The sequence below is a fragment of the Saimiri boliviensis genome, chromosome 1, assembly GCF_048565385.1.
Source record: "Saimiri boliviensis isolate mSaiBol1 chromosome 1, mSaiBol1.pri, whole genome shotgun sequence".
Classification (NCBI taxonomy): domain Eukaryota; kingdom Metazoa; phylum Chordata; class Mammalia; order Primates; family Cebidae; genus Saimiri; species Saimiri boliviensis.
Genome location: NC_133449.1, coordinates 85,204,091 through 85,348,269, shown reverse-complemented (window position 1 = coordinate 85,348,269; position 144,179 = coordinate 85,204,091).

Below are 144,179 nucleotides of genomic sequence, written 5' to 3'. Positions count from 1 at the left end.
AGTCTTGGATATTGCTTCATAGCAGTGTGAGAACAGACTAATACAGTGGTAATTTGCAAGAACAGCACAAAACACCATCATATATGTTTTACCAAAATTTTTCTATTGTATATTTTCCCCAATGAGTATGATTCTTTCTGTTTGCGTGTATGTGTGTATAAATCTCTCTCTCTCTCTACATATATATATATGTGTGTGTGTGTGTGTGTGTGTGTGTGTGCGTATATATATATACACACACATTAATATATAAGAAAGTAATTATATGTAATATATTTGCATAATTAGATAGTTGTACATATTTATATATAATTTAGAAAATACTTATATTTAATATCTAATATATATAATTATAAACATTTTGAAAGTAAGTTGCACACATTGTAGTACATTATCTCAAAAGGATGTAATGTGTGTATTCTAGGCATCTGATTTTTTTTAATCAGATTATAATCTGATCAATAAAAATAATACTTATATTAATTACTTTTTAATATAATTAAATATAATTTATTTAAGTAATTTAGGAAGCAAATAATAATTAAATTTTACTATTTACAGATTCTTTACTATTTACACAAAACTATTATCTAACTCATAATCTGTATTCAGATTTTATCCAATATCCCAATAATGCCCATTATAGTATTTTTAATCTTTTTTTATTGAGTACCTCAGTCTTTTTTTGTTTTTATTTCTTTATAAAGACATTGACATTTTCAAAGAACAAAAAGTAAATATTTTGTAGAATGTCATGTAATTTGTTTTCTACAGTTCCCCTATAATTATATTAGTGTTATGCAATTTTGCAAAGACTATCAGAGAAGTGAAGCTGTTCCTTTTTTAGTGCATAATATCAAGAGGTACCTGATGTCGGCAGATCTCATTACTGATTATGTTAACTTTGATCACCAAGACAAGTTGCTGTCTGCCAGGATTCTTCACTTTCCTATATTTAGCAAGTAATTTGTGGGGAAATAGTTTCCAAGTTTCTTGTTTCTCATTCAACTTTCTCCTATTAGTATTAGCACCCATTTGTGATTCTCGCTGAGACAAATATTCTGATAATTGAAAAATTGTCCTTTTGTAATCTATGTAATTTCTTCCATCTTTATCAGAAGAGCCTTTCATCCTTCTTCATGTACTTAGCCCTACACATATTAGGGCTCATATTTTCATATCAGTATAGGCATATATATTATTTTACTAAGTGAATTTCAATTCATTACACTCAGCATTAATTTTGATGCCTAGATTGTCTGAAATTTGCTCAATGTGAGTCTCTTCAGGCTGGCTTCTGTTACTTTGTAAGACGTTCTCATATTACTTGAGCATTTCTTTACATTCTGAATATGAGAGATGTTTCTGCTGGCTAAGCGCAGTGGCTCATGCCTGTAATCCCAGAACTTTGGGAGGCCGAGGTGGGCAGATCACCCTAGGTCGGGAGTCTGAGACTAGCCTGACCAACATGGAGAAAACCCATCTCTATTAAAAATAGAAAAATGAGTCAAGAGTGGTGGTGCATGCCTGTAACCCCAGCTACTCAGGAGGCTGAGGCAGGAGAACCGTTTGAACCCAGGAGGCAGAGGTTGTGGTGAGCTGAGATCGTGCCATTGCACTCCAGCCTGGGCAACAAAAGCTAAAACCTCCATCCCAAAAAAAGAAAATAAAAGAAGTTTCTATCTTAAACTTTTCAATTCCAGTTCTATAATCAGTAATTTTTCCAAGGAGATCAGACTTCTTTTATGATAAATATTTTGGGACTAAGATCATGGCTTTTGTTAATTATTACTGGAATTTTATTTTGTGTAGGCACTCATAATAGCAGGGCTAGGAAGTAGTGTCTGTGTGTGAATGTAGATATATGTATATACCTGTATCATCTTCTATGTCTGTCTTTGTATATTAAATCCACAAGTTGCTACTGATACCTGCAATTCAAATTTAATACCATAAGGTGTCTTAGGATGTAGAGAACAATACTTCAAAATGCAGTGCTGTGGCATGTTGAGTACTTTTGTATTAAATAAATTAGAAACCTTAGAAGCAGCCTTCAGAACCAAAAACTGTGTGTTTTTTACACCACAAATACATTTATTTCTCTAGAAAGAGTATGCCATCTCTTCAATTTTAAAATGTTATCAATGGTCTTTGAGATTGCTTACTCTTACTAAGCTGATTTTCAGAAATCTTAGCCTGAGCAGACCAATTCATCAGCACCATTGTCCAGCAAGCTATAAATCCATCCTTTGCTATAGCAAGAAGACACTTAAGATCTAGTCAACAAAATAGCTTTAAGTGTTTACACAAGGGGTACTCACAGCCATCTGTCACACATTCCAGAGCTTCATAACCCTCTCTTAGACGGTCTAACTTCTAACCTGGTTTCTTTTTATAGTCTGAAAACAAGTAATCATCCAAGTGAGATTTTCCTTCAGTGTATTGTTGAAAATGGATCAAACATGGAGCTATCCCAGATCTTTGTTCTTAAGCATTAAAAATATTTTATATTAGCAAATAGAATATCCTTAGATATTCTGTTATGTCCTAATGAGTTTGTATTCCCCCTTTTCGATAATGTCTTTAATTTCTTCTGAGACCTTTCTTTTACAGACATTTGGTTCTATTGCTTTTAACTACTTTCGATACTCCAGTGGCAAACTCTTTTCTTTTGTACCCATGCAAAGAACCTTTTTATACTGTCGTGATGAAGGAGCACTGTTATACTTTCTCATCAGGTAACTTTTGACATATTATTTCTCTCTCTTGCTGAGATAAAATTTTAACTGCTATTACAAAATCTATTCCACTATTTACCTTTCCTTGCTTCCATGCCAAGTTTGACTAATTTGGCCTTGGGAATTGCCAAAGTCAAGCCTAAAATCCTGCAGGCAGGCTATGCAGAAGAACACCACTGAGGTTGCTGCTGTAGGTGAAGTACAGAAAGCTCTTCTCATCCTGGCCTGGGACACCCTCACAGCCTGTGTGAGAGTCTAGGGTAGGTCTGTGAGGAGTGAACAGAGAGCACTGTGCAGTGGCCAATGACACCAGCCCAGTGACCACCACACCACCACCGCAGGGTTAGTAGACTCTAGAACCAAAGACTTTCTAATGTTGTCATGTTTCTCTCTCCTTCTCCTCTACAAGGGCAGGGAGAGGCTTGCTCTGGAAATTCCCTTCTCTGATCAAACTTACAAAAGAAATTCAATTATCTTAAAATCTCCTCTCTAGGAACCTCATCTCACTAAATACTTGGGAGCTAAGCTATGAGGACGCAAAGGTGTAAGAATGATACGGTGGACTTTGGGAACTTGGAGGAAAGAGTGGAATGAGGGTGAGGGATAAAAGGCAACAAATATGATGCGGTGTATACAGCTTGAGTGATGGGTGTACCAGGCTCTCACAAAACTCCACTAAAGAACTTACTCATGTAACCAAATACCATCTGTACCCCAATAACTTATGGAAAAATAAAATTAAAAAAATAATAATCAGGAAGATAAACAATTTGAGACAAGAATGAATTAAAAGTTGTCACCACACCAAGAGATACTTTTTATCTGTTCTTCTGAGGGCAGCTTTAAATGATTACTGAAGAGAGTTTTATCTGCATAGGACAACTTGTTCACATTGCAGTTTCAGCTGTTGCCTTTCTATAACTTGTTGGTCTCATTTAGCTTCCAAAGTGAATAATTTGTAGACTATTCCCTGCTCTTTGGGCCCAATCAATTGTCTTAAAAATTATTTAAAACACCTCAAATTTGTCTATATTCCCCCCATTTCCCTCTGCCCTACAGATAGGGCATATGAGCTGTAACTACCTGGCCTTTATTTGAAATTCATTTTGGGTATTTGAAAAGGAAATAACAGCAACAAAATAAAAATAATTCTAAAAAGAGTAATATTTTTCATGACATGCATCCATTTTAATTATCATAGTTATATTTAAATAAATGACCCAAATGGCAAATGATCAAGGTAACTTTTAAAGTTACCGTATTTAATACTTTTATCAGACTATTTTGGATGGTCCTGTATCACAGGCAAATTAACATGGCCAAAAGATTTGCAAAACATAAGAAAATACGGAGTCAGAAAATTACAAAGTGACATATACTTCATTATATATATATATATATATATATATATATATATATATATATATATTTCTGCTGTTTGCCACATTTTGAAAAGCTACATTGATGAGCTTAAATTCCTGAATTTCTGCTTTCTCTCTTTATCACCAATCTTTATGTTATTTCAGGAAGAATTTAAAACTGTTAAAGTAACATGTTTACAGGTAGTAAATTGTGTAGTAACTTCAGGGCCTATTGTGTCTTCAAGACAAAAACAAATAAATCAATTGTGTAGTAACAACCACAGCAGTTCTTGACTCTTGGACAAGCTTTCAGCCATTTTACTATGATGAATAGTAAAAGTCCTGACTATCATAGAGGTAGTTAAGTTACAGTGGTATTTACTCACATATTTATAGATGCAATCTATTCTGTTTTGAAGCCACAGCAGAATTAGCCAAACAGAAAGAAAGAGGTCATCACAAAACACTTTAATTTTCTCCAAAGAGAAAATTAGGCAGCTGTTATCAATTGCCTTTTTCAACTATTTTTTCTAAATACCTGCATGCAGAGCTGAAGTCATCGATAGGGTCTGTGATTTGAGGGGGAAGCAGGGAATGCGATCCATTAACTGTTATCATTCGTATTTTCCAAGTGCACATTTCTGTAGAAGCATATTCTGGTATTGTCTACCCACAGACTGGGAACAAGCATAATACATCAGAGCAAGACTGCCTTTGCGAAATCTTTCACTATTTTTCCTCTGTATTACATCATTACTTTTTTCTCATAAAGGAAACTAAAATACTACTTAACTTTCCTAACCAGCTTTGACTTCCTCACTTCCAATCTATGTTATCTTATTGAGTGCACCCTCTCAGACCTCTTTCTATGCATTATATATGCACATACATGTCCGCACCAATATTCTTTCCATTATCCAGGTCACCTAAAGAAAGAACAGCCTTAGGCAATTCAAGCTGTGCACTCAGCCACATATCTTACTTTATCTAAGTTTATTTAAGTGAAACATAATACACAGTTCAATGAGAAAGAAAATGAGCTACACAGAGGTGCCCTGTGGTTTGCAATGTGAGAGTGTGGAAAGAGTGTTATACTTTATCTTCCCAATGGTGAAGGTGGTTAAGGTAGAAAGGAAAGAAGCTGACGCCTTTCCTTCGTTTTTCTGTTTCTTTTCCCTATTTTTATAAAACTCTAGTAGAGAACAACCCGTGAAAGCTAGGCTACTACATCAATTTGAAATTTTCTGTGGTTAAAAATGCTTCCAAAATAGATGGTAGATGGCAGCGTTTTCTGTTCATCTCGATACTTGGTATTATTATTGTTATTTCAAGTAGAAATATTATTCTCCACAGACGACAAGTAGCAATCCTGGTCATATTTACTGTGAGCACAACTTTTAGTAAAATACTTGAACTCAAAGTTACATTATAAAACCCCTGGTGCCTGCATTTATGTGCAAATACATAGAACATTAGCTAGTGATGAAATGTATCCTGGATGTCATAGATGTACACTTCAAATAATAATATGAGAGGACACCAGAAATGATAGAAGATGTGAGTTGAGATCATAACACCTGCTTTCATCGCATGGACACAGCAGCCGCAGAGATGCATCTGTCGTGTTGAAGCATCAGTTAGGGTCCTCCACACAAGCTATCTGAAGTGACAGTTGAGATCCTTGTAAACTGAAACTTCTAATCACTTCTGCTTCTTTTGTTCACATTGGCACTGCATGATTAAAGCTGTTTTGTATTTCACTGAGAAAGAACAAAAGATAAAGACATTTCCAGAAGGCCCAGGTGCTCAAGGGCAGAGGAAGGTGCCTGAATCCACAGAGGGCTTGGCACAGCTCTCTTCTGCTGCAATTGGCCTAGAACACTACAGATGGGTTGTGTGCGAGGTGATAAAATGCTTGGGAAAGTGAAACAACTCCTGAGGAGAGGAGCTGGCAATAGCAAATAAGGCATTAAATTGGTAAAGGAAGTGAAAATTTAAACTCTCAATCTCTAACAGGAACTGCTGGGTATATACAACTCCTAAGTGCCCAACAATTCTAGATGAATTAAATCGTTTTAGGAGTTTACAAAAAGAGGCAAATGTACTTACATGGATCAGTACTTAAATAATTTTGCTTTATTATTTCTAGTTTATTTTATTAAAGGTAATTTTATTTATAACCCCTATGTTTGTTTAAAATAAAAACAAAAGGTACCATCACCATAAAACACCAAAAGACTATGGTCAACATGCAATACATATTTAAATTAAAATTTATTTGGAGAGAATGGTAGATTTAAATGTAGTTATAAGAAATAATCTGGAGAAATCTTGTATATCTCTTACCAGCTTACCCAATGATAACATTTTATGAAATGATAGTACAAAATCACAACCAAGATACTGACATTGATGCTGTTAAGATACAGAAGAGTTCTATTACTACAAGGATCCCAGATCATGCCATGCATTTTAAATTCCTAGATTAGCAGACCTAAGTGTTAGCTTAACACATTAATTGGAAAGCATGGGGCTGGGACTCACATAGACTATATTTGCTGTTTTTAAGGAATTAAAAACACAGTTGGGCAGAAGGTACATAAAGGTGCCAAGATTTGACAGTTTCTGGCACTAAGAGTTGTGGTAAGAATTAGTATTTATTTAGTAGCATTTAGGTATCAAACATTCTTATCATTTAATCTTCACAACTTTTTCAAAGAAGTATAATTACTATTGCCATTTCATGGATGCGAGAATTGCAGTTCTTTTGTTAGGAATACATGGAGCTAGAATTTAAACCTGTCTAGACAATGTGTCAAATGAGATTGAAGAGGTAGGGCTCTCTGGGGACCATCAAGATGGATACCTAGAAATTATGAAATTTGGATTCCATACAAAATTTAATTAGAACAGAGTTAAGTAAAGAGTATACAAATGTGTTCATAAAAAGCAGAAGGAGGAAGATGTGCAAGAATAATCATCAATAGTTGTGACTAGAAGAATTTGTCTAGGAGCTTGAGCAGATTGGTAGAGTGGGGAGAAAAAGTGTTTATGTTGAATGGTGATGTAATAAATAAATCAAGTATAATGATAACATTTATTAATGTTGTGGCAGGCCACATTTTTGGTACTCTACATGTGTTACTCCATTTATACTGCACGATAACGCTTTTGCTAATTTCCTCAGAATATGTTGACTGCCAAAACTACTGCTATTACTATAAGTAAACTGTGTACTTTGGTTCAATTGATAGGCAAATTGTGACTGAAACAAAAGACAAAACAGATTCCACTCTCAGTTTGTTTGGGCTGCTATAACAAAATAGCATAAAGTGAGAGGCTTATAAATGACAGAAATGTATTTTTCACAGTTTTGGAGGCTGGAAGCCTGAGATCAGGGTGCCAACATCATCAGGTTTTGGTGAGGGTCCTCTTCCTGCTTCACAGATGGCAGTGACTCTGCCCAAATCTCATCTTGAATTTTAGTTCCCATAATCCGCAAGTGTCATTGAAGGGATGCGGTGGGAGGAAATTGAATCCTGAGGACATAACCCCCATGCTGTTCTCATAATAGTGAACGAGTTCTCATGAGATCTGATGGTTTTATCAGGGGCTTTTCACCTGCTTTTCAGCACTTCTCCTTTCTGCTGCCCTATAAAGAAAGTACCTTTCTTCCCCTCCACCTTCCAGCGTGACTGTAAGTTCCCTGAGGTTTCTGAGCCATGTGGAACTATGAGTCATTTAAACATCGTTTCTTTATAAATTACCCAGTCTTGGATATTTCTTCATAGCAGCATGAGAACAGACTAATATAGCAGTCTTCTTGTGTCTTGACTTGGCAGAAGAAATGAGGGCACTCTTTGTGGTCTGTTTGGTAAAGGCAGTAATCCCTTCAGTAACCCTCATGACCTAAACATCCAAATATCATCCATCACATTCCAAATAGCATCACATTGGAGATTAGGTTTCCACATATGAACATTAACATGAACATCCAGTCTGTCGTGCTGTTATTCAAGATCTGATATTTCAGGTATTCTTGGCTCCAAACCCATTTCATGGCTCACTTGCAATCTCCCCAGATGAGTGGGAATTTTGAGATGGGGGTAAGAGGGGATCATTCTATAAATATGCCTGTGGTCATTGCTAGGACTAACATGTAAGAATTTTATTTTTTACCTGCTCCCTTTGCACTACCATATTTTTTGCAAGCTATTTAGTAATGTTTGGTTTATTAATGTAGCTGTTTTCCTTGTAATAGACATGTTGGTGCAATTACTCGATATTATAAAAGGTTTCAAAGGAAAGTGTGTAGACCGCTAAGTCACGACTACTACCTGGCAGCAGACAATTTTAAGACTTCATAGATTTTAAGGTACATTTGAATTTAAGAAAGGTTTGACTGTGAGGAAAAGAAATCTATCTTGGAATCAATACAAATAATTAAGGGCTAATAATTATTAAGCACTTGTACCTTTGTTTTTATATTCATTTTGTCTCTCATCTAATTATAGAAGTTTAGAAACTAATTCTCCCCCAAAACACAAAAATTGTCTTAGTATGCACTTTCTTGAATGTATGACCTGTTCTCTCACCTCCTTCTCCCCAGACATTTCTTTCACCATCCTTAAATCATTTCTCCTAAAATTCACATTCACGCATATCTCTTTGGACCAACTTTTAAAGCTAGTTTCTAAAAGTTCAGTTCCCTGAACTACTGCTTCTGTCCTGGTGTGTCTTTAAAGCTGCTCATACATTCTAAACTTTGCTCTGTTCATGGAATATAGCCTCAGGGGCAAGTTGTGCTATTTCAGTGAGTCAAACTCTGCCCTTCAACAAAAGTCAACAGGTACCTACAAACTCCTCAGGACATACTTTAGCAGCTAAATTTTTTTCTACCGTCTTATAGGTAGCTGCAATTCCAGTTTGCAAGCCATGCTTTTTATTTAAAAAAAAAAAAAGTGCTATTAGAAAACAACAGAATTTAGGAAATAAAACTAGTAAACAGCTTTTTCAATGACGCAAGACAGAGCCAAGGTGGTGTACTTTGAGGGCTGCCAGATGAAATCTCCTGGGGCAAAAAATACACACTTTCCCCAGATTAAAAAAAAAAAATTCTGTGAGCATTTGATTAGAGAAATGAAACAACCATTACTAAGGCCTAAGGCCCTTTTCTTTCACAGGAGGGTTGTCAGGTAAGAAACAAGATGCCCAGTTAAATTTAAATTTCAGATAAACAATGGACAAATTTTAGTGTAGGTGAATTATTGTTGTTTATGTGAAATTCAGATTCATCTTGATGATCTACACATTCATTTGCTAACTCTGACAACCCTACCCTAGATATAAGAATGATACACTTTCTAGCCCCAGAAAACAATAGGTCACGTGACAAATTTTGGCTAGAAAAATGTCAGGAGAAGTAGTATGTCAACTCCAGACTGATGTTGTAAAATGTCCCTAGAAAATATTCCAGCCCTTTCTTCCTCTTCCATGGTAAATAAAAGGTTTCATTTCATATCTTATTCTTCTAATAAAAAAATTATATTTATTAATGGGTGTCCACTCTTTGCATGCCTTAAAATATATATAGATCCTAAAAAAATTGAAAAATGCCAAACTTATCTAATTGTTACCTTCTGTTTGTCTGACTTATCTTTCCTATTTTGAATTTCTTTCTCTGAATTCCCACTTACAGGCAGTGACCCACTGACCCAGCAGTATAGACCATTGTTGATCCAGCAGTATAAACCATTACAGATTTCCTATCTCAAACCCAGGGAAACAGGGAAAGACTTATGCATTAAAACCAATAGGTCTGATTCACAACATCCATCAAATCTACAGAAGCCCCCTCCTCAGGGTGATGTAAACTAAGTTTTCTTGTGCTTATCAAGTATGTTTAACATAAAGTTCGATATAAAATATCAGTCATTCAGAGCACAGTAATACCTCAGGTATAAGACAGAAATAGTACAAAACAAACAAAACTAAAGAAGTAAGGCATACTTGGAGTGGGATATATTAAGTATGATTTGTTGACTAAATACCTGACTAAATCAACAATGAATGAATAAAGTAAAATAAGCCTGCCTTCGAGAATTAACCTTTTCAGGCCTGATTTCTTATGTCCATTAAAAAAAAAATAGTAATCCATGGAGGTAGAGGGTAGAAGGATGGTTACTAGAGACTGAGATGGGTATTGATGGGGTGAGGTGGTGGTAGGGATATGTACGGAAAAATTAGAATGAATAAATAAGTCCTAGTATTTAATAGCAAAACAGGGTAACTATAGTCAGTGACAGTTTAATTTTACATTTTTAAATAACTAAAAGTGTATAACTGGCATGTTTGTAACACACAGGATAAATGCTTGAGGGGATAGATACCTCATCTTCCATGATGTGATTATTACGCATTGCATACCTGTATCAAAACATCTCACATACCATATAAACGTATACACCTACAGTGTACCCACAAAAATTAAAAATTAAAAATATCTATTAAGTGAATACTCTCCCTCTCTCTCTCTCCATATGTGTGTGTGTGTGTGTGTGTGTGTGTATATATATATATATATATATATATATATATATATATATATATTCAAGCTTTATTCACCTACTGTAGAGAAAGGGCTGGTATTATGGAATAATAATTAAAAATTAGTAACTTGAAATAACACCAGTCCTAAGCTTTCCCCTGATTAGAGCAGAATAGAAATATTGTGAACTTTGGAGAGCTTAGCAAAGGAGTAGTTTGTTTTATAGCTAAAATTACATCCGTTTTTAGACAGTACTCTCTTTCATACTCCATATCAGGACTTGAAGCATGACCCATTCCTGTAAAGCTGTTATGGCTTGGTGGTTAAACTAGAGACATGTGTTAAATACTACACAACTACTCTATAAAGGAATTTCTGAGAATTTCAGTTTTGATTTCCAGCCTAAAGATCAGATCTGTAACTTGAAAATACAAATTGGAGCGAGGTAAAGGCAGCAAATTGAAGTTAAAAACTCAGCATTACAAAAGCTAGGCAGCCAAGTCCAGTTTAAAAGCAGATGGGATGGGCAGAGCTGTGGTTCAGGCTCATAGACCAAAAGAAGGCAGGGCTCCAACTGGAATCAAAGGGCCTCTGGTTTTCTAGGCTGATGGTTTTTGTACCAGTCTAACTCTGCCTCCTCCCTGTATGGCTGCCTGCCTCTTTGATGAGCTTTAATAGAAGTAAGTTATATATATATATATATATATATATATATATTTTTTTTTTTTTTTTTTTTTTTTTTTTTTTTTTTTTGAGACGGAGTTTCGCCCTTGTTACCCAGGCCGGAGTGCAATCCCGCGATCTCGGCTCACCGCAACCTCCGCCTCCTGGGCTCAGGCAATTCTCCTGCCTCAGCCTCCTGAGTAGCTGGGATTACAGGCACGTGCCACCATGCCCAGCTAATTTTTTGCGCTTTTAGTAGAGACGGGGTTTCACCATGTTGACCAGGATGGTCTCGATCTCTCGACCTCGTGATCCACCCGCCTCGGCCTCCCAAAGTGCTGGGATTACAGGCTTGAGCCACCGCGCCCGGCAGAAGTAAGTTATATTTTTAGTAGATGGCCGTGGCAGAGCTGTACTAGAACCCATGGCAATGTTTCTATTCTAAACATGGAATGTATATTGAGTTCAGAGTCACACTGTGACATATAGTGGCATACAATGGCATATGTGCCTGCATGTACTCCTTCTTCTATATTAATATATAGAATATATGAATACCACATTTTAAAGCATTTTCTTCAATATAAATCTTTAGTTTTGCTGATATTAATAGAAATTAAAACACTTTCAAAGACGTCTAAATATATTGTGGGCTCTCAACACAGCACCTCCTAAACCTGATGGATGTCAGCCCTGATTGTCATTCCCTGACTGTATTTCTCTTCTTCAGGACTTTTTTTTTTTTTTTTTTTTTTTTTTTTTTAAAGACGGAGTTTCGCTCTTGTTACCCAGGCTGGAGTGCAATGGCGTGATCTCGGCTCACCGCAACCTCTGCCTCCTGGGTTCAAACAATTCTCCTGCCTCAGCCTCCTGAGTAACTGGGCTTACAGGCACGTGCCACCATTTCCAGCTAATTTTTTGCGCTTTTAGTAGAGACGGGGTTTCACCATGTTGACCAGGATGGTCTCGATCTCTCGACCTCGTGATCCACCCGCCTCGGCCTCCCAAAGTGCTGAGATTACAGGCTTGAGCCACAGCGCCCGGCCAGAATTTTTTTATATAAACCAGGAAATTATTTTTCCTTGCAGGGAGTCAATCAAATAGTAAATTTCTTCAACACAGAAGTGTGATTGGTGATGTCACTGCGTTAGGGATGGGAAGGAGTGTCTATGGCAGGAAAATCACTGTTTAATGAGTTTGCTTTCTAATGGGAGAGCAAGACTTATGCACAGACATACATTTTGAAATATAGAAAATATGGAAATGTGATTTTCTAAGTATCTTTTATGCTAACCACAATAGGGATTATTATTATATGAAAATATGCTGGGTTATCGGAAGTTAGAAATTTCATACTAAAGGCCTCTAATCCTTTAAATTTTACTTGATTTTGTTGAGTCTCCATACTCTACTTACAAAGGTTAATTTCCAATGCTGTAAGCAAATAATTACTGATTTCTTCCATGTGAGGTAAAGACAGGCATAAGGAACACAACTGGCATTGAACTTCCAGTATAAAGTGGAGGTCCCCTGCCTAGGATTGTAATTAGGATTATCTTTGCCCTGGGTCCTTATCTCTCACCACAGATCCTTCTTAAATGGGAAACTCAGCTATCTGGAGGATGACAGCAGGCTAAGTCATTACTCAGAATTTCTTGTCCATCCATGGGTAATTCCCTGATTAGACAATTGGTCAAGTGCCAGCTGTTTTTGACCCGAGTTTGAGAATTTATTATTTCCTCATAATCCTTCAGAATAGTATCTGACATCAGATTGGTAGGTTACATATGTTAATGGTTCTCAGGTTTACATTTGGGGACTGGTGGCAGATTTACTTTTGTAGAATTTTTTGGAGTTCTTCTCTGACCCAAACCACTGCAGGGCACCCAACAAATAATGGGATGAACATGGGTGAAAAGGAGTCCAATATTTATTAATTCATTTGCAAGTTGCTTTACACTACAGCACTTCAACTTTTAAAATATTTCTATGAGGTAGTTACCTCAACTCTACTGAGAATACTGAGCTTGAGTGTATTCATGAACCTTGCTCCAATTACTATAGCTCATAAATGAGAGAGCTGGATATTGGTCTGAATTTAAGAGTTAAGAGCACATGATCTAACCCAGATTGTTTTGCTTCAAATTTAGGCTCCATCATTGATTTACTTTTCTTTTACTTTCCCATCATCACTCATTCTTTCTAGCTACACTGGTGTCTTTGCTGCTCATGACTCCTGGCTTGACTTTTCTCACTTTCTGTTCCCTCCTTCTGAAACACGTTCACTGTAGATATCCTCATGATTTATTCTCTTACCACATTTGTTTCTTTGCTCAACTGTCAGCTTCATTTTGTCTGTCAATAAATATTTATGGAGTGCAATGTGTTGAGCATGATTCTAGGAACTTCAAATAAAACAGAACAAAAGAAAAATGTTCCTGTCTTGATAAAGCTTACCTGTTAGCAGCAAAGGGGAAACTTTGTATAATAGAAATTAGCTTATGTATGGCCTGATTCTCTTCCACTCAGAAAAATTAAAGGAGCAATGGAAAACATCTTGTTTAAGTAAGTTGCAAATGTTTAAAAACTACCCACAATCCAGCAGTTAAGATACTTTTTTCTCTACGAAGGTGAGCAGTAAGCACCTCGATATGCACATTTAAGGTGAGATTCTATGCTATGAGGGCCTCATTTTATATGTAGGTGTACTTGTGTGTAACGAAAGAGCAGGGAAGCAAAAATTAAATAGACTATGACACTAAAGGTATTTCTGGAGTCATATATTAGTAAGAATTAGAGTCATTCTTGCAAAAATGAATTAATGCTTTTGTAAGTAAGTTGTTCTCAAATGAACATGAAGACCTAACATTTAGTATCTGCAACCAATTTTTGCTAAAAACATATTTTTGAATGTTTAATCCAGTATACCTATATTAAGTTCTGCTTGAAGAGTTTCATTCTACTGTGATATAGCCAGGGATACCATGAAATGATTATAAAGTAGAAGAAGAGTGTAAAATAATTACTCAGGGCAGGGTGCGATGGCTCACACCTGTAATCCCAGCACTTTGGGAGGCTAAGGCAGGTGGATCACCTGATGTCAAGAGTTCGAGACCAGCCTGCCCAACATGGTGAAACCTCAGCTCTACTAAAAATACGAAAATTATCTAGGTGTGGAGGTAGGTAGGCATCTGTAATCCCACCTACTTGGGAGGCTGAGGCAGGAGAAACGCTTGAACCTAGGAGACAAAGGTCACAGTGAGCTGACTTGAAACTGTCTTTAAAAAAATATATACAGCACATTTAGCTTATCTTTCACATTATAGTATTAAACTCCTTGTAACTGAATTTCTGATGTGAATTGTTCTTCAATAACTGTATCACAATAGAAACAGCAAAGGACTTGCTGTTTTGCCACTTAAAACACTAATCAATACCTGTACCACAATTATGAACAGGTGTAATATAAATTCTGTCTGAAAGCATCCTTTCAATATGTGCAAATAATTCCATCATCCTTATTCCTCTAATTGAGAGTGTTATATTGGCAGTCTGGCCCCGGGTCACATGAAACCATTAAACAGCAGAGATTTGGTTTCATTCTGCCCTCAACTCTCCACTCCCCTCCCTAGTACCGTTCCCCTAACTCAGTCAACCAGTCTAAAAATCTGAGGTACTTTTTGTACATTATGCCAAATATTGAAATATATTTTTTATTTATTTGTCAGGCATTAGGTAGTTTCTAGGACACTGAGCTTATGAGGTATTTAAGCTTTGTCTATATTATTACAAGGAATATATAGGAATAGATGTTTTTGACTAAATTAGATATTTGGGCAAATTATATGAGGGATTATCTGAAAACTATGAGTGTTTTTCTTTCTAGAGATTTACATCGAAAATCAGTCTATCTGTGCCCCACTAAAAAATAGCAAAATTTTTTCATATTGCAAGTTTCCAAAGAATGTTTCTGGAGATACTTTGTGAGTGGAATATCCCTCTTTATTGCATTGACATAATATTTTGCCCACATATTTATTATAGTATATTGGACATAATTTAAGATCCTTGGTGTCAGAATGGAATATTTTGTTTTGTTATCACCACCGTGCTTGAAGTGTGTGTCACATAGTAGGAATGCAAAAAATGACTCTTAAAATAAATTGGTATTTTAACGAACTCTATCCAAATATTTCATAAGTTTCACAGTGCTCTCCATTACTGGAAAGACAAAAGCAGTGCAGTGCTCACACAAGCAAATCAGTATTGAGAGGTGAGAGAAGACTGGTTTCCTGTCAGCTCTTTGACTGGGACCCAAACTGATCCTCTCTCTGGGAAAACCACTATGTTTGGTGGGGTGGCGTTCGCCTTTTTTGTCCAGCTTTTAAGTTCTGGGGTATATGGGCAGGGTGTGCAGGTTTGTTGCATTGGTAAATGTGTGCAGAGTGGTTTGCTGCACAGATCATCTCATCACATAGGTATTATGTCCATTATCTATTAGCTATTCTTGATGCTCTCGCTCTCTTCACCCCTGACAGGCCCCAATGTACGTTGTTCCTCACCAAGTATCTATATGTTCTCATCATTAAGTTTCCACTTACAAGTGAGAACATGCAGTGTTCATTTTTCTGTTCCTGCGTTAGTTTGCTGATGATAATGGTTTCCAGCTGCATCCATGTACCTTCAAAGGACATGATCTCACTCATTTTTATGGCTGTGTAGTATTCTATGGCACATATGTACCACATTTTATTTATTCAATCTATCATTGATGAGCATTTGGATTGATTCCATGTCTTCACTATTATGAATAGTGCTGCACTGAACATACACAGACATGTAACTGTATTACAGAATAACTTATATTCCTTTGGGTATATACCCTATAAAGGGATTGCTGGGTCAAATGATATTTTTAGATCTTTGAGGAATCACCACACTGTCTTCTGCAATCATTGAACTAATTTACACTTTCACCAACAGTGTAAAATCTTACCTTTTTCTCTGCAACATCACCAGTATCTGTTGTTTCTTAACTTTTTAATAAGTGCCATTCTGACTGGTGTGAGATGGTATCTCATTGTCGTTTTGATTTGCATTTCTGTAATGATCTGTGATGTTCAGCTTACGTTTGTTGGCTGCATGAATGTCTTTTTTTAAGACATGCCGGTTCATGTCCTTTGTCCAGTTCTTACTGGGGATGTTTACTTTTTCTTGTGTATGTTTAAGTTCCTTTTACATGCTGAATATTAAACTTTTTTCAGATAGACAGATTGCAGATACTTTCTCCCATTCTGTAGGTTGTCTGTTCACTCTCATGATCAGTTTTCATGTAATTGTGTGGGTTTTTGTTTGTTTGTTGGCTGTGCAGAAGGTCTTCAGTTAAATTAGATCCCATTTGTGAATTTTTGGGTTTTTTTTTTTTTGGCAATTCTAACATTTTTGTCCTGAAATCTTTGCCCATGCCTATATCCTGAATGGTATTGCTTAGATTTTCTTCTAGGGTTTTTTGTAGTTTTGGGTTTTATATTTCAATCTTTAATCCATCTTATTTTTTCAGTTTTCTACATATCACGAGCTAGTTCTCCCAGCACCATTTATGAAATAGGGAGTCCTTTCCTCATTCCTTGCTTTTGTCTGACTTGTCAAAGTTCGGATGGTTATAGGTGTGCAGTCTTATTTCCAAGTTCTCTATTCTGTTTCATTGGTCTGTTTGTTTCTGTACCAACAACATGCTATTTTGGTCACTGTAGTCTTGTAGTATAGTTTGAAGTCAGGTAGTGTGATGCTTCCAGCTTTGTTCTTTTGCTTAGGATTGTCTTGGCTATTTCATCTTTCTTGTTTCCATATGAATTTTAAAATAGTTTTTCCTAATTCTGTGAAGAATGTCAATGGTAGTTTAATAGGAATAGCACTGAATCTGTAAGTCGCTTTGGGCAGTAGGAGCATTTTCACAATATTGATTCTATCCGTGTGCATGTAATACTTTTCCATTTGATTGTTTCCTCTCTGACTTCCTTGAGCAGTGGTTTGTAGTTCTCTTTAAAGAGGTCATTCGCTTCCCTTGTTAGCGGTATTACTAGGTATTCTATTCTCTTTGTAGCAATTGTGAAAAGGAGTTAATTTATGATTTGGCTCTCTACTTGCCTGTTGTAGGCATATAGGAATGCTAGCAATTCTTACACTTTGCCTTTGTATCCTGACACTTTGCTGAGGCTGTTTATCAGCTTAAGGGGCTTTGGGGCTGAGATGATGGGGTTTTCTAGATCTACCACCATGTCATCTACAAATTAAAATAATTTGACTCCCTCTCTTCCTATTTGCGTACCCTTTATTTCTTTCTCTTGCCTAATTTCCCTGGCCAGAACTTCTATTACTATGTTGAATAGGAGTGGCAAGAGAGGGCACCCTTTTCTTGTGTCACTTTCAAGGGGAGTTCTTCCAGCTTTGCCCATTCAGTATGATATTGTCAGTGGGTTTTTCATATATGGCTCTTACTATTTCAAGGTTTGTTTCAATATCTAGTTTACTGAGAGTTTTTAACATGAGGGCATGTTGCGTTTATTGAAGGCCTTTTCTGCAACTACTGAGATAATCATATTGTTTTTTTGTCTTTAGTTTTGTTTATGTGATAGATTATGTTTCCTCATTTGTATATATTAAACCAACTATGCATCCTGGGGATGAAGCCAACTTGATTATGGTGGATAAGCTTTTTGATGTGCTGCTGAATTTAGTTTGCCAGTATTTTATCAAGTATTTTTCATCAATGTTCATCAGGGATATTGGCCTGAAGTCTTCTTTTTTTGTTGTATTTATGCCAGGTTTTGATATCAAGATTATGGTGGCTTTAAAAAATGAGTTAGGGAGGAGTCTCTCCTTTTTGATTGCTTGGAATTGTTTAGATAGACATGGTATCAGCTCTTCTTTGTACCTCTGGTAGAATTTAGCTGTGGATCCATCTGTTCCTGGGCCTCTTTTTGGTTGGTAGGCTGTTTATTGCTGCCTAAATTTCAGAACTCATTACTGGTGTATTTAAGGATTTAATTTTTTTGTAGGTTCAATCTTGGGAGAGTGTATATTTCTGAGAATTTATCCAGTTCTTTAAGATTTTTGAGTTTATGTGCATAGAGGTATTTATAGTATTCTCTGATGGTTGTTTGTATTTCTGTGGGGTGATTTCCACCCTCCTGTCACCTGTAGTGGCTGGTGTGTGAATCCTGAGGACAGGGACAGCCCAGTGTCCACCTGCAGCCACAACCCAGGGGTGTCCAGTGCTGGAGAAGTTCTTATTGTGTCTATTTGATTCTTCTCTTTTCTTCTTTATCACTCTAGCTAGCAGTCTATTTTATTTATTTTTTCCAAAAACCAGCTCCAGAATTTCTTGATTTTTCTTCCCCAAGGGGTTTTTTGTTTTTCTGTATCCTTCGGTTACACTATGATCTTGATTATTTCTTGTCTTCTGCTAGCTTTGGGGTTTGTTTGCTCTTGGTTCTCTAGTTCTTTTAGTTGTGATGTTAGGTTGTTGATTTCAGATCCTTCTAGCTTTTTGATGATATAAATTTCCCTCTTAACACTGCTTTAGCTGCATTACAGAGATTCTGGTATGTTTTCTCTTTGTTCATTCATTTCAAATAACTTACTGATTTTGGACTTAATTTCATTATTTACTCAGGAGTCATTCAGAAACAGGTTTTTAAGTTTCCATGTAGATGTGTGGTTTTGAGTGAATTTCTTAATCTTCAGTTATAATTTGATAGTGTTATGGTCTGAGAAACTGTTATAATTTCCATTTTTTTGCATTTGCTGACTAGTGTTTTACTTTTGATTATGTGATGATCAATTCTGGCCTAAGTGTCATGTGGCATTGAGAAGAATGTGTGTTCTGTTGTTTGGGTAGAGACTTCTGTAAATATTTATCAGGTCCACTTGATCCAGAGCTTATTTTACATCTTGAATATCTTTGTTAATTTTCTATCTTGATAATCTATCTAATATTGTCAGTGGGATGTTAAAGTCTCCCACTCTTACTGTGTAGGAGTTTAAGTTTCTTTGCAGGTCTCTAAGATCTTGCTTTATGAATCTGGGTGCTCCTGTGTTGTTTGCATATGTATTTAAAATAGCTCTTCTTGTTGAATTGAACCCTTTGCCGTTATGCAATTCCTTTCTTCATCTTTTTTTTTTTTTTATCTTGGTTTAAAGTCTATTTTGTCAGAAACTAAGATTGCAACCCCTGGTTTTCCTGTTTTCCCCATGCTTGGTAAATTGTCCGGTATCCTTTTATTTTGAGCCTATATATGTCTTTCATGTGAGATGGGTCTCTTGAAGATAGCATATGAATGAGTTTTGACTCTTTATCCTGCTTGCCATTCTGTCTTTTAACTGGGGCAGTTAGCCCATTTATATTTAAGGTTAATATTGTTATATGTAAATTTGGTTCTGTCATCATGATGCTAGCTGGTTATTTTACAGACTTGTTTATGTGGTTGCTTCATAGTGTCACTAGCCTGTGTGCTTCCATGTGGTTTTGTAGTGGCTGGTAATGGTTTTTACTTTCCACATTTAGTTCTTCCTTCAATAACTCTTGCAAGGCAGGCCTGGTGGTGACACATTTCATCAGCATTTGCTTGTCTGAAAAGGATGTTTTTTCCCCTTCACTTATGAAGCTTAGTTGGGGTGGATATGAAATTCTGGGTTGGAAATTCGTTTCTTTAAGAATATTGAACACTGGCCTCTACTCTCTTCTGGTTTGTAGGGTTTCAGCTGAAAAGTCAGCTGTTAGCCCCATAGGCTTCCATTTGTAGGTGACCTGGCCTTTCTCTCTGGCTGCCCTTAACATTTTTTTCTTTCATTTTAACCTCTGAGAATCTGAGGACTATGTGTCTTGGGGTTGATCTTCTAATGGACTTTCTTACTGGGGTTCTCTGGATTTCCTGAATTTGAATACTGGCTTGTCTTTCTCAGTGGGGAAAGGACTCCTGGATGATACCCTGAAGTATGTTTTCCAACTTGGTTTTGTTCTCCCCATTTCTTTCATGTACCCCAGTCGGTCATAGGTATGGTCTTTTTACATAATCCCAAATTTCTCAGAGGTTTTGTTTCTTCCTTTTTATTCTTATCTGCCTGTTTTACTTCACAAAGATAGTCTTCAAGCTCTGACACTTTTTCCTCCTCTTTGTCTATTCTGCTGTTGAGATTTGTGATTGCATTGTGAAGTTCTAGTGTTGTGATTTCAGCTCCATCCAGTCAGTTATGCTCCTCTCTAAACTGGCTATTCTGGTGATCCATTCCTGTATTGTATTACTATGATTGTTGGCTTCTTTTCATTGGGTTAGAACATGCTTCTTTGTATTGGGTTAGAACATTCTTCTTTAGCTCAGCAAAGTTTATTATTATCCACCTTCTGAAGGCTACTTTTGTTAATTCAGCCATCTCAGCCTCAGCACAGTTCTCTGCCCTTGCTGGAGAGGTATTGTGGCCATTTGGAGGAGAAGAGACACCCTGGCCTTTTAAGTTTTTAGTGATTTTGCATTGATTTTTTTTCTCATCTTTGTGGACTTATCTACCTTCAATCTCTGTGATAGCTGACGTTTGAATGGGGTTTTTGTGGAATCTTTTTCGTTAATGTTGCTGTTTTTTGTTTTTAATAGTCAAGCCACTCTTCCATAGGGCTGCTGCAGATTGCTGGGGGTCTGCTCCAAATCCTAGTTGCCTTGGTCCCTACCATACCTGGAGGTATCACCAATGAAGCCTGTGAAATAGCAAAGACAGCAGCCTGTGAACCTTAGTTGCTTCTAATCAGCCATCTTGGCCAACCCCATACTATGCATTTTTTTTCAGTTTTAGAGAGGTCAGTGCCTTTATTTCACACTTAGCCATATATCTCAACCTGTATTTTTATTTAGACTTCAGGAAAAATGCTAACAAATAATCGGTGGGGATAGAATAAAAATATAAATTAAGGATATTGAATAATTAAATAATACATGATTTTGACAAAGTCATCCCTTACAAGAATTTTAAAGAATATTTCCATGGTCTCTGGGACCACCTTCCTCTCTCAGTGCTTCAGGTTTGTAGGGCTCTAATGGTGTGTTCCAAAGATACTAAAATATTGGGAACTGTAGTTTTCCAATACCCAAATGGTTCATGATCTTTTAAAACAGACAACTTTGAACTTCACTGACAGCAGGTCCTATTGTGGGTTTTTTTTTTTTTTTGACATAGAAAAAAATTTGTATTTTAATTATTTTAGAAAGAGGAAAGCTTAGAAACTAAGAGAAAAGAAATCCATGTTATTTCCTTCCACTTCAGATTGATTAGTGATTAGATTTGAAAATTATGACTTAGGAGGAAAATGAGACATATTTGGAAGGCTGCCTTTAATACATATTAAACTATATAAGGAAGCAAAATGGGAGAATTTTTGTTAAGTCATCCCAGTTTGTCAATGATTGTTCAGCATAAACAAACAAAAAATTAAAAAGCTTAGATCTGGCCACTATTCTGCTCTTGGGCATTAAATGCCAATCATTTTTCACTGAGCTGTAGGCAACAATATGTAAGTAACACCAGCTGCATACATCTAGCCATGGGCATTTATTTTTACAGTTTACTTAGTCAAATTCTGATGGATTTTCTGAGTGCTCTGGATAAGACAGAAACTCAGGTAAGAAAGATAGGCTATGTGCATGTTTGTTTGTTTGTTTCTTTTAACTGACATGGTATGGCAAAACATCAGATAAACTCACCCACAATCTTAGTTACATACTTTTTACCATACCTCTTTCTCACATAAATCTGCATGCTCTGCTTAGTGCTGCAGATAAAATAACCCATAATTCTAGTTAAAAGCTTTTTAGTGTGCCTCCTCCTACTACATGCTACTTAGCATTCTTTAGTATAATTAAAATCTAATTCCCTTTAAAAATTTTGGACTAATTTGCTACTTCCTTGTCCATTTTGTTCTCCAGGGTAAAATAATACTGGGAAATAATTTTCCCAAATCCCTTCCTCCAAAAGGAGCGAAAAAGTTATTTGATTGCTGAAGATGCAAAAAGGCTCGTTCTGGTTCTACTTCCCTGCAGCACTCAGTTTACCCAGCCCCTTCTCTAATGGAAATAGGCTTGGGCCGGCATTCACTATTCTCTACACATCCTGATGCAGATGAGCAGTCACAAAATGAGAGCTAAGGAACAGGATTAAGAAGTACGGTTTAGACACAGATGTAAACCACATCACTCAGTGTGGCTTTTTTGTTTTTTTTTTTTTAGTTGAAGCTGATATTTTGACCTACATCATATGAAATTTGTGTCATGTTTTCCATTGACTTGGAAGATGGGGGGTTAAAAAGAGATGTTTGTAATTATTACCCACAAACTACAGTAGAAATTGACAAATGTGATCCCATTGGCCTATCACTTAAAAATCTCAGAATAAATTCATATGTGTACCACCATTGCAGCGAACAAGCATTACGTTTTTTAAATTAATTTGGAGAGAACTGCACTATTAAATATAGTAACCTCTAGCTGCAAGTGGCTACTGAGTATTCAAACATGAATGCAGTGAATAGAGATGTTTTGACAGTGTAACATACCAGATTACAAAAACTTGGTTAATAAAAATAAAATATCTCAGTAATTTTTATATTGAGTACATGATGAAATGGCAATATTTTAGATAGATAAAATAAAATGTATTATTAAAATTTTACCTTTTTTTATATTATAGCTGCTAGAAAATTTAAAATCCAAAATGTAGCTTACATTTCGTTTCCATTAGACAGCCTGAATTACAACAACAAAGAAAGTGCAAATATTCTTCAATTTGTATACGATGTTAATATCTGGGAGGTCTTGAGCAAACCCAATTCAAATTAAGAGGGCAAAATAAAGACAGTGGTAACCAGTGGCATCATTATGCAGTAACTGTAACTGATTCCCACATTAGAGTTTCTGTTTGGGGTCAAGTTATTACTTTATTTGCCCTGTATTCTATGTGATTATATATCGAGTTTCCCTGAAAATTTCATTGTCAAATAACAAACAAGCCAGCAACCTTTGTTCTTTTTTTGTTGTTGTTGAGACCCAAGTAATTAAACCATAGGAGATGATTTACTATAAAAATAAAAATAAGTTTCTCTGTTATAAAGGGCAAATAGAGCAATTTATCTCATTCTTTTTCCAGAGTATTTCCTTGGAAACAGAGTAGATTGAAAGTAAATACTTCAGGGATTAAGCCTAGTCTTTGGTTTTCATAGCGTTGGGATGTCACTAAAGTCATGGGCAAAATACTCTGTAGATATATATAAGAATTTATCTTGGCCAGTTGCAGTGGCTCACGCCTGTAATCCCAACACTTTGGGAGGCTAAGATAGGTGGATCCTAAGGTCAGGAGATCCAGACCTCCTGGCCAATATGGTGAAATCCCATGTCTACTAAAAACCTGGATGTGGTGGCATGTGCCTGTAATCCCAACTACTCCAGAGGCTGAGGTGGGAGAATTTCTTGAACCAGGGAGTTGGAGGGTGCAGTGAGTCGACATTGCACCACTGCACTTCAGCCTGAGATAGATAAAGACTCCATCCAAAAAAACAAAAAAAAAAAAAAAAAAAAAAAAACAAATACCTTTAAAAGCAGTTTTGAAATTCCCTGTGAGTGACAGGGGACAGGAGGTTCCGCATTTGGTTTCTGGAGGGGATATGGGAATTCTGTTTTCTTTCTTCTTCTTTGCTACATAAAATGTGTGAGATTTTGTCGTAAATTCATAATCACTGTTCTACTTCCCTGTAATCTATATCTGTTAATGTTTACCCAGTAGTATGTTATGTTTTTGCTCTCTCTTCTTTTGGTATGAAGGAATATTTTTATTGATGGGATTGTTTTAATTTCTAACATTATTTAACCTATAATTTGAGTCACAGTCCATACAAATTCCAACTAAATATAAATGCCAAACCAGCACTCAGGAATTATGGTGTAATGAGACAAAGCTAAAGTGGTTACCTTTTGAAATGATGAAAGGGTGTTACAGAAGCTGTCATCACCATAGTTGCGGTGATATATTCTAGCAAAACCTGTGCCAAGGCACATTCAGTATTAAACAACTGAAGCTGGAGATCATTCAGGATTTCATTGAAACCAGTAATTTATTTCAATTTAATTATTAAAGTTAAGCGTTAGTACAGAGAGAGCTGAAGTTACTTACTTAACAACACATTCTGTATAAAGCAGCAAAGTTGGAATTAGAACCCGGGGGGGTCTAAGTCTTGTAAAGTGCTATAGTAATTTTTTTTCTTTGGATCCAGTCCTTCATCACTTTAACTTGTCTCGTATCCCTGATGATAATCAATACATTAAAACTTGGGCTTTGTCCCAACATGGATGCTTAATACAGATGAACCATGAAGCAAAAATGAGTGTCGTTCCCCGGATATGGTCAGCAGTCACCACTAGGCAACACAAGTAACATTTTGACCTGCCAGTTTGCATCGCGCTGCTATTTTTCTAAAATAACATTTCTAAATTCCTTTTGTGCTCCTTCTGCATTGATAGAGTATTCTTTTTAATTAACTTCTTCTATGACAGCCTTTAAAGATAGTTACTACTAGATGAATAAGAATCTACAATTATTTTCTCTTCTTCTGGACTTTGTCTCATTATTTTAGTATTTTTACCTTGACTCTTTTCCTGCTTCTCCTAACTCTCTCATCTCACCAACATTCTTGGTTAAAGAGAAGAAAATAGCTTCCTTAGTAAAATTTCTTAGAAAATTTAGAAACAGAATTGACCATTCCCTGTATTCCAAGCTTGTGAGCCTGTAATCTATTCCAAGGGAATGTTCAGATCATTATAACCAAGTAGCTTAAAAAATTACATTACACTTTGACACAACAGACGTTATTTACAAATATAGTTTTATAACTATTCTGAAGTGACCCTTAATGAAAAAAACGCAAAGGATATATTTATTTAAAAATGTGGGATCCTCCAGCTCAAAGAAGCTGTCTGACATTCTTTGATATTCAATATATATCATTTTCAGGCCATTAACTTCATTGGAATTCACCACAAAATGTTTGAGTAGATGGAAATGATTATTTTTAGGTCCTTTTTGATCCCATGAATATAGAGGTTCCTACTTATGGAATAGATATTTAAAACTGCCCTAACATGAGATCAGTTGGCTTATGATGCAGCAAGGAAATTTTCTCAGACAGATACTGACTCAAAGAAAGAACTTTGGGTCAAAACTAGGTAATTATTATAAAGATTGTAACACACTTGCATAATTGTAATTTTAAACGAAGTGAATAGAGTAAGAAGAGTGACTATAATGAAACTTTGAAAAACTCTTGAATAAGAAAAATCAGAAGAGAGTTCAGAGACAGAGTAGAAAATCAAATATTTTATGTATTCAATGTGTCAGAGGAGGCAAAAAAAGTAGTTAAGTGTGTCGGTTTTGAATCTAGTGTTAACAAGTTCAAATCCCACTGCTTCTTCTTACTAATTGTATGAGCTTAGAAAAACTACCTATTATTGCAGGGCCACTATCCTCTTCTATAAAGAAAAACAAAACAAAACAAAATGTAACAATATCACAGGTAGCTTTGAGAATTTAATACAAGTAAGATATTTAACTGTGGCAAGTATGTAGCAAGTGCTTATTAGATGATTCTATGTATCCTGATAAATCTTTACAACTGACCAATGTGTTTTGAAAATTCATCATGAAAATCTACTTTGAATTAAAGAGGGATGAAAAAAAGTGGAGTGCAAAGATGTGAACTAAAAATCTTACCTATTACTATTTCACATATCAAAGTGGTTGGCACTTAGTGCCCACACGAAGGTGGCTATATGATGTGGTTTGGATTTTTGTCCCTGCCCAGTTCTTAGGTGGAATTGTAATCACCAGTGTTGAAGAAGGATCGTGGTAGGAGGTGACTGGATCATGAGGGTGGACCTTCCCTTTCCATTCGCCTAATAGTGAGTGAGTTCGCATTAGATCTGGTTGTTTAAAAGTGTGTGGCACCTCCCTCTCCTCTCTCTTCCTCCTGTTCCAGTCATATAAGATATGCCTGCTTCAGCTTTCCCTTTGGCTATGTTTGTGTTTCCTGAGGCCTCCACAGCCATGCTTCCCGTACTGTCTGCAGAACTGGAAATTAAATCTCTTTTATTTATAAAGTACACAGTCACAGGTGTTCTTTATAGCAATACAAAAACAAACTAATACAGACAATTGGTACCAAGAATGGTACATTGCTATAAAGACACCTGAAAATGTGGAAGCAACTTTGGAACTGGATAACAGGCAGATGTTGGAAAAGTGTGTAGAGGGCAGAAGAAGACAGAAAGATGATGGAAAGTTTGAAATTTCCTAGAGACTTGCTAAATTGTTGTGACCAAAATACTCATGGTGATATGAGTAATAAAGTCCAGGCCAAAGAGGTCTCAGATAGAGATGAGGAATTTATTGGGATATACAGCAAAGGTCACTTTCATCTTGTGTTAGTAAAGAGGTTGGAAGCATTGTGCCCCTGGCCTATGGATCTGCGTACTTTGAGCTTGAGAGTGATGATTTAGAGTATCTGTATCTGGTGATGAAACGTCTAAGCAGCAAAGTGTTCATTCATGCCGTAGCCTGGCTGCTTCTAGCAGCTCTTCTTGTATTAGTGAGCAAATAAATGACCTGAAATGGGAACTTATATGCAAAAGGAAAGCAGAGCATAAAGGGTTGAAAATCTGCAGACTGGCTATGTGGTAGTAAGAAAAAAAAAAAAAAATTCAAGAGAGGTATTCAAGCCTGCTGCAGAAATTTATGTAAATATTAATGAAAAAGAATTGAATATTAATAGCCAAGACAATGGGAAAAATCTTTGAAGGCCTGTTACAGACTTTTACATCAGCCCTTCCCATCACAGGTTTGGAGGCCTAGGGTGTAAAGAATAATTTTGTGGCCTAGATCCAGGGACTCTCTGCCCTAGACAACCTTGGGACACTGCTTACTATGTACCAGGCACTTCAACTACAGCAATGGCTGAAAAGGACCCAGATGCATCTCAAGATGCTGGTACAGAAGGTGCAAATGTAAAGGCTTGGCAGCTCACACATGGTGTTAAGCCTTCAGGTACACAGAACGCAAGAGTTGAGGTATGGGAGGCCCCACCTAGGTTTCATAGGATGTGTGGGAATGAATTGTGTCTAGGCAGATGTCTACTGCAGGGGTGAACCCCTCATGGAGAACCTCTATTAGGGCAGTGCAGAGGGGAAATGTGGGGATGGAGGCCCCACACAAAGTCCCTACTGGGGAACTGCCTGGAGCTGTGAGAAGGAGGTCACCATCGTCCAGATCCCAGAATGGTAGATCTACCAACAACTTGTACCATGGTCTTAAAAAAGCCACAGGCACTCAATGCCAGCTTGTGAAAGCAGCTGCAGGGGTTGTACCCTGGCATATGCACAGAAGCAGAGTTGCCCATTGCCTTGGGCGCCCACCCCTTGTGTCAATGTTGCCTTGATGTGAGACATGGAGTCAAAAGAGATTATAATGAAGCTTTAAGATTTGATGACTGCCCTGCTGGATTTTGAACTTGCATTGGGCCTGGAGCGTTTTTGTTTTGGCCACCTTCTCCTTTTTGGAAGAGCAGTATTTAGCCAATGGCTTTACCTCTGTTGTATCTTGGAAGTGGCTAAGTTGTTTTCTATTTTACAGGCTCATATGTGGAAGGCATTTGCCTTGTCACAGATGAGACTTTGGACTGTGGACTTTTGAGTTAATGATGAAATGAGTTAACACTTGAGAGACTATTTAGAAAGGATTATTGTATGTGAGAAGGGCATGTGATTTGGGAGGGCCAGGGACAGAACAATAAAGCTTGGATTTGTGTCCTTGCCCAAATTTCATGTTGAAGTATAATCCCCTATATTGGAGGAAAGGCCTGGTGTGAGGTGATTGGATCATGGGGGTAGAGTTCCCCCTTGCTGTTCTAGTGATAGTGAGTTCTCACAAGATCTGGTTGTTTTAAAGTGTGTAGCACCTCCTTGTGCTCTCACTTCCTCCTGTTTCAGCCATGTAAGATGTGCCTGCTTCCCTTTCCATTATGATTGTGAGTTTTCTGAGGCCTCCCCGGCCATGCTTCCAGCACAGCATTCAGAACTGTGAGCCAATTAAACCTCTTGTCTTTATACATTACCCAGACTCAGGTAGTCCTTGAGAGCAAGGCAAGAACAAACTAATATACCAAGTGTTTAGCCAAAACTGAGGAAGTTCAGTAGCTGAAAGAGAGAAAATTAGTATCAACAGATAATGGCATATAATAATACTGCCAATACATAATAAGTCTAATATTGTGTGGTATGAGTATAGTTGGAATGATAAGGATGGAGGGACAAAAGTTTGAAATAAAAAGAAGGGAGTAGGAGGGAAGTAAGGGAGAGAGGGAAATAGGGAAAAAGGGTAAGTAAGTTTTTTAGATATTACCTGACAATTTTTCTCTGATAGCTCAGAGAACATCAATTATGGATTAAACTGTAAAGAACAACAAAAACCTATGCAAGAAGTAGAAATTGTCATTTAATGCTTGGGTAAGGTGTGGAAGAATCACGAGAACATCAGTGTAGCTATAATGGAAAAAAGATATCGAGTACTGCTGAGGAGTTCATGGATCGTATTGGGAAGAAATTAAGAAACTTTTTTTCTTAAGAGAGTAAAAAGAGTCCATGGCAAGCAAATGTAGAATTAATTTGGAGAGGACAAAAATAGGATCATCAAGTAAGGAGAGGAGTCCCACAATGAGCAATGAAAATAACGCAAGGAGAGAGGAATCGAGAAGAGTGTGGATACCACATAATTTTGAAATTAAAGACCCACTGGGCACGAAAAGGAATTGGGTCCAAGGAAGAGTGGACAGAAACCCACAATCCTAGGAGACTATGAGTGCCAAAAAAATGTTTCTTTCCTGATGTTTTACTAAGAAAAATTGCAATCAGAAACTTTTACTTTAATGGCACTTCCTCCTAACTGAGGAATATTATCCTACTTTCCAATGACAAGATTGAGTCTGAGAACCACTAAAATTTTATTAAAGAAGTGGGTCAAGTAATAATAATAGCATCTTCATCGAAACTTGGGATTTGATAATCCCCAAAATAGTGAAAATAAAATGTATTTTTTCTTTGTTAAAAAAAGTAATCAAACATTTCAAATTCCAACTAAATGAAAACAAAGTTAACCTCTTAAATCACTCAGTGAGAATATTATTTCAGTGTTACAAACTGAGCATCAACATTTAGATAAAACATTTGTCATTAATTTATTTATAATTAAATATTGTTTTTTGAGAAGAAAAGATTCTAAATATATTCTGGATGTTAAAGTAGCTCTGTCTTAAAAATGCCTCAATAAAAGTTAATTATTGTATTTTTTTAAGAAATATACAATTAAAGCATTTTTAATCCTTAAAGCTTTAGGCACTACACCACTTTTAGAATTAAAGTTAATTAGGAATCTAAAATTGAATTGCTACATTAATAAAGGTTACTTGATTTTTCAAAAGGGAATTCTTAGATCTTTTACTGATACTGTTGTTTTTGAATAACATACCAGCCTAAATTATTTCTACTCTGAGACATGTTCAGGCCAACAAATGACTTCAATTTGTCTTGGATTTTTAACCATTTGATGTCCCAAAAAATACATTTAGAAATAAAGAGAAAGAAAAAAAGGAAGAATAAAGAAAAAAAAAGTCAGGTAAACCACTAGAAGAAGAAACCCCAAAATATTAAAAACTGAAAAGGTAAAGGTGGAAAAGGCAATGAATTTACTGGAAACAGAGTATTTACAATAATGTAGAAATGCTAAATAGTGAGACTCCCAGGTGTCTCAGAATGCTGGTTGCCAGAGCCAGGGGGGTGGGAAGAACAGATTAAAATTTGGTAGTCAGCCAAAAAGCAGCTGAGTCTTATCTAATTAATATTAAGGCTGATAAAGTCTGACATTCTAAAGCCAAACTCCCATGGATTAATAGAACTTCTAGTTATCTCTGTATGCATCATTTTAAATGTGAATGAACATTTTAAGATAACCCATGGTTCAGAGGAATGAGCAACAATTGCACACAAAGACCCAAGCACACTTGTAAATCAAAGAGGATGGCGTAGATCAAGAGAATATCCAAGATGATGTCAATTGTGTTAGCCAAGAAATAAGGTAAATCAGCTTGCTTTGCAGCAGTAGAAAAGAGGGGCCTACACATGTTGTTGACAATAAAATTAAAACGCCATATTTTTTCATGTTGACTACACATGCACAATTCTGTCATGGAGTTTGAAAAACATTTGAATAGACACTTTGTATTTTATTATTTTGGATTTTTTAAAATTTACTATCATAGCTCACTATATACCTTGCTCAGATGTACATAAAATTACCATAGGCTAAACATAATTTTTTGAACCAAATTAGATGATACTATATTGGCTCCTAAGGAGTAGGGAGTGGAAGTTAAAAATGTGGCAGGATTGAAGCTCTGAGAGCTAAATCTGTACTTTTCCTTTAACCAATAGATAGTATCTTAAATACTACAAATTTAATAGGCATAACCTAAATTTTAAAATTAAAACGATCATTCTAAGTGAATAATTCAGAAGAATGGAGTTAAAGTCAAGAAGAAACATTTTAAAGAGAAACAAAATTGTTTTCTCAGGGAATTGAAGATCTGGAGAGTTCAGAGGCAGGAGGATGGAAGAGAGAAATGCTGCTTTTTACTAGACGACTTACAGTCTTATTTGACTCTTTTAACATGTATATGTATTTTTTTCGATTTTTAAAAATAACCATGATAGACTTCTAGTTTCCAGTGCAGCATGTAAGGAGCTTAGAGGTCATCAATCCATCCTAGCAACAGGAAAAAAACTGAACAAATGGGGAAAACAACCTTCTGAGATCGGTGAGAGAAGCGAGGTCATGGGGCAAGCTGCTATGCCCTAACTAGGGAAACAGTAAGGCAAGTACAAGAATCACAACTGATTGGAGTGGAAATCCTTGAGCAGAAACCTCTGTGGGAACCCAGTACTGGGAAAGAAAAACCTAAACTGTAACTGACAAATTGCTGGAAGCTCAGTGTGGACAAGTCCAAGAGTTAAAAACACCAGGAAGGGCCAATCCTAGCGGGCGGGGCACACCCACACTTTTGTGAGTTTTACCTTCATGAGCTCTACCACGTTCTTATAGTTGAAGATGGGAGAAAAATTTCCCTGTTTCTGGCAGGAAAGGGCAGACAAGGGCAGATGGAGCCGTGTTTAGTACAGAACCTTGTGCTCTTACTAAGGCCAGCCCTCAAAAGAAACTATTTTACCAGAGCATAGCCTATTGGAGTAATCTCAGAGGCTAAACCACTGCGAGCTGAGACAAGGATACCCAGCTCTGGCCAGCTCTCACCATCCTGTCCCACCTGAGGAGGAGAAAAACTCAGAAGCGCTCTGTGGAGTGTCACAACCCAGGGGCACAGAGTGAGACCTCACCCCAGGTCTAGATAACACTTTCCCTTTTACCACCCCATCACTAAAGGCCTGTTTGCCAAAGTTCTTTTTATCCAGTACATCATGCTCAGCTTTCAACAAAAATTACAATGCATGTTAAAAGACAAAAAGTAATGAAAAGATTACTTTGACCAAAATAGCTGGACAGTTTTACAGCTCACAACATGTATTTAAAAATCTAGCAATGAGAGGGTAGAGTGAAACAACGCATCTGGTCAATTCGGTCTCTAGTGCATCATAAAAAATATAGCAACTGTTTAACTAGCAGTGTAATAGGGGATTAACCAAGACAGTGAATTACCAAGTCAGTTTCTCTTGTTCGTATTTATCTGACATTATTTACCCAATGTCATAAATATTCGTCTGTAGTCAATATTATATAACGGCAGTGGTATAATGAGGAAAAAATTAACAAAGCTATATCAATATCGTTACTTTAAAATCTTCAAAGATACTTAAAAGCACCAGTTCTCTTGTCACATTTCTACAAGGAATTCAGAATATTAGGAACATGTTTCACAAGAAAAAACATTTAAGATTTGAAAAATGTTAATAAGTACAACTCTTTGCCTATTTAAGTATTAGAAATTGAATTCCAAACGTAGCAAAAGTGATACTTTGGAATATGACCTACCTAAAATAATTAATATTTTCTTGCCAGCCATTTTGAGACTCAAAATGGTGTAAGTCATTCAGGCCTTGGCTCAGGTTAGATGTGTGTTAGTATGAATCATTCACAGTTCCAAAACACAGATTATCTCTAACTTTTCGTATATTCATCTTTATGACATTGTGCCTGGTAAACCTGGAATTCATTATATAAAAGACTGTTAAACTAACGCTTGTCCTTTGGAAATGTGAGTGTCTTGTTTTACTTCTTTCTGAAACAAATGATATTTGTGTACACCATCTACATAGGGCATTTTGTTCCTTGTAAATACGGCCTTCATTCCAAATTCTTTCTATAGTGATTGGTTAAAAAAATATATCTTTCTATTACCAGGTCAATCTAAGGCCCCAGCTACACGTTTCTTTCTTACAGGAATAGAAGTCTTGCATTCACTGGAGCATTTAGCAGAATTCTTGGAGCTTAGTCAGTATTGAATGGCCTACTTTCCTAGAGATTAAAGACATCATAATTTTAGATTTGACAATATATATGTTTATTACAAAAAAATACTTGAAAAATAAGTGGGTTTTTTAAATCAACAATTACAACCCAAATAGCTAACATTTACTAAGCTTACTCTGTAACATTAAGTGCTTTATACACTAATTCATTTTCTCACAGCCATGATATTGAGATGTTTCTAGTAATATTGCCATTCTGAAAATGAGGAAAATGCAACTTCAATATCATCTAACTAGTAAGAGGCTGAATTAGAATTCAAACAAACAGTCCTTCTAACTCTATAGTCTACGTTTTTTAAAATAAATTTTATTGTGGTAAGAACATTTAACATGAGAACTATTAAGCAAATTTTAAATATACAGTCTAGTCTTGTGAACTGTATGGATAATGTTGTATAGCAGATGTCTAGAACTTACTTACTGATCTTACATCTTGCATAATTGAGACTTTATGCCCAAGCTTTTAACCATCATACTACTGGATATTTAGGAAGATAGAGGCAATTACAAAATTAAAATTAACATCATTCTTAAATTTGACACCTAACAGTAACAACAGTGACATGTTGGTGGATTTTTCTTCTCATCTTTATTTGTGCTTGCATATATCTCTGAAAATTGGAATCAAACCAATAGTTTTAACATTATTATTGTTTTTTCATTTCAAAAAATCTGGTATTTCCCAAGTCATTAAATGGTCTTTGAAAACAATTTAAAAGCTGCAAAAGAAAAACATTTTTACTTAAATGATCCAAAAACTTAATCATAATTCTTTATGTCACTCAGACTATGTAGATTTGGTCAAAATGACCAAATTTGTCTTCATTTCAGGGACTTTTAATTTCCTTCTAAGTCATCAAAATATATCAGTGGAGTTGCACTTTTTCTCTGCATTCCATATGCAGCCTTTCATCTGGAGCCGTTCCAAAGCAAGATAAAAGACTTTAGCGCAATTGAGGAATCTAACATCATCTACAGCCTAAGGGGTGGCCCTCACTTGTCAAAACCAGCAGCTGGAGACTAGAGAACTTCACTAGGGATTACCTAAGTGCACAATGGAATTCTTCTTCAAATGTAGCGAGGTTTTTACAGTCATTCTTTTTTTTTTTTTTTTTGCATTTTAGGTTTTGGGGTACATGTGATGAACATGCAAGATTGTTGCATAGGTACACACATGGAAGTGTGGTTTGCTGCCTTCCGTCCCCTCGCCTGTATCTGTCATTTCTCCCCATGCTATCTCTTCCCACCTCCCCACCCTCCCGCCCCTCCCCCATTTCCCCCCAACGGACCCCAGTGTGTAGTGCTCCCCTCCCTGTGTCCATGTGTTCTCATTGTTCAACACCCGCCTATGAGTGAGAATATACGGTGTTTGATTTTCTGCTCTTGTGTCAGTTTGCTGAGAATGATGGTTTCCAGGTTCACCCATGTCCCTACAAAGGACGTGAACTCATCATTTTTGATGGCTGCGTAATATTCCATGGTGTATATGCACCACATTTTCCCTATCCTTTGAAATCTGGCACTAGACAAGGATGCCCTCTCTCACCACTCCTATTCAATATAGTACTGGAAGTTCTAGCCAGAGCAATCAGGCAAGAAAAAGAAATAAAGGGTATCCAAATTGGAAAGGAGGAAATCAAATTGTCTCTATTTGCAGATGACATGATTGTATATCTGGAAGACCCCATCATCTCAGCCCAAAATCTCCTGAAACTGATAAACAACTTCAGCAAAGTCTCAGGATACAAAATCAACGTGCAAAAATCACAAGCATTCCTATACACCAGTAATAGACTTCAAGAGAGCCAAATCAAGAACAAACTGCCATTCACAATTGCTACAAAGAGAATAAAGTACCTAGGAATACAACTAACAAGGAACGTAAAGGACCTCTTCAAGGAGAACTACAAGCCATTGCTCAACGAAATAAGAGAGGATACAAACAGATGGAGAAACATTCCATGTTCATGGTTAGGAAGAATCAACATCTTGAAAATGGCCATACTGCCCAAAGTAATTTACAGATTCAACGCTATTCCCATCAAGCTACCATTCATTCTTCCAGCTTTAAAGGTACAGAAAGTTCTCATTTTACATTGTTGATAGGTTCATGAAAACCGAGACTTTAAGTGAAAGGATGGAATAACATCCTTTTGTTCGACGTTGTTTAGTTATGACATTGCTGAGAAAAAAAAAAAAAAAGTCAGTTTTCAAAAACCTATCTGAGAAATTAAGTGACCACCATTTGACTAACTTTTGTCTGTTCATACTTCACATGGAAAGGTAGAACATTGGAAACCATGGTGGATATAGGACCAGAGAAGAGAACATTTGTTTCCTTTAACACCAAAGAAGTTTTGGTTGACATGCTTCTGTCCAGAAAAAAATTAAGATTAGTGTCTCTAAATCTAAGAGTTCTTTTTAAACACTTGCTGCTCATTGATATCTTTGCTCAATATATCCTCCCTGGGGCTGCTTAGATCTCTGTGGGAATAGTGCAAAGAATACAATCAAAATCATGAATTTATTTTGATTTTCTATTGATTCTTTTCTTCCACTGTGCAGAAGAAAAATGGTTCTTTGTATGGATTTGAGTAAAAATAATCCATTAACAGATCACTGGAGGAAAGAAAGCTAAATTATGCTCTCTGTATGTAGAGCACTGTGGCAGTTGGTTAAGAACATCCATGGGGCATTCTAAAAATGCACATGAAACAGGCTGGAGGTGGGAAGTTTTAAGTTCTAAACAGTGAGATGGTGAAAAGCAATATGCTGGATGTTCAAAAGCCCACAACTGGGCAGCCTAATTTGATATATAGGTTTAGTTAAAACCCACATCAGATCGTTGTGTACTGTGATGTATAAGCAAACTTCAGTAAAAGCAATGCATCCTCTCCATGTGTTGCATATTCATAGATATAATAAAACAAACTAGGAGGAAGGAGAAAATGGTTACTTTACACTCTTATAAAATACTGTGGATATAAGTTGAATTTGTGTTCTTTTTCTCTGATTGTCCCTGAGATGGCTGTGTTTTCCTATATTTTTTCTTTTCTTTCCCTTATCAAATATTCAAATAGAAATAATCATCTTTTTACATGAGTCCACCTCCCTGGCTGTCACTTTGGACTCATTGAATAGATTCTATCTATTCATGACTCAATAAATAGACTCTATTTATTGATGACTAAAGCCAGTCAGTCACAGAAACCTTCTTCTGGCCACTGATTAGTCCACCTCTGTGAAGCACACAAACCACTATCTGCAGTTGGTCAGTTTGTGTTCGTTCTCAATATTGTCTTATTTGAGCTGGAGACAGAATTGTTTTCTTTCTAGTGATAAAGCTTTTAAGAATTAACCTGTTAGTAACCTTATTTCCACATACATTGTGATACCAATCAGAAATAATGAGGTCAACATACAGAAGGAAGCAGAGAGAGAGATGGAAAGAATTCTGACTTTTTAAGGAACTATTGAAAATCCAGTGAATATACTTTAACTTGTTTGAAAGGGTTTTTGTTAATTTGGTTATGAAATAAGATACTTTGATGTGATAAAACTGAATCTGAGTCTAAGTGCAGAACATAGTTGTGTCTGACAATATGGCATTGTCTCTTTTAAGAAAATCAAGTCTAATTTTCTGCTTTTTCTAATTTTGCTTTCTTTTTAAAAATTTATACTAGAATATAATTTTCACCATATATTAGATTGTGAGATTATTTCAATAATTAGCTATTGGCATGTGCTGAAATAAATACTTTTAATAATCTCTGATTTGGTATTTTGACTTATGCCATTTAAGGACTAAACAAACACTGAGACGAGGAAAAGCGATCAGCTTTTCATCTTATTTATGGTGACAACTATATATTCCTGTAGGAAAGCTTATACAATTTAGCTACAAAGTTAAGACCGCTCTAATGTCTATTAAAATTTTAAAAAGAAAACCCTATGTTAATTCTCCCCTGTAGTCACTCAGAGTCTAGTTAAGTTATTCAAATTGAGTTTTTGGATCAATAGACATCATTTATGGACCCAGGAAAGTAGTGTCTCTATGAGGGAAGTATGTTGGTGTGATGTAGGTAACCATCATGGAGCAGATCCAAGCCTCACACAAACTGTAGCCAGCGCTGGCCACTATATAGCAGATACATTGACCTTCAGTTGTTTCCTTTGAAATTTCAACAATCAGTGGGAGATAAAATCAGTGAAAACATAGTTGACAGGCCTGTGTTGCATACTACTGCCTTAGGGATGTAACTTATTCCCTGAAATCATTTTGGGTATAGATTAAGATTCAGTCCACAAGTATAACATGGTCTAGAAGAGAAATCAGAAAAGAAAAACTTTTTGAATTCTCTATCTGGATGAAAACTCTTTGATTTAAAAAACAGTGAAATATCTTACAATTTATTTAAAACAATCTAAGTCTTTGATCTCCATGGTAAAATTCTACACTAAAAATTATGTCAAGATTCCTGTCCTTTTATATGCTAAGCAGACCATATGACCTTATGACACTGTACTGGACCCTGAGTTTTATACACTGAGAGTATATTTTCCTTTGGGAGAATTTAAAGGCAATGATTAGAAATAATGAAGGATATAGAAAACATAATCTAATGATAACTATATGATCTAATGATAATTATAATTTATTTGTTAATTTAAAAGATAATTACATAATCTAATAATTATAATTTGTTAGTATGTGCAGACCAAAAAAAAAAAAAAAAACCACAAGATATATTTAGGTAAAATATTATGTGAGAAACAATACTAGTATGGGAATTATAAGCATATATTTTGGTCTAACTTTTATTCATAAATAGCTGTGTGGTCTTAGGCAAAACAATGAACTGTGGCCTTCATTTTTTTAAATCAGGTGTGATTTCCAATATGTAGTATTTGAGATCTCAGAGGATCAAAGATGTTGCAAATTTATGATGTTAGTGGCAGGTAAGAGAAGGGAAAATTTAGAGTGAAGAGAACGTAGTCTAACTATGAAGGGTTTCCATGGAGAGGTCCGTATTTTACAAAGCATGTAGTAGGAAAGAGAGATCTTGAAGATGATCAGCACTGCATGCAAAGATACCCTAAATAATTCAAAAGACATTCGGCCAAAAATGAGTATTTGGAATAGATATGTCCAAACATTTACACATTCATTTGCATAATTGTGAAATAGGGCAGGTTAGTCTAACAACAAGCTCTGGACTCCAATTTGTAGCAGTTCAGTCAAGACTCTCCACTAACTACCTTTCTGATTTGGGCAAACGGCTTTAATTTTCCTCTGATCTAATTTTTTCAACAGAAAAAAATACCTTACAGATTTGGCTGCTGGCTTAAAAAAATAGATGAGGGACCTTAGGTCTGGTACATAGGTTTTACTCAGTAGAACATATTGGCTGATATTGTTATCATTTTGTATAGCTAATGCTCATGTTGTCCAAGCCAATTATTTTGTTTATAAAAAGGGGAGAAGAGAGCAAAGTGCAGGGACTCACACCTGAAATTCCAGTGACTAGGGAGGTTGAGGCAGAAGGATCACTTGAGCCCAGGAATTCAAGGCTGCAGTGAGCTATGATCTTGACACTGTACTCCAGCCTGGGCAACAGAGTGAGACCCCCAGCTCTTAATAAAGAAAAAAAGAAGGGTGGTGGCAGGGAAAACCTATTTAATGCTTCCATTTGGTAGGATTCTATTTTTAAAATGTCATTGAGTGATTTAGCATAGTCTTTTAAGACTTTGACAGGTTTAAGAACCATTTATTGTATATTTACTATGTAGCAGATACTGTCCAAGGAGAGCAAACATTAAATAAAAATTATATCATAATGTAAAAGGAATTTAATAGTAATTAAGAATAGCAACTCTGGAAGCAAACAGCCAAGATTGAAATGTTGCTGGTAACTCTTCCTTAAGGTTTGACTTAGGAAGTCACCACCTTTTTCTTTTTATTTCTGTTGCTTTCTCTGTAAAGTTTAAATAATAACCGTATGTGCTATTATTTTGAAATTAAGATAAAACATATGGAACTTATAAGAGTTTTCGCTATAGCAAAAGTTTAAACAATGCTTAGTGTTATTATGGCTGGAACTCAGAATAAATTAGGTAATATTGGTCATGAATAATTTGCCTTGCTAAGTACGTTTTTAGTTTCTTAGAAAATAAACAAAAGTATGTGGTTATGCTGAGCAAATTAGCAAGTTATTATACCTACTTAACAATCATGATCCTGGCTTTGACTCATAAAGCTCTTGTCTTTGTAGTTGACGCAGGGGAGCCGAACTTTTTCCTACATTTTCTAACAGCACAATCATATGTTAAATTGTCTTGCCAAGGGTCACTTTGCATATAGGGTCAATTTACTTGTTACACCATGATATGCTTGGTTCCTCAGCAACCTGCTTTGCTGATCCTGGGGTAAGCTTTCTTATTTAACTGATTTCTTCAAAGGCTAGACTAAGGCAGGCTTTCCCAGCCTCCACAGACCTTCCGCTTTGATTATATGACCACAAAATGAGAAAACTTCCTGGTCATCTCTCTTTCTCTGCCCATGCTAACTACTGATGCTTGAACACTGCCAGATTACCAGACAGCAGTCAGGCTAGCCTTAAAAATACTGTTGGAAAATCTGCAAAAACTTGTTTTTTGTTGCTGCAAGATTAATGACTAGCTAGGCACTCCTGCTATTTGCGTTATAAGCTATTCATCGTAAAAGTAACTAAGCCATCAGTAATTTACTTGGTATTTTAAAATCCGAATTTCACTCTATAGATAAAAGTGTAAGGATTCTTTGAGCTAGTATCTTGGATGGCCTGATAAAAATGCAAAAATGAGAGAGTACAGCACTCAACATTCAGTTACAGATTAAAAACCTACATTTTTAGGTACCAAAAAAGGAAAAATAAATAACTAAATTACGTTTTTTTAAATGGTAAGAACAGAGAAACTAAAAATGTTCTTGTATAAGACATGGCAAATGAAACTAGTACTAACTTCCCTTTATTAATTTGAAATGTACACAATGGCATTGATATTCTACCTATCCAATGTGTTACTTTTTTTTAACTTAGTGAGCAAGTGTGACAGAAAAACCCCCAAATTTAATATCCTTTAATATTAAAGAAGATTTGTAACACGGCACTAATTTCTTAATTTAAGATGCTAGTATAAAATGCCTATAACCTTATTTAAATATCGTTAGAGTCACAGCAAAGCAAGTCAATAGACCCCCTCCCCGTTCTCCCCTGCTAAGCCAAGCTCATAACAAAACCAGCCTCAAGCCTGGTAAACAGAGCACCTGGGTCCTAGGATGTGGTTGGACCCAGCTCTGGAACCCAGGATGTTAACCCAATTAAGCAGAATGTCAGCCCCTGAGAACCAAGTTGCGGGTTTTTCTTACAATAGCACCCGGCTACCTGCAAACCCCCTATTTAACCTCCATAGTCTGTAAGCCAGGCTGCTGCCTTCACTGCCGATGGTGAGCCAGCTGGCAGGTTGAAAGAAACTTGATAAACCAGACGCTGGGCCTGCCTCTCCATCCTTTCGGTCAACCTTACATTTTGGTACCAAAACCCAGGATGGGAGTAGGTGCTGGCCGCTCTTTCTCTCCCTGCTCCTGTGGCTAGCCACTGCAGTCCTGAACCCCTTTCCAGACCCAGGAGGGGAACCCCAGACCTCTACTGCCAATTGCAGTTAGCGCCATCCAAATCATCACCTCCAGGCTGGTAAGTTGCATAGAGGTTTGCCTCAGTCCCGGTTCCTTGACTGTCCATTTTTTGTCCGAAAGTCCCAGCACTGGGCTGACAACAACCCTTCTGGCCCCAGGGGCCTCAGTCCTGTTGTCTTGGGGACACCTAATTTGACAACAACTGTCCTGAATTCACTGTCTTAGGTAAAGGGAACAGGGCAGAGGATGCTCTCTCCTGTCTCCTTGACAGCCTCCTCCTCTTCGGGCCTTTTACCTTGGGGTCTGGCCGGTCCGTTCCATGTAAAACTGCCCCCTTAGGCTGTCTCCTGTCTGACTTCAGGCCCAAAAGATTATTTTTCCACTGTAATATGGTCTGGCTCCAATGTAAACAGGATAATGGCTCTCAGTGGCCCCAAAATGGTACTTTCAATTTCAACATTCTCTGGGACCTTAACGATTTCTGCCGCCACAGTGGTCAGTGGTCTGAGGTTCTCTATGTTCAGACTTTCTTTACCTTCCACCGGTCCGGTTCCACTTTCCACATCTTCCTCACCTGCTCAAAACCCAACTCAACCCCACCCACCAGGACACCCTGAACCACTGCCTTACGCCCCAGCGCGAGCTCTCCCCGTGTTCCCTCTCCTCTTCAATGTCCCTGCTTTGACTCTATCTCCTCTCCACCCAATACCCACTCCCAGACCCAGCATCCCCCACTCCCCCTTCAAGAAGTGGCAGGGGTGGAAGGCAGTGTCCACATTCATGTCCTCTTCTCTCTCTCCGATCTCTCCTAAATTGAAAAGAGCTCAGGTCCTTCTCCTCCAAAGAAAGAAGTTAAATATCTTACCCAGTCTTAGGAACTCACTTGCCATGATCTCTATATTATCCTCTCTTCTCCCCTCCTTCCGAAAGGGGAGAAAAGAGTGTGGCTTGCAGCCCAGGCACATGCCGACAATATTCATCAAAATCCTACTAAGCCTGTAGGAGCTGCCACCATCCCCCAGGAAGAGCCGGCCTAGGAAGACCAGCCCACCGAGCCTCCCATAACAACATAATTACCTGCCTTATTGCAGGCCTTACCAAAGCTGCCCATAAGGCTGTAAAGTTAAAAACCAAAGCAAAAACAAACTCAGAGAAATTTCCCAAAAGGCCAACAAAAATCCTGCCCAGTATCTTTCCCCCCTTACAGAGGCCCTCCAAAATACACCCACGTTAATCCTGCCCTCAAGATGGCACCATAGTTCTTAACACTCATTTAATCTCCCAGGCTGCTCCAGACAGCTGGCACAAACTTAAAAAGACTAAAGATAGCCCTCAGACCCCACAAGACCTCCTCAACCTGGCCTTCAAGGTCTTCAGTAACAGGAATAAATAAAGTAAAATAGACAAGGCCCAAAAGGATCATGCTAAATACCAGCTTCTAGCAGCAGCCATTCGCCAACCAAAACAGCCTAGCTATGGCACTGAGGGGCACAAAAGACCCGATAGCAGTGAACCTCTGGGGGCATGTTTCAAGTGTGGCAAGGAAGGCCATTGGGCACGGGCACATCCCAATCCACGGGCACCAAAAAGCCCTAGCCCCATCTGCCAGCACATGACCTCCGGAAGCCTGGGGTCCTCTCAACAGGCAGACACAAAAGCCAGTACCTGCAACTCCTTCACCAAAACAAAACGTGAAGAATTGCTGACACACCCACAGCTCCTTGGCTTAGCTGCCGAAGACTGATGGGGCCCAGATTCCCGGCCCCATCCACCATCACTGTATCAGAGCCCAGGGTAACTCCGCCAATAGCAGGAAAGCCAATTTCTTTGTACATCAATACCAAGGCCACCTACGTGGCTTTACCTAAATTTTCAGGAACAACTCATCCCTCACAGGTCTCATTTGTGGAGGTTGATGGACTTATCTCACACCCAGGTGCCACCAAACCCCTCAAGTGTTCCCTATCTAATACCGTTTTCTCACTCTTTCCTTATCATGCCTCACTGTCCTACTACCATTCTAGGCAGAAACTCCCATCACTAATGGTCCCCTTATTCACCAGCTCCTCCAAGCTGCATACCTCCCAACTAAGTCAGGAGTCATACACTGCTGGGGACACCAAACAAGATCAGATAAAATCTCAAAAGGGAACAGAAGAGCCGATGAGGCAGCAAAAAGAAAAAAAGCCTCTCTTTCCTCTGCCCCACCCCTCCCCTCCTCATGACCCCCCACAATCCAACCCCAGTATTCCCCCACCAAAAAGTCTTCTTTGTTACAACAAGAAGCCTCCTTCCAAATAAACTGGAGAGTCAAAAATCAAAAAACTCAGCCTCCCTCGAAAACAAAGGAAATACTAATATCTCCTTACCAATCCTTCCGTATCCTTCTCCTTCACCCTTACTTCTCTTCCCCCACCTGTCTACCACACTAAAGACATAACCTCAAACTGTTATGTATGCTTCATCACTTCCTCTCAAGGGACCATCTGCTGTCCACCTATCCCTACAGCCTCTCCCCAAAACATACCAAAAATTAAATGTCTTCTCCTCTCCCCTATTCCCACACAAAGAAAAGAAAAAAAAAAGTCTCAAAACAAGTTTATCCCTAGGACTCTATCAGCCACCTCATAAACCCTCTAAAAGAGGCCACCTCCCCATACCTCTGCCTTTGTAGACGGAGCCCTCATCCTCACTAAAAACTCCTCACTGCCCTCATTAACAGAGTGACCAAACTTCTCTCCACATACACTGCCAATTACGACCATGCAAAACTTCCTCACCCTGCCATCCAAACTCCCATAACCCTCTATACCCCACAATGTGGCCAAGCTCCCTTAGGTGTCACCTCTTCCAACATACACATACATGTAGGCACCATCCCTCCCTCGGCCTGTGGCTCAACTCAAACCATCTCCCCTTCGTCTTCCCATACCCTACTCCAAGTAAATTACTCAGTTTCCCCTGAAGCTAACGGCCTCTTTATCCAGCCCCTCTGCATTACCTCCTCTCCTGCCTCTCAAACATGGAAACCCTTTCCCCAGGCAGGACCTCTCAAAAGGGTCTCTTTCCTCCTCACCGTAGGGTACTAAAGCTGGAGGAACTCCCTCCAAACAAGGAATCTACACACTCCAACACCTATTCTCAATCCACTTGTCTGTTTACATCAACACTGCAGGCATCATCTTCCTCTGCGAATCCACAACCTACTCTGTTTCCCTACCAAATAGACAGGTACTTGCACCCTAGTCTATCTTACCCCCAACATGAACCTTGTCCCTCCAAACCAAAAAATCCCCGTCCCTGCTACACTACATGCCCATCCCCGGCCCCCCAAAAAACAGCGCAGTTAATTCCCTTATTAGTATCCCTTAAAGTCACAGCTAGTGTCAGTTTAGAAGCAGGAAGCCTAAAATCCTCATGATCATATTTCCAGTTGCTCTCCCAAAACTTCCAATCATCACTCAATTTAAAAAAAAAAAAAAAAAAAAAAAGCCCTCTTTAACAGCACTCACTCTAAAAAAACCACAAAGGCTTAAACCTCCTCGCTGCTAAAACAAAGTCTGTGCCTCTTTTTAAATAAACACTGCTGTTTATATCTCAGTAAATCTAGGTTAGCACAAAAGGCTCAAAGATCAAACCCAGACATTTTTTAAAAACTTTCTGCCTGGTCCTCCTGGCCCAGGGGGTCTCTCAGCTCCTGGGCCCCGTGGCTGCTTCCCCTCCTAGACCCTGCTACAGCTCTCCTCCTCCTCTTGGTCTTTGGCCCTTGCCTCTCACACCTTTTTACCCAGTTTTTGCAGAATCGATGGCAAGCTTTTACCCATAGCACAAGACAAGGCATGATAGTGTTCCAGAACTACCAACTTGCAAGCCAGCCTCAGCCCAACGAGCATCCGTACTCAGCATGAAGCACTTAGAAATGAATGGTGCACCCTTTCTCTTTATTTTCTATATATAACAAAAGGCTGGAATGCTAGGACCACAGCAAGACAAACCTGTAGACCCCCTCACCATTTTCCCCATAACAAAAACAGCCTCAAGCCTTGTAAACAACGCACCTAGTTTCCAGGATGTGGTTGCATCCAGCTCTGGAACCCAGGATGTTAACCCAATTAAGCAGAATGTCAGCACCTGAGAACCAAGTTGCAAGTTTTTCTTACAATAGCACCCGGCTACGTGCAAAACTCCTATCTAACCCCCATAGTCTGTAAGGCAGTTAGCCTGGCAGGTTGAAAGAAACTTGCTAAACCTGACCCTGGGTCTGCCTCTCCATCCTTTCGTTCAACTTTACAAATATTACCTTATGTTTATGAACTTTCAATGATCTTCCAAGCTGTTATTCATGTATACATTTATTTGTTCAACAGATACTTCAGATTCCCTAACATGAGTCCCGCTCTGCTGGGCCCTGAGTGGACAACAGTGAACAAGTTCGATCCACTGTGACAGACTCACATTAATCAAATAACCACGGGTGAGTTTATAGTTACAAAACAGTGAAAACGATGAATTCTGAGGGCATATTGAAAGGAAATTGAGATAAAGGCAGGATTTTCCTGGGAAAAGAATTATTAAACTCAGTACAGAAGCATATGGAAGAACGTTCTTGCTGAATAAAGACAGACATGATCTGAATGAAAGCTGGGGTCATGGCAGTGAAGGAAGACAAAGGTGGTGCCAGCCGACGCCAAGGAGACAAAAGTTGATCAGGTCATACAGGCCTCATAAGTCATGTTGAAAGTTTAGCACAATGTGAAAACATGAAAATGGCTTAAATCAAGAGGCAAATAAAATCAGCAGAGCCACATTTTGATAAGATCCATTTTGCTGCAGGATGCAGACTCTGTAATAGGATGACACAGAGTAGATGTGGGAGAAAAATTTGGAGAGCATTTCAACAGTCCAGATGAGACAGGACAACACCTGGGATAAGGGTTTAGGCAGTGAAAATAAAGAGAAGTGGACAAAATTTGGAGATTCAGAAAGTTATAAAGAAACTTGTAATGAATTAAATATAGAGTTTAAAAGAAAGAGGGAGAGCAGAGATGATATTTCATAGCAATATATTGTCATAGAATTAAAAGCATAGATTCATAAAAGTGAGTGCATAGGGAAACTATGAAATGATTTTAGAGGAAATGGTATGAGTTTAAATTGGGCATAATAATTTTAAGGATGACTGTGGACCTGGGAGGAGGGTAGGTCTTAGCTGGATACATATAGATATCAAAATTATATAATCGTACTGTGTATCTTGCAAATGCTTGCATATTATATATATATATATATATGTGTGTGTGTATGTGTGTGTATGTGAAATTTAGATACATATAATTAATTTTAGGGCTAAGGATTAGAATGGAAAAACTGGTAATATCTAGTATGTCAATGTGATATAGTGATATCGAGATTAAAATAGAATACTTCTGATCTTGTCACAATGCAAATAGCTAATGGCCAGGTAAAAGAGGATGTACCTGAAACTTGAATGAAAATTATTTTTAGACAAAAAGAAAGAATTCCAGAGGTGAATCCAGAAGAAGAAAGTATTAAGAAGCAAAGCGTAGTCAACAGTGTTAAAATCTCCTAAAAATTATATTAAGTACCAAAACAAGCATTCCTTAGATTTATTGACAAAAATGATTAGTGTCCTTAGTAAGAGCTTGACTGCATAGTTTATAGAAATAGAAGCCAGGCCACAGTGAGAGGTATGAATTCAATGTATATGGTCAGCTTCCATGAAATCTAAATCCAAATGGGCATGAGGGTGATAAGGTAATACATTTTGGAAGACGTAGCTTCTGAACAAATAGTATGCGTCTATGTGTATCTGTTTTGGTAGGGAAGACTGAGCATGTTGAATGCCAATGAGAGGATTCAAGTGAGTATACAAAAAAAAAAAAAAAAAAGAAAAGAAAAGAAAAAAAGCTCAGTACTCTAAAAGGGACAATATGGATCAAGACCCTAAAATTAAGTTCAATCATGCTCTAGGAACAGCATGTTTAAACGTTTTGACTTTTTTTTTTAATACTTATACCTATGGTGTACAATAGGCAGGGAAAAATGAATAAATATGAATAAATAGGTGAATAAGTATGAATAAATGGGTGTATTACCTATTTATTCATACAAGAAAATGAGGGCTCAAGATATTAGACAACTGATCAGTGACAAAACTCTAGGTCTCTAGATTTTCAGTTCCATACTTTTTTTAATGGACTAGGGTCAACCTGCAAGAGAGTACTGGATAAAAATATCATCAAAGAAAAAATGAAATTCTTAGATTGAAACAGATTTTGTTTCTTCTCTTAAAAGGAAGAAATTAGAGAAATCAGAAAATATACTTAGTAAGTAAGAAGTTCACATTGGCATATCAGTCTGCCATAACATCTTTTAAAAAGAGCCTCTTATGAAATCATTCTGGAGGTCAGAGTAATACCTGTTGCTTTCTTAGAGTTTGTCTTTCTGAAATTCTCTGTTGTGTAGCAAGGCCAACCGCTCCTGATCTATTACTATCCACATCTGGTATTACAACATGCAAATTATCCAGTCAAGTTTGCCACAGTTGGCCTTGGCTGACTTTTTCCCACTTTGCATATTATATTCTTTTACAATATAATTAATAATATATTAAACCTGAGCATTTGCAAGACACATCAGTACCATTTCAACTTTTCTAGGTCCTCACAATGGAGTTTTATAAATAATTCACCACAGCGTGCTAAATAATGAAAGCTCTGCCAAAGTGTCTGTCATGTCATCCCACCAAGACCCTTCCTGAGACTTGGCCTGGTTTGTTGTACACAAATGCTATTGGCAGAACTCCACAGAAAAACATGTTTCTGCCAATCAAACCCTAGGAAGTGGGGCTACCTGCTGATGAATCCACACTGCTGATTCAATTCTGCAAAACATCAAACTCCATAATAAATGTTTTCTAAAACAAAATATGGTGCCTGAATACTGAAATGTGAATAAAAATGAATTAAATATATAGTCATGAGTGTTTAAAAAGAAGGGAAAAAATTTTATTTGAAGGAGAGTATACAGAGAAGATATGCATTACCCACTAGGCTCAGGACTATACATTGCATTATTATTATAGTGTATTATTTTATGATCCATAATATATTCAGAACACTGTTGGCTGACTAATTAGGAGAAAAGATTAGAAACAGAAACAGAGAGTGACATCAGCAAGGCAAGGGAATGAGAGATCCCAGTTCCCAGTCCCATGCAAAAACACTGCTTTTTATAACCACCTATGGGCAAGAATACCTTTGTGAGAGTCCTTAAGTCTACCTGAGGTTCCACCACCTCAGTGGACCCAAAAAATCCAAGACTGGACACATTTAAAAAGGTAGGATTCAGCTTCACTTTATCTCTATCATTCCTCCCTCAAGACAGCACAACTCTGTGTCCAGAGAGGCCCACTTGGCCCACCATTACTTCTACAGAGGAAAGTGAGAGAAATGAATAATTCTGTCTTGCCACTCGTAGGGTTCTGCCTAGGTAACTTACTTTTGTCTCTACCAACCCAGAACATGGAGGGATTGGCACTGAGCCCACAGTGTTCTGGGCGGGGGGGGGGGGGAGCGGGTAGAGACAAAAATAGGTCACCTGGGCAGAGAACAAGGGATCGCTGCTGTGAACTCCTTCCCATCCCCTTGCTTCCAGATGCAGCTCCTAACCGGCTCATGGGCTCCTCCAAAAGGCCAGACTACTAAGAAAAGATAAAACTGACAAACCCCTAGCTAGACCAATAAAGAAATAAAGATAGATGACTCAAACAAACATTATTATAAATGAAAGAGGAAACATTACAACTGATACCACAGAACTAATAAAGATCATAAGACTATTATGAACAATTATGCGCCAATACACTGTATAACCTAGAAGTAGAAAAATTTCTAGAAAAATACAACTTACAAAAACTGAGCAATGAAGAAATGGAAAATGTAAACAGTACAATATCAATTAAGAAGACTGCATCAGTAATCAAAAATTTCCCCCAAAGTAAAGCTCATGACAGATGGTTTCACTGGCAAATTCTACCAAACATTTAAAGAATTAATGTCAATCTTTCTCAAACTTTTCCCAAAATACGAGACAGAAGGAACACTTCCAAATTCATTTTGAGGCTAGCAAAGAACACTCTAAGAAAAGGAAATCGCAGGCCAATATTTCTGATGAAGGTAGATGCAAAATGTTTTGACAAAATATTAGCAAACAAAATTTAAAATCACATTTGAAGGATTATAAGCCATGATCAAGCACAATTTATTCTGGAAATACAAGGATGGTTCAACATATGCGAATCATTATATGTGCTACATCCACCACATTAACAGAATGAAGGACAAAACCATACGATTTCAATAGATGCAAAAAAAAAAAAGACAAAATTCAGCATGCTTTTATGATAAAACTCAACAAATTAGGTAAAGAAGAGCTGTACTTCAACATAATAAAGTGCATATGTGGCAAGCCCATAGCTAATATCATAATCAATGGTGAAAAGCTGAAAGGTTTTTCTCTAAGATCAGGAATAATGGAAAGGATGCTTCCTCTTACCACTTTTATTTATCATGTACTGGAAGGTCAGCCATAGAAATTAGGCAAGAAACATAAAAAGGCATCCAGATTGAAAATTAAGAAGTAAAACTGTTTTCTGATGGCATAATCACATAGAGAAAATCCAAGACTCTACCCAAAAACCTTAGAATAAGTGAATTCCATAAAGTTGCATAATGCAATATCAATCTACAAAAATCAGTATTTTTCATATGCTAACAATGAACTATCTGAAAAAATAAAAAATCCTATTTATAATAGCATCAAAAATAAGATACTTAGACACAAATTTAAACAAGTTGATAGAAGACGTGTGCATGGAAAGCTATAAAATACTGATGAAAAATATTAAAGTAGACACAAATAAAATGAAAACATATGTCCATGGGTTGGGAGAATTAATATTGTTTAAATGTCCATACTACCCAAAGCAATCTCAAAATCCAATGCAATGTTTTATTAAAAGGTTCAGGACATGCTACCCTAAAACATGGCACCTTGGCATTTGAGAAAAACACAAAACACAGAAAAGTCTCTCTGATCTTGCTGCATTATTCTTCCCTGAAGTCGTCCATATAAGCATTCTCTAGCTTTTTTCTAAAGTAAGTCACAAGACTGTCTTTTTAGAGGGATCCTACCTATACCTGGAGAAAAGGAATTGAGACATAGAAACATCAAGAAGAATCTTAACAGAAAGGCTTTCTGAGTCCCTTCAGTTTGTTACCATTAGATCATATTCTTTTGCTCTCTTATTATTGTTCTGCATGACTGCTTGTAAAAACATAGTTCTCCCTCGTACCTTGGGTGTTCCTTTCTGAAGCTTCCTATGTCACATAAAACTTTCATTAAGTCTATTTATTATTCTTTTCTCTTGTTAATCTATCTTTTGTTACACAGATCTCAGCCATGAATCTAGTAATGTATGAGGAAAGAAATCTCTTGTTCCAAACAAATGTGGTCCCTATAAAAATTCCAATGATATTTTTTATTGAAGTAGTAAAAGTAATTCTAAAATTCATATGTAATTACAAAACTCCCAAATAGTCAAAGTCATCTCAAGCAAAAAGAACAAAGGTGGAGGCATCACACTTCCAATTTCAAATTATATTACAAAGCCATAATAAACAGTATAGTTCTGACACAAACAGACATACAGATAAATTTAACAATAGCAAATGCAGAAATAATAAACCTACGTATATAGGGTCAACTAATTTTTGACAAAGATACTAAGAATACAAAGAAAGAAAGGATACTATCTTTAGTAACTGGTGTTGAGAAAACTGAATACTCACATGCAAAAACATTAAAATTGGACCCTTAGATCATACACAGACATCAACTAAAAGTAGATTAACTATGTAGACATAAAACCTGCAATCATCAAACTACTAGAACACAGCATAAAAGAAAAGCTTCCTGACATTGGCTTTGGCAATTTTTTTTTTATAGGACACCAGAAACACAGGCAATATAACCAAAATAATATCAAACATCAAAATAAAATAAAAATAAACAGCTTCTGCACAGGAAAAGAAACATTCAGCAAACTGAAAAGGCAACTTATGGAAGTAAACATTAGCAAACCATGTATCTACCTGATAAAAATTACTATACAAAACACATAAGATACTCATACAATTGAATAGCAAGAGAGAACCAATCAAAACTTGCAGTGGCTCACACCTGTAATCCCAGCACTTTGGGAGGCCGAGGCGGGTGGATCAAAATGTCAACAGATCGAGACCATCCTGGCCAACATGGTGAAACCTCGTCTCTACTAAAAATACAAAAAAATTACCTGGATGTGGTAGCACGTGCCTGTAGTCCCAGCTCCTCGGGAGGCTGAGGCAGGAGAATCGCTTGAACCCGGCAGGAAGAGGCTGCAGTGAGCTGAGGTTGTGCCACTGCACTCCAGCCCGGTGCCTGGTGACGGAGTGAGACTCTGTCTTGAGAAACAAAACCACAATAATCTGAATAAAATTGGTCAAAGGCCTGAGTAATCTTTCTAAAAAAGACATACAAATATGTAACAGATATATTAAAAAGTGCTCAACATTACTAATCATCAGGAAAATCCAAGTAAAACTTCAATGATGATTATCATCTCACAACTGTTAGCATGGCTATTATTTTACACACACAAAAAGAGAGATAAGAAATGTTGCTGAGAATATGGGCAAGAGAGTCCTTACACATTGTTGGTGGGAATGTAAACTGGTAAAGCCATTATGGAAAACATAATGGAGTATGTTGGGCAAACATACAGGGTTTCTTAAACAGTTAAAACTAGAACAACTGTATGACCCAGAAATTTTAATGTAGATATATTCAAAGGAATTGAAATAAGAATCTTGAAATAATAGCTGCATTTTCCATGTTCATTGCAAAATTATTTACCATATCCAAGATAATGCAATATTAAATGTCCATTGATAGGTGAATAATTAAGAAAATATCATGTATTCATACAACTGAATATTTTTCAGCTTTTTAAAAAAGAAAATTCTATCGTTTACAACAAAAAAAATCCCTAGAGGACACTATGTTACGTGAAATAAGTCAGACACAGAGAGTATTTGTCTCTCACTTACATGCTGTAATAAAATACAATAGACTAAGTAGCTTATAAAAAATAAAAATTTTTATTTCTCATATTTTTGGAGGCTGGGAAGTCCAAGATCAAGACACAGGCAGTTTCCATGTCTTGGGAAGGACTACTTCCTGCTTTATGGATGGCACATTCTCATTGTGTCCTCACTTGGTACAAAGGACTAGCTAGCTTCTAGGGTCTCCTATAAGAGCACTAAGCCTCATAATGGGAGCCTTGCTCTTACAACGTATTTATCTCCCAAAGGCCCCACCTCCTAAAATCATCACCTGTGGGGTCAGTAATTCAACAAATGAATTTAGGGAGCGAACACAAATGCAGTGGGCAAAGTAGCATGGTGGCTGCCAAGAGCTTGGGTGAGGAGAAAATGAGGAGGTGATTTTTAAAGGGTATGAAGCTTCTGTTACGCAAGATAAGCAAGCTTCAGAGATCTACTCTACAGCATAGTGCCTATAGCTAACAATACTGTCCTGTTATACTTTATACTTAAAAGTTGCTAACAGGATAGAGCTTATGTTTAGTGCTCTTACCAAAGAGTTCCCTAAATCCACACATTGTATATAACAAAGGGGGCGGGAGGAAACTTTGGGAGGTAATGAATAGGCTTATGTCCACTATAGTGATGGTGGTTTCACAGGTGTATGCTGCTACCCAAGCTCATGATGTATATATTAAATATGTACTGATTTTTCTATGTTCATTACACTTCAATAAAGTGGTCAAATAAATAAGTAAATAAACAAATTCCCTTTAAAATAATAAATGCAGAAAGGGAGTATATATTTCTCCAAAATGGCAGTTCCTTAAAGCTGTGGTTTTCAACTCTGCTTATTTAATCATTTGTTGCTTAACAAGGATATATTCTGAGAAATGTATCATTAGGCAATTTCTTCGTTGTGCAAACATCAGAGTATATTCACACAAATTCAGGTGGTATAGTTTACTACACACCTAGGCTATCTGGTATAACCTATTGCTTCTAGGCTACGAATCTGTTCAATGTGTGACTGCACCGAATACTGTAGGCAATTCTAGCACAATGGTAAGTATTTGTGTAAATAAACGTGTCTAAACATATAAAAAACAGTATAAAAGATAAAAAATGGCATACCTGTATAGAATAACTACCATAAATGGAGCATGAAGGACTGATTGAGTCAGTGAGTAATGAGTGAATGTGAAGGCCTAGAACATTATTCTACACTATTGTAGACTTTATAGACACTGCACACTTAATCTTTTCTACATTTATGTAAATTTTTCTTTTCAATAATACATTAACTTTAGCTTACTCTGTCTTACTTTAAAGGATTTTTATTTTTTAAATTTTTCTGACTCTTATAACACTTAGCTTAAAACACACATCGTACAGCTGTACAAAATATTTTCTTTCTTTATACGCTTATTCTATAACCTTGTTATTTTTACTTTTTTAACATTTTTGTTAAAACTAAGACACAAACACATACATTAGCCTAGGCCCACACAGGTCAGAATCATCAGTATCACCACTGTCCACCTCCATATCTTATCCTACTAGAATGTCTTTAGGGGCAATAACAAGCATGGAGCTGTCATCTCTTATGAGGGGAATGCCTCCTGGAATACCTCGTGAAGTACCTGCCCAAGGCTCCTTTACAGGTAACTTTAAAAAATATATAAGTAGAGTACACACTCTAAAATAATGATAAAGCCTATGGTATAGTAAATGCATAAACTGGCAACATAGTTATCATTATAAAATATTATGTACTGTGTATAATTGCATAGGCTATACTATTATATGACTGGCAGCATGGGTTTGTTTACATCAGCACTACCATAAACAAATAAATAATGCATTAAGCTACAACTTTACAACGTATACTACAATGTCACTAGGTAATAGGACTTTTTCACCTCCATTCTAATCTTATAAGACCACCATCATACATGCAATCTGTCTTGACCAAAAAGTCTTTACACAGGACAAAGCTGCATCTGCAACCTCTGGAGAGCATTTAACAATTTTCAATGTCCTAACATCATCAGCTGAGCTTCTGATTTAATGAATATGAGGTGTAATCTGGCCATCAGATTTTTTTTCTTTATTGCATTTAATGTGATTCAAAGATGATTAAAACCACTGCATTAGACTCAACTTCCCAAAAATGTGGATTAAAGAGGCAAACAAGCCACAGGTGGGTTTGTGCCTCCCTGAACCAACCCTACTTTAAGTGGTTGACTTGGATATTTATCTAAATAAATGAGGGCAAGTCACAATTGCTAACTGAGAAGAAAAGGTTAGGACACTGACTAATACAGGTTGGTTTCTTTCATTGATTGGATTGAAAGTCCTCACTTCATGAAGGTACAATAGAATATGTAAACTTAAAGTTTCAATAAGACAGCAAATTTCATATTTTCAGTTCTTACAGATTTAATCCTTAAAGCCAGAATATGCATAAATAAGAATACTGTAATTTTCACATTTCATTGTAGAATGAAAAAACTTCAGATCCTTGACAGTAATCTTAGCCTCTTTTCAAATTTAAAGTAATTAGAGGCCAAATAATATTCCCCTACTGCCCTGAGGAATTAAGCATCAGCTGTTTCCTTGTCAAGGACTGCCTTCAGTGGAGATGTACATTCTCCAGATTGTCAATTCTTCAGTCGTAATAGTGGCTCTCATGGTTTTTTTTAGAATTTCAAAATAGAAAACTCATATTTAATTATATCATCATCTTTGCTTCTCACAACTGATCTATCATCAAATCTCATAATTTCCTGGGAAGTATCTCTTAGATTCTCCTGTTGCTTCTTGTAATGAAGACTTCATCTAGAACATCCTCACTACGTTTTGGGACAAAATTTTTATAGGATGAGTCACCATTTTAAAATATAGATTTTACCAAAAATCTCTTTGTCAAGAGTATACAATTTTTCTATATCCCCCCACCAAATCTCATCTTGAATTTTAGTTCCCATAATCCCCATATGTCATGAAAGGGATCCAGTGGGAGGTAACTGATTCATGAGGCAGTTACCCCCATGCTGCTGTTCTCATGATAGTGAATTCTCACAAGATCTGATGGTTATAAAAGGTGCTTTTTCCCCTTTTGCCGGGCACTTCTCCTTGCTGCCACAGGTGAATAAAGAAGTGTTTGTTTCTCCTTCCGCCATGAATTGTAAGTTTCCTGAGGCCTCCCCAGCCATGGTGAACTGTGAGTCAATTAAACCTCTTGCCTTTATAAATTGTCCAGTCTTGGGTGTGTCTTTATTAGCAGGATGATAATAGACTAATACAGAAACTCCATACTCCAGAATGCTTTTCTTTTTAAACATATTTAAAAAGTTGAATAGTGTCTTAACTTCTTCCCGTAACGTTTACTTGCTGTACTTGAATATGACCCAAAGGAAAATAAATTCATTTACTTAATTGAAAGCTGAAGTCTCTGTCTTATACTTTATTCTATAGCATTGCAGTGTGGATAGTAGAAAGGACAAGGGTGTTAAAATGAAATACAACTGGATTCAAATGTTTACTGTGTGTTCATGAGCAAGTTTTTAAGACTTTTTATGGTCAGTTTGTTCATTGTGAAGTGGGGGTTAGGAAAGGTCAACCTGTTAAGTTGTTATGAGTTCTCTAGAAAATATCTATCATCTATATATATCCATAATCTATATTGATAGCTCTATGCCAGTTATCCTCAATAAATGGAACAGTTATCCTCAATAAATGGAACCTCTCATTGTCTGTCCCACCTCCTTCCTTCCCTTTCTCTCTCTCTTGCCTTTCCTTTTCTTTTTCCTTCTTTTCTTTCTTTCACATTTTTAATAACATATATTATTTCTCTACAGTGAAAAATCTGCACTTGGAAGAAAATGGCAGTCCTTCTTCAAAAGGGTTAATTTTCTTTTGTAAGATTCAGGAATTGATGGCTGAAGTGTGTATATATATATATATTTTTTTTCTTGTTTACAGCATAAGTTTAAACCACAGAAAACATCAAAACCTAGCCTGGCTTTGTTTAGTATTTGTCATAACTTGGAGATTCAAAGGAGCTTTGCTTTATAGCTTCCAAGTTAAGGGGTTGATGGTGTCTACAAAGGTAAGAACAAAATTCGCTAATTAGAAATTGAAAACGTTAGTCAATCAAAAGGTCTTTGTCGTTAGGTTTTGATCATGGCAAAAGGAGGAGTTTTGCATTTGCCTAGACACATACAAAAGGCAATTTGTTAAAATAGCAAAAGAGCAGCCAAGGCTGTCTGTTTCTCTGCTTACTCTGAATATACAACAAGTAGAAAGCAAAGGCTGTTTACCAGCTCACCAGTAATCACATTTTTGGTACAAAAGGGAACTCTGAAAAGGCATACTTAGGCTTAAAAATTATTCATGTTCTTCCGCCCAAATACCACCTGGCAAAAATAGTAGGAGAGAACCCGTAGTGAGAACAGAACCTTGTAAATGAGAGGAAACTTTATTCACTACTGTGACCCTTTTCCTTTTCGCTAGGGCCTTTTCTCGGTGCAACAAATGCACAACAGACAGGCAAGAGAGGAGAAACTGCAGGGGCAAGTTGCACAAGGTGGAAATAAAATTCTACTCTAAGAGAGTACAGAGGGAAGCCACATTTAAGTTGGTAATTTTATTTTATTCCTCTAAATATAAGAAGACAATGTTTTTGGCTTTTGAATTGATTTGGTTAATAAATGACACAGATGAAATAGAAATACGAGTGGAAAGGACATTTTTCCTTCTCAGAAACTGTGTGCCCGAGTTTGAAAATGCAGGACAGATGGATGTCCCCAAGAGAATGATGGAGGAGAGTGAGATCCTGGGTAAGTAAAGCATAAGGCTTCTTTCTAGTTTATCCATTAGAGTTATTTCAACTCATATGTGATTTAAAAGAAGAATATAGAAACACTACCACCAGTATTTCCTCTCTCCCTGTGAAATGCTTATTCTTCAATCTCAAATTAACTTCCATATTCTTGACAGAACTTTTCATTCCACTCACAGACACAGGATTTTCTCCCATCTCTGACATATTGAAGGACTTCCCTTCCCAGGCCCATGAAGGGCATGGTTTCAAAGGCATGAGTTTCCCGGCTCCATGCCTCCATCCAGGAACCAGAGGGGTTTCAAATATAAAGTTATTTGTCTGGGTTTCTCACGTGCAAGCTAGATAGAGAAAGCCAGATAAGGCTCCTTTGTCCAGAAAAAACCCACGGAAAGCTCTGGGAAGAGGAGTTTCTGTAACTCAGAGTTGTGGACCAAGTAGCCAATTCGGTATCAGAGTCAAAGAGCAGTCACTCCAGAGAAAGTCTGAAAGAACCTCCTCTCATTGGACGAGAACACAAATGGGGAGGGAATAACTCAAGGGTTAAAACTCCAGCTGTTCCTACCTACACAGATTCCTCCTCTGGGTCCCCTCCCAGGACAGCATGGGAGGTGTCTTCTTTTTCTCTCTGTCTAATCAATTGCTTTTCCACAAAACTCTTTGAGTCCACAATATTTATTAGAACGGCAAACTCACCGCCCATCCAGGGTCCCTTTCCCAATTCTTTGGGGTTAGTGAGGCTAAGAACCTCTTTGGAACGGGAAGCTGAGTATGTTCCCCTGTGACATCTTTTAGCAAGCCAGCCAGGAGAACGATGGACTTCAGAGCAGTGAGTGCTACTGGACCCCTTTTGCTTGCTAATCTGTCCTTTCCCTTCTTTTAAATTTGTTAAGGAGGTAAAACCCAGGCACCCATCAGCCATCTAAGTCCAAATAGCATGGCCGCCAGACTAAAGACATGGGTGTCAGGCTTTCTGGGAACATATTCTTCAGCAACACCTGGCTCTTCAGAATTGGGAGCGTTGGCTAGCCCTGAACCAGCTTCCCTTTCTGGCTGTTCTTTCTTTCTCTGGGCCAAGCCGATGGCTGGCCAGAGGAAAGGGTGGCAGTCCCGAACTCCTGGTTCAGTCTGGTCAAGGTTGTGGCCCCACTTAGACCTCCTAAGGAAAAGCCACCTATGCAAGCGGTGCCTAGCCTTTCAGACCCCAACCTCCTGGGTCCAGATTTTCATAAGGCAAACTTCTTCCCGGCTCTTTCCTCAAAGATATTTCCTACACAGGAAACTATTACCCTTCTTTCTAGGACTTTGAGGCACCTGGGGTGGCAATCCAGGGATCCTTGACCATGGTATCCTCAGGCTTATGCCTGTGAGACCCTCCCACAGTATAAATGCACAAGGCCAGTTCCCTTAGTCTACAGTGCTAGGTTATGTCCTAACAGAGCCAGAGTCTATCAGAGGGTACTGGAGGTGATAGGACATTGTGTTTTTTGTCATCTGCAATTTCCCAATCCAACTGAGTGGTGCCAGAATCTAATAGTGTACAATTTGTCTTGCCTAGGATTGATTCTCCCTATGGCAGAACTTCTCCATCTAGAATACTATAGTCAGACCTGGTCTGAGGCTCAAATACTTAATTACAGGCCCCACAACACTAGGGCATATTCCTGGAATGGAAAGTGGGGTGGGGGAGAAAGCCTGGGTCCCAAGGGCATTGTTCCAGCCTGAGCCATGCAGCCAGCCATTACGTTCTTTAAGACTGTTGTGCTTAGAGACCCTTCTCAAGGAGTTTATCATCCTACAGCAGTTTTATGGTCAGGCCTATGTTAATTGAACTCTGCCAGGGAATATTGGCACCCATCGCCCAAGCCTTTCTGGCCTAGTTCTTCGAAGATGCATGGGTACAGGGACACTAAGCGCAGCACTCCCCAAGTCCTTAAGGTGGCCATAAGGACATTAGACAGTGAGGGTGTGCCCATGAAGTCAGTAAGCGCAATTAAACCCAGCACATGGTGTGGGGCGGGGGGCAGAGGAAGATCATGCATGTAGGGTGCAAGGGAAAGGCAAGGTGCTGTAACTTGGGGATGCTCCAGGGCTAGCAGTTGCAAGGAATAACCAGGGATTGGGCATCCCTGTGTTCCATTTCAGATGGGTGCATCTCTTCCCAGGGCAAATTCACCCTTAAAGTATATCCTGGATAACTGGGACCAATTTGACCCACGATCTTTGAAGAAGAAGTGGCTCATATTGTTTTGCCAAACAGCATGGCCATGATATCCTCTGCCGAGTGGAGAGACCTGGCATCCTGAGGGAAGTATAAATCATAACACCCTTCTACAATTAGACCTGTTCTGTAAGAAGGAAGGTAAATGGATTGAGGTCCCTATGTGCAAGTTTTCTTTTCTCTAAGGGATAAGCCTCAGCTATGTAAGGCTTGTAACCTATGCCCTAGTTACAGTCCTGGGAATAGTCCTGGCCCCTCCTCAGGACTATCCCCAAATGTGGGGCTCCCTATGGCTCCTCCCTCCACCGATGCTGACCAGGTCTCCTCAGCTCCTATAACCCAAGAGGAGTCAGGAAAAACCAAAATGGCCAAGGCACCTCAGGTTGACAGGATGCCTCAACTCTGTCCCCTACAGGCAGCAGGAGGAGAATTTGGCCAAACCATACTCCCTTTTCACTTTCTGACTTAAAGCAAATCAAGGCGGACCTAGGAAAAATTTCAGGTGACCCAGACAAGTACATAGATGTTCTATGTACTTGTCCTGGGTCAGTCCTTCAAATTAGATTAGAAAGATATCATGTTACTGCTTAGTCAGACCCTAACCAGCAATGAAAGAGAGGCTGCTGTAGCAGCGGCTCAAGAATTTGCAGACATCTGGTACCTTAGTCAAGTACATGACCAAATGACGTCAGTGGAAAAGGATAGATTCCCTACAGGCGGACAAGCAGTCCCTAGCATGGACCCTCGATGATATCCTAACTCAGAACAGGGAGACTGGAGTCGTAGGCACCTATTGACGTGCATACTGGAGGGATTAAGGCAAACTAGGAAAAAGCCCATGAACGATGCAATGTTATCCACCATAATTCAGGGAAAGGAAAAAAACCCAACAGCCTTCCTTGAGCAGTTATGGGAAGACTTAAGAAAGTATACTCCCCTGTCACCAGACTCCATCAAGAGTCAGCTAATGCTAAAAGACAAATTTATTATGCAATCAGCAGCAGACATTAGGAGGAAGCTCCAGAAGCTGGCCCTGGGGCCAGAACAGAGTCTAGAATCATTGCTAAATCTAGCAACCTCAGGGTTCTATAATAGAGACCAGGAGGAACAGACTGAAAGGGACAGGGGATACCAGAGAAAAGCCACAGTCCTAGTCATGGCCTTAAGGCAAGCAGACCAAAGGGGCTCGGAAGAAAGCAAGGCTTGGGTTAGCCTCCAGTCTGGGAGAGCTTGCTACCACTTCAGCTTACCAGGACACTTTAAGAAAGATTGTCTCCAGAGGAATGGACAACCTTCTCATCCTTTCTCACTATGCCAAGGGGATCACTGGAAGGCATACTGTCGCAGGGGACGAAGGTTCCCAGGGCCTCAGGTGGCTAACCAGATGACCCAACAGCAGGACTGAGGGTGCGCAGACAAGTGCCAGCACAAGCCATCACTCTCACTGAGCCCTGTGTAAAGCTAACCATAGAGGGCCAGGACATTGATTTTCTCCTGGACACTGGCATGGCCTTCTCAGTTTTACTTTCCTGTCCTGGACGGTTGTCCCCTACGTCTATAACTGTTCAAGGAGTTCTATGACAGGCAGTCTCCTGATATTTCTCCCAGCCCCTAAGCTGTAACTGGGGTGATACACTCTTCTCCCATGCCTTCCTCATCGTGCCAGAAAGTCCCATCCCCTTACTAGGATGAGACCTGTTAGCCAGAGCAGGAGCCATTATTATCTACATGAACATCGTCAGGGAGGGAGTCCCTTTCTGCTGCCCATTATTTAAAGAAGGAATTAATCCCAATGTTTGGGCAATGGAGGGACAATCTGGGTGGGCAAAGAATGCCTGCCCAATTTGAGTAAGGCTAAAGGATCCCACTCTTCTCCTTGCCAAAGACTGCACCCCCTAAGACTGGAAGCCAAAAAGGGACTATAGGATATTGTAAGGAATTTAAAAGCTCAGGGTCTGGTACGGTCCTGTAACAGCCCTTGTAAACTCCAATTTTAGGAGTACAAAAACCTAATGGACAATGGAGGCTAGTGCAAGATATTAGGATTATTAACAAAGCTGTGATCCCTTTATACTCAGCCATACCCAACCCATACACCTTGCTCTCTCAAATACCAGGAGAGACACAATGGTTTACAGTCCTAGAACTTAAGGATGCCTTTTTCTGTGCTCCGTTACATCTTGACTCAGTTTCTGTTTGCCTTTGGAGACCTTTTAAACCAGAATTCTCAGCTCACCTGGACAGGGTTAACCCAGGGCTTCCAAGACAGCCCTCACCTGTTTAGCCAGGCTCTAGCTCAGGACTTTAGTCATTTTTTCACATCCAAGTACCCTTGTTCTTCAATATATGGATCACTTACTTTTAACTGCTAACTCAGAAACCTAGTGTCAGCAGGCCACCCAGGACCTTCTAAACTTTCTAGCCACCTGTGGATATAAGATTTCTAGATCAAAAGCTCAACTCTGTAGGCAAGAGATAAAATACCTAGGGCTTATCTAAGGGTACTCGGGCCTTCAATGGAGAAAGTCTCCAACCCATACTGGCTTTCCTCCATCCAAAGACCTTAAAACAGTTGCAGGGATTCTTAGTTTCTGCCGACTGGGGATTCCCAGATATGGTGAAATAGCCAAACCCCTATGCACTCTGATTAAGGAAACCCAAAAAGCTAACACCCATCTAATACCATGGGACCCTATAGCTGAAACAGCATTTCAGACTCTGAGGCAGGCACTACTGCAGGCCCCAGCTCTAAGCCTGCCTATAGGGAACGACTTTTCCCCATATGTTACGGAAAAGTCCGGAGTGGCACTGGGAGTTCTCACCCAGATGTGAGGGACCACGCCACAACCGGTGGCATACCTAGGTAAGGAAATTGATGCAGTAGCAAAAGGCTGGCCACACTGCTTTTGAGTTGTAGCCATGGTGGCTGTGCTGGTCTCAGAAGCTATTAAAACAGTGTAAGGGAAGATCTAACTTCAGGAACTTCACATGATGTAGCTGGAATCTGGCCTCTAAAGGAGGCTTATGGCTGTCCGACAACCACTTACTCAAAAATCAGGCCTTACTGCTCGAAGGGACTGTACTTCAGCGGCGCACATGTGCAGCTCTCAATACAGCTACTTTTCTTCCTGAGGAAGGGGCAGACAACCTAACTATCAGCAGGTTATAGCTCAAAGCCACGTGACTCAAGAGAATCTCCTGGAAACTCCTCTAGCCAATCCTGACCTTAACCTATACACTGACGAAAGTTCCTTTATGGAAAATGGAGTTTGAAAGGCAGGATATGCAGTAATCAGTGATCAAACAGTACTTGAAAGTAATTCCCTTCCTCCTGGAACTAGTGCCCAGCTGGCAGAACTGGTAGCCCTCACTCAAGCTCTAAAATTAGGAAAAAGAAAGAGAATACACAGATTCCAAATATGCTTACCTGGTTCTGCATATTTGAAGGTCAGCATATAGAAGGAAAGAGAGTTCCTAACCTCAGCAGAACTCCCATTAAATACCATAAGGAAATTTTAGACTTACTACAAGCTGTCCAAAAACCCAAAGAGGTAGTGGTCTTACCCTGCTGGGGTCACCAAAAACAGAGATGAAAAGGAAGCAGAGGGAAATTGCCATAATGACCTAGAGGCAAAAAGGGCAGCTAGACAAGAATTTATAGAAGGACCTTCAATATGGGGAAATCCTCTCCAAGGAACTAGACCTCAATACACATCGGAAGAGGTAGAGTGGGCAGTATTCCCAGGACATAAGCTTCTTCCTTCAGGATGGCTCGTTACTGAGGGAAAAGTACTCCTACCTGCTGCCAGCCGGTGGAAAGTACTTAAAACCCTACATCAAACCTTCCATATGGATATAGAGAATACATACCGAGTGGCTAAATCTATATTTACAGGAAAAGGTCTTTTCAAGGATGTCCAACAAATAGTCAAAGGATACGAAATATGCCAGAAAAATAATCCTTTGGCACATCACAGAGTTCCTCCTGGGGAAGAGTGAACGGGTCATTACCCAGCTGAGGACTGGCAAATGAACTTTACCCATATGTGTAAATCTCAGGGATATCAGTATCTGTTAGTATGTGTAGATACCTACACAGACTGGGTTGAGGCTTTCCCTGTAGAACAGAAAAAGCCCAAGAGATAATAAAGCCCTGATTAATGAAATAATGCCTAGATTTGGACCCCCTCACTGTCTTCAAAATGATAAGGGCCCTGCCTTCAAAGCTGCAGTGACCCAAGGAATTTCCAAAGCATTAGGAACAGAGTTTCATCATCTCCACTGTGCTTGGAGGCCTCAGTCCTCAGGGAAAGTGTAAGAAAGGAACGAATTTCTTAAGAGACACTTAAAGAACCTGGCAGAGGAAACCCACCTCCCATGGCCTTCTCTGTTACCAAAAGGACTCTTAATGGCTCAAAATCCTCCTCAGAAAATAGGACTCAGCACCTATGAGATGCTTTATGGATGGCCCTTTCTTACTAATGATCTCATATTAGACAAGGAAACCGGAGATCTAATAAAAGATATAATCTCCTTGGCTAAGTACCAACAGGCCCTTAGGATCTTACCTAAAGGACACCCTAGGGAAAAAGGGGAAGAATTGTTCTGCCCTGGAGACTTGGTGCTTGTTAAGTCTCTCCCTTCAGACTCTCCCTCTATAGGCCCATCTTGGGAAGGACGATTTTCACTTGTGTGAACTCTGCTAACAACTGCAATTCTTCCCTATGCCAAAACTGGGTTGCTTTACCCACAGGCCTCAACTGCCTAGCACCAGACTTATTCTTTGTGAGTAGCTCAGCTTACCTCTGCCTGAACAATACCCCTCGGGAAATATGCCTCCTCTCCTCCCTAGTGCCCCGCCATGACAGTTTTCACCCACTCTCAGGTGCACAGTGTTCTCTTGCGAAGGCCACACCATACTCAAACCCCAAATATTCCTTTCATAGTGGGGGCTGGAATAATAGGAGGACTTCGTACTGGCATTGGAGGAATGACTACCTCTACTCAGTTTTACTATAAGCTATCTCAGGAGTTAAATGATGACACAGAAAAGGCTGCTGATTTTCTGGTAACTCTGCAGAAGCAGCTTAACTCTTTAGCTGCCATGGCTTTTCAAACTAGAAGGGCCCTAGATCTGCTAACAGCAGAGAAAGGAGGAACCTGTCTCTTTTCAGAAGAACGCTGCTACTTTGTAAACCAGTCGGGCATTGTTTTAAACAAAGTTAAAAAAAACCTCAGGAACCGAATTGAATGCAGGGCTAAAGACCTTCAGGAAACAGGATCATGGAGCTTGTTTAACAACTGGCTGTCCTGGCTCTACCCTCTTCTAGGCCTGTTTATAACCATCGTATCATTGATGGCCTTTGGAACTCTCATCTTTAACCTTCCTGTCAAATTCATTTTTTCTAGAATTAAGGCCACGAGGCTACAAATGGTTCTGCAAATGGAACCCTGAATATCCTTGGCTCATGGGTTCTACTGTTGACCTCTGGATTAACCTGCACCCCTGGAGGACTCCCCTCTGTAAAAACCTCAACTGCACGGCCCCTTCTATGCCCCAATTCAGCAGGGAGTAAAGAGCAGCCGACGTCCATGTCCCAACTGCAGTTGGACTTTCCTGTTCAGATGGGGAACTGAGGAACATCTCTTCCTGGGTCCACAAGGGGCATGGTTTCAAAGGCAGGAGTGCCGCCGCTCCATGCCTCCATCTGGGAACCAGAGGGGTTTCAAATGTAATGTTATTTATTTGTCTGTGTTTCCCACCCACAGGCTAGGTAGAGAAAGCCAGATGAGGCTCCTTTGTCCAAAAAAATCCACCGAAAGCTCAGGGAGGAGGGGGTTCTGTAACTCAGAGTTGTGGACCAAGTAGCCACTCCTGTATCACAGTCTAACATCAATCACTCCAGAGGAAGTTTGAAAGAACTCCTTTCATTGGACTTGAACATGAATGGGGAGGGGATAATGGGAGGGTTAAAACCCCAGCTGCTCCTACCTATACAGATTCCTTCTCTTGGTGGCCTCCCAAAACAGTGTGGGGGGTGTCTTCTTTTTCTCTCTAATCAATTGCTTTTCTGCAAAACTCTTTTGAGTCCATGACATTTATTCCAATGGCGAACTCACCATGCCTCTGGGGCCCTTTAAGAACCTTTTTGGAACTGGGAGCTGAGTATGCTCCCGTAGTTACAATGTGATCTTCTTTGTGAAGAAAGGTTCTTTTAGACTCTGGTGCTGGCATAACCCAGGGCAAACTTCCAGCAAGGCAATTTGAAATATGTGTGAAATAATTTAGCTGCATATACTAGAAATTTATTTAAAGAAAATGCACTGAATACATTTAGGGGATACTAATTGCAAGATTAATTATAAACTAAGAAAAAAATATTCTAATATCCTACAACATGGGATCGGTTAAATAAGTTACGAAAAATTTTTTAAAAAATGGATTGTATGCAATAGTTCATTTAAAAATACATGTGTGTATTTACTTACATAGAACTGAATTTTAGGTACAAGTGTAAACTACGTAACAGTATGTGTTAGATGGCCATATATATCCATATATCCTATTTATATATGTATATCTAAAACTGCAAAATAATTGCACCAAACTTGCTAACAGTGGTCGTATGTTCATGAATGAAATTTGATGCCTTTAATTTTTTCCCTAAATGTTTAATATTATTTTTTAATGAATGTGTTCTCCAATGAGAAAAGAAGCGTTTTATAGTTAGGTATTCTTCCTAATATATAATTTGATCTTTCTAACTATCCTGAAAGTTCCATAATGGTGGGGATCTTTTGTATCTTGGTAACATCCCAGCCTCCTTTATTCCCCCATTGTGACTGATGACACATCCACATTGTAGTCATAATCATTTGGGGTTATTTCTTAAAAAGAATATTTACTCCCGGGCCATTCCTCAAACTCTTATCCAAAATCTCATGAGAGGTAATTCTAGGAACCATGAAAAGTTTTCAAATTGCACAAAGCTAAAATCAGTAACCTCCCCAAAGCTGAAAGTCTATTTCTAAAGTTACATTGGTTCTGGGAATAGGCACTGGAGAGCTCTGGGGACTGTCTCCTTGACTGTCCTGCATTTTGTCTGTAATGTATTCTAAAGATCACTCTCCTTGACATTCCTCTTCTAAATCAAGCATATAAATTCCTTTCAGGAATCAGAGCCACTAGATAGTCTGCATGCATTTACAGTGGGCAAAGAAGAGGGGTGAGCCCTGGTATCACTAGCCTGCTAATGAAGCATGGCTTTTAACCCATGATGAGGAGCTTTGCAAACTATATGCAGCAGAGGATGCATGACCTGCCCAGAGATGAACATCAGAAGCTTCCTGAACATCCTAATAGCAAGCTTGCTCAAATTAGGTCTTGAATTCTCTCTCAGTAACAATACCGTATAAGCCAAATGTAACAGGTGAATATGCAAAGCTCGTCATTTGAAAGAAAAACATCATCATTCTCCAATTAGGTACACTTGCTGAAATAATGGGTGGTACTTATCCTCCATGTCACAGGAGGTTGCTCAATGAGAAGATCTGTAGTCACATTACACTTTTCAAGGAATGTTTGTCTTACATGTTTTGTTTGGGTTTTTTATAGAGCTTCCTATCAGGCAGCTCAACAGTTGTACATTTCCAAACTGATTTGGAGGATGATACATTTAGATTCTCAGAGGAAGCTCTGTAAAACAAATATTCATTGAGCATCTAATCCAGTCTATAACCCTTGCCTGAGGGAGATGGGAAAAAAATGACATGGTTTAAACCTCAGTGAGTCTACAGAAAAGGTGAGGGAATAAAACTTATTATTAATAAAAGCAAAACTTAGACAATCGTTTCTGGAATACCTACGTCACGGATTAGGATTGCCAGATTTTGCAAATAAAAATACAGAACACTGAGTTAAATTTGAGTTTCAGACAGATAATGAAGCGTCATGAGGCATACTTGCATGAAAAAGTTATTTGTTGTTAATCTGGAAGTTAAATTTAACTGGCTGTTCAGTATTTTATCTGACAACCAAACCAAGGCACAATTTTTAAATCACTGCTAAGTTAGAATTGAAGAGTATAGAATACTGATCAATAGAAAAAACAGGAAAGAAATGCAAGATCCACTCATGTTACAAAGATATTAATGTAATCCATTAAAAATGGATAAGAGGGCCAGTCACGGTGTCTTACACCTATAATCTGAGCACTTTGGGAGGCCAAGGTGGGTGGATCATGAGGTCCACAGGTTGAGATCATACTGGCCAACATGGTGAAACCACATCTCTACTAAAAGTACAAAAATTAGCTTGGTGTGGTTGTGCACACTTGTAGTCCCAGCTACGTGGGAGGCTGAGGCAGGAGAATCACTTGAACCTGGGAGGCAGAGGTTGCACTGAGCCGAGTCGTAACACTGCCCTCCAACCTGGGTGACAGAGCCAGACTCTGTCTCAAAAAAAAAAAAAAAAAAAAAAAAAAATGGATAAGAGAAACTGGGTGGACGTGAAAGTAACCCCATAAAAAATCTTGCTTTGGAATTCCTACTTGACATAGTAGTCAGAATTCTGTTATGAAAGGAACTGACCATATTCAAATATGCTGGAGGAGAATTCAGTATGCAATACCAGACTGAGGTCCTCAATGAAATTCTTTTGACTTCTACATAACACTGCAGCTGTCCCAGTTTGCCACCCCGTAACTTCAACCTACTCAATTTAGTAAAATTACTCCTTTTTAAGTGAATGAGTGACTACAAACCAAAAAAGGTTGTAAACAGTACAGAGACAATGAAGTAAATAAAATAGCAGTCACATTTTTGGATAATCAATCAGTGTCATTTACTCATCTACTTATGTTTGAAATATTAATATTCTTAAAATGATTTTAGGATTTCAAATTTAATTTTGCAAGTATAAAATATTTTGATTATGTGGGTTAGCTGTACTTAACAGAATAAGAGAAACTCATCTGTCTTAATCAGACTGAGCTTTTTGATTCACAAGATTTGCTTAAGACCTAGGGAGAACTTGCATTTGAGGTTATTATGTCTGCCTGTCAGCCATTTTAAATGCTTTTAAAAAATTCAAATATACTAAATCTGGAATGTTGTTTTAGGATGTTCAAGAGAACATAACTATAATAAATTTGTAAATCATACTTGTTTTAAAATGTTGATCTGTTTAATTTGAGTAATTAAGAATTTATCAATGAATAAGACTGGGTTTGGGGGCTCATACCTGTAATCCCAGCACTTTGGGAGGCTAAGGTGGGTGGATCATGAGGTAAGGAGTTCAAGGCCAACCTGGCAAGATAGTGAAATCCTGTCTCTACTGAAAATACAAAAATTAGCCAGGCATGGTGGCAGGCATCCATAATCTCAGCAACTCAGGAGGCTGAGGCAGAGAATTGCTTGAGCCCGGGAGGCAGAGGTTGCAGTGAGCCAATATCACACCACTGCACTCCAGCCTGAGCAACAGAGCAAGAGTCTATCTCAGAAAATAAATAAATAAATAAACAAACAAGTGTTTTCCCATTTTTATACAAAATTGACTGTATCCATGAATGGACCAAAATGCTAATGAATTAAATTTAAATACTGATATTGTTAAAATGTTTGTAAGTTAAAGCTTAAGGCCATTTAGATGATAACTTAAGTTTATTCCACATAGTTTAAATGTAAGCATTTTAATAGTTTTTTCTATGTACATACTTTGGACAGTAAAGCCTAAGATGAAAATAAGCAGATATTTAAATTCCCAGGAGTCTTACTTTCTAACTTTCTTACAGTTCTTACAATTACCAGTTCTTACAATATTTTGAAAATAATAAATCTCCTAGTCAGAGTTCAATAGTTAAGGGGAATTCCAAACACTTTAATTAACATCCTTTGCTTTTTAATATTCAGAAGAATTAATATGGGATAAATTAGACTTAATATTGTAATACTAAATCTTCTTAAATTCAACTGTTGCTGATACAGTTAATTCCATTTCTCTGAAATCATTTACTGTATATGCCTGTTTTAGTGATGATAGCAACAGGAAACAGAGAAATTCTAGGCAGATAGGGGAGGGTCCCTGGCAAAACTTCACCTTTGAACTGAAAAGCATGAAACCCATGGCCCAAAGTGAAAACTTTTATCCCTATGTTCCTGCTCTCTCCCAAATGCTTCTTTCTGAATAATGTATTTTTACCAATTGAATGTTGCCTTTTCCAAATCTACAGCAGCCCAGCTTGGCCCCATCCTGTGCCTATAAAGACCCCAGACTCAGCCAGCAGAGGATAAAAGCAGCTGAATGTCAGGAAGAATCACCTGGACATTGGAGAGAGGCAGCTTGACACTGGAGATGAAGATTGGACATCAAAGAGAGGCAGCTTGACTTCAAGGGAGAGCGACCTTCCCTTCTCATCCCCTTGCCAGCTCCCCTCTCTGCTCAGAGCTGTTTTCATCACTCAACAAAATTCTCCAGATCCATCATGCTCCAATCTATCCACACGATCTCATTCCTCTCAGGCACTGGACAATAATTTGGAATGTACCAGGTGTGGGCACCCAAAAAGGCTGTCACACTGGCCCTTCGCCCTTACTGGCAGGCAGCAGCCACCCCACATGATGAGGAAAAGGGCCCACTGAGCTAATAACACATTGCTTTCTGCAGATGGCAGAGCTAAAAGAGTATTGTCACACACCCTCTGAGGCCTTGGGGTTACAGGCAACCCCTCCGCAGGGCCTGCATGGAGTTTGCTTCTGCCGGCATCAAAGCAGCTGGTTCTTGCACTTGCTTGCTCCTGTTCCTGAGCTTATTTACCCACAAACTCTCTTTCACAAGGGGTTAATCAGGTGGGCTGAGTAAATCAGGCACCCTGTCATGAGTCCCACAAAGGGGTCGAGAAAATATACTGCATCAATAATGTACCAGAAACAGCATTATAATTACATAGCAATGAATATCATTGTAGTGCAACAGAAAGAGCAGTGGCTTCTGCAAATAAGCCAGAAATTTTTGTTTTTAGATTAATTTTATTTTTTAATTGACAAAGAATAGTCCTACCTATTTATAGTATACAACGTGATGTTCTGCTACATGTATACATTGTGAAATGATCAAATCAGGATAATTAGTATATCCATCACCTCAAATATTTAACATTTCTTTGCGGTAAGAACATTTAATATCCTCTTTAGCCACTCCTGACATAGGGATACCCCATCTCTAAAAAAATTACAAAATGAGCCAGACATGGTGGCATACACGTGTGTTCCCGGCTACTTAAGATGCTAAAGTGGGAGGATCATTTGAGAGGTCGAGGCCACAGTGAGCCATAATAATGCCATACTGCACTCTACCCTGGGTGACAGAGTAAAACGTTGCTTCAGTAAAATAAAATCCTCTCTTTTAGCTATTTTGGAACATACGTTATTTTTTATGATAGTCAACTTGCTGTCTAACAGAACATGAAAACTTCACGCTCTTATCTAACTGTAACTGTTGACTAACCCCCTTTCCTTGTCCACTTTCTCACACCCTCACCTACCTGTGGCAACTACCGTTGTACTCACCTCTGTAAGTTTGACTTTTTAAATTTTACATATAAGTAAGTTCATACAATGTTTGTCTCAGAGACAAATGTGTTCTATGCCTGGCTTATTTCATTTATCATAATGTCCTCTAGGTTCATTTATGTGAAAAATAGGATGAATTAAGTTAGGTGACTAGATTTGATATATAATTTCTTCATCAAGATTTACTGGGAAAATTTTTAAATTACAGATTTCCAGGCCCTTTCTCCATAGTTTCAATAATTGAGGCAGGTGGGCAGGAATCTGAATACTCTAAAGTCTCTCCGGTTCTAAAAATTAGGCAGGCAGGTATGGCGAACACTAGCCTACAAAGTCCTCTGCTATTCTAAAATTTCATAATGACCATGTTAAAGACTGAACATAATCCTTTAAAAAAAGAAATCATAACCTAATAAAAACTTAATGAAGTGTGCTTTTTAATGCTCATTTGAAATAATGCCTATTAAAATGCATATGTTATTAATACATAGAGTCACATATTTTTGCCATGACAACTCAGAGGATCCTCTGGCTTCTTATTAAAGTTAAGTCATTATACATATTTATCTTATGCCTCTGAGACATTTAGGAGACAGATCTTGGAGTCTTTAATAAACATTATTAATCCTTCTTGATCTTTTCTATTATTTCAAGAAAATCTGGAAATTATTTGGAAATTTAACACTCATTTACTGAATGGGATCATGTCAGCAAGTGTCCCTTGATTTAGGCAACACAAAAGACCTAGCCACAGAGTTACCTCTCAAATCTGTTTTTTACCAAAATATGCGGAGAAATGAAGTGGAATAAAGCCATTCCTGCAAAAAGGTGGACAGAAAAAAGAAAAACACATATTTCATAATATAACTTATTCTCATAGTCAACATTACATGTTGTTGCCTACAGTTCTAAGTAAACACTATGGGAGTAGATAGCAGCTACAGAACCTGGTTAGTTTGCAATCTAATATTTTGGTCCTAATCTTTTAGAAACTTGGTTGCTCTCAATGACTAATTGATGCCTAACTGGTAACGACACTCTCTTTTCAGTTTTGTTGTTGTTTTTCTTCCCTTACTGGTAAATGGATCCATGGTTTTGGACAGCTGAGCTGATTTCTCTTTCAATTAAAAACGGATGCACTTTACACAAGAAACTAGTTAGGAACTTCCATATTACACATTGCCATGTGCTAAGAGCCTGGAAGACTTGTCCAGTGAAAACAACTGAAAGTGTTGGTATGGATGTTTTACACACACACGAGCATGTGCACAGATGCCCTGACATGTGCTGGCAAGTTAGTAAGATCTATTCAGAGGCTAAAATCTAAGTCAGATGAGAAATCCAGAGCAAAAACTGATCTTTATGGTAGAAAACTTGAGCTGTGGTTTTCATTTCCTTTTGGGCAGCAGAAAACACAAACAAAAAACTAGCCAAAGCCCAGGATGATCCAAAATAGGTCTCTAAAGTAAATCAGATCTAAAGAATGAACAAAAAAGAAACCAGCCAGGCCCTGTGGCTCACGCCTGTAATCCCAACACTTTGGGAGGCTGAGTCGGGTGGATCACGAGGTCAGGAGTTCAAGACTAGAATGGCCAACATGGTGAAACCCCATCTCTATTAAAAAATACAAAAATTAGCTGGGCAAGATTATTCGTGCCTGTAATCCCAGCTACTTGGAAGGCTAAGGTAGGAGAATTGCTTGAACAAGGACCCAGGAGGCAGAGGTTACAGTGAGCCAAGATCGTGCCACAGCACTCCAGCCTGGGCTATAGAAAGAGACCCCATCTCAAAAAAAAAAAAAAAAAAAAAAGCCGGGCGCGGTGGCTCACGCCTGTAATCCCAGCACTTTGGGAGGCCGAGGCGGGTGGATCACAAGGTCAAGAGATTGAGACCATCCTGGTCAACATGGTGAAACCCCGTCTCTACTAAAAATACAAAAAATTAGTTGGGCGTGGTGGCGCGTGCCTGTAATCCCAGCTACTCGGGAGGCTGAGGCAGGAGAATTGCCTGAACCCAGGAGGCGGAGGTTGCGGTGAGCCGAGATCGCGCCATTGCACTCCAGCCTGGGTAACAAGAGCGAAACTCCATCTCAAAAAAAAAAAAAAAAAAAAAAAAAAAAAAAAAAGTCTCCCCAAATGAGGAAATTCCTGCCTTGGTGCTCAATGATTAGAAAAAAGGAATTTCCTTTGAAAAATTACAACTATAATCTGACCTTCAAAGATATTATCGTCCATTTAAATATTATCTAGATGGCCTGAGAAGGCTTCATGCAGAGAATAAAGTGGATGTCATCTTCACCCAGTGGTCACCAAGGCAGAGGCTGACATGCCCATGACAAATGAAAACCTCAAGTAATTTCCACAAGATTAAACAAACATGAAATTATGATAAAAGTCACAAAACACAAGGAAACAAGGCACTATGACTGAGAGGACCAAAAATAGTACTTTCAGTCCTATAATCACTATCCATAATGAAAAACTATCCTTGATGACATTATTAAATACCATCAAATTTAAGTTTAATATGCTTAAAAAATATGACAGCATTGAAAACATAAGCAAATTGCGAGAAATCATTTTTAAATGACCAAGCGCACTAAAAATAAACTTAAATAGAACTTCTAAAAATAAAAATTGCAGTAATTTATATTTAAAGTTTAATAGATTGAATGAACAAAATCAACAAAATAACTGATAATCTGGAAGATAAATCTACAGTAACTATGCATCATGCAGCCCCAAAGAATAAAGAGATGGGAAATATGAAGCAGAAGTTATGTGATATGGAGAACAGAGCAAAAAATAAATAAAATATAAACAATTATAGAAATGGAAAGAAAATTGAGTGGAAGAAATATTTGATGTGAACATTTTGGAACTGCTGAATGCCAGCAATCTCAGATTCAGGAAGCCAATCAAAATTTAGATATAAACAAATATGTAAATAAATAACAAAAAGAAATCCACAGTTAGATATAGTGAAACTATAAATTACTAACCGAATGAATATGTAGATAACTTTGAACAAATACTTGTGTAACAAGTAATAATAAGAATAATACAGACAATGTCTCACTGAGTTTTAAAATGATTTAGACTTTTATAATTTTATAATGTATGGTAAATTTTTAAGTGTCATTTCTAAAAAATATGGAATCAGATTGTGTAACTTCCAGTGAAGAAGTTCAGAGGCTGGGCACAGGGTACATGTGCATGTACGTGTTCTGGGGTATGTGTGCAGGATGTGCAGGTTTGCCCCATAGCACTGTCTCCCAGCTAATTTATATTTATTTATTTACTTTTATTTTTTCTACACTGAGTGAGAGAATCCAGAAAGATGGAACCCAGGGGAGGAAAGCAGCTTCCACATTGACTGGGAGGGAATAGAGAGAGATGGAGTTTAGGAGGGGAAGACAGGCTTCCATGAGAGAGTGTGAAATGGGACTGCAGAAGGAAAATCCAGGAGAGAGAAAGATGGCTTCCATGAAGGGAGTGTTTGTGGAAGGGGACCCAAATATGGAGTCCTGCTAATTTTTATTTAATAGAGACGGGTCTCAACATGTTGGCCAGGCTGGTCTCGAACTCCTGACAAATTATCATCTGCCCACCTCTGCCTCCCAAATTGCTGGGATTAGAGGTGTGAAGCAGAGCACATGGCCCCATTGTTTACTTAATTTTCATTTTCCCAGTGACAAATGACAAAAGACAAAAGTCTGTGACTTGTCTTCATTTACTTAACAGTAACTTTTCCAGAGAGGTTTTTAACTTTAATATCATTCAACTTAGCATTTTTTTTTCATCTATCATGCTTTTGATGTTATATCTAAAAATTCATCATGAAATCAAAGTTAACTGGATATTCTTGTAGATTTTGTTTGAAGTTTTACATTTTTGTACTTTGAATGATTTTTTTGTGTGTGAAATGTGTAAGATTGTGTCAAGGTCCCTCTTTTGTGCATACACATGTCCAGTTGCTCTAGCAAAAACTGTTTAAAGACTATTATTTCTTATTGAATTACCTACCAAAAGTCAGTTTATTATTTTGAGAGATTCTACTTTTGAGCTGTCTATTTTGTTCCATTAGTCTGTGTTTTCATTACTTCACCAATACCACAATGTGATCATTGCAACAACTTTCAGTAAACCTTGACATTAGGTATTATGTAATTACTTCAACTTCATTCTTTTTCAGGACTAAGAAGTAGAATTTCTTCAGGGAAGTGGTTATTGCTGATAAAGAATGGACACACAAATGACTTCAAAGTAATGGTAATTAATTATTTAAATTAGGTCATAAATAGGTGTTCTTCATACTTTGTGTATGTTTTATAAGTATTTCTTTGTAGAAAATTACATAAAAATAATTTTAAAACATTTTAGCTTGAATGGAACTTTGTGTATCTATGAACACTTGCACTGCACAAAAGACCCACCAAACCAGGCCGGGCATGGTGGCTCACACCTGTAATACAGCACTTTGGGAGGCTGAGATGGGTGGATCACAATGTCAAGAGACTGAGACTATCCTGGCCAACATGGTGAAACTCTGTCTCTACTAAAAATACAAAGTTAGCTGGGCGTGGTGGCACGCGCTGGTAGTCCCAGCTACTAGGGAAGCTGAGGTTCAACTGAGTGAACCTAGAAGGTGGAGGTTGCAGTAAGCGGAGATCCCACCACTGCACTGCAGCCTGTTAACAGAGTGAGACTCTGTCTCCAGAAAAAAAATAAAAATAAAAAATAAAGGCCCAACAAACTTTTGTGGAGGAGAAAGGGAGCTTGTGGGATAGAGGTGTTTTCTGGCCACTTGTTGACTCTAATAGCACTGAAATCTCACTAACTGGGTAGAGCTCAGAGATGGCTAATGGTTTAAAACAATTATATTCAAAAATTATTTCTATAAATGTTGCAGTAGGAAAAATAAATTTGTGTAGGAATGTTGAACAGAGACAGGAAGACTGTCAAGAAGTGTGGCATTGGCATTTGGTCCTCAACTAAAACTCAGCTATCCAGATCTGAACATATTACCCTCCTTTTTCATTGCTACCCATTGTGTAGTAAATAGAGCCATGCTCTTTATCACATATAATATTAATGGTACTCATAATACTCATAACTATGTTCCAAGTGCCTTTCTAAATGCTACATGTAGGAGCTCATTTCATCCTCACAGCAAGCCTATGAAGTATTATCAACATTTAAGCAGTTAGAAAAGTAGGGCAGTCATTTGAATTCAGGAGACTTGTATTCTACTTACTAAATGCATTTGAAATTGACAATGATAATAAACATTTTATATCCATCTATTATCTAACTACCACTGGCCAATTCTGTGAGGATAAAAGAGTTGATGAAACAGACTTTTCACTCAAGCAAATCAAACCTCTAAGATGTAATGAAGTCAACCTACATGGACTAACTAGACAACAGTGCAGACAGAAAATTCTACACCCATTCTCAGAGGTTTACTACTGTGTAGAGGTGTTTTCAGAATATAGAAAATGAAACAAAAACAACACAAAACTATAGCTTTGGGAGGACAGAGAGGACCGATCTCTATGAGCTGAAAATTCCGAAAAATAAAGACAGACATTTTAGTCAGCTTACTATTGTTAAACAAAAATTAGGGAAGGCTGTTGTTTCAGACTGCGCTCCTGCACTAAGCCCCAACAGACCAGACCAAACCAAAATGGAGTCCCTCTTGCTAAATGCCACATAGTCAAATTGACACTTTAAGGAAGCAGATAGATCCCAAAAGAGATCAGTTTGTCACTTCTGCTTCAGCTTTTACAATAAAGTAACTGATGTTAACCAATCCATTTTTTTTCTGTTGTTCTGTTTCTTAGTGTCCGCCTTATAAAACACACTCTTCTGCTATTGACCAGGGAGAACTTGCATTTTATTTTGTAGAGTGGATGCTGCTTCCATCATGAATTTTGAATAAAAGTCATTTGCTCTATAACTAAATTTCCTGTAATGTTGTCTTATGACATTATCCTGCCTTTTTACTTTGTACACAATAGGTATTCAATACATGTCTAAACAATTAAAAAACAACATAAAGGAAAAACATACTGGAGGAATTCAATTTTAGTTGGTGCTTAAAAAGAGTGAGCTTTCTTGTGCCTATGAGAAGATCTAATAAGAGTAACTGAATGAGAAATACGATGTTGAAACACTGGAATAAAAGGTAACATGTGACTCATATGATCCCTCATACTTTGTTACTTGTTCCTTTGTTAAGTGTTTATCCTTGTCTTACTGTGACACCAAAGCTTCTCTAGGGCAGGGGCCAGACCACATCCTTTACTTATTGCAGCACGTCTCATAGTACTCCTTATAAGTTAGAATTCAATAAACGTTGACTGCCTTTCTGGAGACTCAGAATTCCTTTCTGTTTTCTTATGGGCTTTGTTGCTGAGAATTACAATGCCTCACAGAAGATTAACACATGAAACCAATTACCTTCTCATTTATATTATTGTACGTTTAGTTTTTTTTTTTTTTTCTTCTAATTTCAGGGTAGCATATAAAACTTTCTCAAGAAAATCATTCAGTTATGAAATACTAGAAAATTCCTGCATGAAACATTGAAGATAATAATTTATCATATTTGTAATTAAAAAAGAAATTATAGTTGTCATGCTCCAAATATAAGGACCAAGGCTCTCTAGAGAAGTTGCTCATTCCAGGGCTGGGACAAGGAAAATCCTGGAGTATACTGCAGTGCTAAAAAGTAAAGAAAGGCAAAAAAAAAAAAAAAGTGGGAATATGTTGAAAGACATAGGTGCCAACTTGAAAAAGTTCTCGATGGCCAAAGTTGGAACCACTTGAGTAATATAATAAGTGTTGATAGTATTGGATTTTAACTAAAAGTAAAATATTCATAAATAACTGAATAAACAAAGAAATATGTGAGAAAGGGCAGCCCTTAGAGGAGAGGTATAATTAACACATACAGAATGAATTCGGGAAATACAAAATCACCATTAGAAATCCTCAGCCATGATGGCTGCAGGCAAGATCTACCAATGAATGCTAAAAACAGTGGGTTAAAATTGAACAAGAAACAGGATATTTGCATAGACTCAAAGTAGCTCCCTTAAAATATTTATCTTTCTAATTATAGAGAGTAACACTTACTACACAGTGAAGAAACCTGGCAAAGGACTGTAGACAAATGATCAAGATTAATATCACCAGTAAGAATATCTATCATCATCATGCACTTCCTCATATAATAAACTGAAGTCTTATGATTTCTGTGGTATTCTTCCCAATAAGGAGATACTGTGCACAGGTGTAGAGTTAATCATGAGAAAGTATTAACCAATCCAAACTGAAGGACATTCTACAACATTAGACCAGTACTCTTCAAAAGTATCAAGGTTGTGAAAGACAAGGCTACACTGAGAAACTGTCATAGACCAGAGGAGACTAAGGAGCCACCACATCTACATGCAATGTGAGATCCTGAATTGGATCCTGAACTAGGTAAGGAATATAAGTTAAAAAAGAAAACTGATAAAATCTGAATAAAGTCTCTAACTTCATTTTGTGCTTAGTGTTGTTTTAAGGTGATTATTGTTATGTTGCTATTGTTTTGCGATATAATATTTATGCTGTATATGTAAGTATTGATTTTTTAGTGCATTGGATTTCTCATGAGAGAATAAATGTGTATAATGATAGTAATTAAAAACTTTCTCACTAATTTCATGTCCTGAGCAAAATTATTTGTGCAAAATGTTTTTTCCAGTCTTTTATTCAAGGGAACCAGAGATAAATAACTTCACAATGTCTGCAGGTAAGTTTTCTTTTGGCAAGATTTGGAGCCAGCAGTGTGAACATTCTCAGCAGCTGTTCAAGTGTTCACACCTTCTGCGTGCTCAGTCATGTCACAGCATGGGCATGACTCATTCTACCAAGACATTCCTCATACCGGCTATACTCATAGTCCCCTTTAAAAAGTAAATGTTCTTTTATTTATTTTATAAAATCTATATTATTCTGTCTTACAATACAAAAGGTTGGTCAGGGTTAGAGGTTTTTCTGTCTGCCTTATGATGTTATAATAATATAACATTTATCATGTTACTCAATTCTGATTTCTCCTCAACCCTCTTAAGTTGGAACAGAACTCTACAACAGAAAACAGATTAACAAGAGAAAGACAAACAAGTTTATTAATGTTAGCAGTGCACATCTCATGGGAGAAGCCTCAATGAAAAGTAATTCAGAACAGTGATTTAGAACTATGGCTTATAGAGGAAGTCAAGATGGCGAAATAGACACAACTCCGGTGCACAACACCCAGCGAGAGAGACGCAGAAATCAAAAGATCTCCTAGCTCCGACCGAGGTAACAGGTGCATTTCAACGGGTCTGGTCAGGTGGTGAGCAACGCCCAGGCACGGCAGACCAAGGCGGGGAGGGGTGTCACTTCACCCAGAAAGTGCATCTGATCAGTGAGTTGGAGGCTTCCCCTCTGGCACTCTGGTCCAGATACAGCGCTTCCCCCAAAGCCTCGGCAATACACAGAACAGGGGCCACAGAACACTCTGACACAGGAAGGGGAACATTACACACCAGGTCCTGGGGGGCAGGGGAGGAACAGAAAGAGGTGGGGGGACTGGAGGAGATAGCATTAGGAGAAATACCTAATGTAGATGACAGGGCAACGGATGCAGCAAACCACCACCACAGAACATATGTACCTATTTAACACACCTGCACGATCTGCACATGTACCCCAGAACTTAAACTATAATAAAAAATGACTTAAAAGATAGTATGTGCAAGACTCACCATAACAAAACAAAATATAACAGCTACAAAAAAAAGCAAAAACTAAATCATTTCACCAATTACTTGCACAAAAAAGAAGAGAGGAAGGAAAAAAAGAATGAAGACCACAAAATAACCAGAAAACAAATTTTTAAAATGGCAGGAGTCTTTACTTATCAATAATAACATTGAGTATAATAGAACTAAACTCTAATCAAAATCCATAGACTAGCTGAATGAATGAAAAAACAAACTCATTTACTGACTATAATAAACACACTTCACCTATAAATATACACATAGACTGATTAAAGGGATAGAAAAACATAACCCATGCCAGTGGAAATCAAAGAGGAGCAAGAGTCACTCTATTTATATCAGAAAAATAAATAGATTTCAAGACAAAAACTATAATAAAGGACAAAGAACACTACATCGTGTTAAAATAATCAACTCGGCAAGAATATCTAACCATTTTAAGTATATGTGCACCCAACACTGAAGCAGCCAGACACACACACACACACGCATACACACAAATATTATTAGAGCAACAAGACAGATAGATACCCGTACTTCAATTGCTCACTTTCAGAAGTGGACAGATCTTCCAGATGGAAAATCAACAAAGAAACATCAGATTTAATTTGCACTATAATCCAAATGGACCTGATAAGTATTTATAGAACATTCCATCTAACAGTTGCAGAATACACATTCTTTTCTTCAGCACATGGATTATTCTGAAGATTAAATATGTTAGGTTTTAGAACAAGTCTTAAACATTCAAAAATATTGAAACAATATGAAACATCTTCTCTGACCACAATGAATTACAACTAGAAATCAATAATAAAAGGAATTTTGGAAACTATATAAATGCGTGGAATTACACTACATAATCCTGCATGACCACTGGGTCAACAAAGAAATTAAAAAGGAAATTGAAACATTTTGTGAAACAATTGATAATGGAAACAAAACATACCAAATCCTATGAGATACAGCCAAAGCAGTATTAAGAGGAAGTTTATAGCCGTAAATGCCTACATCAAAAAAGAGGAAAAATTTCAAGTAAACAATCTAACAATGCATCTTAAAGAATTAGAAAAGCGAGAGCAATCCAAACCTAAAACTAGTAGAAGAAAATAAATAATAAATATCAGAGAAGAAATAAATGAAACTGAAATGAAGAAAATACTACAAAAGATCAATAAAACATAACAATTTTTTGAAATGTTAAACAAAAATTTGCAAAGTTTTAGCCAGAGAAACTAAAAGAAAAAAGGAGGAAGATCCATACAGATAAAATCAGAAATGCAAAAGGAGACACTACAATTGATACAGCAGAAATTCAAAAAAGTATTATGGCTACTATAAGCAACTATAAGCCAATAAATTGGAAATTTTAGAAAAAAAAAGGGACAAATTTCTATATACCTATATAAGCTACCAAAACCAAACCATAAAAAAATTCAAAATCTGAATAGATAAATAACAAGTAACAAGATATAAGCTGTAATAAAAAGACTAAATAAATGGTATTGGGAAAACTGGATATTCATATGCAGAAGAATGAAACTAGATGCCTATCTCTCATCATACAAAAAAAAAAAAAAATCAAATTTGAATGGACCAAAGTCTTAAACCTAAGACTTCAGACTACAAAACTACTACAAAAAATTATGGGAAATATCTAGACATTCATTTGAGCAAATATTTATTGAGCAATATCCCACAAGCACAGGCATCGAAAAAAAAATGAACAAATTGAATTATGACTGATAAAATGCTTCTGAATAGTAAAGGGAACAATGAACAAAGTGAAGAGACAGCCCACAGAATGGGAGAAATATTTGCAAACTATCCCTCTAACAAGGGATTAATAACCAGAATATCGAAAGAGCTCAAACAAATCAACAGAAAGAAAATATAATAATACAATCAAGAAATGGGTAAACGATTTGAAGAGACATTCCTCAAAAGAAGATATACGAATGGCAAACACGCATATGAAAAAGTGTCACCATGATTGATAATTACAGAAATGTACATCAAAACTGCAATATCACTTCACCCCAGTTAAAGTGGCTTATATCCAAAAGACAGGCAATAACAAATAACAAATAATAAAAATGTGGAGGAAAGGAAACATTTGTATGTTGTTGCTGAGAATGTAAATTAGTACAACAACTATGGAGAAAACTTTTCAGGTTCCTCAAAATACTAAAACTTGAGCTACCATATAACCTAGCAATCTTACTGCTGGGTATACAAGTAAAAGGAAATCAGTATATTGAAGCAATATCTGCACTCTCATGTTATTGCTGCACTGTTCACAATATATAAAGTTTGAAAGCAACCTAAATGTCCATCAAGAGATGAATAAAGAAAATGTAGTACATATATGCAATGGAATATTAGCCATGAAAAAGAATGAAATCCTGTCATTTGCAACAACATGGATCGAACTAGAGATCATTATGTTAAGTGAAATAAGCCAAACACAGAAAGACAAAATTTCTATGCTCTCAGTTATTTGTAGGATCTAGAAATCAAAACAATTGCATTCATAAACACAGAGAGTAGAAGAATAATTCCTAGAGGCTAGGAAGGGTAGTGGGGGAGTCGGGAGGAGCTGGGGATTATTCATGTATACCAAAAACAATAAAAAGACCTACTATTTTAGAGCACAACTGGGTGACTGTAGTCAATCATAATTTAATTGTACATTTTAAAATAACTAAAAGAGAATAAGTGGTTTATTTGTAACATAAAGAATAACTGCTTGAGGGAATGGATACCTGATTTTCCATGATGTGATTATTATACATAGAATGACTGTATTAAAATATCTCATGTACCCCATTAATATATATAGCTACCACATACCCATGAAAAAATAAAATTTTAAAATAAAATAAGCAGTGAGCAAGTTGCATCAAGTGACAGAATCATAGGATGTTTGCTTCTAGAGAGGAACTAAGCACTATTTAGTTCAATTTATTCCTTTCACAAATGAAGAAACCTATATTTAAATCAGAGTATGTAAAACTATACTCCATCGGCTGAATCCAGCCACCCATGTTTTTATAAATCACACTTTTTTTACACACAGGCTTGTCTGCCTATTTGCACATTTTCTAAGACTCTTGTGCTACAGTGGTAATCTTAAGTAGTTTCAATAAAGACCATAGAATCCACAAAGCCTAAAATATTTGTTTACTGTCTGGCCTTTTCAGGAATGTTCGCCAACTGGTTTAGATAGCATGTATAATTTGTTAACAATCACACTTTAATTTAGTGGTAAAATGTGTCTAAAATCTATCTTTACATAGTGGTATGCTCTTTCTATTCTGCCATATTGCCTCACTGTGTCCAATATTCTAGTGCTAAAATTAAAGACAAAATTCAAAAGTCGTAAGAAGGAAGACAATAATTACAATTAGAAATGGAATTTATCCAGTGCCCCCAAAGGTTTTAAGAGCTACCAGTTTAAATACTCAGTCTTCTGCATGCATTCCAGAGACAATGCCACAGGCCATATACATTTTTATGAATATTTATCAGTGTCACAAATTTATCAAGCTATAATTATTTTAGTGGCAATAAATTAAAATGAAATAGCAGTAATTAGTAGTCCATACTAGCGTAGGCTACATCTATACTAGAAAATAATAAAATAACTCTTTAACTGGAATTCTCATTAAAATATTTTTATCTTTTAATATAAACACCAAAACTCATTATTCAATTATATCCAAATAGCTGAGTACCTTCAAAGAGACAAATATAATCCAGAAGCAGTGACTCATGCCTGTAATCCCAGCTCTTTGGGAGGTCAAGGTGGGCAGATCACCTAAGGTTGGGAGTTCAAGGCTAGCCTCACTGACATGGAGAAACCCTATCTTTACTAAAAATACAAAATTAGCCAGGTGTGGTAGTCAATGCCTGTAATCCCAGCTAACTCAGGAGGCTGAGGCAGTAGAACCACTTGAATCCAGGAGGAGGAGGGTGCAGTGAGCCGATATCACACCATTGCAGTCCAGCCTGGGCAACAAGAGTAAAACTCCACATCAAAAAAAAAAAAAAAAAAAAAAAAAAAAAAAGAGAAAGAAAGAGAGAGAGACGATATGCTGAGATAAATTACTAAAATTGAAAAACTGTATATTAGACATTCCCAGTATGTAATCCCTGGACCAACAATATTAGCAACATCAAAGGAGCTTGTTTAATACGAAAAATTTTGGGGACCTACCTCAGACCTACTAAATCAGAAATTCTGGGAATGGGATGTAGCATCCTGTGTTTTGACAAGATTTCCGTGTGATTTTTATTCATCCCTAAAGTTTGAAAAATGCTGCTGTATATCAACATAGACAATAAAGAAACACCCTAAGGTATATTAAAAAAATAAATTAAAACCACAGGCAAATAAGCATCATTACAGATAACAACTTGCATATCATTTATTTTTAGTTCATAAGCCATGTTAATAAACACCCTGCCTTACAAAAAGTCACTTGTAGTTAACTAAGAAGAGTTCTAGAAACTTTGCAAAGTATAATCAGTAAGTTAAGACCAAATATTCGTAAAGAGAGAATAATATCAACAAGTTAAAATAAAGAGTCTGCCTCCAGTTTGACTGCTGAAGCTTGGGCTGTAACCATCCCTCTTCCCTTATTGTCTTAAACTTGGGGAAACTGGTAAGAAAGCCAGTGCTCCCTCTGTTGGCACTGGTAAAAAAAATTTAGAATGCATAAACGCCACTAAAACAAACTTCATCCCAATCCACCTACCTTTACCATCATAAAAACCCCAAGCCAGTCTCCTTTACCTGCTCTTTCAAGCCATTCTGTATCCCTTTAAGAGCTGCTCCGTTCTCTCAAAAAAGCTCATTTTATAAGTACTAAACTTTTTTATCTTCTTGGTACATGTATGGCATCACCATTATTGAAATCTGAGCAAAATTTTGGATGGCGGAGAGTCTACCCTGTTTCTACAGGGTAATCACAACACAAATTCAATTTTTTTTCTCTTCTACTAAAAATATATTCTGAAAGAAAATCTGAAAAGTCCTGTCAGAAAATGTAAGCTTCCTCTCTTGTAGCTTTGAGATATTATATATATAACTTATGCCTTTATTTTAGGAACATGATCAGAAGCTATATTTTTTCAGCAATAAAATTCTACCACCCCAAGATCACTGTATTAAATATTTGTACCATAGGGACTGAGATATGGTTACATATACACTATAAAAGAAGAAGTAATTGCTGTGATCATCACAACACTAAGAAACAACTGGGAGAAAAGTAGCTTCGGGGACAATATTCAGTAGCTAATTGTTCAACTCTATAGTTCCCATTGCTTGTAAACTCTGAGTCTAGTTATGGGGTAAATCAAAGTGAATAAAACTCAGCTGGAATTTTGACACCAGCAGTGTTTTTCTTTAGTTTTGCTTCCTGGAAAAAAAAAAGTTAATAATAATGCAAAATCATTCTACAAAATGTCAAGGGAAAGGCAAGATAGCAAAATGGAAACTACTGACAACACAAATTATTGCAGAGCAACTCATGCTTTGGATGTTTTGGGTGTGCTTTTCAAATGTTAATTTTAATTGACCATAAAATCCAAAACCTCAGAAGAGAAATAGTTTAAAATCTGATCCTTTGATGAGAATTAGAATAAAAATAATGTTCCTCACCTCTTTCATTGTTTTTAAAAATAGATTTGCTTTGCAATTAATGACTATATGTTAGATTTAAGGTGAAGCACTTCCATTCTTTCTGATGAGGTAGCTGTTCTAGTTTTGGCCATGAACACCAAATTCTGATTACTAAGCCCCAGGGTGATTTAGTGCTATAAAACACAGCAGAACACAAAGCCCAGACTCTGCAGACAGTTAACATATACTTCCATGACACCCAGCAGCCGTGATAGCTGGCCAGCAACTTAATATTCGAACAGGATAACCATTTATTGTGGAAGAAATCAAAACATTATTCCTTTGCCCTTTGATTAAATGAAATAACAAAAAACATAATACGGTTTCATTAAAGATAATTCAACCAAGAGCCTAGTAAGATGAATTTACTGTCAATGAGATGGAAATGACGAAATTTAGTTATATAATTATAATAGTTGAGGCTTATATATTTTAAATCAGCAAAATCATTGAGACTAGTTAATTTGGGCTTGTTTCTAAATTATCCAGAAACATGCAAAAAGGATAAGAGAATGAGATCTGTATTATGTATGTCACTCATAAAGTTTCTAACAGATAAGCTTTGTGTCATTGTGAACATATATACAACGTAGCTGTATTTAACCTGTTATCTGTTCTAAAATATTCCACCGAAAATCAGATTGTGAGGAATTATTAAACAGAGAATTGAGAAAGTGAAGTTAAAGAGGTCTGAGATAAAGATGGCACTGTCAAAGACACAGAGGACTTCTAGGAAATAAGGCTGCTTAAAAAGAAAAAGAAAACAAGAGAAGCTGCTTCAAAGGACTCAGGTTATTGTTGAAAAGAATACTAGAGTTTTGCTTTAGAAGGAAGCTCTTAGTAGAATTAAATGAGACCTTTAGCAACTGCTTGATGTCTAGTTATACAAGTATATAGCAGGCTTAATTTAACAAAAATGAAAGAGAAGTAATTTACCTCTCATTTACTTGAGAAGCTAACAAAGATACTATTCGAGCACTACTGTTGTTGCAGTTCAGAGAAGTATGGCTAAAGGAGACCAAAAAATTTAACCTATTTCTTTCTTGACATTTTAAAATATAATCTATATACAAATGAGCATGTATATGAATGATAATTTATTTTGATGTTTTATTCTGCTTCTATATTGCTTCTGAAGCAATTATTTCTTTGTTTTACCAATTTGTTTATTGATACCTGACTTCTATGCTAGAGACTTCCTTTAAAATGTCAAGTTCTCTTTGCCTTTTAATTTATTCTTAAAAAATTAAGGTATTGAGGAAATTATTGGAAGCTATCTGTGCAGACAATTTCACTGAGAATTACTGGGCAAATAAATTATGATTTTATTAGAGAATCTCTAGATGTCATTGTTCTTTTATCTGGGATTGTAAGTTATTCCAAAGAAGAATCTTTTACTTATCTTCCAGAGGCTGAGCAGGAGAATGACAGTATTCTGGGAGCTAAACTGGGCAAGGTCATTGTGTTAGGCCATTTGCATTGCTATAAAGAAATACTTGAGATTCGGTAATTTATAAACAAAAGGAGTGTATCTGGCTCATCATTCTGCAGGCTGTACAGGAAGCATAGAAGCAGCATCTGCCTCTTGTGAGTGTTTCAGGAAGCTTCCATTCACGGCAGAAGGGGAAAGGGAGTCAGTGTGTGTAAATAACACGATGAAAGAGAAACAAGACAGGGCAGAGGGCAGTGCCAGACTTTTTAACAATCAGATCTCATAGGAACTAATAGAGTGAAAAGGTTCATTACCACCAAAATGGCGCCAACCCATGCAAGAGGGATCTGGCCCCATGACCCGAATACCTGTCACCAGGCCCCATCTCCAGTATTGGGGCTCAAATTTCAATGGGAGACTTAGAAAGTACTACTGTTCAAATTAGGTTAGTCACAGTTTTACTTGGCTGTTTATTCAATGCCCTTAGTAACTGTGGGCTTGTTCCCATCCTGTTCTATAATCTGGTTAGTATCCATGAGTGTAGAGTATCCTTGCTTGGATTGCTCTAGAAGGCAAAATCTCCAGGCTCCCCTCTACCTCAGATGAGAGATGGGTTTGTGAGAGTATCTGAGGTATCCTGCTGCTCCTTATAAAATTGAATCCAGTGCTGTAGTGTTAAGCTCTCCTCAAGGTACTTAGTGCCTCTAATTCTCTCCATAGTGTTAGTTAGCTTGTTTCTGTTTTCCTAAGGCTTGCACTCAGACTGTATTTTTCTAACTGTCAATTCTGATTTTATTTATCCATCTATTCCACATTTTTCAAAAGTTCTCAATTGTTCTCTCTTCCCCTATTTGTTTTTGTGAGTTTAGACTCTTCTAATTTATCTAATTTCAATGTAGTGAGCTTTAAGAAACAATATAGGTAAAGACACATGTTCTCCTTTCCAAGTTAACTAGAAATTACCAAGTTCCTTTCTATTCCTTAGCTTTTGTCTCCTACCCACTGGTGTCATTCTTCAGTCACTTTCCCAAACGCACTAAACCCAAACCACTTTCCGTCTTTTAATTTTTACTTATTTTATTTCTTTCACCTTCACCTGAAGGTCTTTTTCACTGTGGAATGGTCTTTCTTCACATGCATTAGTATTCTGTTCACATTTCAAAGCAAAATCATATGTAACACTTAGTGAGTCATTCATCTACCCATCTTGAATTAATTTCTCTTCCTCCTGTATTTGTTTAATCTCCAATTTTCCTTGTTATAAAATCAATATTATTCTTCGATTTAGGCTCATTTTTCCTTCAGATTTTATTCTACTTAAAAGTTAAGACTTACTCATCTCAGTCACCTCCATAAAGTCTGAATATCACAATGTCTATAATATAGTTATTTAAATGATTTGTTTAATTAAAACAAATTGAACTTTAACACTTTATGAGAAGATGCAGTATTTCTTCTGCTCCTTCACTTTTATTTCTCTTTTTACTTTCTTCTAGGAGCCAAAAATTTAAACACTTTTATCCAGTATTAGAAGGGAGAACATCATCTTTATTTCCCTCTCTCTCTCTCTCTCTCTCTCTCTCTCTCTGTGTATGTGTGTGTGTGTGTGTGTGTGTTTAAATATTTTTTTTCAAAGATTTTGGGGTACAAGTGGTTTTTGTTACATGGATGAAGAGTGGTGAATTCTTAAATTTCAGTGCACTCATCACCCAGGTAGTTTACATTGTACCTAATGCGTAGTGTTTTTATTTACAGCCCTTCTCGTATCCTCCCCCTTCTGAGTCTCTAAGGTCCATTATACCACTCTGTGTATTTCTGCATACTCATAGCTTAGCTTTCACTTGTAAGTGAGAATATACGGTTTTGGAATTTTCATTCCTATGTTACTCCACTTAGAATCATATCCTCTGGCTCCATTCAAATTGCTGCAAAAGACATTATTTCATTTCTTTTAATGGCTGAGTAGTATTCCACAGTGTGTAGATATACCACGTTTTCATTATTCACCCATTAGTCAGTGGGTACTTAGGTTGCTTCCACATCTTTTCACTGTGGATTGTACTACTATAAACCTAGGTGTGCAAATGTCGTTTTCATATAATGACATCTTTTCCTTTAGGTAGATACCCAATAGTAGGATTGATGAATCAAATGATAGATCTGCTTGTAACGTTTTAAGGAATCGCCTTACTGTTTACCATAGATGCTGAAACAATTTACATTCTCACAAGCAGTGTGCAAGCATTACCTTTTCCTCACATTCATGCCAACATCTATCATTTTTTACTTAATAATGATCATTCTTGTAGGAGTAAGATATTATTTCATTGTGGTTTTAATTTGCACTTCCCTGATGATTACTGATATTAAGCATTTTTTCATAACATTTGTTTCCCATTTGTTTATCATCTTTTAAGAACTATCTATTCATCTCCTTTGCCAACTTTTTAATGGTTTTTTTTTTCTTGCTTATTTGTTTGAATTCCTTGTATATTCTGGACACTAGTCCTTTTCAGATTCATAGTTTACAAATATTTAATCCTATTCTGAGGATTGTCTGTTTACTCTGCTATTTCTTTTACTATGCAGAAGCATTTTAACTTAATTAGGTCCCATTTCTTTATTTTTGTTTCTGTTACATTTGCTTTGGGGTTCTTAGTCATAAATTCTTTGCTTAGATCAATGCCCAGAAGCATTCTTCCAGCATTGTCTTTTAGAATTTTTATAGTTTCAGGTCTTACATTGAAATCTGTGATTCATCTTTAGTTGATTTTTGTGTACAGTGAGAGATAAGGATTTGGTTTCATTCTTCTATATGTGGCTTGCCAGTTTTCCCACCACCATTTATTAGAGTATCCATTTCCAATGTATGTTTTTGTATGCTTTGCTGAAGATCAGTTGGTTATACATATTTGGCTTGATTTCTGGGTTCCTTTTTCTGTTTCACTGGTCTATGTGCCTACTTTTACACACCTGCCATGCTCTTTTGATAACTATAGCCTTGTACTATATAATTTGAAGTCAGGTAATATGATACCTCCTGATATATATATATTTACGTGTGTGTGTGTGTGTGTGTGTGTGTGTGTGTGTGTGCTTGTGTGTGCGTGTGTTTGGCTTAGAATTGCTTTGGCTATTCATGTTCTTTCTTGGTTCCATTTGAATTTTAGGATTGTTTTTTTCTAATTCTATATATCTAAAAATAGAAATCCCATTTGACCCAGCAATCCCATTACTGGGTATATATCCAAAGGATTATAAATCATTCTACTACAAGGACACGTGCACACGAATGTTCATTGCAGCACTGTTTACAATAGCAAAGACCTGGAACCAACCCAAATGCCCAACGATGATAGACTGGATAGGGAAAATGTGGTACATATACACCGTGGAATATTATGCAGCCATCAAAAACGATGAGTTCATGTCCTTTGTAGGGACATGGATGAACCTGGAAACCATCATTCTCAGCAAACTGACACAAGAGCAGAAAATCAAACACCGTATATTCTCGCTCATAGGCAGGTGTTGAACAATGAGAACACATGGACACAGGGAGGGGAGCACTACACACTGGGGTCCGTTGGGGAGAAATGGGGGAGGGGCGGGGGGTGGGGAGGTGGGAAGAGATAGCATGGGGAGAAATGACAGATACAGGTGAGGGGACAGAAGGCAGCAAAGCACACTGCCATGTGTGTACCTATGCAACAATCTTGCATGTTCATCACATGTACCCCAAAACCTAAAATGCAATAAAAAAAAAAAAGTGATGTTAGTATTTTGATGGGAATTGCACTGAATCTTACAATATTGCTTTTGGAAGTATGGTAATTTTAACAATATTGGTTCTTCTAATCCATCAGCATGGAATGTGTTTTGTAGTGCTCTTTGTAGAGATCTTTCACCTCCTTAGTTAAGTATATTCCTAGGTAATTAAGCCTTTACTGATAAATAAAATTAAGCTAATGAAATTAACCTAACTTGTGCATGGCACTCTTTGGTGTTGAGAAAGCCAGGTAATTAGTGTAAAGTTTTAAATTGGGTTTCTTTAACTCACAGTGTAATTGGAGAAATAAGACTTAAACACACGAAACAATTTATAATTTAAGGCAGTAGAAATTAAAGAGTTAGACTGTGGGTTCTGTGAGGGCCTAGATAGAGAAAATTGTACGGGTATAATCCTTTTTGAAGAATGGGTAATAATCTAAAGGAAATAGAAAAAAAAAAAAAAAAGAAGGGAAAATGTAAGTGAAAGAACAGAGTATTTAAAGACCTAGAAAAACTCTGGGATTTTATAGAGAGATTGGTCTGACTAAACTAACAGCAGGCCAGTTTTGGAGAGCTGTGAAGACATGTGAATCTGCGAAGAATATGATTATGAATAGCTTGAAAACACGCATCATAAAAAAAGGAGACGAGGAGCTTCTAATCAGGAAAGTAGGACATTGAAATTGATACTTTCGACAATTACATCAAGGCTCTTAAATAACGGCTATGTTGGAAGGATAGTAACTGGAAGCCAGAATCAGCCTAGAAATTCCAGATTATGGAATCTTAATCCCAAAAAGACAATACTGATGGGACAATCAAGAGCAGGAATGAGCGCAAAAGTCTTCTAGCATTCGGTTTATTTCTGGCTTTCAATTGCTTTTTTCAACTAGTGTTATAGTTGTTGTTGTTGCTGTTGTTAAAGGGCCATATGCTCAAGTTGCTTACTGAAGTTGTGATGAGGTTCTACAGGATGTGCTCAATGAGCTAAGTTTAAGGATAGTTGAAGGAACGTTAACTCTCAAGGGATAAATTACTAGTTACTAATTCTAAATGAAAAGAGGAGATGGCCTCTTATGTACAAACACACTGCCAGTGTTAGGAGAAGTACTAGTTAAGAGAAAAGATGGGAAAATCTCTTAAACTCTATTAAAAAAAAACTTACCGTTTTTTCACCCTTTTTTAACCTCATATTTTCATTTCCAAATTAAATGGTATATAATTAATGGGAAATTTTATCACATTTAGGACATAAGGAATCCAGAAATATTGGTCTTAATCTTCATATGTCTTATTAACAAGAGTAATTTTTTTTCCCTTAACAACAATGCCTTATAAATGAGTGATTATCTAGCCCATGGGAAGAAGCCAGGTAGGTGCTAGCTGACAACAGCATATGTCTCTCATATGTTTGTTGCTTCTTGAAATTCTGGAAGCTTATATATTTTCTCAGTTTTAAGGCATTTCCTTTTGTTTCAGTGATGATGGTCTGGGAGATGAAGTACATTTCAAACTGAGTTTTACTAGAAATGTCTAAGGGTAGGTCTTTTGGAGTACAAGTTTTGATAGGAGAATGGTGATGAAAGAAAACAAAGGTAGCTGGGGGCTTGGGAGTTGACGAATGTAGGGGAAAAAACAACGTTAAGTAGAATGACAGCAATATTTCTGCCAAAGAGCAACTTTCTTCAATTTGCAGTTCCATATAGGTTCAGTCAGAGGTAAATTACAAAAAGGACATATCTTGAAACAAAAAATTCACAACTAATATTTTTATCATTTTTTTTCTTTCTTGTTACTTTTGACTTCAATTTGATAATAGTCATGCAAGCATTCCAGGAGCTAGTGAACTAAAGGACTTCCTGATAACATCCCCCACTGCCTCAGGGATTAGTGGTCATAGATGACCTGTTACCTTAAGAAAGAGACATTGTGCCAATTCCAAGGTTCAAGTAGAGCTTCACCTCTAAGTCTATTTCAGATAATTCTTTTGATAGTTGGAATGTAATAATCTTGAGATCACTGCTTTTAATCAATGATTACCCCTCTGCCTTTATCTTAATTCCCTTTATCTCCATCAGTGAGTGTCACACTGTGGCAATGAGGACTATTGGGATGGAGGTCTGAATCAAGTGAACCTTATTTTATCTTTAATTTGAAATTACATTTCCTTAAATATTGCTTGAGGGGAAAATCAATGGGTATAACCAGAAAATGCTCAAGTATGAGAAAAAAAGACTTCAATGTGATATGTTTAAAACATACCTCTCATGAAGAAAAAAACATCCAAAAGGCATATATTTCAGCTTCTGGGGAGTGAAAAAGACAAGCCATAAAGTGTAATCATTTTATATTAACAACTTCCATCTTCTCACATTCATAATTACTTTAACTAATGCAAAAGTGAAGATCTTAATATTATCAGACGTTTGTTTGGGTGAACTGGAAAATGTGATCTAACAAAATAGTAACATAGGACGCAAGAAATGTACTATTTTAGAAACAGCAGCAAGAGGTATATATTCCAACAGTGCTGGGTCCCATGATCCTTAATTTGCATATAAATAATTAATATGCATACCCCAATAATGCCAGCTTCTGTGCACTACATTTAGTATGAATCATGCAGAAATGCTTCAAAATACCTTTAATAGTCAACGGAATTGCTACCCTCCAAGATATGCAGGAAATAAAATCATTTGATTGAAAAATGAAAATACAAGAACTGATTAAAAAAACATTCCGAAAAGGCAAGTTTCTGGATCAACCATCTTGTTTTCTATGTGTGTTTTATCTTTTAGGATTTTTATCTTTAGGAATATGAAAATACATATGAATCATTAGAAAAAGAACATGGTGAAATCACACCAATAACAAAACTGCTAAACAATTAGGAAGTAGTAAAGGGCAAACCCTGAGAGTTAGACAGCGCCCTAGAGGCGAAACGTGAAGAAAGAGTTGAGTACATCAAGGGAGAGATATAAGTATTTTTTAAAGTTGTATGTCAAAACATAGAAAAAGAGATTCAATATGCATTTGAAAGATTTGTTGATAAGTGAATTTATGTAGGCTATCTTGTGAGCATAAAAATGTCAACATATGACATTAGGGTTACCTCCCTAGTAAACCAACATGTCAAAACAGTTTTCACCTAACGTTATGCAATAATTGCTCCTGATAACCAAGGTGGCCTAAAACTGAGAAACAGGCCCTTCAAGTGCTAATTGAGGTTCAAAGAAATAATTTCACTAGTAGAGTTTCATGGGACCACTGTCAATGGCCCTCATGAATTGCTCATTGCTTTGAAGTTTTGAAGACATAAGACTCCTTGAATTACCTCAGTTTTGTTCCTTCATACTTTTGCATTCCAGTAGGTGGGTTTGATGAAACCCAGCCCTGTTGATTTTTAAGAATATACAGGAAGATAGTCAATTAACAAAGTACATTCTTGTTGGACCATAAAACTAGTGAAATCAAGCTGCAGATAATTTAGAAGAGTCTAGGCAGTATAGCTTAGTTAATCTGGGGGGCTCTAGAGCCACACTGCCTGGATTTAAATTCTAAAACAACAATTTACCAGGTGGATGACTTTGAGTAACTTGCTTAAACTTCATTTACCTAAGTCTCTTCATCTAGAAAATAGATTTATAGATTCTGGGAATTAGTACTTTCTCAGATACATAGTTTTCAAATATTTTCTCCATTCTGTAGGTTGTCTGTTTACTCCATTGACTGTATCTTTTATAATCTTCTGCCGTGCAGATTTTTAAATTGAGTTCTATTTACCTATTTTTGTTTTTGTTGCATTTTCTTTTGAAAATTGAGTAATAAATTATTTGCCTAGAACAATTTGCAGAAGATCTTCGTGGGTTTTTTTTAGTTTCAAGTCTAACATTTAATCCATATGAGTTAATTTTTGAATGTGGTGAGAGATAGGGGTCTAGTTGTTTTTTTTTGTTTGTTTGTTTGTTTGTTTGTTTTTAACCAGATATGGCTTAGCAATTATCCCAGCACCGTTTGTTGAATTAGGGTTCCTTTCCTTTCCCCAGTGCATATTTTTGCTTGTTTTGTAAAAGATCATATGGTTTTAGATGTGTGGCTTTACTTCTGGGTTTTCTATTCTGTTCCATTGATCTATGGGTCTATTTTTATACTAGTATTGTGGTGTTTTGGTTAATATAGCTTTGTAGTGTAATTTGAAGTCAGATGAATGTGATAGCAGTAGCTTTATTCTTTTTGCTTAGGATAGCTATGGCCATTTGGACTCTTTTTCAGCTCTATGTAAGTTTAATTTGTTTTCTGATTATCAAAGAATGATAGCAATTTGACAGAAATTACACTGAATCTACTTTGGGCAGTGTGGTCATTTTAATGATATTGATTCTTTCAATCCACAAGAATCGATGTTTTTCCATTTGCGTAATCTATGATTTCTTTTATCAGTATTTTATCGTTCTACTTGTACAGATCTTTCCCTGGTTAAATGTATTCCTAGGCATTTTGTATTTGTTTTGTGTAACTATTATAAATGGGATTGAGTTCTTGATTTGGTTCTCAGCTTGATGATTATTGATGTATAGGAATACAACTCATTTTTATAAGTTGATTTTGTAACATGATTCTTTACTGAAGTCATTTATCAAGTCTAGGAGGCTTTTGGAAGAGTATTCAGGGTTTCCAGGTGCAAAATCCTATCATCCATGAACAGAGATAATATTCCTTCCTCTTTGCCTATTTAGATGTATTTTATCACTTTCGTCTGATTACTCTGAGTAGGACTTCAAGTACTATGTTGAATAACAGCGATGAGAATGGATATCCTTTTCCTTCTCCAGGTTCTTTTTTTTTCTTCTTCTTTTTTTTTTTTTTTTTTTTTTTTTTTTTGAGACGGAGTTTCACTCTTGTTACCCAGGCTGGAGTGCAATGGCGCGATGTCGGCTCACCACAACCTCCGCCTCCTGGGTTCAGGCAATTCTCCTGCCTCAGCCTCCTGAGTAGCTGGGATTACAGACATGCGCCACCATGCCCAGCTAATTTTTTGTATTTTTAGTAGAGACGGGGTTTCACCTTGTTGACCAGGATGGTCTCGATCTCTTGACCTCGTGATCCACCCGCCTCGGCCTCCCAAAATGCTGGGATTACAGACTTGAGCCACTGCGCCCGGCTCTCCAGGTTCTTAAGAGGAATGCTTTTAACTTTTCACATCCCAGTATCATATTGTCTATGGCTTTGTCATGTATGGCTTTTATTATGTTGAGTTATGTTCCTTCTGTCCCTAGCACAGCAAATGTTTTTCATCAAGAAAGGATGCTGAATTTTATCAAATGTCTTTTCTGTACCTATTTATATAATCATATGGTTTTGTTTTTAATTCTGTTTATGTGATATTTATTAATATGCATAGGTAAAACAAATCTTGCATCCCTGTAATAAAACCCACTTAGTAACAGTATAGTATCTTTTCGATATGTTGTTTAATTCATTTTACTAGTATTTTGCTTAGGATTTTCACATATGTGTTCATCAAAGATATTGTCTGTATTTTCCTTTATATATATATATATATATATATAATCTTTGTTTGTCATTAGTATCAAGGCAATGCTGGCTTTATAAGTTAGGGAAGATTGCCTCCTCTCAGTTTTTGGGAACAGTTTTAGCAAATTTAGTATCAGTACTTCATGGTGCATCTGGTAGATGTTGGCTCTGAAACTACCTGGTCCTAGGCTTTTTTTATTATTAAGATTTTTTTTTATTATCAGTTTACTTACACTACTCATTATTGGTCTGTTCAGGATTTCTACTTCTTTCTGATTCAATTTTAGGAGGTTGTATGTTTCCAGGAATTTATCCATTTCTTCTATACTTTCTAGTTTGTGTACATAGAGATGCTCATAGTAGTCTCTGATGATCTTTTATATTTTTGTTGTATCAGTTGTAATGTCATCTTTATCATTTCTGATTGTGCTTATTTTAATCTTCTCTCTTATTTCTTGGTTAATCTAGCTAGTAGTCTATCAATTTTATCTTTTCCAAGAACGTATTTTTCATTTCATTGATTATTTATATTTTGGGGGAGGTCTCCATTTTATTTAATTCACCTCTGATTTTTGTTATTTCATTTCTTCTGCTACCTTTGAATACAGTTTGTTCTTGTTTATCTACCTCATTGACATGTAATATTAGGTTGTTCATTTGGGTTTTTTCTATATTTTTGATATAAGAATTTAAGGGTATAAAGTTCTCTTTTACCACCACTTTGCCTATATCCTAGAAGTTTTGGTATATTGTGTCTGTATTTTCATCTAATTCCAAAACATTTGATTTCCACTTTAATGTCATCATTGACTCAACAATTATTCAGGAGCAGATTAATTTTCATGTATTTGTATAGTTTTAAGAATCGTGGTGTTGACTTCTAGTTTTCTTTCATTGTGGTCAGACAATGTACTTGTTATAATTTCAATTTTTTTATATTTATTGATACTTGCCTTATGGCATAGTATATGGTCAATTTTTGAGAATCTCCTATGCACAAACAAGTAGAATGTATATTCTCATGTTGATGGGTAGAATATTCTGTAAATGTCATTTAGGTTTATTTGTTCTAGAATCCAATTTAAGTCCAGAATTCCTTTGTTAGTTTTCTACATGGATAATCTGTCTAATGTTGTCAGTGGAATATTCATATCCTCCCATATTATGGAGTTAGTGTCTACCTGCTTTCCTAAGTCTAGTAGTATTTGTTTTATGAATATAAAGGCATATAAATTTAGAATTGTTACATATCCTTATTGAATTAATTCCTTTATCATTATATAATTACCTTTTTTTGTTTTTTTTTTTTTACTGTTGTTGATTTAAAGTCTGTTTTATCTAAGTATAGTTACTCCTGTCACTTGTGGTTGTTTCTCTTTGCGTGAAATAACTTTTTGCAACCTTTTGAGTCTGTAAAGATACTTACCAGTTAGGTTTTGTTTTTTTTTTAATACAACATATGATTGGGTATTCATTTTATCCATTACATATATATCCAGTTTATATTTTTTAAGTAAAGCTTTTACTCAATTTATGCTTAAGATTACTACTGATATGTGACCTTTTTAATATGTTAATTTATACTGTTAATATTTCATAATGTTAATTTTTATCTAATTACTTTTTATTCTTGATTGTGTAATTTATTTGTACGAACTGAAAATTTTATACTTTTGTGTGTTTTTTGATAACAATTATTACTTCTTTTGTCCATGTTTAGGATTCCTTTGAGTATTGCTTGTAGCTTCAGTGACAAATTTTCTAATTGTTTGTTTGCTTGTCTGGAAAAGACTTTTTTTTTTTTTTTTTCATTTTTGAAGCTTAGTTTGACAAGATACTAAATTATTGGGTAGTATTCTTTTTTCTTTAAGAAGACTGAATGTAAGACTCAGTCTTTTCTGGCTTGCAAGGTTTTGGCTGAAAATTTTTCAATTAGTCTGTTAGGATTTCTTTATAGTTGATTAGATACTTCTCACTTGCCATTTGTATAATTTTTTCTTCACATTAACTTTAGATAATCTGCCGACTATATGGCTCCATGAGGTTCTTCTTGCAATGTATTTTTCAGGAGTTCACTGATCTTTTTATACCTGGATAACTAGATCTCTATTAAGAACAGATAACTTTTCCTGAATTACTCTCTCAAACAGTGTTTCACACCATATTTTCTTCTTCTCCTCTAGAATAGCTTAACTTGTAGTTCTTGGTGCTTTACATAATCCCATATTCTCCAAGGTTTTGTTCATTTAAAATCAAATCTTTTTTTTAATCTTGCAAGGTTAATTTGAAGAAAAAAAAAAACTGTATTCCAGCTCTAAAGTTCACTATTCTCCTTGGTCAGGGCTATTTGTGAAGTTAAATGTATTTTGTAATTTTTTTCACTTGCAGAACTTCTGTTTTGTTGTTTAAAATAATATCTATCTCTTTTTTTTTTTTGGTACGCATTAATTGCTGCCTCAATTTCAAACCTTGTTATTGGTCTATTCAGGGATTCAACTTCTTCCTTGGTTAGTCTTGGGAGAGGGTAAGTGTCCAGGAATTTATCAATTTCTTCTAGATTTTCTGGTTTATTTGCATAGAGGTGTTTATAGTACTCTCTGATGGTAGTTTGTATTTCTGTGGGATCCAAGGTGATATCCCCTTTATCATTTTTTATTGTGTCTTTTTTATTCTTCTTTCTTCTTTATTAGTCTGGCTATCGATTTTGTTGATCTTTTTTTTAAAAAAAAAAAAACAGCTCTTGGATTTATTGATGATTTTTTGAAGGGATTTTTGTCTCTAACTCCTTCAGTTATGCTCTGACCTTAGTTATTTCTTGTCTTCTGCTAGGTTTTGAATTTGTTTGATCTTGCTCCTCTTGTTCTTTTAATCATGACATTAGGGTGTCGATTTTAGATCTTTCCTCACTTCTCAAGTGGGCACTTAGTGCTATAAATTTCCCTCTACAAACTGTTTTAAATGTGTCCCAGAGGTTCTGGTACATTGTGTCTTTGTTCTCATTGGTTTCAAAGAACATCTTTATTTCTGCCTTCATTTCATTATTTATTCAATAGTCATTCAGGAGCAGGTTGTTTCGTTTCCATGTAGTTGGGTGGTTTTGAGTGAGTTTCTTATTCCTGAGTTCTAATTTGGTTGCATTGTGGTCTGAGAGACTGTTTGTTATGATTTCCATTCTTTTGCATTTGCTGAGGAGTGATTTACTTCCAATTTGTGGTTAATTTTAGAGTAGGTGTGAGGTGATGCTGAGAAGAAAGTATATTCTGTGGATTTGGGGTGGAAAGTTCTGTAAATGTCTATTAGATCCACTTGGTCCAGATCTGAGTTCAAGTCCTGGATATCCTTGTTAATTTTCTGTCTTGTTGATATAATATTGACAGTGGGGTGTTTAAAGTCTCCCACTATTATTGTGTGGGAGGCTAAGTCTCTTTGCAGGTCATTAAGAACTTGCTTTATGTATCTGGGTGCTCCTGTATTGGGTGTATGCATATTTAGGATAGTTAGCTCTTCTTGTTCCATCGATCCCTTTACCATTATGTAATTCCCTTCTTTGTCTCTTTGGATCTTTGTTGGGTTAAAGTCTGTTTTATCACAGACTAGGATTGCCACCCCTGTTTTTTTTTTATTATTATTATTTTTATTTATTTATTTATTTTTTTATTTTTTTGCTTTCCATTTGCTTGGTGAATCTTCCTCCATCCCTTTATTTTGAGCCTATGTGTGTCTTTGCATATGAGATGGGTCTCCTGAATACAGCACACTGACGGGTTTTGACTCTTTATCCAATTTGCCAGTCTGTGTGTTTTGATTGGGGCATTTAGCCCATTTACATTCAAGGTTAATATTGTTATATGCAAATTTGATCATACAGGTCCACAGCCAAATTCTACCAGAGGTACAAAAAAGAGCTGGTACCGTTCCTTCTGAAACTATTCCAAACAACAACAACAAAAAAAAAAAACAGAAAATCCTCCCTAACTCATTTTATGAGCACTGCATCATCCTGATACCAAACCAGGCAGAGACACAACTAAAAAAGAAAATTTCAGGCCAATATCCATGATGAATATTGATGCAAAAATCCTCAATAAAATACTGGCAAACTGAATCCAACAGCACATGAAAAAACTTATCCATTACAATCAAGTTGGCTTCATCCCTGGGATGCAAGGCTGATTCAACATAAGCAAATCAATAAACATAATCCATCACATAACCAGAACCAAAGACAAAAACCACATGATTCTCTCAATAGATGCAGAGAAGGCCTTTGACAAAATTCAACAGCCCTTTATGATAAAAACTCTCAATAAACTAGGTATTGATGGAACATATCTCAAAATAATAAGAGCTATTTATGACAAACCCACAGCCAATATCATACTGAATGGGCAAAAACTGGAAGTATTCTCTTTGAAAACTGGCACAAGACAAGGATGCCCTCTCTTACCAGTCATATTAAACATAGTATTGGAAGTTCTGGCCATGGCAATCAGGGAAGAAAAAGAAATAAATGGTATTCATTTAGGAAAAGAGGAAGTCAAATTGTCTGTATTTGCAGACGACATGATTTGTGGATTAAGAAGTCCCAAATCTTAATACATAAAATCTCAGGCTAAAATCTCCTTAAGCTGATAAGCAACTTCAGCAAAGGCTTAGAATACAAAATGTGCAAAAATCACAAGAATTCCTCTACACCAATGACACAGACAGAGAGCCAAATAATGAGTGAAATCCCATTCACAATTGCTCAAAGAGAATAAAATACCTAGGAATACAACTAACAAGGGATGTGAAGGACCTCTTCAAGGTGAACTATAAACCACTGCTCAGGGAAATAAGAGAGGACACAAACAGAGGGAAAAATATTCCATGCTCATGGTTAGGAAGAATCAATATTGTAAAAATAAATTCAATGCTATCCCCATCAAGCTACCATCGACTTTCTTCAGAGAATTGGGGAAAAAAAAAAAAAAACCTTAAATTTCATAGGGCACTGAAAAGAGTCTGTATAGCCAAAACAATACAAAGCAAAAAAAAAAAAAAAAAAAAAAAAGGAAAGCTGGAGGCATCACTACCCAACTTCAAACCATACTAGAAGGCTACAGTAATCAAAACAGCATGTTACTGGAACCAAAACAGAGATACAGATCAATGGAACAGAGCAGAGGACTCAGAAGCAATGCCACACGTTACAACTATCTGATCTCTGACAAACCTGACAAAAGCAAGCAATAGTGAAAGGACTCCCTGTTTAATAAATGGTGTTGGAAAAACTGGCTAGCCATGTGCAGAAAGCTAAAACTGGACCCCTTCCTTACACCTTATACAAAAATTCACTCCAGATGGATTAAGGATTTAAACATAAGACCTAACACTATAAAAACCCTAGAACAAAACATAGGCAATACCAGTCAGGACACAGGCATAGGCAAGGACTTCATGACTCGAACACCAAAAGCAATGGCAACAAAAGCCAAAATAGACAAATAGGATTTCATTAAACTTAAGAGCTTCTGCCGAACAATATAAACTATCTTTAGTGTGAACCAGCAGCCAACAGAATGAAAAAAAAAAAAATTCAATCTACCCATTTGACAAAGGTCTAATATCCAGAAATCTACAAAGAACTTAAACAAATTTACAAGATAAAAACAAACAACCCCACCAAAAAGTGGGTGAAGGATATGAACACTTTTCAAAAGAACACATTTATGCAGCCAACAAACATATGAAAAAAAAAAGCTCATCATCACTGGTCATTAGAGAAATGCAAATCAAAACCACATTTAGATACCATCTCACAACAGTTAAAATGGTGATCATTAAAAAATCAGGAGACAACAGATGCTGGAGAGGATGTGGAGAAATAGGAATGCTTTTACACTGTTGGCAGGACTGTAAATTAATTCAGCCATTGTGGAAGACAGTGTAGTGATTCCTCAAGGATCTAGAAATAGAAATACCACTGGACCAAGCAATCCCATTACTGGATATTTACCCAAAGGATTAAAAATTATTCTATTGTAAAGATACATGCATACAGTTTACTGTGGCTCTATTCATAACAGCAAACCCTTGGAACAAACCCAAATGCCCATCAATGATAGACTGGATTAAAAAAAGGTAGCACATATACACCGTGGAACACTATGCAGCCATCATAAATGATGCTATACAGGAAAGGAGGGGTGACTGAGGTTCCTAATCCAGGCAATGGGGTGTGCTGAATGCTCAGAATTATGCCTAGTTATGAAGCAGAGAAGACACCACTGCATCAAGATCTCTGCGCAGAAAAGGAAGGACAACTCAGGCTCCTATCCACAGGAGTGAATGTGCTGAATGCTTGTAATTATGCCTGGATGTGAGGCAGAGAGGGCAATGCTGCACCACGGTCTTTGCGCAGGAAGAGAGGTGTGGCTCAGGTCCCCATTCCAGGCCACTTGGTAGGCCAAATGCCTGGAAATAGGTCCCCAAGAAAGCAGCAGAGGAATTTCTGTGAAGCAGAGTAACTGCTGCTGCAACCAGGTCATTGGAGGGGAAAGGAAGCAAATCTCAGGGGCGGGGTCTGCCTTCCTCTCACTTCTCAAAACTTGTGGGGACTGACCAAAGGAGCAGACTACCCAGAAATACACACACACTAGACCCAGCCTGCAAAGCTGTTCCGGGCCACACAAATCAAGCCACCCCGAGAATCTGTGGCTTCAGCAATTCTCCTTCTGCTCCAGCATGATGATAGGAAAGAGCCCAATTCTACTGCCTGCTCGCTGGGGTGCAGGCTACACTCATCACTCAGTTCTGGTTGTGGCTACCCTTTCCCTGCTCCAGAGTAAGTACTCCAATCTCTAGCCAGAGTCTAAAGTGCCTATGGCAGCTGCCCTTGCTGAGTCACCAAAAATTACTGACTTTGTATGAAACTAGATCGCAAATGGTGTCCTTCCAGTCCCAGGTCTGGGAAAATACCCACGACTTTTCATGACATCTTTCCCTCATACCATCTGCCAGCCTCTCCCCACGTTAGCTCCATGGCTTGGGAGAAACAAGGTGCTTTCCCATGGCCTTGCTGGCACCAATCTCTAGTTAAAAGATGAATCATAGTTGAAGACTGCCGCTTTCATGCACTGAGACTTCACCCAATTTTATCCAGCAAATGCTATCACACAGACTGCTTGTAAACTCTCTCTTCCCCAGTATGTGAAGTGTCCTTCAATGTTGGGGTGAATTCTATATTCCTTCTTGAATAAAAGCTCAGAGTGTTGCTCTTTAATATACTATTTTTGTTATTTCCAAGTGAATGAAGCATCCTAAAAGCCTCTAATCCATCATCTTGGTAAAGAAAAAAACAAGAAGAGCTTTGAATAAAAAAGGATTGGTCAAGTTATGGTATAAGATTCCCAGCTGTTATAACACGCACTGCCCTTCTGGATATTGTCCCTGTCTTCATAAATCATACAAAGTATAATATGAATATCTAAAAACAATAGTGGAGGTGTTATTGTAAGCATTGATTACTTAATGAAAAGTGGTGAATGATCACAGAATCACTTGATTGAATCTAAAATTTATTGATAGTTATAAAGGTACTAAGATTATCTCCGAACTCACCTCTAGCGTCCATTTTCTACTGCATTGTCACAGACATAATGTCAATTCAACAGCTTTTTTTTTGGTTTTTGGAGGATCTTCAAGCGCCTTACTCACAACTGCCATTAAGGGATGTATAGATGGACTTCCCAACCCAGCCCCACCCAGCTTGTGTTCACCCAGTTCAGCCCCACTTAGCTTGTTTTCCCTCCCTGGAACCAAGCAGGGAGCACAGGCCACTGTGCATTCTATAGGACAGCTCATTGCCGGAGGCAACAGAGAGCATCTCTAAGTAAACAAAGATCACTTCTTACATGGTTGAAGCAGCAGGCAAAGAGAGGGCTAGTGGAGAGAAACTCCCGTTTTTAAAACTATCAGATCTCATGAGACCTGTTCACTATGACAAGAACATCATGGAAAAGACCTGCCCCGTAATTCAATCATTTTTACCTGGTCCCTCCCACAACACATGGGAATTATGGGAGTTATGAGATTTGGGTGAGAACCCAGAGCCAAGCCATAACTTAAAAAAAAAAAAAAAATGAACCAACCCTAAGGCCTCTTATGCCACTTCTCTATATGTGATTTCTATCAATAACATAATCCTTCATAATTCTTATTCCTCACAACAATCAAACCAACATTAAATAGCAGAAGATGAAGAATATGTTTAGCAATCCAACAACATTCTTATTTTCTTTGTTTGTCTCATTTCTACTTCTTTGTCACTGACAAAAAAAGGAAGACAAAAGGAATTTCCTGCTGTATTAGTCTGTTCTCGCATTGCTATAAAGATACTACCTGAGACTGGGTAATTCATAAATAAAAGAGGTTTAATTGGCTCACAGTTCTACATGGCTGGGGAGGCCTCAGGAAACTTACAGTCATGGTGGAGGGTGAAGAGGAAGCAAGGGATGTCTTACCTGGTGGTAGGAGAGAGGGAGCCTGCAGGGGCAACTGCCACTTTTAAACAAGTATATCTCCTGAGAACTCCCTCACTATAGGAGAACAGCATGGGGAAACCATCCCATGATCCAGTCACCTACCAGCAGGTCCCTCCCTTCACACATAGGGATTACATTTTGAGATGACATTTGGGTAGGAACAGAAAACCAAACCATATTACCTTCCTTTCTCTGCTTCTCATTAAAGAAATCCTTTCAAACAGTAAATGACAGATACGTACACATCTTGAGGGATCTACCTCATTTAATACTTTTCTCCAAGTTATTTAGACACTAAAGTCCTACTGAAATGCTCTGAAAAAAGCAGGTCAAGCCTAGATTTTTCAAAATTAAGTCTCATATAAACAGAATAGTCAAATAGTTGATTTCCTAGCTCTTCTGGCTTATTCTCTTTTTATTCCAAATTATTGATATTCAAACACTTTGTCTTTGGCTATCCCTTATCCTACTCCCTTTTCTTGACTTTAATTTGACTTTAGAGTATACTGAAAAATAAATTCTATAGTTTTTGTTGGATCTAAACATTATGTTTAAACTAAAGTTATAGAGCAAAGTCTTCTGTAGAGAGATAAGCCACTATTTTAAGAACCTGGATGCCTAAGGACAATCACAATTATATATTTCTCTCAATTTTTTTACTCATATGTCAGAATTATTTCTGGAAAATCAGACACCATGGGAGACATATTCTGAATGTCAAGATATTGATTCTAAAAGACAATGCATCTAATAAAAGGGAGAAGTAAGTCACTTTATTTACCTAACACACACGTGCATACACACACACACACACACACACACACACACAATGCTTCTATATTAAAAGAAGTGGGGTTTGATTACAGAAAATTTGAGCATCTGACCAAATTATCATTTACCCAATATCATGAAGGAATAAGGTAAAACTTAATAGTCCAGCATGAGGTTAGAAGGTTTGCAAAAGAGGAACAATATTAAGAGAAAGCTGGTGGGTCCATCCTGTACTGCACATTCACCAGCCTAGTGGGCTCTCAGAAGATATGAAAAGCTAGTAGCACCAGCTGGCCAGTGGCCCTTTATTTCTGTTCAGAGGACAGAGTTCTCTATCTGAAGACAATTATACAAAATGGTCTAACTGCTAAAAAAATATGAAGGGAAATTTAATAGTACTAGATGTTTAAGGGGAAAAACTATCAGAGCATATTCAGAGTGTTTTTTTTTTTTTTTTTTTTTTTTTTTTTTTTAAGACAGAGTTTCACTTTTGTTGGCCAGGCTGGAGTGCAATGGCACAATCTCGGCTCACTGCAACCTCTGCCTCCCAATGGGTTCAAGCAATTCTCCTGCCTCAGCCTCCCAAGTAGCTGGAATTACAGGCACGTACCACCAGGCCTGGTTAATTTTGTATTTTTAGTAAAGATGGGGTTTCTCCATGTTGGTCAGGGTAGTCTTGAACTCCCAACCTCAGGTGATCTGCCTGCCTTGGCCTCCCAAAATGCTGGGATTACAGGCCTGAGCCACCGCACCTGGCCCATATTCAGACTTTAATCAATCTTTTTCCAAGAGGTTTGGATACCTATACAAAGATTTCAACTGTCTTTTCAGATAAACAGGGGCAAATACTTATGCTTCTCAAAGCCATTATTTCCTCATTTGGGAAATCAGAAAAATATCATCTATCTTGGTGGGTGTATTTAATGAAACAATATATGTTAAATACCTGTCCAGTACAGTACTAAGGGTGGAAGAATTGTAGATTTTATCATAAATATAGCAATACAAATGTTAAAATTTTGGCAACAACAATGAAAACATTTTAAAGGTATATTAAATAATTTACTGCATTCTTAAGCTAAAAGTGCTGGATGAAACAGAATTTTATTGGTGATTTAACATCACTAGTATTGCATATTCTAAGAGCGAGAAAACTAAATTTTAAAAAAATCCTGTATGGCGTTTTGCCTCACATCTTGATTCACAGCTTTGTCTGTCCAGAAGTTTAAGACTGAAAGAAATCTAACTCCCAAATGGAGTAACCCTAAATTTTTTTTCTTAATGCTAATGTTACTTTTAGAAATTCATGAGAAAAGCAGTTTCCTTTCAAAGGCCTAAATAGCAGAATATATTTTATTCTGATAACTTCAGTACAAAGTGGAAAAAAAAAATGTGACCTACACTGGGAATAGAGAAACAATCATGCTGAAATAATTAGAGTTGAAAAAAGAATTCTCAAATCTCAAGTTGTAATAAAAATGTGGATCATCCTGGGAAATAAGAGATAGCCAGGAGCAAGTAATATTTTTCACCATTTAAGGTTAACTGAGAAAAAATGGAGGTCATAGGTAAAGCGTCTGAGTTACTGGCAGATGGTTTCACCCCTCTAGAAAGGCTTTCACATAAGAAATTATTAGCTAGGTAGACGACTTATCAAAGGAATTTAAAATTCATTCTGGACTCAAAGGATAAGACCCTCGAAAATATATATTTTGAGGTAAAGCTTGACAAATTTATTAGTTTTGGGGACAAATTTAAAATAGGTGGTCCAGACCACATCAGAATTAAATGAGATACCACACAAAATAAAATAAAATAAAGAATAACTCTGTAGTGGAGTTTCACAAAGATACCTGGCAGCAGATTCCTTTTACTGCCGAATGCCAAGAAAATAGAGCCATGAGGAAAGGGGTGAATGAAGTTCACATTTCCGTTGGAAGCAGGAAGTTAAAAACATCACAAAGAGTTTTGTGTTTCTTGTTAGGGAAGAGGGCAGGTAGATTCAGGATGAGGTGAAATGGGAGAACCATTCTCCATAGATTGCTGCTATTAGGGTAATGCTGTCTGATTTACCTATCAAGAAGAATGTGTTTAATTATTTTTGGAAGCTGGTGGCAAAATAACTGTCGCAATGATAAATAATGGACTATGCAGGCTAATCTAGAGTTTTGTATTAAATGTAACATGTAGTAAACCAATTTTGTATTAAAAACTTGAAGAAATCATTTGTCATCACAATTAGCATATAATTAGCATATATGTTTACAATGGGTGCTAGAATGTGGGTGTAGAAAACAGCAGCAAGCAAATGCTTGATTGGATTTCAAGTTGGTGGGGTGGGGAATGAAATTTAGAATTATCTCAATGTTCAAAGGCCATAATTTATAACAATTAGAAGGCAAGCTCTTGATGGTTAGAGTATATTCATCTTTAATCCGTACTTAAAAAAAATAATTTAGCTTTTCATTGGTAAACTCTTTTACATTTTTCAGAAAAGACTTTTCATAAAGCAACAAGTATTTCTAAAACAATGCTATGTGCCCACTACCAAGATAAATAATATGAGCTGGGTGCAGTGGCTCACACCTACAATCCTGGCAACTTGGAAAGCTGAGGCAGGAGAGTTGCTTGATATCAAGAATTCAAGACCAGCGTGGGCAACACAGTGAGACCCAATCTCTACAAAATTAAAAAAAAAAAAAAATCTGAGTAGGGTGTTGTGCACCTGTAGTCCCAGATACTTCAGAGGCTGAGGTGGGAAGATTACTTGAGCAAGAAGTTTGGGGCTGACTGCAGCCCACACTGGGCCACAGAGTAAGATCTCATCTCTAAATAGTAATAACAATATAAAATGTAAAGGACAGCTGTGAGATAGACACTTCTGTCTTTGATCCAAAGTTGGTGTTACAAAATTATTGGAATATGCTAAATGTTTAAAAACAAACTGGTTTGTAACAGCTTATAAAACCAGAAGGAAGTACAAACAAGGAGTCCTCAGAGAAGCTAAGGATAGACAGGGAGAGGACATTTGCCTCCATTGAAGAGGTACATTTTGACGTGAGTGTTGTCAGCAGAAATGTTCTCATAGAAGTTGGCTGCAAATACCATGTAGAGAGAGATGACATGTTGAAGAGCCCATAGGCAAAATAGGAAGATAAGTTGGCTGGAAATACTGTGTGGAGAGAGGTGACATGTTAAAGATCCCATGGGCAAATTAGGAATGTTACGAAAATGGAATATATTGGAAAATGGGCCCCATTCTGCTACAGAAATAATTAGGGAAAAATGCTTTATTTTTCAATATTAAAAATCAATGCATTATTAAAATGTAGCTGAGGACAGTAATGTGTCCAAAGCAGACATACTCGAAAATCTCTATGTCGTCTTCGTTTTACACTAGTCTTCCTAAATCATAAGATAGTGGTTCATTCTAATGCTGAGTGTCATAATGAAGACTGTTTCTAAAACTTGTTCCCTTGTAATTTACAAGGAGGACTTCTGGACCATTGCCTTTCCTAGTTAGATGGGTTGAGTCTATTTTCAAATGATAAACGGACAGATTCTTGGATAACGTCTCCCTCTATCTCATCCTCTGGTCAGTTAAACCCCCTCTAGAGGTCCCTCTATTTTTTTTTTCTTTAGTTTTACTTTAAGTTCTAGGATACAAGTTCAGAACGTGCAGGTTTGTTACATGGGAATATATGTGCCACGGTGGTTTGCTACACCTATCAACCCATCATCTAGGTTTTAAACCCTGCATGCATTAGATATTTTGTATATTAGATACGAATGCTCTTCCATCCCTTACCTCCCACCCCCAACAGGCCCCAGTGTGTGATGTGTTCTCCTTTTTCAATTCCTACTTAGAAGTAAGAACGTGCTGTGTTTGGTTTTCTGTTTCTGTGTTAGTTTGCTGAGAATGATGGCTTCCAGCTTCATCCATGTTCGTGCAAAGGACATGAACTCATTCTTTTTTACAGCTGCATAGTATTCCATGGTGTATATGTGTGACATTTTCTTTATCTAGTCTATCATTGATGGTGATTTGGGTTGGTTCCGAGACTTTGCTATTGTAAATAGTGCTGTAATAAACATATGTGTATATGTGTCTTTATAGTAGAATAATTTGTAGTACTTTGTGTATATACCCAGTAATGCAATTGCTGGGTCAAATGTTATTTCTATTTCTAGATCCTTGAGGAATCGCCACACTGTCTTCCACAATAGTTGAACTAATTTGCACTCCCACCAACAGTATAAAAGTGTTTCTATTTCTCCACATCCTCTCCAGCATCTCTGGTCTCCTGACTTTTTAATGATCAGCATTTTAACTTACTGAGATGGGATCTCATTGTGGTTTTGATTTGCATTTCTCTAATGACCAGTGATGATGAGCCTTTTTTCATGTTTGTTGGCTGTATAAATGTCTTCTTTTAAGAAGTGCCTGTTCATATCCTTGCCCAATTTTTGATGGGGTTGTTTTTTTCTTGTAAATTTAAGTTACTTGTAGATTCTGGATATTGGACCTTTGTCAGATAGATAGCTTGCAGACATTTTCTCCCACTCTGTAGGTTGCCTGTTCACTCTGATAATAGCGATTTTTTATTCATTTTTTGTGCATAAGCTCTTTAGTTTACTTAGATCATCTTTAGTTTAATTAGATCTCATTTGTCAGTTTTAAATTATCGAAAGGTGCTTATTAGCTTAAGTAGTTTTTGGCCTACGATGATGGGATTTTCTAAATATACAATCATATCACCTGCAAACAGACAATTTGACTTTCTCTCTTTCTATTTAAATATCCTTTATTTCTTTCTCTGAAGCAAAAGCTTCCAGCTTTTGCCCATTCATTATAATACTGGCTATGGATTTGTCGTAAATAGCTATTATTATTTTGAAATATATTCCATCAATAACAGTTTATCGAGAGGTTTTTTTTTTTTTTTTTTCGCCTGAAGGGATGAATTTTATTGAAGGCCTTTTCTACATCTATTGAGATAATCATGTGGGTTTTGTCATTGGTTCTGTTTATATGATAAATTACATTCATTGATTTTTATATGTTGAACCAGACTTGCATCCCAGGGATGAAGCTGAATTGATCCTGGTGGATAAGCTTTTTGATGTGCTGTTGGATTCAGTTTGCCAGTATTTTATTGAGGATTTTTGCACTGATGTTCATCAGGGATATTGGCCTGAAATTTTCCTTTTTTGTTGTGTCTCTGCCAAGTTTTGGTTATCAAGATGATTCTCGCCTCATAAAAAGAGTCCCTCTTTTTCCATTGTTTGGAACAGTTTCAGAAGGAATGGTACCCGTAATTCTTTGTACCTCTGGTAGAATTTGGCTGTGAGTCCTTCTGGTCCTGGGCTTTTTTAAATTGGTAAGATATTAATTACTGCTTCAATTTCAGCACTCAATTGGTTTATTGAGGAATTTGTTTTCTTCCTGGTTTAGTCTTGGGAGGGTGTATGTGTGCAAGAATTTATCCATTTCTTCTAGAGTTTCTAGTTTATTTGTGAAGTGTTTATAGTATTCTCTGTTAGAAGTTTGTATTTCTGAGGGATTAGTGATATCTCCTTTATCATTTTTTATTGTGTCTATTTTATTCTTCTCTTTTATTACTCTTGCTAATGGTCCATCTGTTTTGCTAATCTTTTCAAAAAAAAAAAAAAAAAAAAAAAAAAAAAAAAAAAAAAAACACCTTCTGGATTGATTTTTTGAAGAATTTTTCATGTCCCCATCTTCTTCAATTCTGATCTTAGTTATTTCTTGTCTTCTGCTAGCTTTTGGATTTGCTTTCTCTTGCTTCTCTAGTTCTCTTAACTGTGATGTTAGAGTGTTGATTTGAGATTTTCCAGCTTTCTAATGTAGGCATTTGGTGCTATAAATTTCCCTCTTAACACTGCTTTGGCTGTGTCCAAGAGATGCTGGTACCTTGTCTCCTTATTCTCCTTGGTTTCAAAGAACTTCTTTAGGACTGCCTTAATGTCATTTTTTACTCAGTAGTCTTTCAGGAGCATGTTGTTCAATGTCCAAGTAGTTGTGCAGTTTTGAGTAAGTTTCTTAATCACATGTTCTAAGAGAGCTCCTCTTTCTTACCTTCCAGAAGATTTTCCTGGTTTCAGTTAACTACATATCACATACTTTATCTAAGATTCCTTAGCCTATTTTCAATTCACATTTTAATATTTATGGTCCAATGTCTCCTCTGAGAGAGCCCCGCTCTGTTTTTCCACAATATAATCAGGAAGAGACACTGGAATTTTACCAGTTTCAGCCTTTTAATTTGTTTTTTTTTTTTTTTTTTTTTTTTTTTTTTTTGTGTGTGTGTGTGTGTGTGTGTTTTGTTTGTTTTGTTTTTGAGATAGAGTCTTGCTCTGCTGCCCACGCTGGAGTGCAGTGACCTTGGCTCACTGCAACCTCTGCCTCCTGGGTTCAAGTGATTCACCTACCTCAGCCTCCTGAGTAACTGGGATTGTAGGTGCACATCCCCATGCCCAGCTAATTTTTTGTATTTTTTAGTAAAGATGGGGTTTCACCATGTTGGTGAGGCTGGTCTTGAGCTCCTGACTTTGTGACCTGCCCGCCTGGCCTCCTAAAGTGCTGGGATTACAGGCATGAGCCACCATGCCTGGCCAAATTTGGTATTTTGATCCTCTCTAGTGTGCAGCCCAGACTACTGTCCCATCTCAAACAATCCTGTGAAATATATCTTGGTTGTCCAGCATGGTGAATACTACTCAAATGAGACACAGGAAAGAACAGGGAGGAGGAAGGAGAGGGAAAAGGAAGGAAGAACGAAAGAGAAGGAGAAAGAAAAAGATTTTTTTCTTTTTATTAAGACAGGGTTTCACCATGTTGGTCAGGATGGTCTTGAACTCCTGACCTCAGGTGATCCATCCCGCCTTGGCCTCCAAAGTGCTTGGATTACAGGCATGAGCCACGATGCCCAGCCGAAGAAAGATCTCAATTGCTCAACTGAGCAATTTCAGAAAGTGTGTGGAGACCTGACTGTTGAGGAAGCCATGTGTTTCATGGCCATCTCTGCTATATCAGAAAGCTCAGAGAATGACACAACTCTTCATTTACAATTTAACACCTGGAATCAGGTATGTAAAAATACTCATTTTTTGGTAAATATTTTAATAAACAATACCTTTTAAAAAGAACTATATTTATAAGCTTACAAATTATTTGTACATTTGCTTATATGCAAGTCCATAAGAAATTAATAAAAATAGAGGAAGCAATTGAAAACAAATAATTTTTAGACTCTGTGTAGCATGAATTTTTTTTCTAGAGAAGAAATATTTTCATGTGTCAGAAATTCAAATTTTCAAGGATTTCTGAGACACTTTTATTCAAAAGGCCAATGTTCTTTTGGCTTAGGAACTCTACCAGTTTGTTATGAATTTGACATAGGAAAAAAACACTGTTCTTTCTCATTTCTCCTGTACCAGCCATTGTCAGAGAATTCCACTCATCTCTGCAAAACTAGATTCTACCTTTCTCATATTGATAAACTTTTTATTTCACAAATATTTAGAGCATGTATGCTGCCTCACAATCATGATATTATTGGCCTCACAGATTACATGAAACTGAATGTGGCTAGGTCAAAGTAGATTACTGGCATAGTGTGCATCAGCTCTAAAGAATTTTTTCCCAGGTCTATCACAGAATAGCATGCAGTCTTGGACAAACTACCTGTATCCTTGGTGTCTATTTCCATAGTAGTATCTAGAGTTAGGTGACACCAGGAAGAATACTGTATACAACATATAAAAAAATGAATTTAATGTTTCCATTAAAGTAAATTAATATCTTAATATTGTACCATTTTTGGGAAATAAGTTCAGCACTGAATGCTTAATGTTACCCATAAAATCCATCCACTGGATTTTATGTAACATTCTAACATTTTTGTACTTATAAGCAGAAAGGAACATCAAAACTTTCTTTTGAAGTGGCAGTACCTATTGCATTACATTTTGTTCTTGTTCGGAGTACTTGTAAGAAATCTTCTAAAATAATGAAGTAGAGGAAAGCTTTTTAAAAAAGTTTAGGAATATTGTGTTATACATTAAGAGCTGATGACTGTAAATCTCACCTATTTACCAAAATGGATTTTTTAAAAATCTGGCAACAATAAGCAGTATATAAGTTAAAATATTGAAACAAGAAAACTCTACAGGGAAAAGAAAGTCTAAATCAAGACAGAATAATAATAGTTTCATAACTGAGGTACATTTCAGGCAAAAGAAAGAGACTTTAAGATGAGCAGATGCATAACTTTGCAAAATTCCAGATCTGATTTGGCTTTGAAGTATGGACAGAATATTAATATATAAGAAGAAAGAACATTCCAAAAAGAGAAGCAACCTTCGGGTTGAGGGTGGGAGATGAAGGATGAACAAAAATGACTTGGTAAATAATTTCCATTTTTCTTTGAGATGTGTGCCCAATGTAAATGAATACCTCTATATTTGACAATGAAGAATCATATGGTTTAGAAATGGTCATGTACTCTGGGTGATCTCAGCAGAAATAAAGAATGGTGTTGAACCCCTCGCTTCACTTTCTTCCTCTAGCAAAGCAGGACACAGGGACCCCCTGAAGTGCTGCCAGAGTAAATAAGGGAAGATAAAAATTGTTCTGTGATCCATACGAAGTAGAGTAAAGAGAAAAGTAGAGTTTCCTGTGCTTTTATTTTCTTCTTTTCACTGAATTTAACACTGTGACGGACCAAGAAACCATTTCGTGCTCTCAGACTAAATGGAATATCCAAGCCCCTAACGCCCTGACAAAGTTCATTGTTTCAGATAAGTAAATGCATCCTTTTAGGGGTCACTTTATGTCTCGGACTAGCAATTTTCCTGCTTTGAGACTTGTCCTAGGAACGTGAGTAGGGAGGTGGCGTGGACTGCCTAAGATTTTAGCCCCCGGTTTTTAACGAAATCTACAATCCTCAAGTAGTTCTCTCCTTGAGGACTCACTAACCTAAATTTCTTTGCTTTCTTCAGTTTGAAGCCACATATTAATAGTATTGTGATGATTTTCTTCATCAGGTTTAATGCACCATTAATTTCATATTAGATGCCTTTAACTAAATGTATCTGCCAATAATTGTTTTAAAGGATAACCAATTGTTTTGACAGCTATAGGGCAAGGCTTTCAATAGCTAGAGCAGCATTAAATTAGAGGTTTGTAAAACTACCAGAATTGAACTTTGAAAGTTCACATGGTGTTCAAGTCTACCACTGAAATGCTCTCATGCTAAGTGGCTTATTATTTCCACTACTGTAGATACAGGGATCAGATCACCTCTTGGTTTATACCATTCATTATAATGGCATCATCTAGCACCACCATGGCTAATTTCCCAGGCTTATCTCTTTCTGCTCACTGTAGGAGTTTCTGTGGGAAAATGCCATTTCTTTTAGAAAATGTGGCAGTTATGAATATATTCATCTCTTGACACTCATGTGAATGCCTTTCAATGAAATAAATAAAAATCAACTCTATGGGAAAGACATCTCTTGCTTATGACACTTTGTTAGATACCTATGCTAATATGACCAACACAGCAATTCCTCTGTTAATGAACAATATGCCCCCTAAGAATGCATTCAGATATTCTGAACTGGAAGTAACAGATACAATTATTCAGATGGTATCTAGAAAGAATGATCACTCCTGCTCTATGTTCCCTTCATGCAGGGCAACACTTCTCCTGACGTCTGCAATCCTGTAAAGGGAGTGCTTCCACTTCACTCCTAGCAGCCAAAAGCAGACATGCTGTGGAGCCCAGTTCTTTCTTTAACTGAGTCAGCATCTTGGCCAATCTAGGGTGGTGTATGCTTAGGACAGGGCCAAAGTTATATCTTTTCCTGCAGCTTTCTGCACAGGCTGTGAAGCAAGGAGGCATCCTTAAGTCTTCCTATGTCTGCTAGTTGCTGGGAAATAATAACAACAACAATAGCAGTAGTGAAAACAACAGCTATTATGGGATTGGATGTGTCATAGACTGATTGTTACATCTTCAAATCTGGATGTTGAACCCTTAATCCCCCATGTGGTGCTGATATTTGATGATGGGGTCTTTGAGGAGTAACTGGGGTTACATTAGGACATCGTTCTTATGATGGGATTAGTGAGTGGCCTTACAAAAATAAGATGATCTCATTTATGCACTGAGGAAAGGCCATGTGAGGACACAGAGAGAAGGCACCTGTATACAAGCCAGAAAGAGAGCCCCCTCCAGGGACGGAATAGGCTGGCACCTTGATCTTGAACCTTCCAGCCTCTAGAACTGTGAGAAATAAATTTCTGTGGTTCAAATCACTTAGTCTAAGGTAATTTTTTATAGCAACCCAAGTAAGACAAGAGAAGAGGAATCTGGCATTCCTTTTCCAATGGAGGAACATCAGCTGATACCCTCCTTTAGTCCTCCTCAGAGAAAGAGAATACTCTCATCTGATTAGAGTGTTTGAAAAAATATGCTAAGCAGGTGGATTAAGAGCCATTTGGGTTCCCTTTTTCAGGGCCTGCCTATTGACAGAACACAAGTGTTCTGGTGCCCTCTCTGCTGTGTGGTAGGAGACTGTCCCTGGAGGAGATATTTATTGTGCACAGTTTCCAGGTGAGAGTTAAGTTAATTCTGAAATAAAATATCACCGGTTACTTAGCTGCAGCTCTGACGCTACATTTCCAATCAGTATATCGGTAATAATTATATCTGTACCTGATACTTACGCTTACTTTGCATTAACTCTGAACTCAGAGGGGTAACAGGAGTATTATTTATGAACCCCCTAAATAATCTTTAGATGTATCAGTGATAGCATCTCAGTCTCACATTTACTATATTCTGGATACTATACTGAAAACTCAGTAGTAAAGCATAAGGGTTCATTGCCCAGACTCTAAATTTAAACAGGAGGACGGTGTTCAACTCTTCTATGTCATACATTCTGTAATTTGAGATAAATTACTTAAGCCTCTCTGTCCCTCACTTCACTCACTTGAAGAAATCAGAATTATATTAGCTCCCACCTCACAGAACTATTATGAAAGTTCAATAGATTACATATTATACACTTAGAAAAATATCCAGCACATACTACATGCATAAGGGTTATCTAGCATTCCTTACTACAACCAATACAGTACCAAATTTGTCTCAATTTTATAGATGAGTGAACTGAGACTCAGAGAAGTTGAATACATTTTTCCCAGAGTTCTCACATTTAGCAAATTGCAGAGTTGGGATTTAAAGCCAGATATCGCTAACTGTATTTTTTTCCCAGGAGGGATATTTATCAAGACCGACCTCTATCAAATTAGAATAAAAGGTGGAGGGTAAGCTACGATTCCTTCATCTATCTGATTTGTCCATAACAGGAATACCCACTCTTTCACACTGTAACCACCTTCCTTGCACACCCTTTAATGAATGTTGTCCTTTCTTACCGACTGTGTATAATCAAACGTTCACAACCACGTTTCAAAAGTTTCTCACTTCAAGGCTGTCACTATACTTACATTGACGCTATCATTCAGATATGTGTAAGAAGCTTCCATTCTTAAAGACCGTTACCCCTCAGCTTTTGTCAATATGAGAAAAATCATACAGATATTCTTTATGGTTGGAAATTCTGGAGTATGACATTGCTATTTTTAACAAAGATCTGCTAAATCATTTAAAACAACTCTTAGTAAACCACTTATTTAATTTTTCCTATAGATTCCAAGTCCCAATTGGGTCAGATACATTGCAATCAGAACATTTTTCTGTACCGCTTTACTTCTAGATGGTAATGTTCCAGTTTGGTGGAACACTTTAAGGACAAAAATGGTCTATAATGAAGGGACATGCCAGGGGAGTATAGACAAGAGTCTTACACAGAGACATAAACTCTCACTGTATACTCCCTGTTCCCAGTCCTGATTCACAATGAATTTTCCTAATGTATTCACTCTCAATCTATTGAACTGTAGCAGCAAGAAAGACTATTATGAAAGACTAGACAATATCAGCAGCAAATTCATCACCCAGCAGTCAGGGAGAAAAATATATGCTAGGCTGATGAAGAAATTATAGGTCCATATGAATCTGAAGAACATTCTGAAAAACCAGAGGGAACCAGGTATAAACAGTATGGTCAAATCAACTCAAATAAATGGTGATGCCAGGAACCCAGAGTCCCACCTAGTTGCCCGAGATATTTCTGAGGAAACCTTGACAAATTATGCATTATTTATTCCATTTGTAGCGTGTTTTTTGCCAATTCATATACCAATGCATGTAAGCAACTTTATTTCCTCTATGGCATTTCTAATAGTTTCTAAGTAGCTCTCTCCAAAACAGAGAATGGGGCCAGCAATGTTGCTTTCCTGTGCAGGAAGCAGCAGCTCCCCTAACTCAATGCTGCTGGCTTTCACTCACAGGGAAACTTGAGCCTCTGACTCTGAAGCTAGAAGTAGAAGGCTGTCACCAAAAGTAGACAGCTGGATTGCCCAAGGTTATTAAATATGTTATATCTGACAGTAATTGTTCTCATTATTTATCTCTATCTGAATAAAAGGACTTCTTAATTAGTGCCTGAGAAAGTAATTGAGGGTGCAACTGACAGAAACAGTATGCACAGTTTTGCCATAATGAAGCCAGTCATGCAATGAAGCATAAGTCAGTTTGTTACTCTATACAAAAGGAAACTCCTAAATTGCCACTGTAGATCCTTTCTGAATGTTACCCTTCACCATCATGAAAACTGTGGGACATCGGCATGCATATGATACATGAAATTTTCTTAACATTCCCTAATTTCAGCCTGTGCATTTTAAAAGACAGTTTTATACAAGGATAAGACTTAAAAACCTGAATGAATAAGGAGAAATTGATATTCTGAATGTAAAAGGGTTAAAATTTTTACTTAAGGAAATGACTTAAGCCAAGTCATTCTGCAAGGCAATAAAGAAAGTCCCAAATTAATGAAACCACAAAGAAGATAATGGAGAAAGATAAATATTTAAAGAAAAGAGTAACATTGAGGGTTTTGTTTTTTTTTTCCAGTTCCATGAGGCTTTCCCTTCTCTAAGAGAATTCTCTTCTCTCAACCTTCTTCATTGAAGGTAGACTATCTCTGACAGTCTCACAAACTCTGCCTCTATCATCTTCAGTTCTCTAAGTGCCAAGGAATATGATTGGAGGTTTCTCTTTTTTTACTTCTGGATGAAGGGGAAAAAAAGTTATGATATGTTTGGTGAGATATTCAATTAAGTGTCATTTCTACAGAATTTTTTTTTTCAGGAGAACAACTAATTGTTAACATTAGAATCAGTCAACACATATCCCATATGTATTTCTGAATGAGTTTCACTGAGATATGTTATACAGATAAGAAACATAAAAAGCACCTGCTTTTTCTCCAACATCCACTCCTATGGCTCAGTAGGTATCTGTTCTTGATTAGACCAGGAAATATTTCTGTGTCCTCTTTTCACTTACTGATAGCATTAACCTTATATACCTCTCTGTTCTCTCATGTATATCATAATACAGAATACTATTTTTAGCTTTATTGCTTTATTTATGGTTCTATGCAAATTTATTATGAATTATTTGTAAGGAAATTCATATGATGGTACATTTCTTTTGGTGTTGCCAAATATATAGGAAGTAATAAGTCTATTGAAACACATGTACTTAATACATTTATATATTAAAATGCATTTACATTCATACTTTGTTCAAAATTCTATAACTAAAGAATCACCATATCTGCCTTACAGGTTGGTATTTCTCTTATTCCAAGTGCTACTAATGTAAATAACAAAATATTTAATGAAATTGAATCTAAACAGATCCAAATGCTTTCCTAATACAATATTTTTTTAGAATTTTTGATCTAGAAGTTACCTTGCAAAATGTTTGAATGAGTTAGCTTAGTTTTCTTTTTTTTCCAGACTGTAGGAAGAGTCTGATGATCACAGATAATTAATGATTTGATCATGGGGCAGATTATTAGCAGCAGATCCAGAATTAATGCCCAAACTTTCTTACTGTTTGTTGCTAACACGAAGCTCTGTCTTCTTGTTCTAATATACCTCCCATATTACAAAAGGTATTATACTTATTTTTTAAAACTAGAGATTTTAAAATGTATTTTAAAATAAGATTTGCTGGCAATAATCACATCTCTCAGAAACAAAAAAAAATATTTTTGATATGTAGCTCCAGCATTTTCTTTATATATTATAGCTTAATGTTCAAGTTAATATCTCTCTTCTTAATTGCATGGTTTTGATTGTCTTTGCTATGGCCATATTAAACATAAAAGGAAAACTCCAGCTTATTGTGATGGGCTTATTTATAACAGAAATATATTGCATAAGAATATTTAAATAGTATTAAGCCATCCAAGTTTTCCTTACATAGAAACCCAAACTATTCCACAGATTTAAGAAATGCTTTAATCGGAGCAGAAATAGGAAGCTTTGACCTTCACCCATTGTCTCCTCTCACACTGAGCTTCAGAAACATCTTAGAGTAACTGCAGAGCTGTGGGAACTTGGCTTAAAAGCCATTACCACAGGGGGGTCTGTAGCGGATGCGTGTTGATGACGCTTTCAGTCTCTGTTCTGACCCTTTTATAAAAGTTCTGCTCTTTCACTGCACTCGCTTTGCACGGAAAGGTGATGCTGAAGCTGAGCTTGACCTGTGGCCATGAACAGCTTTCTGTTGCCAAGGTCACTGAGGCAGTTTCTTCTTCAGGGCATGTGATGGTTACAGAACAGAAAGAAAAAGGATTCCGTAGCAGCAAATTCTTCTTAGATCAAAATTGTCAGGTTTTACCTGATACATGTTGTCATGACATTTCCAGTAAGACTAATAAAACAACATGAAACATTTCATAGCCACTTCTTCTTGTCCTTGAAAATGGGCCGGGTGCGGTGGCTCACACCTGTAATCCCAGCTCTTTGGGAGGCTGAGGCAGGTGGATCATGAGATCAGGAGTTCAAGACGAGCCTGGCCAAGATAGTGAAACCCCGTCTCTACTAAAAATACAGTAATTAGCCAGGCTTGGTGTGGCAGGAGCCTGTAATCCCAGCTACTTGAGAGACTGAGGCAGGAGAATCACTTCAACCAGGGTGGCAGAGGTTGCAGTGAGCCAAGATGGAGCCACTACACCCCAGCCTGGGCGACAAAGTGAGATGCTGTCTCAACAACAACAACAAAGTAATTGCAGACCTAAATGATACACATGACAATTTTTATAATTATGTCATTAATTTATTATATCTTAAAGCAACTGGTTTAATAGGTGGAATTTGCCCTTCCTAGGGATATTTAGAATACTTTAAAAATTAAAAAATATATTAAACAATAAAGCTTGCTCTCTTGCTCTAGAATCTAGTTATTACTTCAACATCTCCTCCATGGATTACTCATCATTTACATAAACTACTGCCTGAAAAATTCTCTTGAAACTACAGGTAATTGTAAGAAAAGCAATAGTAAAAGTCAAGGCCACCAAATTCCTGCATGTTCATGGGTATTAATCAATTTAAAACTAAAGATACTAATAATTATATAAAAATTAAAATAAATTTAAAACTCTATTAGGAATATGTATGCTATAGATTTCAAAGGTAAATAAAAATATTTACCCATGGAACCAATCAGTCTCTTTAGGTCAGCCACAGTGTTTCTCTATCTCAGGAAAAAGGCGCATAATTTTATGTAGCATCTAGATTAGGGAATAAAGAAAAAATAAGTGTCCTATAAAGCTTCAGGGGCCAACATCCTAGGTACTGATAGTATGACTTTCTCCTGGGAAACTAAACATGTTACTAACTATCTCAAACTCACCACCAGACCAGAGAGCAAAGATGCCTCTCAGATGAAGAAACTAGTTAGTCCCTGGTAAGATTCTAGAATCAAAACCATATATTCTAAATCCCAGTTAATTCTTCATACTTCTTCACACTGTTATCAGAATACTAAGGGGTTCAGTCTAGGCCCTGTTGCTCGCTGCACAGATATCCAATGACCAAGACAATGAGCAAAACAGTGAGTAGTGCCAGGGAAGAAACCGCTCATCAAGTGCTGCGGCCAGTCTCATATCCACCTCCCTCGGGGACTAAAACCTGTTTCATTTCTTCCCTGAAGCAGGGAAGAAATGAAATAATGTGCAAGAAAACAGGAACTAGGGAGGGGAAAGGAAGCAATCATCGTGAATGAAGGGTCTGACCTCACTGTCCAGATATGGTAATCTGGTGAGTCTCAGTTATTTGATACTTTATTTCCTGAGAAGTCTGAAGGTCATTTCCGGAGGAAGAAACTCCGATAAAACAAATATAAATTTCAAGTTTTAAGACCAGATGTGTCCATTTCTATGTTTATCAAAGAAACAAACAAACACCATCTATGGGATTACTGACTTGATTTCAACATCACCAAAGCCATCTAAACCATTTTATTTTAAAAGACTCTATTAAAAAATGGTTGGTTCAAAACAATGAGATCTCACTTTTCTAAAAGCATTTATTTTATTTAAAAAATGGCTTATTTTTGAAAATTTGAAATTTTTTAAGGTAAAAAATACAATTTCTGGTAATCACACCCTCTATAATGACTATAATCAAAATGACAGGTAATAAGAAGTGTTGACAAGGCCATGGATAAATTTGAACCCTTATATACTGGTAATGTAAAATGGCATGACTACCACTGGAATCATTTCCTTTAAGTAGAAGGCATAGAATTAGCAGAAGACTAAACAATTTTATCTGTTGATATACACTCAAGGGAATTAAAAACACAACAACAAATGTTCATAGCACTAAGATTTATAATTGTAAAAAAAGTGAAAAAACTCACCTATCTATTGACTAATGTATATTCATTCAGGCATGAAGAAATGAAGTACTGATATAAGCTATAAGGTCAATGAACTTTTGAAACATTAAGCTAAGTGAGAAAAACAGTCACAAAAGATCATATATAATATAATTCCAATTATATTAAATGCTCAGAATAGGTAGTTCTATAGAGAAAATGTAGATTAGTTGAGGAGAAACGGGAAATGACTACCTGAGGGTATAAGGTTTCTTGTGATGGTGATAAACATGTTCTAAAATGGACTGTGGTGACTGTGTAATTTTGTAAGTGTACAAAAACAAAACAAAACACTGAATTGTACATTTAAAATGGGTGAATTCTATGGTATATAACTTATATCTCAATAAATCGATTTTGAAAAAAGTAGTTGATGTTAGCAAAGTAAATGCCCATTTCTTCCACATATTTTTAACTTACTGGGAAAATGAATCAGAAGTGATTAGCTACACCACTGAACTCAAACTGTAAATTGATAAAGTTACATTTTCTTTAAATGGTCTCTAGTTAATACCAAATCACCTAGAATTAAAAGCCAAAATAATGTCATCAACCACTCAAATTGATCTAGAAAGATGTTTATCATGATGAAGACAGAATGGAAAAGAAAACTAAAAGATTACATGGGTAGTTCCATATATTCCAGAAATTGGATCTCTATTAGGGAATTAACATGGCTATTTTGGGAAGGTTTTAACTTGGATTTTTTCGTTCCAGCATAACATCAGAGTCTGACATTTTTTATATGCTATACAATGATTGAGATTATTCTTCTCCCAAAGTTCTTTAAAGGAAAAACAATAAGGAGTACAGAGTCATCTGTTAGATGCCTGGTTGATTTGTTTCATCATAACCTTTAAGCCATCTCCAAGGATACTCACTTGCTATATAAAGTACAAGTGCTTTTTATCATCAAAAAGCCAAGTTTCCATCCAGGATTAGCAGTAACTGACATATTTACAGTCCATTGCCACTTTACTTTAGAAAATTGGAATATCAGAATTCATTAAGATTTATTCAAAAGGAATTATTATCAAAGTCCTTTCAGAAAATACTTGATTCTAAGTTGAAAATACACAAAAACAACCAATATTTTGCAGGTTGTGTCTAAATACTTTAAATGAATAAATGTCTTTGTTCAGCCTAATTTTAAAAGTCAGCTACAGGTAAAAATATATGTAATTGGCAGAGTACTGTAATTGGCTCATGACTGTAATCCCAGCACTTTGGGAGGCCAAGGCAGGTGGATCATCTGAAGTCAGGAGTTTGAGATCAGCCTGGCCAACATGGTGAAATCCCGTCTCTAGTAAAAATTCAAAAAAAAATTAGCTGGGCATCATGGCAGGCACCTGTAATCCCAGCTATTCAGGAGGCTGAGGCAGGAGAATCTCTTGAACCCGGCAGATGGAGGCTGCAGTGAGCTTAGATCATGCCACTGCACTCCAGCCCTGGTGACAGAGCAAGACTCTGTCTCTGTTGAGGGGAAACAGGGGAAGGACAGCGGGGGGTGGAAGTTGGGGAGAGATAGCATGGAGAGAAATGCCAGATATGGGTATTGGGAAAGAAGGCAGCAAATCATGCTGCCATGTGTGTACCTATGTAACAATCTTGCATGTCCTTCACATGTACCCCAAAACGTAAAATGCCATTTAAAAAAATACACTTAAAACACAGAAAAAAAAGTGAGAGAAAAATTATTCCTAGAAAACAATAACCCAAAAGAAAGCTGGTATAGACACAATTCACCTGACAAAATAATCTTGAAGCAAAATTTAAAATGTATTTATTAGGAAAAAAAGCACACAAGATACAAAAATTCTAAACTTCAAAATAAAAAAAAATATATATATATATGTATATGTATATACATAGACACAGATATACATAATTTTTCTATTGGATTGAATAAAATAAATCACTTTTTGAGAGATAGTAAGTTTTATATTTAAAAACACAATAAGATGTAAAAGTGAAAAATGCAGGATTTGAATACCAATTTTTAGCTCTGTGATTTTAGACAAAGTATTTAATCTTTATCCCAAACCTCAACTGAAGAATAGGATTAATAGTATTACCTTACACACAGCTGAAAAACAATGCCAAAGGAATCTAAATAATCAACATTAAGCTTTCTAAACATCACTGAAGTGAGTCAAGCCTCCACTCCAATTACTGAAAACAGTAATTTCTTTTCTCTTCATACCAACAGCATAGGTATGATTGTTCATCTAGAGTAATAAAGATACTATTAATCATATGATACTAATATGAAAATGTAAGGTTTGCAACAATCATAAATATTGGTCAAAAGTTACATGGAATCCATTGGCAGTTCAAAATGTCATTTTAAATAGTTCTTTAAATCTTTCAAAAGATTTAAACTTGACTTAATCTTTTGAGTATCACTTCAAATGGCAGCTGAGTCATAAACGGTGGATCTGTGGTCAGAGAAAATGAACTTTCATGAAAATTAATTTCAAAGTCAAGATTGCTATTAAATAGATCTCCTCAAAACAATGGATGAGGCCTCGTACTTGTATTCACTTCTATTAATAAGTATCAACATTCTTATTATAGAGAGAAGGCTTTAGAAAATACAGTTGATGGCCAACATATTTAACAACAACAACAACAAAAAGATAAAACAAATTCCAAGGTATAAATTATTTCCCCTTCCATAAAATTTTCAAGTGCATGTTTAATGAGGAAGATGTCAGGTGACACTTGGTAGATATGAAAACCCCTTCTCACAACATCATCACTGCCCAACTCTCATCAACCAGCAATCTACTTTCTATTTCTATAGATTTTCCCTGTTCTGGACTTCCATATGAATGGATTCATGTAGCATGTGGTCTCTTGTGACTGGCTTCTTTTAGTTAGCAAACATTTTCAAGGTTCACCATGTTGTTGTATCTATCAGTACTTCATTCCTTTTTAGGGCTGAAAAAATATTCTCTTCTAGGAATATATACCATATTTTGTTTATCCATTCATTGACTGGTAAATTTTTTAAAATTTCTTTTAATTTTTAATTTTTGTGGGTACGTAGCAGGTATATATGTTTCTAGAATACATGAAATATTTTGATGCAGACATACAATGCATAATAATCACATCAGAATAAAGGTGTTATCCATCACCTCAAGGCTTTTTTTATTACACATCATACAATTATACTCTTTTAGTTATTTTAAAATGTACAATAACTTATAGTTGACTAAGTCACCCTGTTGTGCTGTCAAACCCCAGATCTTATTCATTCTCTTTAACTATAGTTTTGTATCCATTAACTATTCTCATTCCCTCCCACCATTACTCTTCCAAGTTTCTGATAACCATCATTCTACTTCCTATCTCTATGAGGAATTTTTTAAATTTTTACTTACTCCCACAGATGAGTGAGAACATGCAAAGTCTGTCTTCCTGTACCTGGCTTTTTTCACTTAACATAATAACCTCCAGCTCCATTCATGTTGTTGCAAATTACAAGATTCATTATATTTTATGGCTGAATAGTACTGTACTGTGTATACTACATTTTCACTATCCATTTGCCTGTTGAGGAATACTTAGGTTACTTCCAAATCTGGGCCATTTTGAACAATGCTTTAATTAACATGAGAGTGTAGACATCTCTTTGATACACCAATTTCCTCTGATACACTGCACCTGGCAGTGGGACTGCTGTATCATATGGTTCTAATTTTAGTTTTCTCATGAATCTCCAAATCCTTCTCCATAGTTCAATCTATGCAATCCCACCAATAGTGTATGAGGGTTACCTTTTCTCCACATCCTCTCCAGCGTATAAGCCATTTTAACTAAGATGAGATATCTCATTATAGTTTTGATTTGCATTTCTCCGATGATCAGTGAGGTTGAGCACCTTTTCATGGACCTGTTTGCTATTTGTATGTATTCTTTTGAGAAATGTCTATTCAGATCTTTCACCTATTTTTAATCAAATTATTGGATTTTTTTTTTCCTGTAGAGTTGTTTGAGCTCCTTATATATTTTGGTTACTAATCCCTTGTTAGATGGGTAGTTTGCGAAAATTTTCTCCCTTCTGTGTGTTGTCTCTTCACTTTGTTGATTGTATCCTTGCTACGCAGAGGCTTTTTAACTTGATATGATTCCATCTGTCCATTTTTGCTTAGGCTGCCTATGCCTGTAGGATAGTACTCAAGAAATGTTTGCCCTGAGCAATGTCCTGGAGAGTTTCCCCAATATTTTCTTTCAGTAATTCTATAGATTTAGGTCTTAGATTTTAATCCATTTTTATTTGATTTTGTATATGGGAGAGATAAGAATCTAGTTTTTATTCTTTTGCATAAGGATATCCAGTTTTCCCAGCACCATTTATTGAACAGGTTGTGTTTTCCCCAGTGCATGTTCTATCGCTAAATGTTTTTGATGTATTATCTCTCTTAATTCTATTCAGAATCCTATAATATTCCCCCATTTTAGTCATTGAAAGGTTGCAGTAAGTTGGTACATTACAATGGATTAGTGGGAGGAGTCATGAGATTTAAATGTACACTGCCTGCCTAGCTCTAGAACCAGTGCTCTTTAACACTAGCTTCCACCTCTTTATACATGTTTATCATAACCTGACCAATAAATCCACTTATAAGAATTCTTCACAAGAAAATATAGAAATATTGGTATGCCACTATTATATAAAGACCATTTATAGAAGTGAAAATTTGAGTACAATTTTATCATATAATGACTGTGGACTTGTTAAATTAAGATATGTCAACACCATGAAATATACAGTTATAAAAATAATTTTCCAAGGTCAATAATATAGAAAATTAAACAGATCATAGTTTTAAGTGTAAATAAACATTGTGGAATACTATATATAACTATGTACAGCAGATTCAATAGTTTACTTGTTCATCATTTATAAAATAGGTATAATAATAAGATTGACTTCATGGGGATGTTGAGAAGATTAAATGTGTTTATATATGCAAAGTGCCATACTGGTTTATGTACACTTTTACACAACTGGCTCACATGCAGAGAGAAATGCACGTACACACAAACACCAAAAGACACACAGATACACACAAAAATTCAGAGCAGAAAGATTGAGGGTGATCTTGACACTCTCTCATATTTTTCTGTATTTTCCACTATTCAACAAGAAATCCAAAAAGATCCAAGAGCGTAAAGAAATGTTTTAAAATAAAGTGGTAACACAACAAAACAAAGAGAAACATTTTATCCAACCTTTGTTCCACGGGATTTAAGCATTTGGGCCAAAGTAACCACTTCAGGTTTATCGTGGAACCTGAGGCTAGAGAGGTAAGAATCATTCCAAAACTCTAACCTATATCTCTAAGTGTGAAAAAAGTGTTTTCTGTTTATAAGCCTAGGCTTGCTTTGAAAAGTAGATCATCAAAATGATCCCAGTTAGAAACAGATGCTTAGCAATCTTGAAATGAACAGTAGGATATGTGGCAGAATTATTTGCCACCATCAGATGTTGCTTATTAACCCCCCACCTAGCTAAGCGTGCCATTAGACTACAGAAGAGCCTGCAAAACTACTTTCTTTCCGGGAAACAAGTTGTTGACATGTCAGCTGCAGAAGATAGTTTTCCAAAATGACTCAAACAGTCTTCTTTTTAATAGCCCATACTTAATTAACACTCTTTGTCCTTCCATTTTATACAATATAAGACAGTTGTCATGAAGTGATTTAACTTGTTCTAAGCAGCATTTCACTAGGAACTAAAAGCTTTTGTATCACTTTTGCATCACATAGATACACAAAAACAAAAAAGGAGTCTCCTAAAAGGAATTCATTTTCACATAACCACCTGCCTATCAACTGACATGCCAACATTAGCATAGGAGGCACTTCCATGGTTCAGACTTAGAATGACACATTCTACTTCTTTTCCTAAATAATTTTTTTGCAGTATATTATTCTCTGATTATAAAATCAATACAAGCATACAGATTTTTATCTGAAATTCCAAAAATTGATCAATCAACCTTTGAAAACAAAGATTTTGCCACAACTCATTGTGAAAAAAAAAAAGCTGACCTGAACTGAGTTACCATAAAGCTGTATTAACATCACTTACTGTGAAAATTAACACATTTTGCTGCAAAATATCAATATGCTTGTTTACAGAAGGCTGTCTCAGAGCCCACTGAAGGTGTAACCTAATATAAAATTTACATAACACAAAATCATTTTAGAATTTAACAATTTCTCACTTCCAAAATATATTTGGTTAGACTGATTTTGAAAAGGGGAATGTCGACCTGTATATTCTCATCCGAAAACATTATAAAAAGAAGTGTAAGAATTAAAATGAAGATAAGTGTTATGCCACCACTCAGAGCTGACAAATGTGAACATTCTGGTGAACATTTTTTTTACTGGATTTTCCTATAGTTACAAGTGCCTCAAGGATAAATAAACATGCACTCTTTTGTCTTTTTTTTTACTGCATTTAATACTGTGTCATGAACTTCTTTCACCATAAATATGAATTTTGTCATCAAAATAAAATATTGTGTATGTGTATTATAATAATGTAAACAAATCTCTGTTTTTTAAAGATATTTAGGTTGTTTCAAAGTCACTACTATAAACAACAATGTGATAAACATCCTTATACATACACGCCATTATTTCAGTAGGATACATTTTAGGTCCAGGTTGATAAGTAAGATAATATGACTGTATTAAATTTTGATACTTATTTTTCAAATTGCCTTGCAAAAGGACAGCACCAATTTGCATCTCCATCCACAGTATACAACAGGGCTCATTTTCTCACACCGTCATCAGCACTGGGTATCAGAAATCTTTTAAATTAAATAGTTTGCACAAGTCAATTACAAGCCCCCTAAAATAATATTTTATTATATAATAACCTAGAGGGCTTAAATAAATCAGACCATAACTTAGGGAAAGAAATCTAAGGAGATGACAATGTAGCTTGTTTCCTACTCTGTACAATTTTTGAAGACAAAGTCTGTTTTAATTATTAAGTGATACATTATTTTCTACTGGATTTTTGAAATGAAGGAAGCATTGGTGAATATCTATGGGACTATATTCCTTCAATATCCAGTTCTCAAAACGGATTAACATATGAGAAGCTGTATCAGATACACGAAAAACCATCTCCAATTTGTACAACAAAATTAATTCATTTAAGAAGTGCAAAAATACAAACCTCTCAGGAAAAGTAAGTATATTTCTGTGTTAGGGATATTAGCTGTGGGGGACTGAAAAAGGGGTGAAAATAGGATGAGAGAAGTTTGACTGAAGATGTCTGTTTATTAATTTACCTACTATTTGATCTTGATAAAAAAGACATCGACTTTTTCTGTGTCTCAGAGTTTTTACAGTGAAATGAGAACAAGTTAACCAATATTTCAAAATAAAGTGAGGATAAGTTTGTTTGACTTTTTCTATGTTTCAGAAAACTTATGGGGGAAATGAGAATAATTTAACCACTATCACAAGGTACTATGAGGTTTAAATGAGTATCATTTATGAAAACAAATAATATAGTTCTAAAAAACAATAGTGTATAACTACTAGTTTAATTTAAATAAAACTGGGTTCTCATAATTTATTTAATTCATTCATTTAACAAATATTTTTTGTGTATATTTATTACTGTTTTGGTATTAAACTCATTTAACTCTATTCAAAAACACTGGGGGAAATACAGATTCTGTTCAAATTGCTGCTCTGCTCCTTAAAAACCTGTCCACTCTAAGTCCCTCACCTGCATGGTAATTTTCATGCCTATTTCAAAGAGTGATTTTAAGAATTAAATGAAGCCATGCATCTAAAGAACTGAGTGTGATACACATAGTCAGTGCTTATCATCTTGGTGGTGGTGGTGGTGGGTAGTCAAAGTTCCCATCCCACTGCCTCCCACAGAGCTGGAGCCATTCAATGTCAATTTACTTCCTTCCTACTTTTTCACATTGGTTCATTGTCAAAGATTATACTACATACCTGGAAAGCCATTACAAGAGTAGAGGACCTGACAAAAACCCTAAATGACATGGCGGGAATTAATCAGCTAGAAAAGTTTCCAACCAAAAAAAAAAAAAAAAAAAATTAAAAGTGTATATTTTTCTGAGAGCAACCCATTCTTTATTACCATGCATGATAAACATATAGGAAATTATGAAACATAAATAGACTATGAAAGAATGTGCCGTGATTGCCAGAAACCCCAGATAAAAATTTCACTGAAAATAATTATTTTTAAAATAGCTAATCCTCTCACCACTGGAAAAAAAAATTAAATCTACACTTTCAGTGTAGTACTTTGCTCTTTAAGGGAAATGTAAGAGTTATAATTAAGTAATTATACTTTTTTAAAGACAATTTATTCTAAGTTCAAATCCATTAATTTCAAAATAACAAATTTTTTAGTTTTGTGTCTCTTATTCATAATGACTACATATTTGACAATTATTATTTTATACTCTAAAACTGCAGTCATTGATATTTAAAAAGCCATGACTGTATCATCAAATAAAGCACATATTTGCTCAATTATCTGGTAAGGTTGAGTGCACAATGACATTCCATCTAAATCATTATAGCAAAAGAACAGTAAAGTGATTCTAGAATTCAAATGTCTTTCAAGTTTGGATTAACTATCTTCATAGAAAAAAACAAAGCCCCAATTTATTTATGGAAATATTGCCTCCATAAAGGTCAAGGGTGAATCCCCAGGGAATCAGTTGCTCAGCTAGCCTCATAAATTGTTTTCACCCTTTTAACTTTCTCATTGTGAGCCGCAGTGGGACTGGGTCATAGGACAAAAAGCCACTAACGAGGACTGTCTGTATAGTTTCCATAGAAGAAGAGAGACAGATGACTTGGCAGGGCAGCTGTGACATTATGAGCATTAGCCAAACAACTCTGCGGACTGTTTTAAGGAGAGGAAGACGTACAGTTCTCTGGAAATAAAAACCTCAGATTTGCCTTAGTGTACGTGGTCTCACCTGCTTTTTCCTGACATTTTGGCATTTGGATTTGTTCATGCAGCAGTAATACGATTGTCAGTTATGTGAAAAATGCATTCTGAGTAACTGCTGGATGTGAAAAACAGCTTCAGTATTTTAAGACTCTTAAGGTGGAAGTACTCAATTCTTTCATTTAAGAGATTGAAACACAAGTTGCTACTATGTAGTTATCTTCAGCAAAATGGATGGTGGTTAAATAATATATTTACTTTATGAATTTGATTTCTATATCAAAACCTCATCCCGATTTTTGTAAAAGAATTTTGAAGCATGTTGTGAATTTAATAATTCAGGAATTTGAGTGATTAATAATCTTGATAAATTACAAATGAAGGAGTTTAGACATAGACATGGTACATAACCAAAGCTACAATATATTAAAATTTTTTTCCCTCGTGAATTTAGGGAGATTCAGCCCTATCTTCTTCCACTTGAGGTCACTAGACTTATTCCTAACATCTAAATTGTTAGGAATTCAGATTAGGTTTAAAGGAGTTTACTCTGCTTCCCCTCATACTGTTCCCTTGGTAGAACTACAGATGGAAATCAGGACAAGGAAATGGGCTGAAATGTCAGATCAGTTTTAGAGGCTATTGACTGTGCACACGGAATCAACCTGGGTGCAGGCCAGTACTTTCCACAGGAGGAAAGGCAGGCAGAGGTCAAGGAGTGAATTAAAAGATCTGAACACCACCTAGTTGATGAGGAAAAGTTTGGCACCCTGACAGCGGGAGGTGGGGGCGGGGGAGATAAAATGCAATCCTCAAACGCAAAACACACTGTTAAGGAGAAAAGGCCTCCCCTCTTCCTTGTGCAGTAGAAATGAATAATCTTTACCCACCTAGAGTTTTCTGAAAATCGTAAAAATTTACATTTCTCTTTCTTTTGGGCTTTGTGGCTTACTCTCATTCTTATGAGTCCCAACACACTATTTGGGAAAAGAATTTTCACCTTAAGATTGATTTTCTAAGAGATTTTCTCCTCAGTCCACGGGCAGAAGTGTATTTCAGAGCCAGAACCCTGTTTTACCTAGACGAGCCCACCACAAAATAGCAGACCATTCAATAATACATTAAGGGACTAAATATCAAGAGAAAACTGCTAAGAAATTGCATTCCAGCATAAGTCACTAACGGAATCTCTTCTTTCAAAATGCTACCTCTTATGAGCTATCAAAGTCAAAAGCAACTATCTTAAACATCTGTTACTAAAATAAGAGGAACTTCATTAATTCCAATTAAAAATATGCTTATAAAAAAAGTATGTTAAACAGTAAAGATAGGTACCGGTTTATAGTTGTGTCATGCGATGGCCGGCTTTTCTCCTTCCATTCCCGCTTTCCACCATTCCAGCCGGTAGTTAAACGTCTGACCTCTGGACCTTGGAATAGAGACAAAAAAGTGTTGAATTCATGAGGCGACACATACATCTAAACACCTGACCTTAGCAAATGATTTGTTTGAATCAGTGTTATCATTTTTATAGAACTAAAGGATTCCCCCACCTGGAGTCAAATGTTTACTGTTCACTCCAAGCACCTAATAACTGTTTTGCCAGCTGGTAGCAAGGAAGGGAGAGGCAAAGTCAGCCACTTGTTAGATCACAGGCAATAGCAGCTGCAGCAACTATTAGCAACTTCAGCTGATGTTAGGGGCCAATCAATGTAGGTAGGCAGTTAAAATAATCAGAACGAGAATGGTCTCAGATGAGCAAAAAATCGACTTTAGTGAAACATATACACTGAGAATCAGGGCCATTTATCTGCTGGTGGCTATATCTTCCCGGCCACTTAAAATGAACAAATGAGAAATTATTGTTTTTGTGTGGCTTTATGTGTAAGCTAATTGTCTGAAAGAGACCATGATACGGCAATAATTGTCAAATTTGAATGATTATTAGAATTTAAGGATTACCAAAGTTTTAAGTGATATGATCCCTTGATAATTTTCTTTTTCTGGGTGAACATGACAATGCACAGCAAGTGTTACATCTCACTAGCAGCAATCACTTTGCTTCTGGTTCTCTCTTTTCTCGTTTCACTGACCTCATATCACCATACCCCACTGGGAACCCAGAAACGGACAGGAGGAAGAAAAATACTAGATAAAAAAGGGTGAGGTCCCCAGCGAAGGCTCCAGCCTCAGTTTGGACCCAAAGCCTTAACTGAGAACATGCATTTCTGTTTTCCTGCCCAAATACTGCTTTTATTAAAACCACCCTGGCCTGCCCCACCCCCATTCTGTTCCCATAAAAACCCCAGGTTCCACTGGCAGAGGGGAGACAGAGCAGCCGAGCAGCAGAGCGGTGCAGCAGAGGACAGAAGAGAAAAAGCATCTGAATACCAAGAGGAGAAGCAGAAGCTGGTCACTGGAGAGTATTGTCGGAGAGGAGTTCAGTGGGGGATGGTCAGAGAAGGGTTTGGCCATGAATATCAGAACTCCAGAGAAAGACCACCTTCCTGCTCCATCCGTTTTCCTGCTCCCCATCCCGCTGAGAGTGATTTCTGCCCCTCAGTAAAATCCTCCACATTCACACCTACCAGTTTGTTCACGAGGCCTCATTCCTCTTGGATGCCGGACAAGCACCCAGGTGTGGGTGCAAGAGGCTGCCACACTGACCTCCCAGGGAGCTGTTTAACACTTAAGCCATCCACGTGTGGCAAAGCTAAAGGAATACGCTGTAATACACACCATCTGGGGCTCTGAGGGTCGATGGCAACCTCTAGACACTGCCACGAGGCCGTAGAATTCTACTCCTGCTGGTGCCCAGAAGCACCCATCCCAGCCTATGCACCCACTCATCTGCATGCCCCTACTCCCACAAGGGGTTTGAGATCTGCAGGCTGAGTAAGCGAGTCACGCCTTCACGAAGTCAAGGGAACTATCATAGCTCAACGCTGTATTACTTTCTTTGCTGTAACGTAGATAAGACGTTCCTAGCCTAGGCAGCTACCATTACAGTGTCAAGATCCCTTTTTGCCCTCAATCCTTACCTTTCTTCTTATAAATTCTCATTAACCAGTTTATAAGATATTTCTAACTCATTATTCCTCAGTTTTTTTTTCCTTAGGATATATTAATGTTGTCTCATGAGATTTGCCTGCCTGCGCTTTCCGATAGCGTCCACTTACCTTTGCTTCTACTTTCAAAGAAATTCAAGACCTGTTTTACTGATGTAAGAATAAAGAAAGACATTTATCAAACAACATTTTCCCATTATCCACTTCCATTAGATTTCCAAGCATTTGCCACAGAACTAAAATTGAGAATGTAGATTTTTAAGTAGACCTGGGTGGGAGAACATTAGCTTAAATACTGCTGATATATCTCAACTGAATCCTGGAAGTTTTGCAGAAAATGAGAGTAACAAATACTTGAAACAGCCTATAGCTTTTATACCTTCATATACCACAAATATCTAGTCCATCATTCAGATTATATGAGTAAAGCAGAGAATATTACATGATTCTCTATTGTTATCACTTTCTCAAAAGCAACTGAAATGGAGAGTACTAAAAATCATACTGAAAAGAATTCAAGCACTCTTTAACGTTTTTTGAATTAAAAGGAAAACAACTCACTGGGATTTAGGTTAAAAAAAACACTTGAGAAGAAATTAAAACAAATTATTTTCTTCTCTTTTAATCAAAAAAATTGTTAAACACTGAGACACATACAGATACCCACTTTTTTTTCCATTTGAAGACAGACCTTGAGAGTCCTTTATATAACCATGTTTCCACCTAATATTCGCATTTCAGATCCAGCCTTTTCCAATGGAGTTTCCGTATATCATAGAATTATCATAGCACTGTAGACCACTGATCTGAAACCTCAGAAACTGTAGAACTCTGACAGCAGATAGAAGAACTCTCTTTGGCTTGTGAAAGGAGTCTGGTGAACTATACTTTGAAACGGCGTCTGAATCTGTTATCCCAGAGCTCAGAGCCATCAGATGAATCTGATTTGAATGTTAGTGTTTTCCATCATAATCACCTGTTATCTTCACCTAGGTTCCCATTTGTTCCCTCAACATTTTTTCTTTTTATTAAACTTTTGCTATCATTTGGGGGACAAAGTCCTTTTTAAGTCCTTTTCAGGGGTCGTACTTACACATATATTTCCCTCTCGATTGCATATTAAGTAAATATCACAAAGTAAATCCAAATTATTATGTAACCTCAAGTCATTATGGAACCTCATTTATATAAGGCAGTAGAAGGCAACACAAGATATCAACTGGCACAAAGGTGATATTATATACTTTTCACTAACGCAACGTTATCAGAACTATAGCTAAATTAAAATCCAGAAGCAGTAAATTTACACCCTGGCTGAAAGCCAGATATTCCCTTAAATAATAGAGGCTTCTAGAGACTTTATAGGAACAGGTTTTTAATTCCAAAATCATTTATGTAAATCTCCTCCAAAACTACTTTGCTCAAAACCTCATAGGTCCTCTTTCTGTTAAAAATAGCATCATTTGACTGGCCAGGGCGGCTCACACCAGTAATCCCAGCACTTTGGGAGGCTGAGGCAGGCGGATCATGAGGTCAGGAGTTTGAGACCAGCCTGACCAACATGGTGAAACCCATCTCTACTAAAAATACAAAAAAAAAAAAAAAAAAATTAGCCAGGCATGGTGGCATGCACCTGTAATCCCAGCTACTCAGGAGGCTGAGGCAGAGAGATTTGCTTGAACCCTGGAGGTGGAGGTTGCAGTGAGCTGAGATCATGCCACTGCACTTCAGCCTGGGCAACAGAATGAGACTCCATCTCAAAAAACAAAAGAATATCATCATTCTCCCAATCACCCAGGATTAACACTACAGACTCAAATTTGACTGCTAGTTTTTTGCTTCTCAGTAGGCTGTAAAATTAAGCAATGATATCCATACAAAATAATCTCTTACCATCTCTTCCTTTTCATTTTTACTACCCTGTTTCAGTCTCCCCAAATCATTACAGTATGTCTAAAATCTAAGTGGCATTCAAAGTTTTCTGTTCTGCCTCCCAGTCCTGTATTTCCAATATATTCAGCAAGCAAACTACTGTCGTTTCTTTCATCTGGGCCTTTGTTATTTATTTATCACCCAGAAAAAACACCTGTCTCATTTCCACTAGTCTGTCTCTCATCCATCTTTCAGATGGCAATACAAATACCATGACACCGGAAAGCCTTCCCCAATTCCCACAAATGACAATCATCACTCACTGCTCTGAATTCCTATGCACTTAATTATCATAGTCCCCACTCTCATTATAAATATTTGCTTTTTTCTTTTTCTCGTAGACTGTAACACCCTTGAAGGCAGGAACAATGATCAATTCAATTTCTTTTTTTCATTATCTTTTGGAACATAATGAATATTCAACACATTTAGGTAAAAAATGCATATGTAACCTTTTAGTGCTAACATTTTAATAGATAAATGGGGTCCTTGGTGCTGTCTGGGTAACAAATGGATTCACATGAGCAGAGAATGAATCAGCACAGTTGATGGGATTTTACTCTGCTTTACATTACCTGATCACCTTTGTCATAAGTGCTCCTTGCCACTACCTGTTACTCGGTCACCTTTGTCGTAAATGCTCTTGGCTCTACTCCAAACAGATCAGAAAGATGTGAAATCCCTCCATTTAAAAGAGACATTTAAGAAAACCTTTGTGGGTATAAAATTCAAATGGAGTAAGGTGACACTAAAGGAAGCGTGCTTCTTGTTCCACATGTCTAGTCAATGACAGTCCCTTTAATGCCGTAAGTTAGCCTCAAACTGCTTTTTCAAGTGGAATGCTATTCACTGTGGACTTTCAAAATCAAGATTCTAGTAGTCTTTTCACCCACCTGTTTCACATGTGTTACAACTTTTTGTCCTTCAGAAAGACCAGCAAATCCAGCAGAGAGTTAACAAACTAAAAATTTCTTTTACATTGATTTGCAAGTTCAATGAAAACTGAAAAATCAACTACAAAGAATAATTTAAAATTGAGGGGAAGGGAATAATATAAAGTGGCATGTTTCTAATTAAATATAACACAAAAACAGGGTGAAATTTTAAAAAACAAACCCTTTTCACCTGGCAGGAGCTGCTCCTCTAGTAGCCCTATATTATCAATCAGAAAAGTGCCAATGGCTGTTTGAAGAAGAAAAAGAGAAAACAAACGTTTTTCACACCAAAAAAATAAGGACAGTTTATTAAGGAATGTAATTTCCAGATGCCTTCCTTGTATGGAGCAATAAAAATCATTTAAAAAAATTAAATAGAGCTCTTGCAGACAAATATGACTTTTCTGTAGAGGCAGAGTATAAGAACTAGGATTCACCTTCAGTTGAGGATATGAATGGGAGGAAAATAAAAACCACAGACGAAAGAATTTCAAAACCCAATGAAATTCAGTGGCACACATAAAAGCTGGAAATATGCTTACTATATGAATGCATAATGATTTCTGAGTCTTGCTTTTATTAATACACTTCTATTGTTGCCATCCTACACCAAACTTTCATTTCAGAGAAAAATATAATCAGACAAAGGTTTTTGTTTTCTTGAAAGCTAAACAGCAACAAAGAGAAAGAAATTTAAAAAGGGAAAGAAATAAAAGAGAGAGAGAACCTGTAGAGTTTAATGGGAACTGAACACTTTTGTAAAAAAATAGATTTGCTTGCAAAAGAGAAAAGTGAAAAGTACAGAGTGCTAAGTTAGTATCTTCTGGAAGTACCGAGGCAACTTCAAGTCAAATAAGTATAACCCAGTACTACTAGAATAACTTGTGTCCCCTCCTATATATATATCTATCTGTCTGTCTGTCTGTCCATCTATCTATCTATCTATCTATCTATCTGGTACATATATATATATATATATATATATATATATATATATATATATATACATGTACTGAAGCTCTAGACACCGATGTGACTACATCTGGAGACAGTGCATATGAAGAGGTGATAAAGGTTAAATGTGGTCATTACCGTGAATACCTAATCCAACAGGTTTGTTGACTGTGCTGCTTAATTTTATGTGTCAACTTCACTGGACTAAGAGATTCCCAGGAAGCTGGTAAAACATGATTTCTGGATATGTCTGTGACAGTGTTTCCAGAAAATTCTAGCATTTGAATTGATGAACTGAGTAAACCAGATGGCTCCCCACAGTGGGGTGGGGACCGTTCAATCTATTGAGGGCCCAAATAGAAGAAAATGGCAAAAGAAGGGTAAATTATCATTCTGTGTTTGAAAGATAGCGGTCTTCTCCTGCCCTCAGACACTCCAGGACATTTACCACACCCACCTTCCACTCCCACCCTCCCCGCTACCCCTAGTCCTCAAACCTTTGTCCAGTGACTGGTATTTATACTGTTGGCTCTCCTAATTCTTGGGCCTGTAGGCTCAGAATGAATTACACTATTAACTTTCCTGGTCCTCTGGCTTGCAGACAGCAGATCCTGGGACCTTTTCATCCTCCATAATCATATGAGCCAATTCCCATTATATAGATCTCTATCAATCTATCTATTCATCTATCTCTCTTTCTATCTATCCATAAGCTTCTTTTTGGTAATGTTTCTCTGGAAAGCCACAACTATGATATGGTATGATAGTGGCCTTATTTTTTTTGTTATGTATTTATTTATTTTTCTTTATACTGACCTTAGAATAAGAGAAAGAGAGCTCCCTCTTCCTCTCTTAATTCTGTCATGTGAGGACACAGTGAGAAGGAAAAAAAAAAAGGCCATCTGCAAGGGTACATTTTCTTTTCCTCCATCTTGTATTTTTGATTAAAGGTGGTCTACAGGCCAGAAAAGGTGCCTTCATCAGAAGTTGAATCAGCATGCTGATCTTGGATTTCCCAGTCTGTAGAACTTGGAGAAATAATTTTCTGTTATTTAAGCCACCCAGTCTGTAATATTTCTTATAGCAACTCAAAGTTGAGTCACACACACAGATGAAGTGTTAGCCTTTAGAAGGGAGAAATTAGAGCTTCTTCCATCCATGCAATAAAGAAATACCTACCAAGTTTACGAGGTGTCAGTCATTCTGCTAGGTACTGAGATTTAAATATAAACCAAAGTGCCATATTCCCTATCTTCAGGAGCTCACAGCCTAGTTGGGAAAAAATATTATTTAAATACTCACAGAAAGGTAGCTACCAGTGATAGTAAACAGTTTGAGGAAGAATTGAAAGGAGATTATAGGCAGGAAAAGCAGTAGGGACTAATCCATTCTGAGTGTCCTGGGCAGTCTTCCCTGAGAAGTGAGCTTTGAGTTGAGAAACAATCAGTGTGAATTGATATGACTAAGAAAAGGGGAAAGGGAGAGGGCAGGAAAGATGGGGGAAATGGCCTGTGCAGTCCCTGTGAAGGGGGTGATGCATTTGAGGCTATTATTTTCCTCACAGATTTTATAACTTAGTATTGTTAATCAAAGTATGGAAAACAAAAGCTTCTGAAAAAGTAAAAATATTTCCTGTATCAGGAAAAACAAAGTGCCCTTTCTTACTAGGCAAGAAAATAAAAATATCTCAAAATTTATCTCAGATATCCTGAGGACTCAAGGGCAGTGTGACCTGCAAGGCAGTGGGTAGCATCTGGAAATGATACCAAATAACACAAAAACAAAATGGATCCTCTCAAGTTTCATTGCTCTTTTGAGCTCTTAACCCAAGTGGCCTGTGTTGTTGTCATGGGAATGAATCTCAGCAAAAGAAATCAATGAGTTAAAAATAAGAGTGAGAGAAATGATAAACTTAATTTGCCTCAGTATCTGACCTCTCTAGAATATGACAGTATTGCTGGAGGAAGTGAGAGAAGGAATGAACGTTCCTCCCAAGGAGGGACTCTGCTTGCCCCAACTCATTCTAGGATGCCAGGCTAGACAATATGATTACCGTCAAGCTTTCTAATAAAAGAGGTGTTGGAGCATTTCCTTCCCAGGATCCAACATGATTATAAGGAGTGGAGCGGGATCCCGAGATTGTTCCTAGAGTTAATGAGGAAGACTTCATCAGAAGAAGCTGTCGGGAAAAGCAGTGATTCGAATCTAGTACAGTTTTACACAAAGTCAGTCACACATGATTTTAGGGACCTTTTAGTTCTGTCAAATAATAATTAAAAACGCAGCTCTAAATATACCACTGAAGCATCATTAATTTAGCTTGAGGTTTTATCTATTTAAGTTCAGATACTCCTTTTTAAGAATAACACTGAAAGTTTGATCAATCATTTAAATCTTAATATGAGGTAGTGTCTTAGATCTTTCCTTGAAAAGAGATTTTGAAAGGAGTAGGGTAATTTATAGGTCATGTTGCTGAAGTTTAAAGGTACATAATAAAAGAAGGCTGAAGAGATATAGATTGTCCTCATAACGCTAAATCATTATGCATAGGAGGACTGATTCCATCCCCTAATATAATCATCTTCTCTTTTGCTTGGCCTTCCTGATATATTCTTTAAAAAGCAATCACAAAGTTTTTGCAGCAGATGTTTTGTTCAGAGACCTACTTTGAAATGTTAACTTCCTTTATTTTCAGGAGCAGAACTACAGTTCCTTTTTGAGAAGTCAAAACAGGCCTCATTGGAGACTCTAGTGCCTCTGAATCTGAGGCATCCACAGAAAATGAAGTACCCTGGGAGATAAATCAGGTCTCAGCAGTTTTATCTGCAGCTTATTGATTAACAGCAAAAAAACAGAAGTAAAATGGGGCCCTGTCTCTGAAAATGAATGCCCAGGAAAAGTCAAGTGGCTGAGTCTGTGTTCAATAATGCAGAGCAGCAGCAGTGCATGGAAAATCTGTTCCACAGCCTGTGCTTCTCTGGCTGTGCACCACAGAATAAGAAAATGAACATTTTGTCTCAACCCAGTGGCCAAAAGATAGTGACAAAGGCCTCTGTATTAGCATCAATGTATTAACTACTTGAAAAATAGGTCACTAAGCTAAAGCAAAGTGGCATACAGGATGACATGGAAAACACAAATGAAAAGTAAGAATTCAATATATCTGGGCCTGACTTCTTATTAACACTAAAATAATTCACTTCTAAGAAGGGCTCAGCAAGCCTACTGGATCAGAATTAAGAAGAATCACCAGATCAGTTTGTGTGGCATGAGCCCTGATGCTATTCTACTCCCTGTAGCCAATTCTCCTGCCCCCTGCCTTGTATTCAGAAAGGAGGAAGGCAGGTGGCTAAAATCAAGGAAATGCGCAACTAAAAATTCCTTGCTATATGGGTTACTGAGCTTTCTGTTATACTCTTAGAATGTCACCCTTTAACAGTGGTACATCATTAAAGCTTGGCTAATTCCTGTCACACAAACTATAACTGTGCCATTTAGGAAGAATCATCATTCTGAGCCTCTAAGCGTCAGTGCTTTTACCTAAAAAAAAAAAAAAATCTGGTGTATGTGTGTAAATGTCCTTGAACTCTATAATCATGTAAGGAAAACATATCTATTCAACCATAATAAAAGGCTGATTGCGTAAGTGCAGAAGCAGCTAGCATGAAGAGAGTTATTGCTGGGTCACTGCCACAGCTCTATGAGAGGGGCTCTCTTATCATCGTGATTTGACAGATGAGGGCATGAGGTTTAGAGATGTCAAGTGAACTTATTCAAAATCATACTGTCGGTCCAGAGGAAAGACTAGGATAGAATTTGCTTTGGTCTACTTCCACTGCTCGCATGCCTATAGGAGAATAAGGAATGGTTTAATGAAATCAGGGCTTTACTAGAAAGAATAAATTAGGATTTAGTCATGTAGAGATGGGTAGAGAAACTGTTCCTAGTAGCTCATCAACTTAGCATGATGGAAGCAACTTTGCTTTGGAAACAGGAATCCTGCTTTCAAGTTCCAGCTTTGCATGAATCTATTCAGGAAAGGTAAAAGACAAGAAAGAAAAATTGATTTTATTTTGGCTTCATAAAACAATGCAGGATATAGAGAACTGACGTTGTTTCTAGGCATTGGAATTAGCCCTTGAGTGTGGTGGGAAAATATAGTATGTAAACAATGTCTAAAGTTTGTTCTTTACAATGAAGCATCATCAACTCACTTGCCTTTGAGTAATGGCAAAGAAGGGGATGGGAGGTAGATGGTGTTAAGAGTCTAGTGTGTGGTTGCCCAAGGTTTTCTGTACACAGGGATAGCTCTTACTGTCAGAGTCTACTCTGGACCAAGCTATCAATTTTTTTTAAAATGTTTGCCACTGTCTCAAATGTATTATCTATGTTTGGTGTCATCTATTTTACATTTCTTTGAACGGACATAAACATTCACTTACACTAACCCTATAGAAGATAGAAGATAGCACTGGTAATTCCTAGGAATCACATATTAAATCTCTCTATGAAAGTCATTAATATCTATAGTTAGCTCACTATTCCTCTTTGATTTCTCTGATTTTGACAATGTGAGGAAAAAAAAGAAAGTATAGACAGTTACCAAGTATGGACACTTCTTTCCTTTACTTTCCAGAAAAATACATTACTAGGCTAGAAAGTATTTACACAGTAAAAATTGAATTATTGTTCTAAAAAGTGTGTGATGAGATTCTGTTTAAGTATGCCTCCTTTTTCTGTCAAAAAGGAAAGAGATTTGATGGCTTGTGAGAAGCAAGAGGAAAAAAAAGAGAAATAGTTTTTCATTATCCTTTTTAAAATAAGTTAATCTGGATATATAAGGGAGATTCTACAGTATTCAGGGTAAAAAGAGACACAAAAATCTTATTTTAAAACTATGAATGCCCCAGATATAGCGCATCTAGAGCAAGCACATGGCACCTTGTCTCTCCCACTGAAAGCAACCATCTGAGGACTTTGGGGGGAAAAAATGGTAGCAAGTAGACTGGGGACAGAAGTTAAAACTCAAAGTACAAATGATCTGACCATGAGTGTGTATTTTTCCCTTCCTCCCATATTTTCCAGCTTATATGTATTCAAAGGCAGTGCACATCTCAGAACTATGCATGAAGTATAGACAGAAATAGCACCAAGGGAATCCCCTATCCTTCTGGTATCAAGAGTAGAAGGAAGGCCATAAAGTATAGGAAAAATTCCAATGATGTTTTTTTCCTTTTATTTTTATTTAGCTTCCGTTATGAAAAGTACACAGCAGAGTGAGGAGACTGGTCAGTTTTCCACACAAAGGACCAGGAAGGAAGAGGGAGACACATATGTAGATTTAATTCATGACAAATAAAACTTAAAGGTGATGGGTAGATAAAGAAACATAAGACTTTACGTATCTACGTGCTATTTGAAATGGCAAAATAGTCATTCTAAATAAACCCTGAAAGTTTAAGTATGAAGCTACAGAGTGTTGAGAAAAGAGCAGAGAAAAGGATATTTGAGAAAGAAATCTTGTAAAGATGTGAATGAATTCATAGGCTTCATCTGAGCTGCACATGCATGGATGTGACCTTAAAAAAATGCAGGGAGCTTTGAGAAAGGAATCATGGAAGAGATTACCATTTCTGTCTAAGACTGTTCTCGGGGTTGCATATATTTTGAGACAGATGCAAATAGAACTGCAATAGATTTTGAAATCAACTAATGGAATCAATGTGGTTTGGAACTCCTAACCTCAACCTAACTGGGCCAACTTGTTACTATAAAAATATTAAGTACATTCTCCATAGGATTTAAAAAAGATCCACATCTCATAGCACAACATTCAAAGTATCTGAAATACAATCAAAATCTAATCAATATTCAAAGAACCAAGAAATTCTGACAAAATCTCATGAGAAAAAACAATTGACAAAGCAATCCCAAATAGATCCTGATGTTAAGAGACGAAAAATTTTAAATGTTTCTCTAAGAACAAAAGGCACATACTTCTGAAGCAAATGAAAAATAGAAAGTCTCTGCAGAGAAGTAAGGTATTAAAAAGAATGATCATTTTAGAATTGGAATTTTAGAACTGAAAAATACAATAAACAAAATTAAAAAATCACTAGATGAGCTCAATAATAAAATTAGTATGTCAATGAACTTGAAGACAGATCAATAAAAATGGCCTAAACTGAATGAGAGATATTTTAAAAACTGAAAAGAGAGCACTTCAGATACCTGTAGTACAATAATATATTAAGGTCTAAATTTGGTGTCATATAGGTTGTAAAAGGCCCTGAGAAAGAATGTGATGCAGAAAACTTTTAAAGAAATTAAGGCAGAAATCATCTCAAATTGGTAAAGACATAACTTTAAAGATTCAAGAGACTCAGCAAAGCCCAACT